Consider the following 144,179-nt stretch of genomic DNA (forward strand, 5'->3'; position numbering starts at 1 on the left):
CCTTAAGATGGGTGCAAAGTTATATTTGAAGGAAATCTGTGCTCTGTTGCTTTGGAGGCCCAGTCATGAGATAAGCCTGCTTGACGAAGCGATTGCTAAGTGCAGACTGGTGACTCAACCTGTGACTTTAAGCTGAATCGCAAAGGCAGGATTGTCTCGTTTTTGTTGGTGAAAAAGAGCCATCTTCAGGTTCAAATGTGTACTGCAACAGAAGAGCAGACTTATTTATATAGTGAATGGAAAGGACTACAGGCTCTATATTTCCTTTGAAATAATTGCAAAAAACTACATATAACATAACAAACATGTCTGTTCAAAATCCTGGATGAGGAGAGCTCCGTTGGAGGGGGGTGGGGGGGCGAGGTGCTTTAGGGCTGCAGACTGCAATTCACTATTCCAGCCACATGGAGACGCCATAACGCAGAGTGAAAGTTTGTGTGGATAACAAAACTCAAGAACATCAGAACAGTGAAATGCTAAACCATAAAAAATAATAATAATAAAAAAAACGTCAGAGAAGGAGACAGAGGCTTTATTGCAGTTGATAAAATTCACCATATATGTTTGTTTGTCTATTAGATGGCTCCCCGCTCAGGGCGCCCTTCCGTCCTGGGGTGATGCTCTAACAACTAAACTGGAAAGTTCTGCCTGTTTTCTATTTGTTACCTGCGTATTGAGTCAATGGGAATTCGGCCCCATTTTAGGTTAAAAAGCCCCTCTAGGTTCTGAGTGACGGGGTAAATCAAGACTATTTTTAATATAAAAAGTAGGACCTTTTTCTGATTCCATGTATGAAAAGTGACTAGTTATTGATTGATGAAAGCTACAGAAATGGCTGTATGACAAACAAAAGAAACATCAATAATTTAACCAACACAGTTCAAAAATCTTCAGTATTTAGTATTACAATATATCATTTGCACGAACCCGTTTTCATGAAAAACTGTAGGTGAAAAACTTTTTACATTAAAAAAAGACACAAAGACCAGCAAGTTGTTTATTTTTAATTCATCAGGGTTAATAACAATAATTAATCAGGAAATAATATAAAAAGGCATTCTAGACATATTTCACAGTTCTCACACCCACGCACATTAAAAACCAAATACTTCTTTTTTTTTTAAACATTTGTTCCTCAGAGATTGATAAATCATTCATTAGCGATATACAGTACAGATTTCTCAAGAATCCTGCTCCTTTTTTCTTTTTCTTTTTTTTTATAAAAATAATGCTTAGATCATTCAGCAGCAGCTTGAAACTGGAGTTTGGTGGAGCTGCTTTTAGACATGCACATTCAAAGACAGAGAGAGAGAGAGAGAAATAAATAAAAACAACACCAGACACCCAGCTTACTGTTAACATATTATTCATGCACTTACTCAGAGACAAGCATCTCTGCGTGACTCAAAGTTCCTTCACACACATATTGCAGAGAATACATTTCGGTTAGCAAGTTAAGATATTTACTGCATATGAATTATGCAGAGACGTTTCCTTAGAAAAGGGTAATAATCGCATCTACAGTATTGCTCTTAAGCCTAATGAAAAATGCATACGACGCTGAAGAGTGCAAAACTAACATTCCCGTTTCCTGGATGTTTAGCAGGCCGCTCACCACTGGGTGGCAGCACTTCATCTGAGATGCAGAGCAGCTCTCTCACGAGAGCCGCGCGCAGGGAAAGCTCCACATTTAACGCATCAACAACACAGGAGAAGGTCATAGTGTCCACTTAGTCAAGCAGAACTGTGGAAATATTAAAAAGGGTATTGTTTATTATTATTATTATTTATTGAGTTTATCTAGAGTCTGCTATGACATTTTGAGTCTATATTCGGTATAGTTATGTTCCTTTCGTTCCCAGGAACATGTTTAGTAAAGAGTCATTTGACGGAGGCTGTCAGCTTGAGATCCCATACAGGATTTATATAATTCAAGCCAATAAAAACACAAAGCCCTCTCTACTTAATCTTATTGATATGTCTTTTATAACTACTGATGTTACTCCTGAATGTTTCTCAGGGCTGTTTTTGTTTTTAAATTCTCTAGAAATATGCTTACGGTATCCACAGAGCCTTCCAAAAGCACTTTTTTTCCCCTTTTTTTTTATGTCGACTACACACCAAACATGTTTTACCTGGATTTTATGTGACGGACAAACACAAAGGAGCACATGGCATGAGTTTGCAAGTCAAAATATGAAAATTGTTACTTGTAATCTGTCTTTACCGTCATTGTGAAGTGGCATGTGGTTTGTAGAAACAAACATCTAAGGCCTTCACAGAAACCGCTGTATTTATATTGAGATTCGATTACACACACGTAACTTCTGAAGGCAACAAGTTGCACTTTTTCTGGTGTCAGTGTTGAATACATATTCCTCCTAGCACACATTTATGTAACTATTTTAATTGTAAAACAGGTTGAACGCAATGTGTTAATTCCACTGCACAGTTATGACTACTTTGTGTTAGTTTACCGCATGAGCCCCCATCAAAATACACTGAATTTTGTAATCGCAAAAAGGCCAACGCTTTTGCAAGGCTCTGTGAATTGTTTTTGTTTTTTTTTACAGTAATTAGTATTACATAAGACTTTTAAGTCTTTGCCATACTGAAGATGGCATCAAACCACACAAACTGGTAATTGCAGACAGAGACACACAACGTAACTCTTTAAAAAAAAATTGCAAAAGGCTTTTATGTCGATGGCCATGACTCACAGTCGTCAGACTTTAGCAACTAGGTAATACACATATATGTCCAATTACACACACACACACACAAAACACAGTAGGAAAGCAGCCATGCAAAGCCATGACCTGCTTACTTACAGTTTAGTGGTTCAACATGTGGCTCAAGGACACTTTGACATGCTAGGAGAAGACAACCGCAGACCCTCGCTGACAACCAGCATCTTCTGTCATTCTGTTCGCACATGCAGCAGAGTGATTCATCAGACATACATTATGGTTGATGATTGAATAAACAGGCTGAAAGAAGATCTTTCCATGCATTTTTTTGCTTAGTTTTTTTTTTTTCAGTGTGATCCTTGAGACCAAAGCGAAAATAAATAAATAATGGCGAAACCCTGCTTCTGGGGGAGGATACATTCTTAAAGGTCCATTGCTGCAGAATGTGATGAAAATGCTGCCAAATGAACATCAGCCAAAGTGTTTCTGGGTGTAACCTTCAAAAGCCTCTATCAAAGAAATAAAAATTGGCCTGGTGCGACTTTTAATTCACACAAATGGGTGCGATGCGGCGGCCACAGTGTTTCACGGGGGACAGTTTTTGCTATCGCACCACGGCAACGTTCACATTAAGAGTGACGGTGGCAGAAAGACGACAAGTTTGGAGATATATCCAACAAAAGAAAAGCAAACATTATTAACAGTGTTAATTTAATTGCTCCTTTGCCAACTCGCACCCTCGGTTCACACACACATACACACACACATACACACGCGCACACACATGTTACCTACATTAGTAATTTTCTACAGTCATTTCATACCCATAACCATATCATTTCATACATCCATATGAATAATACCAAGACTAAATCATGTTACCTTTTTAGTAGTCAAGTGTTTTTGTGTATTACTGTAGACAAATGGTCAGAAAAATGTACCAAGACACTACAAACAAACGGTCCTGTACTAAGTGGCTCTGGGTCAAATGATGCTGCTTGTGTGAGAAAGAAGGGTACGAATTGGCGAAATTGCAAACAGCTCTGAAGACAGGTGTAACACAAACACAGAGTTTTAGGTCATTATACACTAAACTTGAAACCAGATATTTACGTCAACTGTATAAGCAAGACAGTTTTTTTTTCTTATTCTCTGATATTACGTCATATTTGCCTTTTCCTGTTTTCAGTTGGTGCCAATAAGATTATTTTTATCAGCACCAGAATAATGAAAGAGAGATTTTTTATTTACTTCTATAACTTTCTTTAAATTTAGAGTTCCAAGATTACATTTAGTGAGTCCAGATAATGAGAATGATCTCATGGCTTTGGGATCTTCAAACTCAAATTGAGGAACATCTGTGAACCTGTGGATATTTCTTTTTCAAATAACTGATCAATTATTATTGTGGTCTGATTAGTCTGATTTAATATCTCACAGTGAGAGGAAAGCGGTATTTGTCTTCTTATACAGTGCAGGTTAATATCTAGTTTTATTTGTACCTATTATGAACTTTAGCACCTTATAAGAATAAACAACAGCCTTCACCTGACAACTTACCTCCATATTTAAGACCCAGGTGACTGGTAGGTTTTCTTTAAAGATGCATGTTTTGTAAAGAGTTTTTCATGTATAATCAATGACTTGGCTGTTGGAGTGGGATATGCATGTGTGTGTGTGTGTGTGTGCACCGTTTTGACGGAGGGAAGTAGAGGCCGGCTCTTTTGTATGCTTCAAGAAAAAAGGTTTGGGAACACCCACAGCAGCACTTCTATTGCTGTTTAATTGCACATGCGACCCTAATATAAATTACTTATTACAACGGAACTGCGACAAAATTCCTCATATCTTTATAGTTTTTTCTACATTGAGGAAAACCGCTTTGCATTTTAACTCGAAAGATCATCCTAAATGTTACACATTCCTTTGAATGTAAAGAAAGGCCGGCATTTGGGTCTCTAGATGATATTTCGTGGCTGTGCTGCTTTCATTTAACATTCCTATGAGGCAAGAGAACTGTTCTTACATAGATTGGTGCATACTTAAATAACACAAATACTGTATTTGTTCTTTTTTTCCAAGAAGTCTTTTAACAGAACAATAACACTAATCTCTGCAAAAGTGCTTTTTTTATCCTATATTCTGAGCTCCAAGAAGGAGTTTTAAAGTTTAATCCAGATCATTGAAGATCCTAGTATTAGAGTCAGCCCCATGTAAATGTAATGTGAAATGCAGTAATAACAGTAGCATTATGAGTCCCTGTTTAGCTAACGACAGTGAGTATTTGGGATTTGAAGCCTCAGTTAGACATTTGTTTTCTGGCTTCCTCAGCACTAACTAACCGATTCTTGATGGCTGTCTCTCAATCCCATGCGCTAAAGGGTGAGGATTGCATATGGAAAAGTGCCAGTGGCGGGTCAAGGAAGTATGACAGAGTCCCCTGCAAATTGACTCAATCAACTTTAAGGTAGCCGTTTGAATTAAAGCCACTCCCCCTCCTTTGTTCTCGCTGCCTGCTGCCTTCCAAAGTTTCTCCAGCGCCTCCTCCAGCATCATGCCGATGGTTTGACCAGCCGTCCTCGGGCCCTTCATGAAAGCGTAGCCGCAGCGTTTTGCGGATAACAAAGCGCTCCACGATGAAGGAGGCGCAGAACCACGGCACGGCGTACTCGGCTGTGATCAAGCCCATGAAGTTGTAGCGGAACTCGGCGTAGTCCCAGGGACAGGCGTTGAACTGCCGCAGCAGCAGCCCCGTCCCAAACTCCCACAGGTAGGTCCAGAGGGTGTAGATAATGCAGCGCAGCAGCACAGGGCAGCGGCCGCGCAACGTCAAGTACATCTGCTCCACAATGAGGATGCAGGTGCCGTAGATGAAGAGGGCCCACACACTGGTCACACCGGGGAACTTCCAGTTGCAGTTGACCACAAACTCCCAGGCGGCGGTGAACATCACTTCACAGAAGTAGCCGTGGATGGCGTAGAGGTACCAGCGGGAGAGGGCCGTGAGAGGAACAGGGTCCCCTGAGGTTTCTAAGGTTACCATGGTTCCTCTTGTGGGTTTCACACAGATTTCCTATTTGTATGTACAGAATTCAGATCTGAAAAGAGAACAAAGAAAGACTTCAGAAATTATCATTTGGAAAACCTGCTACACCTTATTCAACTCCAGGTATGAAAGGAAACAAAATTTGTACGTGGTTGATTTATTTTTCATTGCCGTAACAATGTTTTGTGGTACTGAATCTCATACTGCTGAGCAGTCTGTTTATTGTCCCTTAAATTGTGCCACATTTGTAAAGAAAATTCTTTTGTGGGTTGAGCAGCAGAGTTGAGTATGTGGATTGCTCTCGTAAATGACCAAAAACCAAACAGAGCGATAGTGTGGGGCGGCATTTCGTCACTGTCAACATCGGAAGCAATCTTCACAGAAAGAGGAATCAAGATAAGATCCTACAACCAGTGGGGATCCCATATTTACCCTCTTTGGGACCAAAATCTAACCTCCATAAAGTTAATTCCCAACAGAGAGAGCTTTTACAGACACTACCTATTTCCTCCCTGCAGTCCTGACCTCAACCTCATTGAACAGTGGCGTGAACAGTTGCAAAGTGACCAATGCAACTACATGCGACAAGTGCTGGTTGCAGTCTAGTATGCCATCTCACACCAATATGATCTGGTGATCAGAATGAGGAGAAGGTGGCAGGATGTTGTGGCTGTGTACGACACACTCCTGAGGCCACTGTTTATTCAATTAATGTTTTTTTTGTTTTAATTGCTTCGTCAAGCTTCAATCCCATAGGCCAACTGATGACACTCAACAAGAATAAGTAGCAGATTAAACTACTTGGTATTAGCAGAGATGTTCTGAAAGGTTTTCCTTTGCCACAGCCCACATACTCAACTCTGGTGCTCAACCCACAAATGCATTTTCCTTACAAATGTGGCACCATTTAAAGAGAAATTGAAAAAAGCTTCACAATGGCAGGAGATTTACTGAAAGAGGTATTGCTACAAAAGAAAAAAAATCGATAAAACACAAGTTGCCAAGTTGTTTTCTCAGTCTCAGAGATGGATTATTAATACAAGACATCTAGCAAACAATGTGTGAACAGCAATGTGCCAACACAGAAATAGCAGTGGGGAGTCAATACAAAACTTTCCATCACGTACGGAGACGAGGAGAGCGGCAGAAGATGTAACAAAATCTCCAAAGCTCGCTGTTAGAGAACCACAGTCAAGAGTGGCGTCTCAGGTCACCGAGTTTCCATAGCAACCACAACATGCTGTTGCGATATAACCAAATAGTTCGGGGTGATGCCAGAAAAAAAAGGGGAAAAAAAGCCTTAACAGATAGAAACACAAAAGGAAATTCTACAAGGAGTTGAACTGGAAGGGTGTGACGAGGATTCAGCAACAATATATGTAAGACACAGGATGAGTCAAGGAAAAGCATCTCATGCTCAGTGCAAAGGATAGTGGGAGATTGGTAATGCAAGGGTGTATGGCTTCATGACCTCTTTGAAATAAAATGTAAAAACATCTACATTTCATCTGAATATAAGTGTAAATTATGAATCTCATTGGGTATTTCTGCAGCTTAATAATCAAAACACAGACCAAATTCAAGCCAACACAGACATGGCCGCCACAAAACAAATCAACATTCTCCCATGACTATCACAGTAACAGGATCTGCCTCCTACAGAAAGCCTGTCTGGGTGAGATGTGGAAAATAAAACATTACATTAAATGTGTCAGACGCTGCATTCTGGTTTGTTCGCTTTGCTCCCTGCAAGACTGTTCTGTTATGCCTCCTGTTTAGTTTGTATCAAAGTTGTTGGTCCGGATAGTCTAGCTTGTTGTCTTTGGATTTCACCCAAAGCTTCTCCATCTGAATGCCATTTATTTAGTAATAAAACCTTTCAGTTTCATCGAACCAGCCTCAGAGGGAATCCAGAATTAAGTCTTCGACTCTGTTTTGTGACTAAAATGTACAATTCACCAGGCAGCAATTTCTGAGAATACTTGTGACAGGCACTGCAACTGCTTGTAGAGATTTTACCCCAAAAATTACAATAATTATTCCTCATTATAAAACACTGACATGCAGTACATCCCATCTTAAGCAATGATTACAGCCTAACTGTCCAAACAGAGTCTGCTGCCTGCAGAATTAAACGGGATTTGCTGCCATCTCCAGCAACAGCCATCTGGCCAAATCAAAAGTGAAATCTTCAGGATTAGAAATTTAATTGCGTGGGGTGCTAAGCCACTTTTAAATTAAGCCAAGGCAGTGAAACACTGCAGGCATCAGGAGATTTAATTAAAGACTGGAGGCTGATGAAGCACTTAAAGTGTACCGACCTTCCCTCAGCTGATGCTATTTACACAGTGAGGGGGTTTCTTATGTAACGTATAGCTTTGTCATCTGACTGCCTACATCAACACTCTGCGTCTCCAACTCGTGCTGCTTGACAAACATTTCATGCTGACATATCAGGTATCAGAAATCCCACGAAGGGACGGGCCCGTTCACGGTTCTGCTCCACACACACCGCGGCTTAAATTAGAGGAACACAGAATGCAAACAGCACAATGACGAATTCAAAGGCCATTTACTCAACAAGGCCACACAGTTTATATCCTTTACCATACAATGTCTCCAGAGAAAGCTGTCATAGCAACAACGATTATACAATAGATCACAAACGCTTGGTGAAATAGAGTCTTAGTATGAGGTTACAAGTACAAACGCATGTTTGAAGAACAAAAGGTCTTTTTTTGTCTCTTTTTGTCTTCAAAGCCTGGCTGTGACCCAGAGAGAGTCCGTGGGGATTAGCACATTTACTCCAAACAAGGAACAAGGGTTTCATGTGATTAACTGGGCCACAGCGATGGACCAACTGACCTCCATAAACCTCCTTATTCCATCTTTTCTCTGGCTTCCTGGGAAAAACACCTCGTCTATGAAAGTCAGATTGGGTCAACTTTTCAAGTGCTGAGAAGAAAGGTTCAGCCTGTAACAAAAAGAGAAACACGCTGAATTGAATCCTCCTTCGCTTCTATAAGTCAAGTCAGATTGTTAAATTGTGTCAAAGCCACAAGGAATTCATGTCATTATGATTCTGTGACATTCAATTTTTTATGTTTTAGTCACCAAACTACTTCTGCTGACTGTCTGGTATTTCAGTCATTCAAATGCCACAATATTCGGCATATTCAGAATCTGTCAGCTATCACCGACATTATTTACACCTCTTACACTTTTCAAATATCTTACTTTTTTATTAAAATAAATTCCAGCCTATTGTGACAGGGACGGTGCCCCATAGTCTCATGGAAGAGTCAAAAAGGCACATGAGCTTACCAGGTCACTCTTTGTTTTTAGGCTTCTGAATATCTGCATGCTATCAAACCAGAAGCAGCTGTTTTAGTTAGTATTAAAAGGCAAATTCACGCTCTTCATACTTTTTCAGAACACCACAGTTAAGGAATTAAAACTACTTTTACAAAATATTATTGTTTACAGTGTATATCAATGTAAGTATTTTAGCTAATGTTAAAATAGCAAGTGCTGCTAGCCTGCTAACATTTGCTAACCTGCTGGAATTAACATTAACTACTACACATTAGCTAATGTTAGCATATCACCCAAAAACAAGTAGCAGGTCATATAACTATCATTAATAGCATCTTACAGGTTAATGTTAGGATGTTAGCTCTTAGAATAACAGTTGTATTCTTTACTGTTAGCTAACATACTACCATATTTGCTAGTGTTTTCAATATATGTATCTTAAGTTAGAACCATGATGAATAGCCAGGAAGAATAGGTTTTATGCTAATTTTACTATGCTAGCATTTTAGCTAACGGTGGCACAGAAGATGCTATTAGCAAAGCAACTTATACTTGCTAAAGTCAAGTAGGAAAGATTAAAAAAAGAAATAAGCACTGAATTTAAAACTGGAAAAGTTTTTTCTTAAAAAAAAGAAAAAGCCTTTCCACTCATTTTAACTGTAGCCTACATCACAATTATTGACTTTTCACTTCACACCTAAGCTCTCCCACTTAAGATGTAAATGCCCTACTGTTTAACATTGTCAGCTGATTTATGCTCTCAGATTTTATTTTATGGTCTCTCATGCCAGGCTGCTGATTCTTCAATCTAACACACCTTTCAAGAGCTCAGCTCTGCTATGACTTCAGTTCTTCAACAGTTTTCAGTTTCAGTTTCTGCGTCTGCTATGCAATACGGCTCTGTTGAACGGGATTGTTCTCAATTTCAGCCTCTTTGTTCTCCATGACATTCATTTGTGGTTCAGTTCAACTTTTTCAGCAGAAGTTGAAATGAAAAATCAGATTACCAATTTAGCTTACAGTATCCAGGCAGCATTTATGATGGAAAGGCTTTTTTTTCTATCTAGTTCAGGTTTTCATCATAAAACTGTCAAATCTGCCATTATAAGCAGACAATAGTTTAAATACACCAGCATATTCTAACTTCCACAAATTCCCAAAAACTCATTAATATATGCAGGAATTTCTATGCAGATCAAAGCAGTGTGTTAGCCACATTGTTCTCTTGTCATCACTGACAACCACTTTCTCACAGAAACGATGTTCGCTATTTCTCCCAACACCTCCCCCTTTCTCTCTGCACCTAAAATGCACATTACATTCGTCACCCACACACATGAAAATCTGCTAATGAGAAGGATTATCTAAAACTGTAATGAGGCTGTCCAACGCTACACCTCCTGCCAAACACACCATACATGCGAACGTCCAGGCGAAGGCGAGGCAGCGATGTAGCACTGAGAAAAAAGGAAATAATTTCTGTGTTCTTCCTGCGATCTTCATTTTTGAAAACTTAGTGGTACTTCTGATAATTTTATGGCATTGAGAAACCAGAGAGAGTCATAAACTAAAATGGTCCAAACAATTTCTTTTCTATACTCACAGAGATTCTTGTGGTGATGATTCTTTACTATCCGGTTAGGCTTATGAAAGGTTTTCCACCTGTGTGTGCCAGTGTGTGTGTTTGTGTCCAAAGGTAAGGTGAGGCAGGGTGAGTTGTTTTGTCTAGCACCACTCAAACAAAAGATCATTCAAACAGCCAAACCCAACGGTGAACTGGGACTCCTCTAGCCTCTTCTCAAATCATCGTATCATCATACGTAACCACTAATCCCTCTTGGTGGCTCATTTAATCCTGTAAGTCACACCAGTCGGTCTGGTGAGATCATGGTCAATGTGAGCTTCTTGAGCATGAAGTGGGTCCGTGCAGCCGAAGGGGCCGGGTCTACAATGCAGCGCATTCACCTGAGTAATATGCATTAGATGTGTCACATTAAATTTAGCTGAGATTTGTTATAATTATTGCGCATATTAGCACAGTTGCATCCAATGCAACTGAGTCTCCACTGTGAAGTGAATTTGTTGGCAAAAGCTACAAACATGCAAACATCTTAGCAAAGCTAATATTATAGGTTGTTCCTTCACATTAAACACAAAAGAGAACTTTTAAGGACAGCAGTCTCAAAGATTTAACTCCTTCAAATATGTTTCACATGTGGTGCAGCAGCCATTTTGCTGTTGACCTGCTATTGGTCACCCAATAGGTTCTGGTAGAGTTCTCGCGGAGACTTGTCGTAAGCAAACCCTCCAGTTCACTAATAATCTTGTTTCTGGATTCTGTGATCATGTTTTTCGAATCAGACCAGAGTTTAAGTCAGGCGATTAGGTTTACCAGTCTAGTCTCTTCCAAGGACTCCTTCTGACACCATGCCTTGGTGAACCACGTTTGAGATCATTGTCCAGTTTAAACGGCCAATCGTTTCGTTACACTTTGAGAAAAGCCAGCATAGTTTGTCTGTCTGATAAAATATTTGTGGGCTAAAAAAGGGCACTGTACACTGCTCCATAAAAACTGAATAAGCCTGTAGGATGATGTCAAACCATAATACTGCTGGCATCAGGCTGGCTGGATGTTTGATTAGCTTAATTTACCTCTGCATGTCGTGGCAGAATCATGCTAAAGATTTGGATCGGTGCTATTGTTACTGGTGGAAATAATGACGATGGAAGAGTTCACCTAAGGGAGAAGAGGGATTCACATGCGACCCCAATTGCAAAAAGGTCAAATGTAAACACAGCTAAGCGTTTAAATGAATAAATATCAGATATCTGAATGAAAGTGCCGAAGGATCCGCAAGCTACATAGCGAACCCTTCCCATGAGGTGAGGGATCATGAATTGATCAAACAGCAGCATGAACTAATGAGAGCAGCACAGATCAGTGACACACATTAGCTTATAAAGCTGCTGGCTTTCTGGCTATGAGACATTTTGAATGTAATCTGTGCGGCTGGATGAACCACAGAAAGACAGCAAATCTACAAAACTCTTCAATTTCCACTCTGTACAGGTAGAAGCTGCCAAAACAAAGTACAAACCAGTCTTGACGTTTATTTTCTCATTAAGCCATCAACTACTTTCTGTCTCTTCAGACATGCACGTCGAAACATGTTGGGTATCTCTGAAGAGGCAAAGTAACTGAGTGTGTAGTAATAAAATAGATGTAAAGACTTTGTCATATAGAGACACGATGAGTTTTACTGAATAAAATACAAACCATATGTCTACTAAATCTACCATATTTGATTTGTGTAACGTTACGAGTTTAGTCAAAACATTGCTTTTTGATAAAAATAGAATAAATTGTGATTAACTGCAAAGCCCCTAATTAATTAGATACACTTTTATTGTGTCAAACCGCTAATTCAGATGCATCATTAAAAGATCAAATCTAATTCAAGATGCCATTCATATTTTTTCCACTGGAGTTCATACAAAGCCACGTCAGAAAACACGCTACATGAAATCCCTTGATACTTGCCAGTTTGTTGCACTTTGTTTTTTTTAGCAGCTGCATATAGTTGTGTCACAAATTTCAAACCCCAGAAAGTTGTTTTTATTTAGAGAAAAAGCAAGTGACATACCGGTTCCCAACATTTTTGATTACTCCCACTTGCAGCAGTCAGAAAGCGACTGAAATATTGATAGTAACATATTTAAAGGCATCTAGTTAGACTCAAATTGGGACTTCTTTGATAATTACACAAAGATAACATAACAAGATCACCTTATTTATGCTTCTTTGTTGACCTGTTGCCTCATAATCACACAACTAACTTCCCAGATGGTATTTTGCTGTTTTTGATGTAGCTGCTGTATCATACCCTCCCTCCCCATCACAGAGGCGCTTAGCTATCGACCAACATGGCTCCTGCCCACTCCAACTGCAGTGGCCCCATTCTGGCATCACCCTTTACTGAAACCTGCCACAAAATATCTCAGTTTGAGGTCGGGATCACCAGCGGAGTCAGAAAAGCAGCACGAAACAAACTGAACTGAAAAAGTGTAAATCAACCGCGCAGGTCTTGTTTAAGGAACTGATTGTGTGCTTTTAAGAGAAACAACATGATTATTTGCGAAGGGAACAGATGACAGGTTTCTGAGACATTCAGGGAGGAAGAAAACACACGGACTGATATACGGAGTAAGCGAAAGGTGGAGAATAAAGACGTCTTTATAGTGCTGACAGCTATGAGGTCCGACAGCGAACACACCGAGGAATCCACAACGCAGTGCGCAGTCGGGTTATCTTCCGCGCCGGTGTGTTTCCGAGTGTGTGTGGCACGGCTCCCAGGTCTACTCCGACTTTTGCAAGGTCACTTTGGGAGGCATCGGAGAGGAACCAGCAGCATCCGATATGCGGGTGAACAACGGCGAACCGGGGTGACCTCAGAGACAACTCATCTCCAGTGACAGAAACTGCATCAGCAAGAACTGCGCTCCTGCATTTAAAGGGCTAGTTTGGGATTTTTCAAGTGGGGCTCTGTTAAAAAGCTTATAATAATTTAGTATTGTATCACTCTGCGTCTTCAATTAGCAAAATTAGCATAAATTCTGTTTGGTCCAGGAGAAGTCAAATTATCTGCCTTCCACAGTCTTTCAGAAAACCCAAAAACGACACAGGACTTTTTAAATTTGCGATTTTAAAACTATTAGTACGTTTAGAATCGAAATTGAGACAGCAGACAGCGATCTGATATTGAGTCTTCTGTGTGAAACACTAATAGATCATGCAACACTCAAAGCGTTTTCTGGTCAGAGTCAATGCCCGATATAAAACTAAAGCGGTGCTAAAAGCAAAACTACTGTAGAGGTTTATGTCTACTGATTTTTTTCAGGGCAGTCCCTTTATCTGTGATAAGTCAAAAACACTTCAATGTTCTGTAGTCAGAACGTGTTTCACACAGGATGATCTCTGGTGGCACACCGCTTCCTTTCATTTCCTGCGTTTGTCGCAGGTTAAGATATGATCTAAATAAAACATCTAGGCAGGACCTAATTTCAAAAATCCCGAATTATCTGTATAACATCATAAAGTTACAGTCTTTCACAGTTTAAATGCTATTTTAGTTGCTGAATGTTCTCACCAGAAACAAGTAATAAAAAATAAATAAATAAATAAAAAAAAGTGGTTATTTAAATTTTAAATTTCATTATTTCATATTCAAACAAATTAAGTAAAGGAAGCATGAACTAGAGTAAAATTTAGAATAAATACAAAAAAAGCAAAACATTTTCAAATTAAAGCTTTACAAAAACGAATTTGATCTATTTTAAGAGGGCCTTCACGTCTGAAATATACATGCTCTCTTTATCCACGATGAGCAACAGGCCGAGTCGGGGAGGGAGAGTAATGAATCCAGAGACGGGTTTGAGAGGAAAAAAGATGGACAGGAGCAGAGGGTGGAGGAAAGGTGGAATGGGAGAACCCCATGAGGCGGCACAAAATAAAGCAACCCTGATCGATTGCAAAGACAGGTCGATTAGCTCCGAAACAGCAAGCTGGCCTTCACCCCCCCAGGGCAGAACTACACCTCTCCTCTCATTCAGACTCGTGCAAAAGCACCTAAAACTCCTGCTGCTATGATATGCCGCTTCTGGTGTCACGTTTAAGAGGCAGCGAGTTCAACGCTCCATCATCCGAGCTTTAACTTTACAATCTTGGCTGCAAAGAAGCATGAGAAAAGAAGAGAAAGTGAATATTAACGTCGTTCGGTTATACAATGTGAGTTTTCTATGAAAATCACAAGACACTAACCAAGAACGGCCACTGTAATTATTACTTACATGCAGATAATAGGAAAATTATCATCATTACATTTTTCTTGATAACAAAACCTTTTTCCTGTTATTTTAAGGAAACTACGTAAAAATATCTAGATTTATCAGAGAAATATTGTATAGCATCCAGATGATGACATCTAAATTTTCTTATGTTTTATATACAAATTTCCCTTGATAAATAAAGGTTAGAACTGTGTACACACTCCAATTAAAGCAGTTTAATGTATTATTGTATTTATGATCTAAGGATGGGGAGAAGAAGTAACATTATAGAGATGGAGCGAGGATATGAGAAAATGAAGTAGCAAACTAGGAAAGAGAAGTTAAGGTGTGACACTAGGAAATAAGAAAAAAAAACGGACAGAACATTTAAACAATGCAATAGGGAATAAAGTCTTGAAATACGAATATTTTCCACTGGTTCATCTTCTCTCTCCTTTTAAAAGACAGGAATCCCACACCCTGCAAACAACACGCGAAACGTCCCTTTAAAAGCAGTCTTCCAGTTAAGTGTGTGGAACATCTCGTTCCCCGCGTCCCTCCCTCTGGTTTACAGTTTCAGAAAGCAGCTCAGTTTAACCACAACATTAGACCTCAGGTTATATATGCAGCACTTGTTTTTTTCCGTCGGTCCGCTCCGGCATGCCGCGGCGTGTCGGGTGAGGCCGTGCGATCATGTGAGTCCGAGCCGCCCCGTAAAAGTATTCAGTCTGCAGAAAAGTCAACTTTATCCTAAACTCAAGTCTTCTGCAGCCTTAGTTTTTTGTTTTTTTTTAAGGATCGTCACATCTATTCTTCTATTAATTCTAACCAGCTTCATTGTTGCTGCTGAAGAAAGAGATCCCCACAGCATTATGCTGCTATCACCATGCCTCACCTCAGGGGTGGTGCGAGGTCTTAAGATTTCCAGACCAAAAAAAGTTTAACTTTTGCCCCGTTCTGAAACAGAGCACCTCTTTCTCGTGGTTCCTTGTGGCATTCTCCGCCTGAGCTGAGGATTTTTGCAGCCCCCCCAAGAGTTGGCAGTTTCTCTGACTCCTCGCCAAGGCCGCCATTTCTTTGTAAGGCTTGCAAACACGTAGTCTCTGAACTGCGTCTAATCCTTCCAAACATCAACGACGCGACGCTTTTTCAGACAGATGCACAGCTTCATTCGTAACACAAAGCCTCGATTTGCATGTTTGAGCTCTATAATTAGCGAGGTCTCTCAATAATGCTCTCAGGTGAGGCTGGAAAGGCGCCAGGAAGCGCTGACACTAAAAGCTGCGGCGCAGCACGGTCGACGCAGGCCCGTGCAACTTTATCAAAGGCATCCTCTCCATAACCGCAAGGTGAAAGCTTTAGCGAGTGACGCAGAGCGGCGGAGGAGGAAGGATTTATGTAAACAGGGAGGTGGGTTTCGGATCCAAAAAGCTTTTATTGATTGGCAAGAAATAGAACCTGAAGTCATGCGTGGAGACAAGGAAGCTTCTTGCGCTAAACGTGACGAGTTAAAAAAATAAGCTTTCCCAAACAAGTCAATTATATAACAGAAGGTTAAGCTTTCTAACTCTTTAATTAAAGTGATAAATAAAGCCGTCTAGGCAACATGTCAGTATCCAAGGGTGATCGGACAGGCTGAACCCTCAACTGGAAGCAATGTCTCTGCTTTGGGCTCCAACAACAACGCAATAAAACAAAACAGATTGGTGTGTAACTCAGAAAGTATTAGCAAAATATTTGATTCATCAAGGTTTATATAGCAATTTATGTCACCTAGGGACATATGATTATAAAGATTTGGGATAAGTATGACATAAGATCAAAAAAATGTTTTAAAAACTTTCCCACATGGCCATCTTTTATTGCATCTGCATAATCTCGCACTGCAAATTTCAGAAAAAAATTCCATCTGTAATTAAAGTACATTTATTCAGTGGGTGGACAGGATCTCATATAAAACAATCATTTTTCTAATTACATTAGAAAGTAATTATTGGACCCATAATTACGTTCAATAAACTCATAAAATAAGTTAAATGAGGCTCTTTTTTTTTCATTTTTATGCTGATCAGAGTTTCTAAGAACTTTTAAAATGTAACTCACAACTTTTCTTTTTTCCTACAGTATAAATATGAAGCAACACAGCGGCTACATTTCTGAGGCACTCTACAAAATGGGAAAGAGAAGCCATTAAATTAAGGCAGGAAGTAACTTACCAAAACTTGCCCGTTTTTCCCCAGAATGCACATGTAATAATTAAAAAGTTCAAAATAGCTAGAATGACAAACAAGGAACATGGGCTTATCTTCTAGAGGTTATTTAAGAATGACATCAGATTTCCTACAGAAAATGTTTGTCAAAAATCTGTATCTTCATTCAAAAGGTCTGGTAACATTTGCGGCTCCAAAGACAAAATGGCTCTTTAGAGTGTAAAGGTTGCAAACCTTTGCCTCCGAACAAGAACAGCCCTGAGGGGGAGAGTCTGTTGACAGGCAACTAATAGTTGCACACTCTGCAAATTATGCTACTGCTACAAACAAAACACCTGAGACTTGGTGGGGATTTCACCTTTCAGCAGGACAGAAACCTTTAACATGGAACCAGAGTGACAGTGGAGCTGTCTAGATAAAAGCAGATTCAATGGTCCAGTCAAAGTCCAAACCTAAATCCAGTAGAGAATCTTTGGGAAGATTCATGTAATCTGACTGATCTTCAGCCATTTTCCAAATTAAAATAAGCAAACATTTAAAGTTCTGGATGGCCAAAGTATGTAAAAATACCCCCCGCCCCTAAAAAAAAAGGGCTTGTGTAAAAATGTTGTTGCTGAAGTACTGATTAAAGACGTGTCTGCATTTATGCATTACTTTGTTGGTCTTTCGTAACGCCACACTAAATACATGAAGTTTCTAACTGTAATGTGACGAAATGTGAAAAAGTCTGAGAGGTACAAACACTTTGAAGGTCCATTACCGTCCTGAAGTTCCAGATCCTGAGAAGCTGAAGCTCTGACATTTGTGGGCCGAGCTACGCATTAAAACTTAGAGCTCCTAAGGAAGAATCTGGAGTTTTATAGACATTGTCACCATGGAAGTGGTGAAATGGAAATGGATGCGCCTAATGGACGGGGATTCAACTGGCTATCAGACGTAGAAGCTTTGTAATCAATCGTTGGTCGTGCATAATTGATGTTGGTTTTATGGCAGAAGATCTGTGGAGAACAACAGAGGTACAGAAATGTCCTGTCCGAGTCAACCCAATGAACTACTGAGGCTACTGAGGCTTTTGTTCAAATCAATAAACTGGAATAACGTGTTGAGTATTTTATTTATAGAGAAAGGGACAACTAACGTTTAGAAGGTGAGACGAAGGCCAAACTCTCCGAGTGACGTCAGAAGTATCCGTTTGCCTTCATGCCGCAAACTCCCAGACTTTTTGAAAAAGCATATTTGCGAAACCCAACCAGCAGACATAGTTTATTCGTAGCATTCCATCAATTCCAAACACATAAGCTCAGTGTGTAAAAACAGGGTCAGTTCTGGCATGAGGTGACCTCCTTTAAAGCTAGGGGTGAGGGAGGATAAAATAGATTTTCTTTTTTTTTTTATGGATTTGCAAACATTGGGAGTCATTGAGAACCAGGGATTCTTTGGATATATTCCCATCCGAAAGGATTTCCATTGCAGCAGTGATTCCCACACACTGTAAAGTGGTGGGATCGCCAGCAGGTGAGATAACCCTGACACGATGTTGCACAGGGAAAGCTGTTGACCCAGAATCGGATGTTACTGTACTGAGCAATTCGCTGATGTGTGGCGGTTAGCGTGAGGTGTGCTCCGAGGGAGAGCAGTAAAAGAAAGTCACACAGCTGTAAATGTTAAATGGCCTGTACTTCTATAGCGCTTTATCAAGTCCAGAGGACTCCAAAGTGTGTCACACCACATTCACCCATTCACCCACACATTCTCAATGCAGCACAGAAAAGGCAGATCATAAATAAAGATGTAATTTTAAAAACAGGTCATTATTTACTTTTGAATGAGGTCACTAGCTTTTTTAGTTTATAATCTGTTTGGTGGTATTGCTAAGCGATATATATATAGCAAATTTGTTGTTATGGCAGTATAACTGTATACAATACAAAGAGCTGCTGCCTGTATTGCAATAAGTTTGACCTAAATATTTAGGTACTTGCACCCAAATTCTTGTAATATCATTGTTATACTTGATATTTAATCCATTAACTAAAAAAATTTTTGAAACTTTGCAGAAAAGAAGGCGGAGTATGTGTGAAATGGCTGCACTCAGGATATAAGATGCACATCCCTGAGGAATCTAATACATGCAGGTCACCTCAAATGGAATCACTGGTGTTAACTTTTGTCATAAGTGCTTCGCTTTTGGGGTGATCCTGCTTGTAAGTTTGTCATCAACAAGAAGAAACTGCAAACAAACACTGGAGATCTTAAAATTGCTTATTTATCACCAGTGATGTCATTCTCTACTCACAACATTCACAAACATTATTAGCATATCAGGTTTTACGCGCTAATGCTAAGAGCAAAGCTATTTTTTTTTCGTTCATCACTGTAGCATTTTTGCTAGCTTGGAAAACTCACGCAGCTTTGCCTAAATGAAATTTTCCGCATATATTCTACTGCGCCACTGTACTTGGCTGCTTTGTGAACTTTCAATTTGAATAATGTTCAACGTCTGCTGTGAAGTTTTGGTTATTTACTGTTTGTTTTAAGAAAGCCGAAACTGCCAAATAATTCAGGTCGGATGTTTCAGAATTTCATCTAGAGATGTAGCTACAAATGCAGTCCAGGGTTTATGTAAAGAGTGGAAAAAGTTCTTTACTGTAATGCCAAATTGAAGTCTGTAGACAGTCAAAAAAAAAAAAATATATATATATATATTTTACAGTACTTACAATAATGCCGCCCTCGATGCCCTTCCTGGGCCCGCGCCACATTGCCAATTTCATTAACCACCACTATGTCGATATTATATACCTTTTGGCCACCGTAAGGTGACTTACCGTAACACCTATGAGTTGTGAAACATCAACACGTGAATACAGAGTGGTAACAGACCCGCTGCATCACTACGGGAATATTAATCTTGCGTCCACACACACAGCTCACTGTTACTCCCTTGTAGCAGTGTTATAATACGGGGTCATTTTGGGATTCCTCGCTGTGGAGGCTGTAGCGTGGGTTATAAATAGGCTATGGACTACAGAAGCGACAGCGGGGATTATCTCACCCCCAAATGATAATGAACTGCAGGGTTTATGTGGCATGAATCGATTAGGGCTTTTTTTTTTTGTTTTTTTTTAAGCTTCTGCAAAAGGACTTCCACAGATGGAGCTACACTGCGGACGTGGAGTCCAGACGTCCATCCGCTCTGCAAATGTACGGCTTTTCTTAACGCTGGACGCCCGCCGATCCTGACCTGTCCCGGGAAACTGGAAGGTGCAGGGCCCGTCGGAGGTGCCGGGGGCCGTGGAGGAGGAGGGGGGGGGACGGGTGCACTCCGCTGCAGCATCAAGCACACTGATGATGAGCAGTGCGGCACCCTCTCCGCACACAATTAAACATACATGTAGCTGTGCAGCTCATGCACCGTTAACATATCTGGGATACACTTTGCAACTCTTTGGTGTCGCATTTAAAAAAAAAAGGTGACTTGCGATCCACAAAGACGGTTTTAGTCAGAGCGGTTTCCAAATAAACTTACGATAATCCGGATTTTAACAGGTGCAGCGGCGCGACTGCGCAGAAAACACGCGCAATATTGTTGTTGAATATGAAAGGAAAGAGAGAGCGGGGGGGGGGGGGCGCTTTAAACATTCAATTGAATAAACGGTTAAAAAAAACAATAGCGCAGCACTATTAAGTTGGGAGTAATCTGGTGACATTTCATTGTGAAAGGGAAATAAAAACCCAAAAGATTCCCCCCAACAGGAACACATGTTGTTGCCCTGAATGTCACTCCGCTTGAGTACAAACATGTTGACTGCATTTCCCCCCTCTCTTTCTCTCTCTCTCTCTCTCTCTCTCTCTCTCTCTTTCTACGATCAGCACAGCGAAATATATATATATATTTTTTTTTTTTTTACCTTCAGAAGGACCTCTGCGGTGTCTGCCCAGGCGCACACCCCGGCAGATCCGACACATTCCTCGGTGAGGTCGGTCGGGAAGAGTCGGTGTCGGTCCGCGCCTCTGCTAGCCTGTCGCCCGGCTTCTCCTGCGCGGTGTCTCCGCTCTGTCCTGTGGAAATCCACACATTTTTTTTTTTTTTTTTACTTCACTGCAGCGGCGGCGGCGGCGCCAGCGGCACATGCTCAGATGGACTCACGCAGCTCCTGCATCTTTGCGCTTAACCGTTTCTTGTCCGCAGCTCTGCGCCCGCTTGACAGCCAGGCTGCATGTTGGTGCACGAAGGGCACGGACAGCAGTTAGCGTATTTCCCCGTAGCGCCACTTTGTTTTTGTTTTGTTTTGTTTGTTGTAGCACTGATTACAAGTGCATTTTAATAGATTTTTTTTTTAAAGTTTGTTATGAATTTCTGTAGTTGTTTTAATATTTATTTATTTATTTGCTTTGTGCTTACAGTTCCCCTAAGTCTTTAATAATAGATGTCCAATTTAAAAAAGAAAAATAAGAAAAGTTTAGAAACGCTACGGTCATCATGAAGGTTATAGCTTCCATAACAAAAGGTGACTTATGTAAATTTGTTCAGAAGCTGGTTCTTAATAGGACACTATTAATGGAAAATTGAGTGGTAGGAAAAAGTGTGAAGAAAAAAAACAACAACCCAAAAGCAATGGATGACTGTAGCCTTCAACAGATTGTCAAGCAAAGCACAATAAAGAGACTGGAGGAGATTCACGAGGCTGGACCACAGCTGGAATCAGAACGACATTAGAAGTGTCCAGGATACGGACTGAAGCGTCCACATTCCTTAGTGTTTTTAGCCAATCCTGAAGAAGAGTCTCAGCTTGACCACCGTCGCTCGGTGGTCTAAAGTCATTTTTAAATGGTGAAAGTAACTCCCAGAGTCTGGAGGTAGAGCGGAGAGGCACACAGTCCAAGTCGCTTGAGTTCTAGTGGGAAGTTTCCACAGTTAATGATAATCTGGTGAGTCAGGTCATCTGAGGGTGCTGGCTCTCTGTGTTTCATCAAGTTCAAGGTCAGAGCAGTCAGGTCTGGATTAAAAGTCCTTTTTTATATATTAATGTTTGATAAGAGAAACTGAATTTGTGTCTATCTACCTGTATGCAGTCTCTTCGGTTGTGCTCTCTCTCTCTTCCTGCAGGCAGCTGCAGCTCATTCGACCTCCTTAGGGAAGCTGATGTATGGAAACCAGCTCTCTCAGACGGATGCCGGATCGTTCTCTAGGTACTCAGGCCTCAGTCGCTTCATGTTCAGCTTTTATGGTTTCCAGTATTGACTTTCTGATGAGTGAGCTCTGGTTTGTCGCGTCTTGATCTGATATGGTGCTCATTTATCTGGAACCATCTCATGTTGCATGGGTGACCTGGTCCTAACTTACCTGTTTGTCTGCTGCCGGTATGACCGTCCCACCCTCCAATGAATCCTCTGACATATAACCTGCTGAGAGAGTGAGAGAGAAAGAGCGACAGAAAGAGAGAGAGAGAGAGGCAGAGAGAGAGAGAAAGAGAGAGAGAGAGAGAGAGACATTATGAACCACACAGCTAGTTTTGAACCCAGTTCCTGTCAGTCTCAACCTGTGGTGTGTTCATCCAGACGACTCTTAAGATTAACTTATTGAACTGGATTCTTCATCTCAGTTAACTCTCTATATGTCTCTTACAGTCACCTTTCCTGGAGACCAGATCCAAGGCTATGCATATCCTTTGTACCTGTTAAATTCCTCCCTGTTTGCTTGTCGAATTTTTTCTACCTGTAAGTCACGATCATCAAAATGAACATATGAATCACATCTCGGTGTAGTGACCTTATTATATAAATTTCACTCTTTGAATTGCTAAGTTACACTTTGAAATCCTGGATGTGGTGCCGGTCAGCTAGGTCTCCAATCAGCGTTGTTCCGAAACCTCTTTGCTGAACGCATCACCTTAAGTCTTAGCCTTTTGAGAAAACAATCTGTAGACCTTCACTACCTCTACTTTAACATTGTTAAAAAGTAACTACACAAATATGTAAAAAGTACCTTAAGATTCTTTCAGTGATCATTTATAATGCTTGTACTTGGACAATACTAACATTACTTTCTTCTAATATGCTTTTCTTTTGTGACTTGATTAAATCTACAATTTTAGACAGAATTTTAGGATTCTGTCTAAAATTGTTCCACTAAAAACGTACTTTGACATACTTCCTCTGCATGTATTGTTATTAATTAAAAAAATATATTCAAATATTTAGTCTTCAGCTGTTTCTTGTAAAAGTTGACCGAGCACTGCAAGAAGGAACCGTCTCATTAGCCACTCTTGTTTGCTCTTTTTATACAGGATCATGATACTTGATTTGTCTTTTTTCTTTCACCTGGCAACTATAACCGCTTAAAATAAATCACCAAACTTACTTTCCTGTGATGCGATGTGCTTTTCTTAAGGCGGACTTCTTTATCCGATTCACTGGATCTGTACCAACCTGAAGCTCCATCATCTTCTTGTTAAATTGCAGGCCGGTGATTCATCGCTTCGATCCGCCCATCTGCTCCATCACTGCTCCTCTTTAGTAGCTTTGCTTTCTTCTGTTTGGATCAAAATGATGGGTTACGTTTGGACTGTCTGGATGTAAAAAAACAAAAAAAAAAATTTAAATATTCTCTCACAGTTTAAGCACAAATATTAAGTTTTGCTCCTTTGCCACTGAACTGTTTTACTTTAATTATTTATTCATTTTTTCCCCTGCCCCATTAAGATCAGAGTGATTGCGGAAGGGCAGCCGTCCAGTCTGAAGACGATCATCCAGATACACGTCTTACAGTTTAGCTTGTTACTCTGGTCTTTCTATCATCACATTAATAAATTAGTAGGCCTCCATTCTCATTAAAAGCCATACGGGTCAAAGCCGTAAGACGTTTCTAATATATTTAGAGATGAGTAGGAGCTGTTTAAGCTTTGTGTTTGTCTCTTAGTTCATTCACTTTTTCTTTCTCTACCCCAGGAATACTTTTTTTTTTTTTTTTTTTAGATGCTACCCACTGCTGGCTCTTAAGCGCAGTTTGCTACCACTAACGACAGATGTGGTGAAATCTAGAAAAAGGGGCCAAATTTAATTGGCTGAAAAGAAAAAAAAAACAAAAAACACAGGTCCAACGTACCCTTTTCATTTCCTTTAAAGGGACACAACTACGTAAAAAAATAAAAGTTTTCTGAGCTTTACGTTATGTTATAATGGTATTTCCACATCATATCTACATAACTGGAGTGTTGCCTTGTTCTTTTCATGCATAAGACGTACTTTAATCTTCCGTGGGAACCATTCAGCTGTGCAAAACGCTTGAGTGGACCTAGCCCCACCTTCAAGGATGAAGCTCCTCCTTGGAGCTGCAGTTTTCAAGCTTCTCACAGAGCATCCCTCCTCTGCTGGGACTCCCTGCGCTCTGCTCCTTCAGACTAGCCAGCAGCAGTTAGCAAACACCTGGTGGAACTGGGCATCCGCTGAGCTCTATATGAGAATCGCTGCTCAGAACAATGCTGGTAAAAAACGCTGTTAAAGGTTGTAATGACTTCCTGAAGGCGGAGTTCCAGAAAGAGCAAGTCTTTAAAGAGACAGAGGCCCAATTTCAAGGCGTTAAGTTCCATCCATCCATCCATTTTCTATACACGCTTGTCCCTTAATGGGGTGCTGGTAGGCGTTAAGTTACAAAGCCACATTTCTTTTAAGTATTTGATATATGCAGGATTTTTACAACTAACGTCAACATAGTTACTTGATTGTGCTATGAAATGACAAAAACACATAACACTGTCCCTTTAAATTAAAAAAAATCTATATATTTTACCTCTACATAAACCATCAATTCAAACTCAACAGTAATCCCAATCTCAATAGATGCATTTAAAAAATGTAGATCTACGATTTGTGGTCAAATTCAAGCATTTATGGTGGGACAACTAAAGACCCTGACGTAGTGATTTCTGCAGAACACAGCCACCTGCCCCACATTACCCAACCTGATCAAATAAACATCCTGTCCACTTATGACAACATAATATAATGCAGGATGTGACTGGAATATTGACAGTCCTGCACTTATGGAAAAAATATACTCGGCAGTGATATAGTCTACAGTTAGTCAAACTAAGAGCTTTCTGGAAATCGTTACGCTGGCCATCGGAATCGATCCGGTCATGCATACGAGTGGACTGGAACGGATCGTGTCTCCACGGTGAGCACCAGTCATCTCCTGCAGCTGCCGTAAATATTGAGCTCCTCCGGCACACAAACGTCATCGGACCAGGGGTCAGATCGGATTCAAAAACTCAGCCAAGAAGCGAGTCGATAAGAGATGCGCGTCTCTCATCGCAAAGTTCACTTTCTTGGAAATCTCCAAAGGGCCGCAAGCGCACGGGAGCCATCGCAGACAGAGCCGCCTGAGATGACTCAACGGAGAAAAATTCAGGAGGTGTTACAGAGGAGAAGTTATCTGTTGGAGGAGGAAAAAGCAACCAGCACAGGAGAAGTTAGAGCCAACTATGACCCAACGAGTGAGAAAGCGTCCAAACTGAAGATGAATCCAAATGTTACAGACAAGGGCTGCAGCTATTCCTAATAAGAAAAAGATCCAATTATTTAAGTAGTCAAAAGAAAACACATATAAAAAAAAAATTACACAGCTTCTCTGACAATAAGTATTTGTTAGAAATTCACACTTGCGAATTAATTCTGTATTCTTATGGGTTTACTGTGATCATTTGGTTAGAGACTACCTACTGTTGAGACATTAAATTTGAAGCCATCATACTTGCACTGCCTTTCCAAAGTTCTTGCACACCTTACTCTTTTGTCACAGCCACAACCTTTAATGTATTTTATTTGACTAACACAAAGCATTTCATAATTGTAAAGTGGGTGGAATATAAGATACTTTAAGTACTTCTGACCAATAGTGTCTTGAAATTGCGACATACATTTGTTTATTCATTTAGTTTGAATAAGGTCATTTGTGGGTTGGAAAGACTCCAAATTTTAGTTTTTATTTTTAAAAAAGTGCATTTTTAACATGTTTGGGCTGTTTCATGCAATTAAGTATCAAAAGAATCTGCTTTATTATTTATGAGAAATATTTCATTTAAATGTAGTCCCGTTACCTTTATGTTCAACATGCAAATGCTTGTAATGTCCATTGCTGATATGCATTTGTGCACAATATTTAGTACAAATATTTATTTTTGTATGTGGTTTCACAGCCGATGCATCTTTTTCATTTGGCTCAGCGATCAGGTCAAACTACCCGGCAACGGTTGTGTTTACTTACTCTCTCTCTGCATAATAGCAAAGTTCTCTAGAACTTTATCTCCAGCCCTCGTGATGTTAATTTACCTCTCAGCCATTCACAGAACAGCTGAATTCACACTACACACAGGTTGGACTCTAGTCATTCAACACGGCGGCTGGTTACACTGCATTCCTGACAGAGTAAATGAGATAAACACAAATAAATGCCACAATTTAAGGATTTTTATTTATAAAAAAATATTTGAAAACCATGTGTCCTATTCATATTCACATGCCCTACTTGGATGTTTGTGATTGAAAAATGTGGAAAAACAAGTCCAAGGATGTGCCAGGCACTGCATAAGCACTAAGCTGTGGGGTCGGAGGGCGGAGTCTAAAGATGCAGCCCTGGTGTCGTCTGCAGCTTTAAAAAAAATTCAAAAAATCTTTTATGTTAAAAACTTTAGTGACGCCGGGCCTCTCGAAAAAAGATTGAGACACAAATTAATTATTCTTCTTTAAGCAAAAAATGTTAGGTGCAACAAAGTATGTATCTTGACTTTTTTTTTTGCTGTCATTTTAATTTCAAAGTAAGCAGAACTACACAAATACAGAGATTTATGTAGAAGCAAGCATTTAATAAATGTGGCACAAAAAGCCTCTTTTTTGTTAACTCTTTTGTTTGAGTATATCCCCCAAAAAATAAAATTAAATAAAAAATGTAGAAAGTAGAAAACTTTTAGGACTCCGAAATTTCAGGTCAGAATCGAACCCCCGGCTTTCTGATTGCAAAAGAACCACACTTCCACAGGCCTCCATGTTTAGAGTTTTCCCTCCGAGATGTACTGTACATACTTGGTTTCTTTGCGTGTTTAGTTTATTGTTAAACAGGTGAAAATGTCAAGCTCTTCACAATGTTGCCGCTGCCCGTCGATACTTTGGACAGCGCTCTCAACAGTTCTTAGGTTCAACAAACTACAAGGATTCAAATAAACTACAGTCAGAGCGTCGCTTGAAGATACTTATTCACAATCTGGTCGTTTCAGATGATTGGTTGGTTGATTTGTAAACGTGCGTTATGGCCGGATGGTGAAATTACATCTTTCCTTCTATTTTTGTTGTTGTTTCTTTTATGGAAAAAGCCAACTTTGCTCGCGACGTTTTCAACAAATGTACAAAAATAAACACACCGACAAGTGGTTGGACAATGAAAGCAGACTGCATTCCTGCTTTTTAGTTCATTTCAGATGTTTGCTTACAAAACAAAGAACGGCTCAAGCCTTAAATCCGCTCCAATACTGACAACATATAAAGCCATTAGGAATGAAGAGTTGCTGTAAATTTGCATATACCCTGCTTGCATACCCGGTGTGGAGTAGAGGAAAAAAGAACAAAAATTAACACACACACACACACACCGACAGCAGCCCGGAGCGGCAACGGTCGGTGTGTGTTTCAACGCCTCAGCTTTGTGGACGGACACCGAAACAAGGAGAGGGGAAAGGAAAAAAAATAATAATAAAAAAATCGATTGTTTTTAATTGGATTACGAAGCAAAGAGATGCTGCCAATTGCTGAAAAAGGTAGAAAAAACATCAAGTCCTTCTCAGTAAGTAAACCCTCCTCTGGCTGCAGAGCGGCTCTGGCTTGAGCGACACAGAAGACGAGTTGAACTCACGTCGCTGAAACAAAGAGAAAAGTGTGTCTCTTTTCCGACTTGATCTTGTTAAAAAAAAAAAAAAACATTAAAGAAAAGAAAAAAAAACAAACAAAAGATGCGAGTGGCTTATGTTAACGTTCCTTCTCCACAGGGGCTCCTCAAGCACTTCTCATGAAACTTTACAAGTCTCCATCGTTTGATCGACAAACAAACCGAGTTATAGTTGGTAAAAAAATAAAATAAAATACAAACAAACGAACAAAAAAAAATAAAATAAAAACCCCAATAACAATAATTACAAAGACAGTAATAACAAGTAATGTAAGTAATAAACACAGTCCTGTACAGTCAGGCTCATCTTCAGATGGAGACCTCTGCCGAAGCGGTCGCCTGGTCTCCAGCAGCAAAGAGACACAAACTGACTGAAAGAAAAGTGACCGATGCCGTCGTCTCCTCTCAGCTGCCCACACTTATGGTCTGCTAGGAAAGCCTTCTCCGTTTCCTTTCTCCCCCTGCTGGAGAAACGAGAAAAGACAAGAAGAAGAAAAAAAAAGATGCTTTTAAATATCTTTTTAAATATATTAAGTTTAAAACGTTTTTAAACTTTCAAAGCTTTTTTTTTTTTTTTTAATTTGTTGAATTGTAGACGCAAATATTTCCACTACCCAGGATTCACAGGTGAACGCCATGATTGTGTCACGTGTGAATTACTGTGTGATGAGATAAACTACAAAATGATTAGAAACGAGCTTTATTTGGGAGAAATAAATACCGTTTCTCACAGGAAAAACAGGATTAAATCCTTGGATATTTCACTCATTTTTGATGGCCTTGTCCCACTGAATCATTTTATTCAGAATACTAAAAATGGGTCATTTGTAGATTAGTGACATTAGTTTTAATGCTTTTTGGGTTGTTTATTTAATTCTTCAATACTGTCAATTAAAAATAATGTGGTTTAATGTTCAAATTTTATTACGTCAGCACATGAATTTTGGCCTTAGTGAGCAAATGTTTAGCAAATAAACTGAACCAGAAGTATTATAGATATATATTTGAGCTAATTCAGACGATTATGGCTCACAGCTGCTTGGTGGAGCTCATTTATCACAAATGACTGCGCTAATGTGCGCCGCAATTTTTCCTTCCACTTAACTTAACATAAATAAGTTTGCATACAGCACTCTGGACAGCCTGTTGTCAAGTCTGTTGTATTCCCAGTGATTATGTAGAACATAATGTGGCAATTCTTATGAAATATCGTTTTGTTGGCTTTATGCACAAACCATGAACAAAAACTTGGTGTAAAGAACATAGGTAGTTTCTGTTCTAACCTTTTAAAGACTAAAAAGCGTCGGGTTTTTTTTGCCTGCAAATGTGTTCAATCTTCAGCTTGGTTTTCGCCTCTCAAGTCAACATTTGCAACACCACCAACAAGCAGACAACCTACTGAATAAATCACCCCTGGTGATCAAAGCGGTGCAGCAGCAGCAGATGTCAAAGTCTCACCTCACTGCTGTTTGCAGTAGAGATTGTTCCCACGGAGAGTTCAGTCCAGTTCGTGGATCTCGTCCTGCAGGGACACCGAGGGCCGTCCCGCGTCGCTAACACGTTTGGCCATAATGTCCCACTGTGGAGTAAGGGCTTTGGACTTGGTGCCTGCAAATGGAGCGGAGCGGGAGAGTTGATGCAGCAGATATCAAACACACACACATACACACACACATTGATTCAATCTGCCAGTTCTGCAGGGGGAGAAAATAGAGCCAACCTTCATCTTCCCCCTGCTGGCATCAAAAGCAACTAATTTCATGTGATCACAGTAGTAATGAAAAAGAAAAGAAAATTACCGAACATTATCAATAATTAGTGTTTCTGATTTGACTATATTATGGATCTCTCTCTCACTTTAATTTGTAAAATGGATGCAGAGGACGTTTATCAGCGAAGCCATGTTTAAGGATCACAAATCTTTAAAGGAAAAAAGGCTTCCTAGATCTTCTTTATGAGAAATTTCAGTTTTCTCTCAGATTTTCATATTTTTCAGCCAAAATTCACAGAGTGGAACGAAGGGATGAATGACAGACGTTAGGACTGATATTTAATTTAACTTTCCCATCAACTGTCTGGTAAAAATAAAAAAATCCTCTTAAAAAGAAACTATTTTTTAACATTGCAATAAACAATGTTTTTTAAAAATAAAGAAATAAAGAAAACTCAATCTGAGCTAATTTCACAGACTAGTTGATAATGCACGGTTGAGTATTTATGTTAAAAATAAATCACCAGTTTAATTTTGTGTTCACTAAATGTGTTCATTTATCTGGACGCTACAAATAAGAATCTATTGTTTGTTTAGCTCCATCAGGTTTATTGAGCCCGATCTCAGCACATCTAATGTTTTTTTTCTTTCCGTTTCCTCGCCGATGCAACATTTACCACTGCCTCTTTTAACTGCAACACATTTAGAGGAAGTTTAAACAATTATAGACATGACCCAGAAGCAGCAGAAAACGTGCTTCATGAACAACCTGCCGTTAGCCCCCTGCTAATCTCACCACGACGACCTCGACATGTTGGCTTCGACCAGACTGCAGCTCCATTAACTACTGATTTAAATAAATGGACCCGGCGTGGTTCTGAAGAGGGCTCGGAGACCAGTTGAATCGTCTCCCTCTGGAAACACTCGACGAGCATTTCCTCGCCTCGTTACCATGACAACACACGCTACGGAATTCTACAGCTGAAGCAGCGCGGCTGATCGGATCTCCGGCTCTGCCTCCTCTCTCTCTCTCTGGCGTTCCCCCGATCTGTCGGTGTCACGTTAACCCGACTCCCCGCGTCACACGGGATTCAGCAGCTCCTCGCAGAATCTTCATGTTTAAGTCAGGTGGTGTTGGAAAAGTATTTGTTTTGCGGGTGCACTTAATTCGGCTTTTTATGTGCTGCATAAACACGACAGATCGGGATTTTGAAGTGGATGAAAGATTTTATTTTATTTTTTAAAACCTTGTGCAAGGGCTGTACAGTAGCGCAGTTGGTAGAGCTGTTGCCGTGCAGCAAGAAGGTTCTGGGTTCGATTCCCGGCCCCGGTCTTTCTGCATGGAGTTTGCATGTTCTCCCTGTGCATGTGTGGGTTTTCTCCAGGTACTCCGGTTTCCTCCCACAGTCCAAAAACATGACTGTCAGGTTAATTGGCCTCTCCAAATTGTCCCTAGGTGTGAGTGTGTGTGCATGGTTGTGTGTCTCTGTGTTGCCCTGCGACAGACTGGTGACCTGTCCAGGGTGACCTCGCCTCTCGCCCGGAACGTTAGCTGGAGATGGGCACCAGCAACCCTCCCGACCCCACTGAGGGACAAGGGTGTAAAGAAAATGGATGGATGGATGGAACCTTGTGCAAAAAAACAAAACAAAACAAAAAAACAACCTCAGAAGTGTGGTGCAGGTTTGAAACAATTGATCAATCGCTAACTGGAGAACGCAGTCTCAAAAAAAAAAAAAAAAGGAACAAAATATCTAATGTGTGTTGATCTCCGAGCTAAACTCAAACTTTAAGCAGAGAGAGCGATTTAAATGAGAGAACGGAGGTCGTTACAGTTAGGCAAGGGTGTCGTTCTGCTTGTAGTTTAGGCTAAAAGGAAGAATGTCCTGAATCGGAGAAACCCACCATCCAGGCCGTTGTGCTGCTCGTAGCTGCGCTTGCCCAGGATGGTGGGCGAGCCGTTGTTGAGGATGGGAGAGGACTTTATGGGCGTCAAGCTGCCTGTTGAGATGGATCCGCCACGGGGCGGCGGGTTGGGCTTGGACGGACGGGGATGTGCTTCTGCACACAGTGAGCAGGAAAAACGGGTCAGGCAGGCAGAGAAGACATGAGAGGCTTTACTTTCAAACGGATAAACATCTTAAAAGAAAAAATAACAAAAACATTAAATACTGAATTTGTCTCTGGATTTGAGAAAGTTTGAACAAAAACAACTCATGCACAATAGATGCATTCAAAAGAGAAACAGGAATAAACAGCGGGAGGAACAAAGGTAGCAGGACGCAAAGAGCAAAGAAAGAAAGACAATAGGGCACAAGTAACGGAGTGACGAAGGAAGAGTGCGATCAAGGAAGGATGCAAGGAAGAATGGAAGGAAACAAGAAGTAAAGATGGGAAAAAGGAAGGATATGGGAAAGAAAAGAAGAAAGGAAGGGCAGAAGAAAGGAAGGACAATCCAAATGGTTAAAGGGCACAAGTAAGGGAGTGAAGAAGGAAGGAAAGAGGTGACAAAGGAAAGACAATAAAAAAAGGCACAAGAACAACAGGGTAAAGGAAGTTAGCAGAGAGGGAAGGATAAGAGGAAGCAAGGGCTCAATAAAGAAAGAGGAAGAAGGAAAAGGACAAAAATGGAAAGATGAGGTAGGGAGGAAGAAAAGATTGAAATAACATCCCAGACATTCTTCTTTTAAGAACAAAACCTTCTCATGCACAACAGATAAGCTGAAACATGACAAACTTGACAGCAGGCCTCTTACCCAAGTACCGAACCACAGACTCCAGAGGTTTCCGCTCCACCGGTTTGAGCTGCGAAGGCTTTTTTGGCCGATCTGTTAACCTCAGAGCACCTGAAGTCAGTCAGCAAAACGACACTCATCAATAACCAAACAAACAAAAACGTTTGGATGTGACCAAAGTTTGGCTGCTGGGAACACAAAGCCTCCTACACTCGGCTTTGATGGCTGCTGTGTTGACAGGGAGGTAGGGGTGCCGGGCCAGGTATCGCGGTCGGATGATGTCCTCGCAGAGGCGGCGCGCCAGCCGCGTGGCGCCGGTGGTCTGCAGGAAAAACGCCTGCCGGGTCTTGACAGCAAACTTGGGGCTGCTGCTGTGGCGCAGAGGAAGGCCGTGAGGACTCTGGAACGGCAAACATCGGGTCGGTCAGAGGATAAGGCAGGACTCGCGTCTCGCGTGATTTCACCCTGAAAACGAATGACTATAAAGTGCCAACGTGGCTTTGAGGTAAATTTGTTTCACCTGGACTCGGATGGGTTACTTAACTGCTGCGAGTAGAGGGCCCCCGTTGCGTCGCTATTATTTTTGAAAACACACAGACGGGATCGGAGAATTCAACAAACCCTGATAGTTTCTGTTGTATTTTTGGCCGCTGCAGCTACGGGCAAAACTCACTAAAACACCAACTCCCTCGAAATAAAAGCCAAAAAGGTTGAATCAGGGCTGGCAACTTCTTTCTAGCAGCAGTGCATGCTCTACTGAAGGCGCAGGCGTACATGTGACGGCCACCTGTAGCGAAGAGCAACATCGGGAACACGAATAAGGACGGAGTCGGTCCACTTTCCCCCCCCACACACTGTAAAATTCAAGAAGTTCAAGTAAAATTAAAACAGTTTCCGCTACGTTTTCTGGCATTTAGCAAATAGAAATTATAACTAACCTAAAATCAAGAAAAGTTTAGTCTGATTTAACTTCAGACAGCGAGGAAAAACAAAAAAACATCAGAGATGAAAATGTCTGCTTTCAACTGGTAAATAACACGAGTTTTTTTTATTTTGAATATAAAGTTTGAGTTCTTTAAAAAAAAATATGACAGCAAAATGCTTTAAACCACCTTGTAAAGTCACTCAATGCTCTGTTGAACCGCAGCGTTAATTTGTTACTGGTGAAGCCTGAATAGCTGTAAATGTGGATCTCTTTATGGACTTCATTCACTCCGTAACGACACTTTTTGACTTCGTAAATTCGGTCGAATGGACAAAGCGGAATTGGGAGAACGAAAACAGATAAAGGAGAGTTTGGGGAAAGGAGGGGGGAAAAAAAACTAAACGGAATTTGGAAAATAACCAGCCATTGTTTGAGATGGACAAGTCAGGAGGATTTCCTCTGATTAACGGTCCAGGAACGCAGCAGTTACCATGGTGTTGCGGTTGGGCCCCGGCCTCTCTCCGTCCAGCCTTGTGGGCATCTTCAGGCCGCCGTACTTCTTCCAGTAGGTCCAGCATGAAGCACACAGGCGACACTGCATGTTGGGAGGTCCCCACGAGTACCACTGGTAGGAGCTGCTGGCTACACACACACACACACACACACAGACAGAGACAACATCAGCATGACAGAGCACAGACTTTCACTTTCTTTGTCAGCTGATAGGAGAAGTCATGATCCCCTCCATCATAATCATCTAATGTGATTCACAGAGAAGAGAGGGAGTCTGTGTTAATCACCTACATTATAATAGCAGACTTACTATAGCAGCTTTCACAGGCTCTGCCCAGGCCCGGGGTCTGCCCTGAGCCCGGCGGTCCCGGGACATTAGAGCCCGCTGCTCCGTTTAGAAGCGCCGGCTTTACGCTGTTGCTCAGCTGGTTGGGGTTTGGCTTGTTGCTGGAAGTTCAGGCGAACAGAGACGGAGTCAGACACGAGAACAACAGACCGTCTTAAAACATGAACGCAGCCACAGTCTAGTGGGGGGGGGATGAAATGACCAAAATCTGACAAATATTAAAGTTTAATTACCGGAAGGGAAGATACGACTTCCTTTAAGGCTTTCCCTTACAAAACCACAAGGTTTTCACACACACACAGTTTGCTGGAAGGCTTGTCGTTTTGTTTTTTTCTGGTTCACATCAGTTGCAGCACTTCTTTCCTAGACTTTGTTTTATTTGTCTTAATTCACATCATTTAACAGTTACCTTAATAAGATAAAATAAAATAAAAAAAAAAACATGATGGATCACTCCACACTTTGTTTTACTCCCTTTTAGTTCTTCAAACTCCCTACAGACTCAAACTGACTCTTAGCGATGAGACCAAACGAGTCCATCTTTGAAAGCACGGAGATCAAACTGCAACATTACGCGTAGAGCGACTCTGAAAGCGGATACTTCCTCTCTGTGCGTTAACCTCTGATGACAGTAACTTCTCTTTCTGGAAGCTTCTCAGGCAGACTCTATCCTCTAAAATGTAGGAAGCAGATGAGGTTCAGACACAAACTAAAATGTATGTGATGGACCAACACAATATATTTGGCCTGTTGTAAGGATGTTTTCTACAGGGCGGTTACAGAGTTCAGTGGTCCAGAGCTTAAGGTTTTCATACAATATTGTGCATCCGTAGTTTTCAGTTCTGCCATATTCTTACATTTAAAATTGTGAATCGGTCAGAGTTATGATAGATGTTTGAAACTCGGCATATTTTATAACCTAATCTTCCCTTAAACTTCTTTATAACTTTATCTCTGACTTATGTTCAGTGTTTATTGGTCTTCCATCACAGTGTTTTCTCTGAGCTGGATTTATACTGAGGTTACACATACACACACACGCACACACACAAGAGCGCTTCATTTACCAATCAGGTGACTTCTTATTTTATTTAGGGGCGACACAGGAAAGGGAGTCAAATACAAGAGCATGCTACAACGTTTGTTTATCACCAAAAAAGAAAAAAAATGTTGTGGCTGCAACTCCAGTTTTTTTTTTTTTTTTTTTTTTTTTTTTTTAGCTTAGCAACCCGTGTTGCTTTCTTGCTTTGAACCGAAACGTGCAAAAGTCTTAGCATCTAAAGAGAAAGCACTCACTAGTTGGGGATGTAGACCTGCTTGAGTTTGCTCTCTGCCTCGGCTGCTTTTAATCGCTTCTGGAGCAGGAACAGGCGAGGAGGAGAGAAGAAGAGAGAGGAGGAACGACAGGATTAGATCTATTCAGCTCCTCGGCTTCCTGCAACCAAACATCAACGGTACCAAGCTTAAAAGTGAGGACAACGTACCTGCTGGACGTATCTGTCTGTAGTCTTCCACATGTAGTAATACTCAATTATACTCGTCAGCGACTTCCATGGCAGCTGAGAGAGAAGAGGAGGATGAAGGACATGTTCATGTGAACTAGCTGATTTTTAAATAAAACCCAATTTGGCACAGAGGAGTTGTTGAAAAACATTTTCCCTCCGGCAGGAAAACCTGAAGATTTATTCTCTGGTTCAGCTGGAGCCGATTCCAGATCTCAAAAGTTTAAAACAAAGATGTAGTAAGTTGCAGCCCCACCCATGCTGCTGTTTAAAAAAAAGAAAAAAGAAAAAAAGAAAAAGGCTCAAGTGGAAACAAGAATGAGTAGCACTGAGAGACGCTGGCCACCAGGTGGCGGAGTAGCGCTCACGGTGACGATTAGAAACGGCTTGTTCTTCTCGGGCTGAAGGCGAATCAGAAAATGAGGAGCTGCACAGCGTCTTCCTCCAGGCTTCTCAAGCTCGTTTTCAGGCGGATCTGTGTGATCACCACACACAGGATGAACAGGCTGCTTTCCAGAAAAAATATTTATACAGTCCAGTTCATAAATAATCAATTAAACATTAAATAAATCTGCAAAGATCCCCTGTAAGGGCAGCAGTTAGAAACACACTACATATCTGACAGACAGGTTGTGTCCTGCAGTTTAGCTTTGTTTCGATCATACAACAGATTTATTCAATGAACGTTGGGGATGAATCAGCTATTTAAATAATTGATTTAGAAATCAATTAATTAACTCAAAAAAACAAAAAAAAAAGGCCACTTGCTGAAAGAACAACATACCGGGGGAAGTAATCGAGTCAAAACGATACAAAGAATTTTTTGCTAGCACAAATTACACTCATTTAACCTAAAAAATGCTTTTATTAAGTCAAGCAGGAACAGCCAAGAAAGGTAGGAAGTATTTTTTTAGCTACAGATGCAACTTTTGCAACAAATAATCAATGTGCCACAATTGCATTTTAGGCAACAAACATCTTTTTTTTCTAATTTATAAGCGGAATTTCTTTGTTTTTTATTTGCAACTTTCGATGCATTTCTAATATATATATATATATATATATATATATATATATATATATATATATATATAAGGTGCAAGTAGTAGTTAAATGAAAAATCTGTAGAATATGCTATTTTTATTTGATTGTTAGAAAAACTGATAGATTACTTTACTTGAGTGCTAAAATAATCATTAGTTGCTGCTCTAATGAATGTTGAAAACAAAACCTGTGGGAACAAGTTTGAATTTATGCAGGTTGCCTGAAGAATATTTGCTGTAAATTATAGTTAAACTAATGCTTATTTTTAATAAATCATTTTTTGAAAAATACATTATTAAAACTAAAAAAAAAACCATGATGATGATAAATATGAGACTGGCACCACATGACTGTGCAATGATCAACTCCAGTCTCTTTACTTTAGGAGAATAAACGAAGGTAGGGGGGGGGGGAAGAAAAAAAAGAAGTGAGCGATTCTGTGAAGGCGCTACTTTCTGGTTTCGTCACTTACAAAATCCTGCTGGATATCTGTGAAGTCTTTGCCGTATTTCTCCAGCGCTTCCTCGAACAGGTTGGCCTCGGAGGCGCTCCACTCCTCCATCTCGTCCCTGCAGAGGACGGGTCCGCCCTGAGGCACCAGCGCCGCGATGGCCCGGGTCATGTCGTAGCCGTTGGTGTGGAGCGTGTCCATGGCGTGGAACTGGAAAAAAAACCGCCGCGCAGAGTTAAAGCGCCAAGCTATCGCTGACAGAACAGCTGCACAGACAAGGTTGCGCGCTTTTAAGCGGCGGCATGACGTCGAGCCAACTCCGAACCCGCGGCCGCGTTCTCTCACCAGCGTGATGTCCCTGGAGGCGGCGGCGGCGCTCATGTGGAGGCTCGGCTGCCGGACGGAACTGCTGCAGTCCAACGCTCTGGCGAACGTACCGACCGACCTGCGGGACGAAGACGGCTTTCAACAAGACACACAACCGCGCTGCCACTGGCGATTGTTGTAGCTACTGGGCTACAACAATTTTATTCGATAAAAAAAAAAAAATGGGCACATTCAGATTTTTCATTTAACTACTTAAGCCTTTATTGTGCAATATTAGAAATACATTAAAATGTGTAAATAAACAATTCTTTTTTTAAATGATAATAAAAAAAACTAAATTTTATTACCTGAAATGCAATGATATAGTTTTTTTTTAATGAAATTGACCCAGGTGAAGCTAAAACTATGCCTCTTGAGGAGTTTTAGGTAAATTATTTACAGACAAATGGGTTTTCTTCTTAACTCCAAAATTTTGGCTTAATTACTTATAATATGTTGGGGTTTTTTCCAGTAAATTACATGTTTCATAATCTCAGATTAACAATTAATCAATTATTAAGTTAGTTGATTATTTCAACAAACAATTATTTACAAATAATGTGATTAATAGTTCCAGCCCCAATACTAAACATGGAAACATTCTGACTATTAAAGGGCTCCTAAACATCTACTTTTGTGAAAAAATTAAAAAAATTTGATTCCCTTTAGGTCAGTTTTGGCTCCAGAATGTCCAATGTTTGTAATAAGTCATATGGATAGTTAGAAGGAATGTTTCTTTATTGCGTTAATGCAGGATTTTATTCTAGAAAGACAGTGGCACCGCCTCCAGAAGTATGACGGGTCTTTTCTGCCAGCGACCGTCAGACTGCACAACAAGCACGGCTCCCCACAGATTGTGCAACAATGCAATATCACAAGTACAACACCTCCCAATGCGGAACCACATTTAAGGGACAATATCTGATGAGACTGCTGGCTTCATGCTATGTACAGACGGTCTTTTCTAAGAGAAATTTTTCATTTTGGAGTTTTTCTCTGAGGTTATTCTTATTGCCATTTCTCTTTATGTGTTTTTTTTTGTTCTTTTTGGTGTATTTCTTTTATCCAATTTGTTTCTTGATGATGCTAATTTCCGCACACAAACAGATAAAAGAGGAGAGGTGTTACACATTTCCACAAAGATGAAAGCAGTCTCGAAACAATGCGTACATTATTAATAACATTTGGATAAGTGAAAATATTTATTTCACTTAAGTAAAGATGTTACTCATTCAGTTTTAACACTATTGCACTTTGAAATTTATTTTAAAATATTTTTGTTCTACTGTTCTAGGTTTATTATCTATTATTTTTTTTATGTCAAAACATCAAATTTTGTCCTATTTATTTAATTTTATTCACTCTAGTGGTTGTTTTGCACGTCTGTTTTGAAAGTATGAGAAGCACTTTGTGTTATTTTTGTTTCTATCAAAATAAAAGCTTAGTAATGGCGCTATTCATGCAGCATATCAACATTACTCGTAGCACTAAAACTCAGTTTAACACTTTACGATGCTCATTTTGTAAACTTTGTTCCCATTCAGTATAAAATTAGGATATGTTTACAAAATCTTAATTCTGTAGTAGCTCTTCTAACCTCAACTTTTCATATTGTAATACACATAATTTCTGATGGAATCAAAACATTTAATCCATTTTTGGTTTTCACATTAATTCAAACCTGAGAAATTTTGAAAACAAACTGCTTTCATATTTCAACACAGAACTGGAACCTGGAGACATTGCATGATTGTTCACAATAAAACTGAAATCCAAAACCTGGAATGCTTTTGTAACTTTACAGAAGATGGACACCATTTTTAAAACATCTGCCCAGCGTTAGCATAATTATGTTCCTTACTAATCAGTTGTCTTGTACTGTTTTGTTTTTTAGCATCATTGTTCACTTACCGAGCCACGACTAAAAACTGGTCGATCTGTTTCTCTGTTAGTGAGCTGTTGGGATCCCAGATCTTCTCTTCTAGCTTTGCCAGGTCTCTGCCGTCCTTTTCGTCTGTATTTACCAACACACACAGTAAACTTAATTTGATTTAAAGAAAAGAAAACAAAACAAAAAAAAAAAACTGATCTAGCCGTTAAAGTTTTTATTGAATCCAACTGGTTTGCAGCTTCTGTTTTTCCTACTTGCTAAGAATAAAAGGTTTTTTGGCAAAACATGTAATGTGTCCACAAAGATTTACATTTTCTTAAAGTATTGAAACAAAAATATTTTACTATGGAACGTTGTAATTTTGGAATAAACTTAAGGCTGTGTTTATGATTCATTTTCTGTGAAAGTACAAGTTATGGAAGCTTTTCTTGGCGGATGCAGTTTTTGACCAAACTTTTTTTTTTTTGGTCTAAACAAGGAGAGTAAATCTGCTGCAGGTTTTTAAATTGAAGTAGGTTAGAAATCTGAAAGATTGTAATTAAACAATTACATAAGCAAATCACACATCTGCACACGTGTTAGAGGCGAGTTTATAGAGTGAAAATAGTAAAAATATTTAATTTTGATGCAATTAATGAATTAGGATGAAAAATAAGCTAAATTTCCAGTAATTGATCAGCCAATCACTGATTGGAGCTGATCATTGGATGATTTATTATGTCCTTTTTCTTTCCTAGCTGTTCTTCATAGTTTAACAGCCTTACTGGTTGGATCTGCTGTCTAATGTTTGGTCTTTAAATGTTTGCAGCTTTAGCTGTTGGAAACGTCCTACAAAAATACATTTGATCTCGATCTTGTTTGCTGCATCTCTGATTTTTAACCGTTCGACAAAAACAAAGTAATTGTGAATTTGATGTATAGTTTTCTATGGATTTTTTTTTTTTTTTACACATTAAAATCTGAAGAGTGTGGCATGCATTTGTATGTAGTCTCCTTTATGTGTATTCTTTGTGATGGGCTATGTCATAACAGATCGAATGCATTCTGTTGTGACGAAGTGTGAAAAAGTTAAAGAGGTGAACAAACTTTTGCTGGCTGAAAAACTATCGGACAGCGCTGGGACGTCAGTGTTCAGGATCAGGTATGAAAGCAGTTATTTATTGGACTACCGTGCCGTTCGGACGCACCACATCAATATTCAGTGGTTAAAAAAATAAAAAAAATATTCCCTGAAGAAAAGAAAAACCTTCTTCTCTTAGAATCCAATGTTTAAATAAACAGGCCGGATTAAACTACCTTCATTCAGGAGGTCGGTGATGTCGGCCTGGAATTTATTCCCGATGCGGATCTCCCCTTTATCCGCCAGCAGGGTCTTCTGCTGAGGGTCGTACACCAGCGAGTAGAAGAAGGCATCCTGGGAATTACAGGCGGGAGGAAAGTTCAGAGCAGAAGACGGGCAACCGGGCCTGAGAGTGTGTTATCTGACTGTGTGCGCGCGTGTGTGTGTGTGTGTGCGCGCGGTTTCCTCGCTGCTAGTCTCTCGTCTCCTCATTACTGTGTGTGAACAGAACATTCTGGGTCAACATGCTGAATAATTCATCTAGAAACAGGAATCTTTAAACTCGTAAGACTCAGACCCACACAACCTCACACAAGCCCGCAAAATCTAACACACCTAATCACATATTTAAATCCCATGATGCCGCTGGGCATCTGCACCTGGGGCTGGATGCGTACCGCAGCTTCACGGCCAGATGCACAACAGCCCGTTCCTCAGAGGTACGAGGCTGTGTGTATAGATCTCATAGAAATTTCAGTCCTTCTATCATTTTTTTTCCCCTCACGTGTGCAAGGATGCAATAAACATGAGCTAGTTATGGCAACATATTTCTGCTCTGTGCGGTAGAAACGTTTTTTTTTTTTTTTTTTTTTGTAATGTTAGGTGTTTAAAGCAACAGGAAACCTTCACTGCCAACGCAGCAGCCGCAGGAAGATGCAAGTTTTTAATAAAAAAATAAAAATAAAATAAAAACTTGCTGGGAAGAAAGCAATGCATTTATCTGAATGGAATGACATTGATTGGGTTTATTGTTGGAAAGTTGTTCGAAAATTATGAAATGTTACAGCGGCGGTTAGAGCTGAGGTGATGAAGAGATTCTAAAACTGTAAAAAGTTTTCTTCTTCAAATAAACAAAAATAAAGAAAGCTGAAACGGAAAGCTACTTCCAGGAACCATTACGTATGGCTGTATGGCTGCATGGCTGCAGGCGATTAAAAACTGAAATCAACCACAATCAAAGAGTGAAAAATAAGACAAAAAACAAGCTCTGGTGCAAAGCAGGTTTTAAAAATCTTCATGCGCGGTGCATTCTGCTCACGCGTTCCTCATTCGCACGTTTCTCTGCAAGAATGCCTGCACGCTCTCTGCGCATGGACGCACACATACGTACCTCTCTGTCCAGGTAGGACTTCAGGGCTTCGGTTTCATTCAGCAGCGTCACGCAGCACTTCCCTCTGGAGCCGGGCGAGAGCGGGGAAAAAAATAAATAAATCAAAGCAGCGAGACGCATGAGATGAAAGAGAAATTGGAGGAAAGGCCAGAAGAAACATTTTCAGTGTCTTGCAAAAAGCGTCTGTGTCCCTAAAAAGTAGCATTGAGTCACATTAAAACCCCAGAGTTCAACGCGTCTCATTTCTAGTAACACAAAGTAATGCATAATTGTGAAGAGGAAAGGAGAAAATGCGACGTTTCGAATTGTGTTTATCTGCGTTCAGCTATTTTTATTCCGTTACATCTAAACAAAAACCAGGATAATTGAAACTTGTTTAAAGTGAGGCTAAAAATAAAAAATAAAAGTGCACATTTATAACTTTGTTCCAAATCAGATGAATCACGGCGCAGAGGTCGGTCAGCGATAGTGTCCGCTTGGCTTCGCTAATTGCTACTTTCTATGTTTAGATGATTTCACAGGAAATTATTAACACCTTTATATCTCATTTGGGAGAGTGACAAACTCAGACAACCTGTGAAAAAGTCTGCACACCCGTGTTAATCAGGAAGTCTTAATCAGGCTTGGATTTAACCTTTCAGGACTTTTCTTTAACCCTTAACCGTCCAGCTTCGACGCAGGAATGTCGAGTTATAACGTGGTGATGAATGGAGCTTACTGATGAGTAACGGTCAGGATTAGTCTAGAAACTGGCTTCTGTCAGCATTTAGTGCTCGGTTTGCCCATCAGAGCTTCACTTGGTGCCAGATTTTTTTTAATAAAGCACGGCACCCTTGAGCCCTCAGGCGTCTTTATTAACATTTTTGTCTTTTTCAACACTTTTTTCCCCTCATCAACAAGTCATTTTTTGTGTGTTTTGGAAGTTTGGAATAAAATTTTTATTTCTACAGCGGTCCATTAGACGATAAATTCTTCAGTCATAAAGGACAAACACGTCCACTTCCAGGAAATGCAATAAAAAAAAAACATTTCAGGTTTTTTTTTATTATTATCTTTCTTTTGATAAATTTCTCAAAACTCAGAAAATGTTAATCCTTCATGCCACTGTTATCTATTTTTTTAAATGTTATGCAAAAAAAAATAAAAACAGGATTCAAAAATTTGACTTAAAATATTACTTCAAGTCGCATCTTTTTCAACTTCGTTTTAGGTCAAGTCTTTTGATCAACTTCAGTCCTGATCATAATTATATATTAAACAACAATCAGAGTTTTATGCCTTCAAATGTCAGATTGAGAACGTGATGTTAATATTTTTTTCTGAAAAAAAAAAAAAAAAAAAAGGTATTTTCCACATGCCAAATAATAATGATCTGCTTTGGATATGAGCCAAAATGTAGCAACAATTTAGTCATTTGCGGATAAAATTTATGCTGCACAGACTCCCATTAAAAGCCCCGATTTATAATCTTTCAGTGTTTGCAAAATATAATTATTGGTATAATCTTAGCGTTTCATTTTCTGAGAAAAAAAAAAGTCACAACTTCATTTCAACCTGTAAGGTTTTCACAGGACTATTTCAGGAAATGGGAATTTTTTTTTGTCCTGTTTGATGTCAGATGGTTGAAAATTGACTGAAACCTTTGGGTTAATCAGTTCCTACACTGGTGTGCTCGAAAATAAAATATTGCAATGTTTTTCTTGGTTTGATACATTCTAAGTTTATATTTTGTCTCAAAAAAAGTTGAAACAAAACAAAAGCAAAGGCGCAAGTGCAGCTAGCGAGGCCAGCCGGTTTACTACCTGATGTGTGTTGCTGGTAGGGACTCCAGCTGGCGGGACAGGAAAAGCTCTCTGTGTCTGAGCTGGTGCTTCTGCTTCTCGGGGAGATCGGCCATCTCTGAATTCTCCATCTCCTCCTCCAACTCCCCTAAGAGTAAAAAAAAAAACACAAAAAAAAACAACAGGGAACAAAGGTCAAACATACGCACATCAGATGAGGCGGAACAATGGGCTCCTTTGGGAAAAACAGCAGGAATGGAAAAATCTTTCGGCAGCTGTCGGTACGCCGTCTCAGGTGCACGGCGAGAGGACCTGAAACACGGGGACGCGCACTTGATGAGCCAGAACAATGAACCCCCCCCCCCAGAGACATGAGCCATGTTCGCACACACCTCAGACGTGTTTTATGGGAATCCGACTGACTTTGCGTACAAGAAAAAGCCAAAAGAAACAAGTTCATGTGTAATAATTCTGCCTCCTTCAGATTGGCTGAGGTACACAGCTGCTGTTTTATGTCTTACATGTTGATCACAAAAAGTAATAAGCTCAAAAAGATTGCACTGGTGTTTAAAAAAAAAAAAAAAAAAAAAAGCACAAACAATCTTTGATGTGAGCAGATGAAATTGTAAAAGCTTCCTGTGCAGCTGTGACTCACGTTGACAGGAGGTTCAAACAGCAAAAAGGTGCTCTGTTATGAAATAGGGATGATTGTCATGAAGGGGTTAAAAAAAAAAAAAAAGGTGTGTTCACACACCAGCCCAGTTCAGTTCAAATTAAGAGTTTGACTAGAATGTCCGGTTCGTTTGGGGAGGTGCGAATCGAACGCTGGTGTGCATCGAAAAGGCAAACTCTGCTCCGCCTACAAACCTAGTAATGAACTTCGGGGCGGTTCGAATGAATATGTGATCCAAAATCCAAAAGCAGAAAGTGAACTGAAGCAGTGCATTCTGGGTAAATGCACTGGGTAAACAAATGCTCTCGTGTAACGGAAGAAATGGCTTATTGGTCTTTGACCAATGAGAAAAAAAAAGAGAAATCCTACAACCGCTAAAATCTGACCATTTTTGTTCACATTTTGCGAAGGAGGAAGTTGCGCTCACGTCTTCTTTTCAGGTTTTCGTGCCGCTTTCTCCAGTGGTTCTTGCTACAGCGCCACCACAGGCGAATGGGGGAAAACAGGTTTTTCAAAGCGTTTGCTTCATCTGACACAGTGCAATGTAAAAGCGGCCAGCACCAGCTGAAAATGTAGCAAATTTTGCAATTTTGGTCCCCAAACCAACCAAGCTTGAAACTGCAGTCGTCATTAAAAGTTGGATTTTTTGTGTTTAACGTTGAGAAACCACATCCTCATCTCTCACAGACAGACGCCAAAATCCTCCACCCCTCTTCCTACTTTCCTGTAGAAACTCAAGTAGTACAATCTTTCAAGCCTTCTGGTCATTTTCTATGCGACAATTATTCGGTCTGTCCTGCACTCGTCCATCACTGCGCGGTTTAGCTCATCCACAAAACAAGACGTGTACAGGTCTACGGTCAGGAGAAGGATAAGCTAACACCTCTGCAGATCCCACACATCCTGGATACAAAGCATTTGAACTTAAATCTTCAGCGTCACTCGCAAAAACCAGCCGCCTTAGGGACAGTTTCTTCGCTCAGACCGTCTCTCTGGTGAACACGTAACAGTCGGAGTGCCCGGATTGATACAGCCTCGTCTTCCCATTTCACAAAATCGCTTTATTTATAAACATTTACAAGGAAGAATGTACTTTGTCTTATTGGCATTAGCAGCAACTTTGAATATTTCCAGGGTTTGAATCCTGGTGTGGGGGCATTTTTCCATGTAGTTTGCATATTTTCCCAGTGCAAATGTGGGTTTACTCCAGGTATTCTGGCTTCCTATTGAATTAATTGGTGTTAGTTTGTGTGTTTCTGTGATGGACTGGCAACCTCTCGCCCAATGACCGCTGGAGAGAGGCACCCCCAGGAAAGAAATGAACTGAATAATGGATTTAAAAAAATAAATTAAAAAATCACTTTAAGGAGTGGCAATAATAACAAAAGTATCAAAGACAAAAGGAGCATAAAAACAGTGAGAAATGAAGACGAGAGACTGCCATTATATGGCAGAGGGGGAAGGCCTAAGAGAGGAGAGAAGTGAAACGAAGAGCGCCGGAGCAGTCGGTACGTGCTCCAATTCATTTGGAGTTTCATTAGAGGAAGCGAGGCTAAGAGAGAGAGAGACGGAGAGAGGGAGGCTGGAAGCAGAACAAAAGCAATCAAGGGATTTTCAGGAGAAGAGATGTGTGGCCAAAATCAATAAGTACTTCTTCACTCCCTCACTCTCTCTGCCCAGCACTCGGCGCCCAGCAGACACACCATCAATGCCCAGGAAGAGCAGCTCAGTTCGCTCAGATGGATACACTCTGCATGGGCCCTGCGCCTTCTTCTTCTTCTTCTGCTGCTGCTGCCGCTTCCTTATGGTGCTGAATCATGAATCACACAGGAAACAACCAAGCCTAATTACAGGAAGTGTTCAGTCAAAGCTCCAACAAATGTACAATTTCAATATTCCTGCTTTCCAGACTTAAAGTTTTATATTCCCTCCTCCCCGCCACATAAAAACTAAACCTAGGGACAAACCATGAGACAACCCAAATCTGATGTTTGCTTCTGACCGAGTAGTGTAGTAAATATATGGGCATTAACGACTGTATCGGCCAACATTGATCACTTTCTAACATATTGGTGTTGATGTGTTACAGGAAAAATGCTCCCCCTTTAGGACTAACTACCCGTACAGCTTGGTACCACAAAGAAACCTCATAGCCATGTCTGGACTGTCTTACAAAGTTGCCTCTTTTTTCAAATGTACTGAAAACAATCTGACCTCTTCAGAACAGAAAAGAGTAAGAGCTACAATTCCCAGAATGCATTGGAGCAACAATTAAAGCTATAGTTTCCCTCCTTCCATCTATCAGGCTGATGTTCTTTTTTTTTTAAAAGATACAGATTAAAAAAGGCCAAAATAACTCAATTATTTTCCTGCTGCTTTGCTCTAAAACTAAGCATTTCTACAGAACTATATCATCTAAAACATATTACAATTTATCACAAATGAAACAAAGGGCTTATCCATATCTTTATCAGCAATTATCAAATGTAATCAAATTAATCAGAGGGCTGTTAAAGAACAATAAAAGTGAAATCTAATCCAGCTACGCACACTGTTTAAAGTACATAATACAATGCAGTGTATACTGGTATGAATAATAGGCAGATAATACACACTGAGACAGAGACAATTGCTCTTTTAATTCTCCATTTATCTCCAAACAGCTGAAGCAAAGGGGAATATAAACTGAGCTACATTAATCCCAGACAGCCAAGATGAATCAAACAACCTGAGGAAAATCCTGTAAATAAGTTAAGATTCTACTCTGCGAGATATCTTCTCTTCTGAGCACAGCAGACCCGTTTCAAACAGAAACAAGAGAAGACGCACAACATGCAACAATCATTCCCCCACGAATGCAAACCTTGGATCTAGCAGCGCACAGAATGAGACAGCCACTTAACCAGCTGCAACCCCTCGGGAAAATAAAGCAGCGTAAATGTGTTGTGGAAACATTTTTAAAATCAACGAAAAATACCGCAAGATGCACCGATTACTTTTTGTAGCTAGTTTCCAATTTTTTTTGTACTTGTAAAGCTCCGACACAGATTTTGTTTCTAGGAAATCATCTTTGAGAGCGAATTGGAAAAGTGTCTTCACAGAATAAAATTATGGTTTCTAAGAAAACAACCTCAAGTTATAAAGTGGAAACAGTGCAATTCTCTTAAGAGTCATCAGTGAAAATAAAACCATTATTTTTGATTTAATATTGTGTTAAGTCGGTAAGTTGTTCATTTGCTTCTTATAGGACCCTTATGAAGCCTTTAATACTGCCGTATGTAAGAGAGCAGTTGGAGTGACGCAGCTCCGCAGAACAGGATTTCACAATTACTTCAAATAAAAGAAATAAAATCAAATTAAATCAAATAAAAGAAATAGAGATCACTGGTGTGATCACTTGTGTGCTGAATGTAAGAAGTATTAAGCATGAATTCCCTGCAAGAGTTATAGATCCTAATGCTACCTGAGGGTTTTCCAAAAACGGTGCCAGCATTTCCAAATCCATATTGCACAAACATAAAGTATAAAACGGAGCAACTTTGTTGCAACACAATCAGCTTCCTGTTATCTGTTGATGTCTAACTCTCTTGGTTGCAGCAGCCTGGTTGAACAGATAGAAAATACAGCCTCCTGTCTAAACAAGTCTTGCATCTTCTGGGCTTCGTCCAACTTCCTCTGTAAACTCAGATAGTGAAACGAGCTGCCAGAGTCGTCTTCACCAAGGAAGAACGTCCACGCTTTCCTCATGTGCGCGTCACTGACTTTATACACACACACACACACCTACACACAAGCAAGGATTATCAAGTAGTCCATCGGTTGTTTGGACCTTCCAGCTGGCGCCTCAGTGCGAGTCCTTGAGTGGCAACCCAACTTCGCAATGTACCCACACCACACTCTCTACAAATTGCCTCTCCATCTCACCTGACCCAGCCAATTATCAATTATTGATGAATGGGTCCCCTTACTGGCCTGAGAGATGGAAGAGGAAGGTGAGGAAGAGAAGAGAGCGGGCCTGAGGGTGAGATGTTGGTGTGAGGAGAGCACAATGGACCTTTATTACCTTAATAAACCTCCTATACTCGATATGCAGAGAGTTAATGTGTCAACAGCAGATGTGCAGTTAAGACTTGCAATTCTTCATTATTATTGGTACTAAATACTAATAATAATTTTAAAAAAATATTGGAGAAAAAAGTTTAGCAATAGTAATCTGTTGATTTTAGGCATGAGCAGACAGTCTGAAAATGTTTTAATTTCATATTTTCCATTTACCTGTCTAAGTTTTCAGGTCATGCTAACTGAAAACACCCTTCAGAGTGGAAGTCATCACTGCAGTAAGACAGTTAGCCAGTCGTCCGTATTGTTGACACATTTTAAAACATCCATCCAAGGAAGCATAAAAGGTTGCAAGCTGCAAATAATTTCCTATAGAGGCGCGATTCATTCAGGCTGCACCAGAGGAGAACTATGATTTTAAGAGTGTTGTCCTTTTCGCTCATTTGTCTTATGATGCTTTTACAACTTTTAGTGTTTCATACCAAACTTTTGCAGGCAGGAAAAAGTGCCGTCTGGAGAGTCTTGGAGAATAGACTCAGAGCAGACTTCAGTAGATAACAGGAAGGAGAAACTAGACCCATTAAAATAACTCTGTCTTCTTTGAAGCTTTCATTCTCTGTCATTGAACATGATGAACTGGAAATGTTAGTCTTTAGGAAAATGTAGGGGTGTACATTATTTAATACAGAATACACACACAGAGATGGATGTCTACGGTTAGCAAAGCGGACCATTCTAGATGCCCTAGCTGTTAATATCAGGTCCTAAGACCTGTTTGAAGTGACTGCTCCATATCAGAGTTTGTCAGTTTCAAATTTAAGACTTTTTAAGACCATTGTGAATTAAATGGTCTTTGGCTGGACAAAGTTAATTAATGTATGAATTTTGTTCAGCCAACTGGCAACAAATTTGCTCTTATTCATGATAGATGCAAACAAAAAAAATAAATAAAATAAAACTAGCTAGCGAGCTAGCCAGGGTATGTCACCAGTGACTTACTGGTAGCCTCCAACCATCTAGTCACTTCTGTCTGGCATAAAAGTTCTGTGAGAACTATAATTAAATAGTCATTTCAGATCAAAACAAATGCAAACAAATAACTTGTGTTTAACATATTTAAGTCCAAGTTACTTGAATTTAAGACATTTTAAGTCTTCATTTTAGATTAATTGAAGACTTCTTAAGGATGCACAGACAAACCGCATATAATGATGCATTTGTTTTGAAACGGTAAAACCTCACAATGGTAGCTCTCTCACATGCACACAGCATGACATGGATAGTTTTTAAACAGGATCGGCTAAAATCAGAATTGGCAGCTTGAAGCTTTTACAAAAGCAGAGACAAAAAAAAAAAATCAGCCACAAAATCCTGATCAGTGCATCTCTCCTAGTAGCCAATAGTTGAATGGATACAAATGTGCTGCTACAAGCTATGGAGTGGCTCAGGAAATTGAGAAATACAAACATACTCTATCTCAGACTAAACATGTTACAAAGTAAAAAAAAAACAACAAAAAAACACGCTTGTAAAATACAGTCATCAAAAATGCAACTGTAGGTCAAAAAGAAGTGAAAGGCTTACCAGCTATCTGCACAGTTCTCTGTTTGCTACGTAAAAGACGACTTCCAGAAAACTTTTTCAGTGTTCAACCTTTTCCTCACTCTAGTCCATTATCATTTTTTCCCCCTCCAATTCACAGCAGATTCCAAACAAGAACAAAACCAGCACAGCTGGAAAGTAAGATGACTCTTTATATCGTTTGCATTAGCTTTACCATTGCACCTATTAAGAGTTTATGGACTTGGTTTTAAAAATTCTGGAAAAAAAACAAAAACAAAACTAAGGTTGAATCAAGGCAAATTCATGCGTTTGAAAGGAGGAGTTTCAGAGCCAAAAAAAAAAAAAAAAACAGAATTAGAAACAGTCATCTTCCATTATGTTCAGTTGTGGGAGCAAAAAATGCCTAATTACCGGAGCTACGAGTGAGGCGGCCGTAAAACGTCTTCAGTCTTCAAGTAATGAAGCACATTTTAAATGAAAACATAAGCAAAACTGGGTTGGATAAACCTTGCTAGCTTCCCTAACTGCCATTGCTTTTGTGAATCGCTTTACAAATAGCAATGAGACCACAGTTTATAGGAAGAAGGCACCACCTTTAAAAAAAATAATAAAAGAAAGAAAGAAAGAAAAAAAGAAACTAAAGATTGAGTCACGGCAAATTCATGTGTTTGAAAGGAGGAGCTTTGGAGCCAAAATGCCAAGTTTTCCAGAGAGACCGTCCACTTTGGAGCCCTGCTTTACTCGTAGGGAGGGACTAAAGCTCGAGTTGAAGGCCTCGCGCAGAAGGAGCACTGCGAACCTCTGCAAGCAAAATATTTGATCAATGACTCACAGCAGACACCCAGATTTATATATACACAGGCCACGAAGAGCTGCTCTCCTCAGAGCCATTAGAAATGTTAAATTAAAAGTAGATTCAAGCCCTCCAGTGGCACCTAAAGGCAGCAGCTCTGGTCTATTATGCATGCACATGCATGTATCTGCAGTCATGCACTCAAGAGGATGTGAGGTCACAGCTGCAGAAATGCAGATGGGATGTTAACCACACCCATGTGGTAGAGTCTAATTCTCACCGTGTTTTCTTTTTTTTTTTATTAGAAATGTTGAAATTGTCAAGGCAACCCATCAACAATCCAAATCTGGTCCAATCTACTAAGATCCTGCAGAGTATTTCAATGTGCTTTCATATAAGTACATTTGAATTTCTAATCTACACTTCTTCTAGACATTAATTGCATACAAAAAAAAAACTCAATAAAGTACCACTGACTGGATTGCATCACAAGAGGACGCTGGGTATTCCCACAAAAAAATAAAAAAATAAAAATCTAATTCCACAATAGATGTGCCCCCATGTCTCCTCTGTGGACGCCGTGGTTAAGACTTGTATTTATATAAACGCGCTTCCAAAAAGGCCGGTCGGTCTCTTTATAGAGACTCACTCAAGCGCTTTCACACCCTTCGAGCCAACACAGCCTGCCACACCCAGCCGGAGTCTACAAGTTGGGTTGCAACCCTCCAGAGCGTGTGGATGACAGCACGACTTACTGAGGACGGTAGACTGAGTTAAATGAAATTGTGGAAAATACTTTTACTATCCAATTTTTGGGAATATAAAAAAATTTTTGGGTGCAGTTTTAATGCTAATCTAGGAGGTTTCACATCTGATGAAGACACAAATATATATATATATATATATATATATATATATATATATTTTTTTTTTTTTTTAAGCATCTGATCCTAATTATTATATATTAAACATGTGACAACATGTATTTAATAAAAAACAAAGTGGTAATGTAAGGAAAACTGACTAATGCTTTGATTGGACTGTGTGTGTGTGTGATAAATCAAATTAGAAACAATTCATTAGTGCTGTTTTTAATGTTCAAAACCAAAACTTGCTTTGACTAGCTTTACGGCTAAAACTACACAGATTAATTGTGATGAATCCATTATTTAATTAATTGTCAACTAATTTAGTAATCTGTTGATCGTTAAAATATATGTATTTGCTGAAAAAACACAAAGCTCTAATTAAGCCAATGCTGTACAAAGAAAATGTATACATTTAAGATTAAAAAAAACCCTTGTAATTATGTTCTAACCAAACTCCTAAAGTGGCATAGCTGTAGCTTTACCTGATTCAAATTCTTTGAGCAACTTTTGCCATGCAATTATTTATCGGTTAGTCAAACAAATAAACAAACAGCATATCAGCCATACACAGTATTCATATTCAGAAGGTGCTGAGCATTTCACATGTTAGAAGATTTTTTGTTTTAGCTGATGCATCATTTCTGACAAATGATCACTAAAAGAATTACTTTATTATTCCCAAAGCAAAATTAAATACTTTTGAATTTGAATATAATTCAGCACCTATTGGCTGCCTAACCAAACTAATCAAAATATTTAATGCACATCAAGAGATTACGACAGTCTGTAGAGTTAAAACAGTGTTTCACCTACTCAAACTTATGGCTTTTTAAGACCACTATGGATCAAATTTAAAACCTATATCACAGCAGAGATGCAGAAAAAAATGCAGAGGACCAAAATTGTAACATTTCTGTGGTCTTTTTGTGTCTCCTGGCAGCCGCCTTGTGCTCTCTAGCTAGCTAGCAAGCATTAGCAGCTTGTTATTGGTAGCCTAAACCGCCTTGAGATGAGTGAAGAGGTCTCCTCCGCACAAGAGAAGAGAAGTCCCTACATAGAACATATGAGATTAAATGGTCCTGCCACAACAAAACTTAAGACTTGTGATGAACGTATTGAAGGCCGACTTACATTTTCTTTACGGAATTTCAGTCATTTTAAGGCCTCAATTTAAGACACATGAATTCAAAGCCTTTTTTTAGAATACTTTTTAAGAATATGAAGCCACCAGGCCCTAAACATGGAAGAAATCCTGTTTTTTTTTTTTTCTCTCTGCCTCTTTACCCTTTCAATTTAGCTGACCTCTTTGGCGATGACGCAACAGTCTGGAATGGCTGCCGCTTTTTAGCAACAGCCTTCTGCCACCTGCAGCCACAAATCTTTCTTTTGAACGCGCTCCTATTGGATTTGCCACACAACTGAACAGCGTTCCCTTTGAGCTCATTTGCGTCCCTGTTCGCCGACCCTTCTCTTGGGAAAAATATCCAATCACAGATATCAACACTGAGAGGCGACCTGGGGTAGCGATACTCTGAGTACGACTGGACTTGCTTTGGAGAACAGCACTCTGCAAGTGAAGAGCTGCACATTGAACAATTTCACACACGCACGCACATACACACACGAGCGTGCGCGTATACAGGCAGAGGAGTTGTCACACTGCAAAACAAAAGAAGAAACAATTTTCTCCTCAAACAAGTCTGCAGTCTGGATCAGTGCAGTAAAACCTCTTTTGATTTCAAGCTTGCACTATTTAATGTTGGGGCTTTTCACTTCGGCAGTGAGAAAATAACAGAAAAGGTTTGTAGCAGAGGAGGGCATTTTTATGCTGGGGGCTGGAAGTCTTTGATGCCCGATGCTTACTGGTTGGGTTTTTGGTCAGTCACTTACTTGCATGTTTGTCTGCCAGAGCGATGAGTGTGCTGGAGATGTCCCTGCGCCGGTAAAAACACACCACTTTGGCCTCCACATTCCCATTGGCTGTCTGCAAAGCAGAGACAATTGACGTTACCAAGGCAACAAGTGGTGCCGCACAAAGAAAAACCGAGACGTGAGAATGCACTACACAGACTAAATTAAAAAAATATATATATTTCTTTTAAATCAGTGCCAGACTTGTTGTTAATGTAGCCATTTTCCCTACAAACTTAATGAGACATTGAATCATTTCTCAAAAACAAAAAGACTAAAAAATGGTTTTGTGCTTAGAGGAGTTGAGGCTGAATTATGTTGAATTGAGAACTGAAAAAAAAAAGTTGGAAAAAAAAAAATAATTTTAAGCTTTTATTCTGCCAGCAAAGAGGACTGCACCTTCTCTTTTTGTTACTTAAATAATTTCAATCCCACTTACAGGATCCTCTGTGTGAAACTCAATGTAGTAAAAGATGATGAAACTTGATAATCGGTTCATGTGCAGCAGTGAAAAAAAAATTAGCAAAAAACTAAACCTCAGTCTGCATCACAGACATCAGCAAGTAGAAATGTACCAAGAAATCGGCTGGCGATCAGAATTTACAGAATCAAAAACAGAGATTAAATGTGTGTCAACCAAGCAGAAAGTCCTCATTAATCACATTTAGAATAAGATAATGAAGGACATTTTATAAAGGAATGTGTCTTACAGCTAAATTGGGAGATTAAAATCGTAAATAAAGATGTGTATTCAAGGTAGATGCAAATTAAATGTTTTTTTTTTGTTTTGTTTTTTTTAAAGCAAATGGCAGGAAACTGACAATATCAAAAGGTTCAGCCGTAACTATAATGTGACGAGGTGATTTCAAGATCTGTGAATGTTAATCTGACGTGATTTTAAATCACTGGAAACTAAACCTGTTCAGTGACGACTATTTCAATTCTTTCACACACGCTTTGTCATCAAAACGGGTTCACTTTCAACAAATACTCTGAAAGCATCTGTTGCCACTTTTAAGAATTTTACCCCAAAACTTACTTAAGCCGTCTTTACGTTTTATGCAAGGAGAGAATGGATTCCTCCAGTTTAGTCCAGTGTTTTTGTTGAGCGGTTTTCCTTGTACACATCTACGCTTTTTAAACCTCAATCTGAGTCCGTAGCGCGAGGAGACCGACAGCGACAGTCGGAAAAGAAGAAGGCCGACGCCGGGATCTGTGTCAATCACGTTAAAACAACTTCCACATTTTGGAGCAGAGGCACAGATCAGGAGATTGGCACCAGGTTTTTGACAAAAAAAAAAAAAACAACAAAAAGACAAAAATAAAAAACAGCTCGCAGGCTTGACTTGATGAGTGACAGCTCGTCTGCCCCCTTTTAGTGCTGCTTTTATTATAATAAAACAATTTGACTGCTTTCGATGCAAAACAGATGGAAGAATTTAAAACAGACTGTGACTAATGGTAGGATTTCAACTCCCAGGTTGCAATTTTTGAAATTATTAATGAATAAAATGTCAGTTCTAGCTGGTGATTATTGACAGCTGCTGTTTATTATTGATAGTGTCCTGTATTATTTAATAGGAGACAAGCCACAAAACTGTAGAGCTGTTTTAAGTGCCTTAAAACAGTGATTTGTTCATATCTCTAATGTCTTTTTGTAATAACTTTGTAACAAGAAATGGATTTTACCTCTGAAATATAGATTTAGCACTTTTCCTAACAACTGAAAACGATTATAAAATCTTGGAAGAATGAAATAAAGCGGTAAGACCTCTAACCCTATCACAATAATAAAAAAGGGTTTCAGCAAGTCTAATCCAAGACTTTTTAATACCAGATTGAATAAAATTTAATATTGGAAAAAAAAAAAACTACAAACACAGGGGATGATTCCTGCTGGATCGTATCGGCTGGCAGTGGTAAAAACAAAAGTCGCCCAAGCAACTGGTGCACTTACTCAAAACGGACACACAAAAAAAAAAGCTAGCTAGAAAGCTAGATAGCAAGGATGTATTAGCAACCAGCTGCTGGTGCCTCGAGTTACAAAAAAAATAATAAGTTGTGCCCAGGATGTGTGTCAAAAGCAAAGTGGAGGAACTCTCAATCGACGTCATGCTGTGCTTGCAGCTCTGGGAGAGAGAACAACTTTCTCTCTCCCAGAAAGTGGAGAACGTGTTGGTCTGCACAGCTCTGTAAAGACAGGGAGTGTCCTAGACAAATCAAGGCCAATTACTTTATGTACTTGTATTACAGTTTGCACACATTGCTTTAAATGTAATTAATCTCAAATCCTCTATTTGTTTCCAGTGACGCTCAAAGCGAATGAGCGACTGTATTGGCTGCTGTGTTTTCCTGTCTAAGTTTAGTTAAGTGGGAATGTACCAAGATGTACTGTTCCTATACTTCAAGCTGAACAGGTTTACAATAATAAAAAAAAATAAATAAATAAAAAACATTTTTCTACAGATTTTACTTAAGGAGACGAAGGAAAGATACAACGTTAGAGGATTTGGTGAGGCAGAAGCCTTAACAACCGATACACAGTGGTGGGATTAGTGCCACATTCAAGGGTGGAAATTCAACCTCCGACACCCACTCACCTTGTTCAGCTCCTCTATCCTCCTGATCAGAAGTGGGTTGCTGGATGAGTTCTCAAAATAAACATAATCTGCGGAACAAGAGGAAGAGGAGAAAGGAAAAAGAAGAAACATGACAATCGGCATTTTAGAGTCACTCAGCAACATGGGGTGCCTCCATTCGGACACCGCGACTGCTTAATTAACAAGTGTGCACCAGACACGTCTACAAAAATGCGAGTTTAACTTGATTAGACTAATTTCATACGCAGAGAGTCCCCATTGTAGCCGGGGAGGCCGACTGAATGAGACGTTGATGCGCTAATGCGCGTCTAAACAAAACAAATCTGGCGCTGCAAACCTTCAATTCAGCCTGCAAACCTTGAATTTCCTCAACCCTCATGCTCTCTTTGTCTTTTGCTCCATTCATTCTCCTTCTGTTTAGTGTTGTTTGCATGCGCAGTGGGTCTGAGCTTGTGTGGGTGTGATGAGAGCCTGTATAAGCTTTAACGTGTGTGTGTGTGTGTGTGCGCGCGTGTGCGTGTGTGGCTCCTGGAGCAGCTCCAGGCCCACTGGAGGCTTAGCTCTCACCAGGATGTCCCCACAGGCCCCGGTCTTGGTAGGGTGCCTGGTCTTAGCCCTGCATGTGTCTTGGCTGAGTGTTTTCAGATTATACACAGCACTTGGTAAGTTGCCTGGTGCCGGAGCTCTGCTAAAGTCACCCCCGTATGTATCGCATGCAGTCTCTCAACACCCCCTGGTGCTCTGCTCTTGACCGTCAGGGGCAGGGATTGTATGACTTTCCACCAGAAAAAACCACAACAATTCTTGCTTTTTCTGTTTCCCCACTCTGAAAATGCACTGACACAAACCGGTTGAGGCACTCGGGATGTGAATGACAGCCAAAACTATGCTTAATGTCAAAAAAGTCCCCACTTGTAAATAAATTACAAAAAATAAGTTATTGTATTTTGTTTGGACAATAATTTCATTAATGTAAAAGTAGCTTGATGGTAAAACAAAATTTCACACAACTGAAATTACTGCTTTTTTTCTACAAAACAATCAACTTCAATGGGTACAAAATTAGAGATTTAAACAACAATTTTAAACTTTACATTTTGGTACATTAAATTAAATTGAGTAGTTTTGATTTTGGTTCAAATCCTTTTGATTAACGAGAACCATGGCGTCGAGCTGTAACCAGATCTAGTCGGTGGCAGCATGGGACTTTTATGCGACTTGGCACCCAGCTGTAAGCACTGCAAGTCAACTTTATTTACACGGCAGATTTAATAGACTTCACATCGCCCACAGTGATGTTTACATTTCCAGAAACAATGTAAAAACCAACAACGAATCGTTAAGTGATGGAGAATACTTTTTTTTTCTTTAAATTGAGTCCAGCATTCACAAATTTAAAAAAAGCAACAAAAGATTTAAATTTGAAGAAATAATATTAAGATTAGTAGCCAAAATATAATTTTGAGAAGATTAGCAGGTTGTAAATCCAATTTTAAATATTTAATATTTCTGACTTAAAGTCAGCAATGAGAGGAAAATATTAACAGACCTGGAGCAGCAACTAAAATGTCTCCATCTACTTTCAGCTAACATTATTTAGAGTAGGAATAAGCTATATAGACTTAAAGCTTTATCACAATATTCTGTGGTACTATTGTGATAACAATAAAAGTGACAACAAAGCTACATCACCAAGTTGCACACAGTTACCGGATTTTATCATATTTACAAATGTATTGACATTTCTCGAAACGCTGATTGAACAGTGGAGAAAATAGTAAAACAATCCAAACAATATGGGCAGTTTTAAACTTTATTAATTGGAATTTATTGTAACAACAATAAATCAAAATTCTAATGACAAATTTATCACGCTAAATCATAAACAGTGCAATAAATACCCACCAAATTAGGGTAGGCATTAATTAATTAGCAGGTTTAAGTAATTGCTTTAATTTTACAACATGTTTCTTCTGATTGGATCGTTTTCTAATTTTATGACAGACATCCGTCTCATTTTCTGTCAGAAACGTCTTGGTTGAATAAAAATAGTCTTAAATCTCAGTCTGGCCGGGGGTATGAATAATTTCTGCAGGACATGCCAAAACCTGACAGGAGGCCATAAGTCCAAGAAAGTGCTGGAAGCAAAACTATCCCATTAACTTTTACAGTGGCTCAGGTTGGGATGGACAGATCGCAGCTTCAGCGACCGCCATCAGACTAAACACGGTGGAAAAACATCGACTTGTACATTCTATATTTGCTGATGATTGTTTTTGCTGTATTTCTCACCACAATAATCTCAAATTTTAATTGTTTGATTTTGAATTTATTACAAAATTGGTTTTTGGAACAACCAAGCTAATCCTACCACATGAACAACCACGGTCACTCATTGCACATAGCCCACCAATAATGTAGTCGTACCTTCATGCCTGCAGTTTTCACTTTATGTGCATGTAAACTCCTGGCACTTTGTGGCAAGTGATGCAAACATGCAACCAGGAAGAAGATGGGTCATATTATTTAGGTGTGGGAGTCATCTAAAGTGATAGGAATGCAAAAAAAATATATACAATTCATATTTTAATGTTGTCATTTTTAAGATTATGACTGAATTATTTAAGTTTCTTGATTAAAGAAATTATTTTGGATTCCTTGGTTTAGGATTTACATTAAAAAGAAATTATATTTTTGGTTGGCCCAAAATGATGATCTCCGTAAAGAAAAAAATAAAAATCTACAAAATACAGATCTTTTCATCCTTGCTGATTCAAGCCAAGTAGGCTATACCATGCCATGGACTCTGATAGAAATATGTGCTTTAACTAGCCAATTTTAACAACAAAAAAAATTCTAGAAATATAAAAAGAAAAAAAAAGAAAATCAAAACCAGTCACAAGTTTTCCAAAAGAAACTAAGAAAAGAAAATATCTACAGTCAATGTAACCAAAATTAATAAAAAAAAGGTGGCAACAGAAACCTGACTATACAATGCTCTATGAAATGACCAATAACTTCCCTCTGTGAACTCACCAATACAGCAGCAGTAATTCAGAAGAAATGTAGAGTGCAGTTTTCTCTCAGGCACTCTTTTTTTTTTACTGCTGAACAATACTGTAAGACATTGGGGGGATCCACACGAGGCCCATCAGCCCTCACACTGTAACAGCTTGTTATCAGACTCCACTGTCACTATGACATCTTCATCACACTGCTGTATACCAAATAGGGCGGCATGAAATCGAGCGCTGGAGAGTTAGAAGATGATCATAAGATATTCGGGTAACTCCGTTTCAGACACCCAGATAAGACAGCAGACTGAAAAGAAAAAAAGAAATTATAACAATACTTGGAATAAGAATGTAAATTGAAATCTTGGAATGTAGAAGCAAAATTTTTTACAGTTAATTTACACAACATGATAATTGAGCTGTAGAAATGGTCATTTCATCTGTTGATGGGCAAGTGTCAGACCGCCGTTTTCCCTACAATAAGGTAGGACTACAGTAAAGCACATTCCTCCAATTTAACTTGTTACTGAAAGTTCACACAAAGAAAAAGCAAATCCAAAGCTCCCTAATTCTGACCGAAAGGTTAGAGTGCAACACCGATGATTCGGCCTGTCCTATTGCCGACGTCAAGGCGGAACCCGTATCTGACTCCACATTGGAGTCTGCAATTACCATCCCAACTTCAGCGCCATCTGTGGTTTCTGATCTCTTAAATAAAACTAGCTTCACCAGAAGGAAATCCTACAGGAGCGTTTCCTCAGCAGCAGGGGTGATACAGCACTCTCCCTATGTCCTCCATTCACAGACACGCTCTTCTGGTTCCGTGATTGGCAGTCCTTCATGGAGTAATGAAGTCCGAGGAGAGCAGGATGTAAAGCATATAGTGGTGAGGCCAGTAATGACCCAACAAGAACCAGAACAGCAGTTGAAAGGAAACACTAGCTTAAAAATAGACAAGGTGTCTAGTATAGGTGGACAGCAACCTTCGCATTTGCATGCCAAAGTATTGACAGTGTCACAAAACAGTAATGATATCTAACCCAACAGACACAAATGTAGACTGAACAAGGTTGGTGGCATCAACTAACTCACTCACTCTTTGTTGAGTAAGCACCCCAACATATTTGGGAATGCGTCACTCAGTCAGGTCCACTCGTACACGATGCGGACATTTTGTCAATTTTACAACCGTGCGAGCACACCGACTCGTACAGTAAGCTGCTGGGTAGGAAACAACAATCACAAAGTTTTGTATGCGGCACCAAACTGATAATCTAGGCAACCCGTCACTACAGTGCACAGTGTGACTGCCACTTTCTGTGCAGGACCAGCAGCTGTCCGATGGGTGCCCTGGTGGAGGAGAAACAAGGCTTGGTGCCCAACTGGCTCATCAAACTTGCTAGTATGATATCCATTCAGATTGTGGGAAAAAGACAGAATTTGTCAAGAAAAATTTAGGTAATCGGTACGCTTGACTGAAATTTCAATTGTCCGCCGACGGTGTGCGCAGAGTGCCCAGTACAGATTCCACACAGTGCACCTGAGTAAGTGGGAGCAGTTTTGTGTTTTGCTGCTTAAAAATAAAAAGCATAAAAGTAGAAAATAAGTACAAAAGCTTAAGAGAAAGTTGTGGATAAAAGACGAACGGCCACGTCACTAGTTTGGCATTATTTTTGACATTTAAAACAAAAAGCTAATCAATTACTGATATTTATTGATATAAAATTCTTATGTGTTAAAAAACCAAGTTTTTTAGCTACATCGCCCAGCCAACAAATCAAGGATAATTCTATACTAAAATAAATGTTTCAGAACAAACATGAATCTTGAACATGTAAGGCATATTTCTAAATCAGTCATTATTACAACGTTCAGATTTTCTGATACTGCAAAATAAATCTAATTAAAAACCAGCCACAGAAAATGATAATGACGAGTCTGCTTCTACAAATGAACTCATTTGAATATATTTTTTTTTTTTATAGGACCCAGCAATAATTTTGCACCTTTATTAAAGCTCTAAATCAAAGCGACATTCTGAATGGGTGTTGTGACAAACTGCAGGGACCAGTTCTGCTGTTCATTAATTGGGAGCCAGAAAGTGCTGTGAACGTTTCAAACATGAAGCAAGACCACATTTTAAAGTTGTAACGTGATGAAGGGTGTGATTCGCTTCCAAGCATCTTAAGACGATGACAGCATGTCTGCACCTACATCTAAAGAAGAGGAGACTTTGACCGTCTTCGTTTTTCCTGGTTAAGGAAGAGTAAGTTACCAAGAATGACACGACGACAGTGAGGAAATGGTTAACCGTCAAACAGTAGGCTGTTTGAGAGTTTCCACCATGAGAGGAGTTGTAGCCTAGTAGAGAACAGCCTGGAGAGGAACTCAAAATGAGAGCAACAGAGAGAGAGAGAGAAAAAGAGAGAGAGGGCCTGTAGGCACTGAGCAGCGTCGCTCAGTCTCTCCGTTTCCCATGAGCCCTCCCGCCGCCTCACCCAGCGTGCAACCGCCCGACCATCCATCCCCCACTCCGAGCGTCAGCCAAACAGCAGGCTGCGGCGGCTGTGATGTCACGGTGCAGGCAAATTTCGCGTGAGCCAATCAAGGCATTTTCCTGAGCCCCAAAAGAGAGAGCCTGTGGGGCTGATCCAAACCAGGCCAGAGAGAGACTCTCAGACTCCAAAATGCATTTCAGGAGAACCGTGACGTACTGAGCCGCACGGATTTTTAAAAAGTAGGCAAATTAGCAAAGACAGTTGAAAAATAAAGGAAATATACACAATTACATCAAATTAATTGTACATAGAACAAGAAAGCGTAGAGGGAAGCATGTCAGCCATAGCAAATGAGTTACTCAGACTGAACTCTTTACCAAGAAACTACTAAATGTCTTTATTTTGTCTTGACCAGAATCTGGGTTGCTGAAATATGAACAGGAAGTGCTTCACAAAACCGTCAGAAGCCCTCTCCAGATCTACACAACTCATGAGAAAGCTGTCACAATACCAGCACAATATGGTATCGCAACTGCAAAGGACTGATCAGACTGGGTTGGCTTTTAAATTTCATCAACCAGGCCCATGAACTCTCCCTGCACACAATGCCCTCACCTGGTGTAGAGTGGCCGAGATGCTAAAGCTCTCAGAGGCCAAACAGGACATCAAGTAAGCCTGCATCGACCTCCAGGATGCAGGTTTAACATCCTGGAGGTCGAATTTAGATGAACTGTGATTTTACCATTTGACAGTCTGCTGAGACATTTACATTACTTACAAAATCCAAGCAGAGCTACTCCCACAACGGCGGCTGCAACACTTTGTGCATGTTCAAATATCTCATCCAATGATTACGTAAGCAGGTAGTTAATAGCCTGCAATGGACCGGCGACCTGTTTACTGTGCACCTCTCCTCTTGCCTATTGGCTGCTAAAGATAGGTTCACCGCCCCCGTAACCCCAAATAGGATTAAACAGCTACAGAAAATGAATGGATGGAACTTAACACAGTGGTCCTCAGTGTGAATTAATTGTGTTGCAATAGTATTTGCACCCTGTAAGCTCTCCCTCCCCCAACCCCATTTTTCCAAGTTATAATCATAAACTTTAATGTGTTTTGTTGGGATTTTTAGTAGTAGAGCGTTATCAAGGTTGTGAAAATTTTAACAGATTTCTTTGCAGAAATAAGTATAGCTCAGTCAGATCTGATGAAGGGCATCCAAACAATTTTTTTTGTTAAACTTTCCAACATATTCTCAGTTATATTTGAATCTTGACTTTGAATGTTTCAATTAATGAAATTAAACAATTCCCCCGTAACTGTGATTGTACGGTTAGGGTTGTTTTGTTGCATGAGAGTAAACCTCCACCTCTATCTGAAGTCTTTTCATTTCTCCAACCTGGTATTCTTCCACATATGACCTATGTTTAGCATCATCCATCAAGTCTCACCAGCTTCCCTGAAGAAAAGCATCCCCACGCCATGACACTGCAATCACCATTAGTCTTACCTGAGCAGAGCACCTTCTCTTTTTTTCTTTCTACTGTTCCATAAAGTCCAGAGTCCTGGCATGGAGTATAATTTGTCTTCCACATCAAAATGATGCTCTACTTTCTGTTGGCCCCTCGCTTAAAATACGCTGAAGTTTCTAGCTGTAACATAATATGTGAAAAAAGTGAAAAGGGGCTTAAAAGCTGGGGTGGTATCCATGCCTACTGCAACATCTGCCGACACGTGTTGATCACCTGACTGAGATCCAGCAGTTCCTGCCAATGGCACTCCAATTAAAAGCTAGAACACAGCATGTGACTGGTAGGAGAGAACTCTGAAGAGACGATACCAGTTCAAGGACATGAAAACCTAATCAAGTCACCAGTCGGCAAAAACAAAGAAGGTTTAAATAAAGATGGCGTGTTCAAAGTTATGCATCCCAAGACAATGATGAGGACGGCCATGCCCACGTACGAGAGGAGGAAGATCCGCCCACACTGGCATAGATGAGGGATGGAGGTTTCTATGGTAATAGCTGGAAATGTAATATTGTGAAGTCAAACTTATCTTTCTTCTATACTTAGATAGTAAAGCACTCCCCGATTCACATAACGTCTTCATGGATATTCTTAGAGGTCAGTGTTTAACAGAGATTTATGTGAAACAGTAGAGCTAAACTCATGCATCAGCCATGCGTTCTGAACAACTGCAACATTTCTGCTTAGTCTGAAGCCGACCACATCTGAAATTTGAAATATTTCTGCTCCTGCCAGCAGGAAGGGGAAAAAAAAAAAACAACAACATTTAGCTGTTGGCCAACACTATTTATTGTTACAGACATCGGTGATGTTTGGTCTCTGAAATGCAGCGATGGTGATACGTTGTTGAGGGAATGTAATTGCTGTCATGCATCTGTCCAACTGGCTGTCCTGAACTTGGCAGGAAGGCTGCGAAGAAGCCTCCGACTTTCACAGTGTGAAGCGCACCCACCGGAGCTGCGGGCCGAGACAACTGCCAGCGTGGGAAATTAACACCAGCGCCCAGCCAAGCAAACTATGAGCTCTCTCAAAGTTTTTTTCCACTTAATCGGTTTGTGTATCGGTAAATAACTTCAAGCATCTAACGAATCGCACCAAGCAAACATGGAGAGTTCCTCTGCAAATACTAGATGAGCTTCACTTACAGCAGTGTTTGTTACAATACAACTTGCTTGAACACAGGAGTATTTATTCACAGCAGACGTGAAATTGTCCCAAAATGATATTCCGGTGTCCGTACGATGGCTGAACATCTTGTGCGAGCTCTAATCACTCCTTATGTCTATTCTGGCTGAGGCCTCGATTCCCACTAGAAGGAGCTGCGCTGCGTTCCAGCTGTGAAACATTTTGTTCTGTTCTGAAAAAAGGTTCTCTCGCACCAGAACCGTTTCACCAAGTGCGAATATCACCGTGCTAAATGTATAAATCAAGCTAAATCATGTTTTGTTTTACAACTCGTTCACCATTTTCTACCAAACCTCCGTTGTTCGTGTCCCTGTTAGGGAAGAACAGATGAATTGGTCAATTTCTCCTTGACTGGCAGGACAAATGCTGGAAATTTTAAATCTCCTCCTGTTTAATAAATGCATCAAAAAGAAAATCTTAATTTTTTCTTCTTGTGAAACACATTCCAAGAAAAACATATTACTAATGCACGTTCTTTGCAATTAGTAAAACTCTGGATTGGGACAAGGGATCCACAATGTCGATGTTGGTCTTTTTTCTTTTTTTTTTTACATATCGGTATCAGTCCGAAAAATAAAGCCAGGCTTTATTATTTCGGTGCATCTCTTTTTGGGACGTGAGCTTTAATAATCTCTTCATCCCTTCTAAGATCAATTCATTGACTACTCAAGAAACTTGCAAACAAATGAATGTGAAACATTTTTTTCCTTCTTCTGTGGTTAATTATTTTTACAAAGGTTCCAACAAGATTTTCAAATCATTTCCACTGTTTTCCAGACTCAGGATTTCCAAACCCTTTTAAACATTTTGTGAGTGAGCGATTGAATGTAACAGATAAATAGAGAAACGGATAAACAGATGAATGAGAATATCTTGGGATTAAACAATATTTGAATATCTTGGAGTGGCAAGATATTGGTAAACATTGCAATGATAATATCACTTGTGATATATGCCTATATATATATATATATATATATATATATATATATATATATAGGCATATATATAGGCATATATATATATGCCTATATATATGCCTATTTTTCCCTTTTGCTCTCATTTGGGCTTCATTACTTCTGGCATTTTGAGCGTCTACTGCCATGAGACTCTGTCCAAATGGCTGAATAGTACATTAGCACAAAAACTGCAAGTTCATAACATTAGCCAATAATTATTGCACTCCAAACAGTCCTTTTCAATTTGTGTATACTTCTGTCGTCTTGCACAAAACTACACCGACGGTTAATCAAGTAAAAAAAGACAAGTTTTAATTAAACTCCAATGAGAAAACAAAAGCAGTATAAAACTCTCTAGATTAATAACAGTAAGTGTGAAACCCTAGAAGGAATAACTTTAGTAGTGTAATCTAACCATCGACTCAAGAATCAAATGATCTTCTGTTCCACGCAAGTCTTTCAGAACACCATATCAGCTGTTTGTCACATGAGACGCTGCCTTCTCGTCAAAACGTTGGCGGCCCTTCTAACATTACTGCTCTCTCGTCAGATCATGTCACAAAGCTAGTAAATACGGTGCATCCTGTTGAAACAACAGTGGAATGGGACAGCTGCATGTGCTGATATGCAGCAAGAGGACAAGCTCAACTTTAGGCGCCGTTTGTTGGAGTTGTCGATTAAAGATTTATTTTTGCTAATTGAGCCGAAGTAACAGCCACACCTCAGGTAGGAAAATCTGAGCAGTTTAAGGCAGGAGTGGGCAATCCTGGTCCTTGAGGGCCGGTGTCCTGCAACTCTTGATGTCTCCCTGGTCCAACACACTTCAATCCAACAGCTGAATCACCTCCTAAGTGCAGTCAGGTTCTCCAAAGTCCTGCTAATGACCTCATTATTTGACTCAGGTGTGTTGAAGTAGAGATACATCTAAAAGTTGCAGGAGACCGGCCCTCGAGGCCTGGAGTTGCCCACCCCTGGTTTAAGGCCTACACTTACTTTTGGTCTCTAAACATGACTGATCCGAAGAGAAATCGCACCAACTTGGATCCGAGTCATTTTTCTTTTTTAAGAGAAAGCCCCAGCAGTTCCTATTGTTGACATGCTAAAATGGAAACATTCATGTCTGTAAGCATGACTTAATAAAGAGAGAAGGGCTCTCTGAACTTGGTTTCTGTGGAAACCATTATTAGCGAGCCTTGTGCTTCCTTGGCCAATCGCACTCATACCGGCATCATTTTCTGTTGAATCATTCAACATATTATAAATGCACAAAGTATAAGGTTGAGAAAGAAAATTCATAGATCATCTAATGCAAAAATCCCATCCATGCCTTCTGTCTCTAGCTGGATTTTGTCTGTTGCAGGAATCATTTCCATCCAGTTGAAAACTAACATGGCCACCTTCAATACCCCTGAGATGACGAGTCATTGGCTGTGTGAGCTCATTGTTAGTCATCAACACTTTGCGCACCAACACTGGCGTTGCATGTGCCGGATGAGGAGAGTGCGGCCAGCACGGTTAACAAACAAAGACATCAAGGCCTAAGAAGCCATCTTTTGTCCACTGCTCTTTGAAAAGGGAAGCTGCTGCCTTCCCAAGACGGGCCCTATTGTCCTGAAAAGTTATGGTTGTCTCTTTGAGGACCAGGCTTTGTCAGGACGCTAGGTTGAAATTATCTCTGAGAGAAAGTTTGTGATTTTTGTTGCTAGTCTTTTTTTTTTTTAAACCTTTTTAAAAAGGTTAAAAAGTGACAATTTTTGGGGGCCAAATAGGAAAAGAAATTCACAAAAGATTTCATAAATACACGGACATCGAATGTTTCCTGTATTTTGCAGTAAAATGCATTTAAATTAGAAGTTGAATAAATAATGTCCAGCACTAGGAGATCACTCTTCGTTATTTTGTTTGATCAGCTGTCAGAATCGACGATATCAGCTGGCCCAAGCAGGGATCAGGAGACTGGGTGAAATACAAATACTTCTGAAAATAATATGCAATGAAAATTGAAGATGCATGAGATTTGAGCCTTCTATTGATTATTTATCCCCACAATTGCTGAAAATACTGCAAAAAAAAAAACAACAAAAAACAATAGCTTACATGCATTGGTAGAAAAATGGAAGAAGGAGGATGTGAAATGTCAAAGTGCGAGTAAAAAACGGTTTATTTTTGGCCTAAACTGAAATCCATCTAAATACTTCAGCCCTCTATAGTTATTTCAATATTTCTTATACAGACCAAACACGCCGTTAAGAGACGCACCAATCAGATTTTACTTGGCTGATGCCAATTGCTCCTTTTTTTTAAAGGACTAGAACGCAGGAAAAAAAAGAGAAAATACTCACCCGGCTCCTTGATAGAGGCAATAGCTGTGTATTCTTAACCTCTGACATTTTACAAGTTATTTTAGAAAAACTGAGTCAGAGTTCATGTTATTGGTTGATGTGTTTATAGACCAAAAACAGAGGGTATTTTTAGTTTTAAAAGAGAAGAATTTTGCAGTATTTGACTTGTCTGACTGATGAGGCTCGAAGTGAAAACTGTGTAAAGACTGGCGCATCTCTACTACTATCTAAAATAAATAATTAATAGCCTTACATAAAATAGTTCGGTCTTTTTTCCTTAATTACATTGAACTTGCAGACATGCAGCGCAACAGCATGTGGGCCAAATCCCACAAGCTGAAAGGCATACAGCAGAGGAAACCTGTAACGAAGCTGCTGTAGCTACTCGGAGACAGGAGATGTGAATCCAGGCTCCTTGGACCTGTGTACGAGGCTGGCAGCATCGAGACATGCACCGAATTAAGCAATATGTAGCCAGAGAAGTGTTATTTTTCAACCTGGCCTTGCTTAATTTCACACCGTTCGCTGCGCGTGCCCGAGCCAAGCACAGAGTCCCCGCAGCCCCGTTTTACAAGACAACCGTCGGCCATCGAATGGAAACGGGCCCTGAACATTTAAGTTATCGTTTTCACTTCCACGCTCCCTTCCCTTCATTTACACACAGCTGGAAACAGAACTGTACAATCAGTACCGTTTTATCCGTCAGGCTCGGTGACGGATAAAACAATAAAAATAAGAAAGAATAAAGAACCTACTGTGCTCACAGACTAGCCCAGCAGCACGTCTCCCTGTAATGACTCTGGTTGAGAGTTAGCTTTAAAGCTAACGTCCTTGTTGGCTTTGATAACTTTAAAGCTAATTAGTAAAACTCAATCGGCCTCACTTGAGTAGTTCCTCCTCTATAAATTTATTCGCTTTTGTCAGTTTCCCTAACTATGTAACTGGCTGTAAATGATTTAGTCAAGATAAAGTTAATCCTTTCAAAAACAAGCTTGAGCCTCTGGTGACGTCACAAAAGGCACAAGAACCCAATCAGACCTCTAGAGGGCACCCATTTGTATGCTTTTCCAATTTTTTGCAGTTTATCTAATCAAATTTCTCATTTAAGAGTTGATCGCTTCTGTTATGAGCGACTGCAACAAAAAGTTTGAGTTTGTATCTCAAAACACAACATGGATTTCTGGAAACTATACCAACTATAAATAAACAAGGTTTCTGCTACTTTTTTCTGTAGTTCTGGTCATTCTTTCATAAGAACATCACTTTCTCAGCATGAACTACAAGAAAATAACTTTGTTTTATAACTACCATGAATAATAAGCAAGTTAGAGAAAAATTAACTAGGTGTTTTCATTCATCTTAAACATTTAAATACGTCTAACTTCAAGACCTTCTAACAGTAAATGGAGATTAAAACAGTTACTAAGAAACGTCTTTATTCAACCATTTGAGTCCCTGTTTTTCCAAATCTTGCTACTTAGACACAATCCAATGAGCCTAAGATGGAATAAAATAGTTTCGGGCGTGTAAGTGAGCTTATTAAAAAAAAAAGAGAGAGAGAGAAAGAAAATAATAAATGTAAGGCCAAGTATGAATAATTTTAACATTTTTAAAAAATCATCCACGGATTAAAAAAAAAAAATGCTGATTGCAGCTGGTTTATCCAAGATGATCAGGTCAGATAGGAATGGATTTTTTCCCCCCACGTTTCTCCAAACATCTTCAGTTCCTATGATGTTTTCTCCAGCGATGCAGTCACCCCTTTATTCCCACCAAATATGTTTACCAGACAGGGGCTGAAAACGAGCAAGTCTGCCAGTTGGCCAAAACACGCGTCCACCTGCAGTGCAGACCACACCGTCATCACCACGATTCAAGTCGATGCCAGAGGTGAACGCATTCAAAAACTAATAGAAAATTTTAACCACAAACTTAACAGAATTGAACGAAATAAAAGTTCAGAACTCAGCAAATGTCACAGTCACCATTTCACCGCGTTATCCATCATGAACTGATGATCCTCAGTCAAATCCGAACTCACGTGTTCAGTCAAAGCCCTTGCAGTCACATTTCAGAATCTATCAGAATCTGTCAAAAGTTGCCTCTCCTCCGTAGTGTTAATCAAGGACAGCTTTCTTCCTGTGCCTCTCCTGATGTCATCGACCCAAAAACACACAAGCTTTTGTGTGAAACATTAGAAACATTTATTTTCTGAAATTGTATTTTCTGAAATCTCACAGTGAAAATCCATGCTTCCTTACCCAGCTATAGTGTACATTTGATTGAAAGGGGGAAAAGTACACCACTGGAGAGCATCTTTAAGTCACTCTGTGATCGTTTTTCTTTGCTTTAAACCTAACAAATATAACAAAACACTGTTATAATTAAACAGTGGAACAGCAGCCAGAACTTCCTTTTGGAGTGTTTTCACTGAGCACCATCAGGATGTAGCAGAAAATGAGTGGGAGGGGGGAATCAGGAATCTTAATTAGGTATTAGAAGCAATTGCCTGTATAAAAAAAAAAAAAAAAAAAAAAAAAAGACGGAGAGGTGACCCTAGTTGTACATATGCAAAGGATCCAGAAGGATGCTAGAAGATTTCCACCCCCCGTCATTTCCATCTGTTAAAACTAAGTGTACCCTTCAACTTTTTTTGTGTCCCTGTTGCCTTCACTTGCCTGAACTCCTGGATGCTTTGTCAGTTAAAAGCGGTCCCTGGAGGTCAGTGAAGTGCTCATAATGCTACTTCTAGGAGCGAGGACATGAAATAGTTGAACAAAGGCAAAAACTTTTGGGATTTCTCAGACAAAAGCAACACTGACGATACTTTAGGTGTATCATTACATTCAAGTTGTCCGTGTGTATGCCGAGTTTCATTAAAGGAAGAGAAAATAAAACAAAGGAAGTGTGGACATTTTGAAGCAATTTTTAGTCCTCATCACCATCCCTTCTCTTCACAGACTCACCATCATCTCTCAGTGAGCTATATAGCTTTAGGGAAATAAAAAAAATAAAAAAACGAAGGGAAGCAACGACGGACCACGCTCTGTATAATACACAAAACCGAGTCTGCGTCAACCATGGCGAGAGCGACTTTAAGCGATTACTGCTAGAAAATGTAATCCGCCAGCCTTACCTCCAACCCGGTACATATTCGCTGCCATGACTGCCCCCGGTCCCTGGCTTCCTCTCCAGGTAGAGGGGTGGCTCTCTTCTCTCTCCCGCTGCCGCCGCTGTGTGTTGGAAAATGGAGGATTGATCAATACGAAACAGACTGGCAGTGAGCTCTTAAAGAGACAGTACACCTCTACGTAACTCAAGACTGGCAAGGGGAGGAATGTAACAAAAGGCGCGTTTTTGACTGCAGGAACCTTTTGTAGGAACCAGGGTAGTTTTCTGGGGTCTTTGTTCATACTCACCCCATCCCGAATTTCCACTGCTTCTTCTAGGCTAAACACAGATTACCAGGTTGATATTTACCTCTTTAAAATGCACTGCAGGGGGTCAGGGGTGGGGAGTACCTGATGTACTCATAACTACTGAATGGAGTTTTGTGGAGGGAGTGATAAGACTGTTTGCATTTTCTCAGCACTGTGTTTCTGTCACCTCAATTAAAACCCGTCAAGAATTTATACACGGACCATCTGGAGTCAAATGTGTATATATGTCTCTTTTATCCTACATACTTTAAAAAAAAAAGAAGGTCTGCTTAGCTGTGCTTCTCTCAAAAATGAACTCTGTGAAGGAGCTACTACTACTAACTTTTTACTTTTCTTGAAGTTAGTGAAGTCTGCTGGAAATCGATTCCTGTTTAAAGATGGATTTTGATATGGGTTTGTGTTTGTTTTATTATTATTTCGTTTTTTGTGTGTACTTTATTTTTCAAGAAACTTCTGTTATACCCCAGGCATTTAGTGTACCTCTCAGTTTACAGGGATTTTAATACTGTTTTTTTAGTGTTTCCACTGTGTTTACAACCCAGGTTGTACTCCTGACAGTAACGCTCCCTTTTCTCACTTCAAAAGTTATAACTCATTGCTATGAGTTATAACTTATGAAAGGTGTTACAGAATCATTAGTTATAGTTTAATTACTTAAAATCTTAACTTTTTTATTTTGCCAGTTAGAACCTCTTTACACTCTCTGTCCCACAAACGGACAATAATTGTGATTGACATATTTGATTTAAAATCTGTTCTAGATACACATTAACACGAGTTTTGGAGTAACTTTAAATGGTTTTAAATGAAGACTGTTATTGAACTACCCTTAAATTAAGCTGTTGCACTAGGAGATGGTCCATATGTGTAAATTTGCATGAATGTTCAAAATTGAAACCTCTACTTGTGATCAATAACAAGTGTTCCTTTGAACCAATGGAGTTTAACAGATAACAAGCTCTTTTTCATTTCACCCTTGAGTTTTATTATGCTTCCAGTAGCTATGCCAACGTAGCTTACATGAACAGTGTAATTTTTTTGTCACACCATCGAATGGCACAGAACAAAAATCTCAGAGAAATAAAGGTTCTGGGTTACATGGTCAAAACACACCAAAGTATCTCTTGATCTGCACAATTTAATACAATTTAAGTGCTTTTATTTTGAAAATATAAGCACAACATTATGCTTGTGAACCTTTAATATGTGTATACCGCACCACTGGGAATGCCAAAACCAACCATTTTGTCTTTATTTTGTTGTTTATTTTGTGCATTTCAGGTAATTTGACTTAAGATCAAATTACCTGAAAAGGCAACATACAACAGCAGTGTGTAAAAAAAAACAACAACAAAAAAAAGCCCCTATAATCCAGATTGGCAGTATCTAGTCGGCTATTTAAGAAATTTCCTGTAATTCTATTTCAACATGTTTTACTCAGAACAACAGCACTCGTGATACAACTGGTTGCAGCTACATTTTTTTAAACACTCGCTTTCTTTCAGAATAATATCTTCATACGTCACAGATTGCACAAAAAAATTCAAATATCACAAACTATGTTTTGACCAATTTGCAATTACGTGTCACTCAAAAAAAAAATTTAAACCTGACTTGCGTGATAATCCAAATGAATTTGGATCATCTGAATTATCCTGCGTTGTTGACCACTGCTGGCCTATCCCATGGGGTGTGTATGTACAGGATTGACACAAATATATCCATCTTTTAGGATTTAAAATTCAGGAGTTTATTTGTTACATTCTCATTTGTTACAGAGCTACATGGATAGGTGAAACAACATTAGCACAGGACTGAAAAATACTATTTCTAAAAGGAAATTGAATTCTAAAAACCAATGAGTAACAATAATAATAATGAATAAATAAACAATGAGAATGAAAAACAACATGATATTGCTAGAAATGGCAGGTGAAGTACATGCGGATGACCAGTGCAGTCAAGACAATCACTTGCAGCTGTGCATCAAAAGTAAAAGCTGGAATGTACAACACAATGTGCTTCATGGTAGTGGTAAACCGTTTGGGGCTTTTTCAGATAGTAGGGCACGGCCTCGTTGAGGAGCCTCAAGCTATGAGAATATCAGGCCCTTCTGAGTCTCTAGGTTTTCGCTGTCTGAGTTCTACCACCTAAACAGACAGATACTAGGTTGAAAGGTACCTGTGATCATTTTGATGGCTGTACTTGGCAGCTCCTGTTGTTGATATCCTGCAGTGAAGGGAGATTTGAGCTAATGTAGCACTCGCCTGCTTTGATCACGCTCCACAGGTCTTAACAGTCCTCTGCAGCACTGTAACCTTCCCAGTGATGGACAAAGTATTGCGAGCATCAACCCCTGTAGAAGGTTTTGAGGACCTTAAGATACCCTCTGCAGCCGCCTGGAGGTGGGAAAGGTACAGGCCTCCTGCCTTTGTGACCTGAGCATGTATTTGGGTGGATCAAGGGAGATCATCTGTAAACTAAACCTCAAGGAACTTGGTGTTGCTCAGCGTTTCCACCAGATGTGTCTCTGATAGAGAAGAAAGAAGAAGGAGGAGGAGGAGGAGGAGGAGGAGGAGGAGGAGGAGGAGGAGGAGGAGGAGGAGGAGGAGGAGGAGGAGGAGGAGGAGGAGGAGGAGGAGGAGGAGGAGGAGGAGGAGGAGGAGGCTACCATTTCCTGCCGTAGTCCACAATCGTCTCCTTGGTGTTGTCGACGTTCATCCGCAGGTGGTTACCCTGGCGCCATCTTGTCAGGACTATATCTCTTCTCTTCATTGTTGAAGCTAGTTGTGGGTAATCTTACTTTATGGACTCGGAATTTTCCAAATCTGCTGATTTGCTGATTTATATTGTCTTCTATCCAATCATGCTGTCACTCTGTACTTTCCTTTGTTCATATCGATCATAAGAGAGTTTATATTTTCAAGACTGCAGATGATGATGATGATGATGATGTCATCATGGCCACATCAACATACCAAAACATGCGTAGAACTGGAAATATAAATACATTCTGCATAGAATAGAATAGAATAGAATAGAATAGAATAGAATAGAATAGAATAGAATTATTCTTTATTTTGCCTCAGCAGGAAAATTTAGGTGTGACCGCAGCAAGTTAAACTTCAATGGAAACATCCATATTCAAAATATGGTAAGAAAAATATAAAAAATAACTGAAACTGTACAGTAAGAACAACGTAAGAAAAATAATACTGGATTGCTATTTACAATAGCAAACAAGAAGACTATTTACAAGAAAAATTTAATAACATCCCACTGATGCGCAAATAAGACCTCATGAGTTTGATTTTGTTAGGAGAAATGGCAGCTATGAAGTCTGGGAGGAAGAATCTACAATAACGTTCCTTTGTGCACCTTAGGATGCAGCAGTCTGTCACTGAAGGAAGCTCTCCAGTTCGTGAAAGCGGCGGGAGACAGTGTCTATCGGAGATGTTATTATTTTAGCTGGAGTACCTCCGTCTCCCACCACCTGCTCTGGGTTGAGGGGGCATTCGAGGACAGAGCCGGCCTTCCTGATGAGCTTATTTAACTGCTTCCTCTCAGCTGTAGATAAGCTGCTGCTCCAACATATTGCACCACAGAAGATTGCTGGTGCCACCACGCAGACTCACAAAAAAAATTGAGAGAGAGAGAGAGAGAGAGAGAGAGAGAGAGAGAGAGAGTTGAATCTTTTAAGACTATAGTCAGGAAGTTTTGCAACAAGACAAGCTTTGCTCCTTTCTGCTTGCATGACGGAGTATCGCCGTATGTTTGCGATTTCATTAACACAAGTGAAGACACCCTTACTGCAAACCATAAGTTAGCAGACTTGCTACCGCATAAACTGTCAGTGAGAGGTGTTTAGCATATTTGCCAGTACATGATGAGAGAATGTCATTTAGTAATCCCCCACACAGTTGTATTAGCTCAGTTTTCTTTGTGGGTACGAGCATGGAGCCTCTGTGCTGCAGGAATGCTGTGGTTAAAAGCTCCATCTGATCTATACCATATGGAAGCTTCAATTACTGTGGCCTAACACAGGGGACTACAGCCTGCAGTCACATGACCGCTGAAGGCCAATCGTGTGCACTTGTGCCGCACGCACTCCTGCTGCCGTGCAGTCTCAGCGTTGGAAGTGTGCTGCGAGGGAACGCCATCTATCCTGTGCTGTGTTCCTGGAGCTCTTTCATGGCAGAGAACGAGGGAAGTCAGGCAGTGTGTATTTCATACATGACCGTGTGAAAGTGTTGGACAAACAACGAGTTCAAAAGCTTGTCAGAGTCAGATCCAGCTGCACAGTTGCTGAGGAGGATCAGAAGAGGCGCTCACGTTACTCCGCTTTTACGGTTTCCACATTGGCTGCTTGTGCGTTGTGCACTGGGGTTTCAGCTGCTTAAAGACGTTCACACTGAGATCTTAGTCTCACATATTTGTAGGATGAGTTATTCATCTAACCACACCTCTGCGGCCTTCTTTTGGTAATATTCAATATCTGAGCACAACCTCACACTGTCTTTATTACGGAGCCGGGAATCAAACCTAGAGACAGTGGAGTCTCTATGTGGTGAACTTGCTCTATACTGACCTGGTCCATAGATGTGTTGAAAAGCAAACTTAAAAACATTACATTTCTCTGTGTTTCTTTTAGTGACCTTTAGGGATTGTATCCTTAATTCTACCGGAATTAAGGATAATTAAGGTCAAATAAAGTAAGACAATCTTCTGACTTTATTTTGAGCTGATTTAGCTTTTTGGTGGTGATCAAAGAACTATAATAACATGCTTTGAAGTACTGTTATGTGAATTAAATAGATTTCAGTTTATTTTTCTTTACATTTTTATTTGCTATTATAGATTATTTTATTTTTATATTCCCTTCTTTTTTTATCTTAGATTTAGCACTCCTATTTTGTCTTTTAATTTTATCATGGCTTATTTATTTACCTATTTATTTATTATTTTAAGTACTTTATCAATACTCCTCCTATTATTTAGTTTAAATCTTTATCATCTTCTTACTTATTTATTTTTCGTTTTATCATTTATTTGTCTGTTTATATGTTATTTTAACTTAGTTTGTAATATCTATTCCTCCTTTTAGTTTTAACACGAGATTTCAGACCTTCAGAAATGTCATGTCTTCTTCTTGTCCTCTTCATCATTTTCATCTTCCTAAGTCTCAAATCAACATCACTTCTGGTAGCTACACATTTCTTAACATTTAAGCTTAGTCTTGATTAGCTCTTCATTTATGTTTTCCTGTTTGTATCTTTTTTATTTATTTATTTTTCCATTATCTCCCACTTTGATCTAAGCTTTTGTTGGCTCACCATCACTGTGTGCCAACAAAAAAGCAGCACCTTAGGAGAACGCTCCCTCATTCCGTGTAGCATTGAGAAATCTTATGCCTTTGCACCGTCCTCTAATTAGATAGAAAACAACTGCCAATCCGTAAATATGGTCCCAATTAAAGGAAAATGGATAGTATAGCTGTAGTGGTGTGTTTGGGAGCCGTTCCTGCTTTCATTAGGACTGCTTTCTTGGCTGCGTGCTGCCATGCAGATGTTCGATTTGAATCTCCACTGCTCCTCTGCCAGATGTTCTGCAGTCAGGAAGACGAGCGGAGCAGCACTGAGGCAGAGCTCTGCTTGGAGCTGTGCTCTGCAGGTGTCCTCCCTGGTGCATCCGAGAGTTTGGCTCTGTATACTGCAGCACGTCTTCAGAAAGTCCCGTCTCCCCAGCTCTCTCTTTCTGTGCGTCTCCTTTCCTCACCTTCCTCCTCTCCCACGGGAAGGACGTGGACACAAAGGAAATCAATTAGGCCTGTTTTCCCCCCTCAGAAGCCACGCCGTAGCTTTGATTGTGCTTTTTTTACATTTCCCTCACGGGGACGGGGGGGCCGCTGCGTGGAAACAGACAGACTCTACGGGGAGGCAATAACAAAGAGACTATTGTTGGAGCACTTTCTCCAGCACACCTTGGTGCAATTAGGTGTATTCTTAATTAACTGAAGAAGAAATGTAATTACTTTTATTAAAGTGCAACGTGTGACACAGCTCTTGAGAGGCAGAGGGCTGATTCCTGCTTGCACAGTCACTCTCCAGGGTTAGTGAGGGCTTTTTGGTGGTATCAAATAGTTCTGTGGATATGAAGAAACTTACAATTATGATATCACTTGTGCTAATAACACAAGTTACTGCAGAGTTCTTGAATCTGACTTTATCTTACCTGCTCCAAGAAAGTCCTCAAATAAATTAAGGATATATCATTTTTTTTCATTTAGTACAAGACGTCCCTATTGTCCCAGTCCGATATTTGACCTCAACAATGAGTCGTCAAGCTGAAGCGGATAACTGAGGAATAAAAATTAAAGCGTGTAATTCTATTACTCTGCCAGCAGAGGGAGATGTTGTCTCTGTTTTAGCGAAAATAACCTGCAGTTAAGGCAAAGAAATCTGGATCCATGTATTTACGGTCAATTTGGTGCTACTTGTAATATGCAGATGGTGTATCTTTTTTTCTTTTCTTTATTTTTACAGTACAAGAAATAGTAATGTTTGTCTTTTTTTGTTGATCAAAACCCCAGATAAACTAATAGCATTGGGTTGCACTGACTTCAGACTTCCAGCAGGGGTCATCATTCAACGAGATTTTTGCCGTTATCCTCGCTTTTTAATGTGCGCGTCTCTAGCGTGAGAAATTACACTTTTATTTCGTATTATGAAATAAAGCTGTCTAGAACTTTTAAACATAGTATAATCAAATAATTTCACAAAAAAAATAAATAAATTCTCATTTACGCTAGTATATAGTAGTACAGTTTGCTACTATAACTTCTCCATCTCCCATCTGCCTCATGGCTGTGAAAAAGGCACAGACCCACAGAACTCTTGGCTCTAATTCAAAGGGATTAGCCATACTTTACTTCTGGGTTATTAATACTGTGACCTTCGCAAAATGAAAGCGAGGTCACAATGAGAGAAAGATGAAAGAAATATCAGAAACGGATAGTGGACACTGGAATATGTGGCACTCAGAAAGACGCCCTCTGTTCCTCCAAAAGGCCCCACCTCGCCGGGGAATCCTGTCGGCAAGTTTCAGCTCTCAACCAAAATACCAAACGAGAGCCTCGCATTTTCTTTTCTCTTTTTTTCTTTTGAAGAGCAGCTGGGGAATGACCAAGTGGGTCTTCCTTTTTTTAGAGGGACACTTGCAGTTGGTGAGAGCTCTGGAAAGCAGTCTCACAGACGTTGGTAGGAATGAGAAAGGGAACGCGCCAGGAAGTGGATTTTAGTCTGGAGTAGACCAGACGGATATAGAAATTTAAACGATGTGGAAGAAAGACATGCATGCTAAAATAAAATATCAAAGTCAGTGCTAAAATTTCTATGAGCAGTTGACTGATGTAGTCGGTGGGCTGAGGTCTCATCATGGGAGTTTCTGTCAGAACCTGACATGCGTTAAAGAAAAGATGGATCAGGGAATTACCAACAAACCTCCTTTCAAACAAGTACAACTTTGCATTCATGCTCTTTGAAGCACATCTTCAGAAAGACTAGGAATACCCAGAATCTGAATTTGTCAAAAGAGCAAAGTGTGTCAAAAAACTCTGCTAGAATTTTTAATTTGCTAAATGTTTTTTTGTGTAGAAGCACTTAGGCAGTAAACCCTAGAAAAAAACTTGCCAACAAAAGCTAGTAGTTTAATGTCTTTTCCCTGCTGACTGATGACTGATGAGGGAAGCTTAAACAACACATCCAGCACCGGTACATCTGCTGAGTACTGAGGGGTTTCTGCACAAACGCAGCATTTATTGATCAGTCAACATGCTGCCACGCATTCAGAAAAACCTTGATTAAGCAGACATTTAGCAAAGTACATCCTGTAAAACCATTTGAACTTAGAAGAGCCTAAGAGTTGTACAAAAATGAACTTTATCTACTACCCATCTATCTTAATATGCTACTGAATTTTCTGCATTTAGGCTTTAACTCCCATGCGACTCTCTTGAAAATGAAAGGGAGCGCCATAAGAGGGAGGATCAAAACCTCCAAAACCTTCTGCCAGCTGCTTCCACCACACCCCGCTCCCCACAGGGGCCCTGGCTGGGCTTGTCAGGATCTGTGTCCCGCCTCACCGTGCCACATGTCCCTCCATAACCATACACTCATAACAGACATTGATATTAAAGTGACATTTTCAAACGTAAACAAATGTGCTAAACATATGCCTGGGGAATGCAGAGAAAGTGTTTTAAAAGAAGCCTGAACCAACTTAGAAAGATGTTTGCCAAGTAAAACAACACGCCTGCGTCACTTAAAAAAGGCCTTCGGTGGAACCAAATCCACCCCACACCCACACTGCCGGGTGGGCGTGTGGAAATATAGCTCTTCCAATCTAACTGTCCAAGGCTAAAAACACAGAGATGCGCTGCTTTTCTGCAGTTAAAAAAGGCAGTGAGACTTTACTAACAGAATGTATTTTGTCTGCAGAAAGCCACCCCAGGGCCAGAATCGGTTCAGATTCAGAGTGTGTTCGCATGGTGAAGGGTCAAGGTTGGAGAGCTCACTGAGGATATTACATAAACTGAGAGCTGGAGGTGATGTCAACCAATTTTATCAGTTCCAGCTCATCAGAATTTAAGTGCGAATGCTTAACCACCTAACGATAGCTAATAGCCCAAATTTAGATGGGAGCTAAATATGCAGCGCAAAGTTAAGAACATGCTTTTGTCCAATTCCCTACGAAATTGTGCCTTCAACTTAGCAACACATTAAGTTAGTTCATTTCTATTACCTAATGCTTGAAAGTTCCCTTATTTTCTTCTCTTTTTTCTAATTAGTGAACAATTAAGTTGTATTTCCTCATGGAGTTAAAGTATACATATTTATACAAGACAAAGTGAAAAATTCCTAATGTTATCATGCAACATGTTGCACCTGTAACAAGTGGTGAATTCACAAATATTGAATTAGGGGAGCGGAAACGAAAAAGTCCACAAATCCATTGGAAACTGTGACAAAATGTGAAAAGAAAAAAAAAAGATTTTAGAGGTATTAATATTACACAAGATCTAATTTTAATCTTAATGTCCATATTTCAGATTAATCATCTCTGGTGGGATTTACACCTGTAACACATGAAAAAAAATGCGAATAAATCCTAGAATCTTATATAATGACAATTTGCCAAGAAAAAAACTCTGTGACCAAGTAAAGAGACTGCCGTGTGGGATTACAGGATTAGATTAGATCACTTCTTAGAGCATTCTGACTGGAACTGGTTCATTATTTACACTCCGTTGCAGTTCCAGAATAAGACGGCTAAAAATCACATCCTATTTTAATGCGTGGAGAAATAGTAAATATAAAACGGCCCCATCCTGCAAATAAAGAGCCTCCTTGTTAAGGTCAATTTGACCCCTCTGCATCCACAATAATATCTTATCATCTGCGCAGTAGTTTCTCCATACCATTTCTTTAGTAGTGATAAACACCAACTTCTGTTTCTAAAAAAAAAAAAAAAAGAGAAATGTCTCTTAGATTGCTTTTAGTGAGAACATTTCAATAATTAATTCAAGCTCCCTTTTTATTCTGTGTTACCGAGACACATGCACGTGTTCGCCCGGCTGATCACATGTTACCCGTTCTGTGCTTACGGTTAAAGAAAACCCACAGCGGCGTGGTGTCCTTTAAATGCTCGTGTTTGTGCATTTCAAATGAAGGCCTCAGAAGAACTCAGTTGTGCGACCCGTGCTTTTCTCGATCTGGTGTCTGTTTACTGCAGCCGGCTCTGGGTCCAGCTGCATTGCAGGCTCCTCTGCGTTTGGTGGATTACTGCTGCATTTGCATCTCTTGAGTCTGGCCTTTTTGTGAGAGTTGGTGGGGGCGAGGTGCTGAAAGGAAAAAGGATGGACATGTAGTAGGAGAGGCAGGATTTTCACCAGTCGTGGGCCAACGTTGGCACCTGTTTGACCTTGGGCGGACGTGGCTTGTGTAGCACGTTTGGAATCGAGTCGTGTTGAAGACAGGTGTCCTGCTGGAATTTGAAAACACGCCGCCACCCCCCTGTTCCTTCCTGTGTTACATCTCTACAGCTGGTCGTCCTGATGAGGATAAAACGGCTGAACAGCAGGAGAATTTGTCTCCTACCGAAAGTATGCTGCAGTATAAGATTTCAGACACTTTCTGTTCTGCAAAGTAATGTTTGGATCAATGATCCGTCAGATATTTTGGAATTAATTTTGAAGTCAATACCTGGGGATGCTGGTATTCAAAGAAGAAATCCCAATAACCTTCCTGATAAATCAGAGTTGGTCAGTGGTGGGGAGGAGTCGCAGTCACACAACCCAGGGAGAACCCATACATGCATGGGGAGAACAAACAAACTAGATGCACAAAGAATTTTTACTGGACCTTTGACCTTTGTCAGATATAGATAATTGAAGTACAAGCTGAGAGTCCCTGGACTAAGCGGAAGCCGCTTTTTCTTCTCTGACATCCTGAAGTTGAGAATTTCACTCAGGGTGTTGCAGTACTTTTTCTGTGCTCTCAATTGTTCATCCAAAAACAAAATAATAATAAGTCTGCATTTAAATTCAATTCAATTCAATTAAAGATTAGCACTCAATTTCTGTGTGTGTCAAATAAGTTTTTCCTCATACATTTGACATAATAATTGTCTATTAGAGTTTTCACATATTGCAACTTTTTTCTGAACCTTACTATACCTACTGATGCCCCTGTTCCACCCTTCCTGTTTATCTGTGTTTGTCCCCGTTGGATAGCTGATCTGCAGACAACCAGCGCGCACCAAGCACCACAAACACTTTCAAAGAGAGACTACTCTACTGGCCTCAATATGTCCGATCGATCTTCCTGGCATCATCCACTCCTCAAGAGCCTAAAATCAGGCTGCCAACCCATTCAGGGTTGTCTTGATGTATTAACATCATGTTCCTAGATGTATTTTCCAGGGAAGGTTTTTTTCTTCACTCGAGTATTAGGGTAATTCAGGGCCACACAAAAAAACGTGCTCTGTGATTTTCTGTCTTACAGGAGACCAGCCAGCCAAAGGTTTTAGATTCACGCAGTAGTACACTGGATATCCTTTCAGCAGGTCTGATTGAGGTCTGAAGCTGAACTGGCAACAAACCTGCAGCCATAGCAAACACAGCTGAAGGCAAACAGTAATGAACTCTGCAAAACCTCAATGTTATCCCCTCAAGCTGTCCGGCGTACAGTTTGGCTGCCCTTAATAACCCCTTCAGTCTCTGATTGACCGTTAACTCTGAGGTCTTGTGAAAAAATTTTTACAAAGCGCACTCAGAGATAAAGAGGAAGTGGTTGCAGATATTTATGCTGACGGGTCTTAATCGGCTGCTCTACAGATGTGGGAATTATCAGCTCGGCTGTTCCCGGGCCTGCTCTGTGTCACGAGGCGGACAGACCAGACAGCACTAATGTGTGAAACTGATTATTTCAGTTGCTCTCAAGAGGCCCACTGGAGAGGTAGACTGTCTGCTGGGAGAACTGGTTGTCTCCTGTCAGGTCTTTAATGAGGCGTAAGTGAGCGTAGCAGTCACATGCATGCGCCGCTGAATTGTGAGAAATTCAGAACCCGATTTCCAACTCCACCCGCCTCTCTCAGAAAGCCCAATATGTGTAGAAGACAGTGAAGCCTTGAAAGAAGGAAAGCTGATCCACCAGAGCCACGTTACAGCGTCTTGTCTTACCTACAAATTCCTACAAGTCACTCTCTCTGAAAGAGAGCATTGTGATTCAACCGAAGGCTGCCTACTCCTCTTGTGGAAGAGAGGGAAAAGGAAGTGGGGGTGAATATGCTGGCCTAAAGATTTCCCGCCTGGCTTTGCCAGGCTGTGACAAAGACGTGATGCATTCAAGTACTGCCAGACGGGGTAGATGATTATTGAAAGGATTCTAAAACCATTGAAAAATTAAACCGATTATCCATGTGACTCTGTTATTATCGTTTTACTTTTATTTTATACCGATTTTTCAAATCTCGTAGCACCACACAAAACATCACCGGATGACTTCTGTATAAATAAAAATAAAATATCACTATCACAACACCTAATGGAGATGCTATGAACAGCGGACATTCACTTTGCTCAGGCAGGTTAGGCTAATCACATCCGTACAAAGTTCTGTAACTTATTGCATTGTTTTGATGCTATAAAATGTGAATCAACATAGCTTTATGTAACCTTTCATTGTGTAGAATACAAATCCACCTAATGAACATATTCAGCTTATCATTTAAATATATGTTTTTACTGGTCATAAACAGCACCACAACTTTGCAGGTGTATCCAGCAGCAGAAGCCATTATATCAACAACTATAGATTTTCATTTCATTTTAATTTTATGGTCTGAATTGATTGATAACAAAAATTTGCATTCAAGCAATAGCACTTCAACATATTTTTACTCAAGTTTTTTACTCTTCACCAAGAAATGATTACAATATCCTAATATAGAAATTAAGTAATCAGACAGACAAAAACGTAGAGTTATGTGCTAATTCTGTTGTTTATAGACTAAAATGAAGAAAAAAATGCAAATAGATAACATGATTACAAAATAAGACATTTTAAGCAGAAGAAACACTTTTCTTTTATATATATATATATAAATAAAATTAATAAAATTCATACTTACAGAAGTTGTTATATGCCAGGACTGGGTAAAGTGCTTTCAAATGACAATATGTTTACTGTTTATTCACTTGACCTACAGTTCTTTCCTCCTCTATAGGATCTGGAAGCCATGTCCAGCTACAAAGTTTGCTTATAACCTGAGTTGGAACTGCTGTGCGAATAATTAGCACAGTTTCCAAAAATACAATTAGCATGATGCAGAGTAAACCTTATCAATATTTAAAGGTGGCAAAAATGACTGGTTGAAGAAAAGTTTCTGTCACATAGTTTTGTTAAAAATAAAGGAAACAATAGAAATAGGTGTAATACATTTGGAAAATTAAAAATATAATCAACTGGTAGGTTTGAAAATTCTGATCCGCACATCTCTATTGTTGCTCTAATTGGAAATGCTTTAGGCTACATCTCAATACCTGCTTCATGCAGAAATATTATTCAGCCTGGATTATAGTAAGTGAAGGGCGAGAAGAGAGTTGTCAGATGCAGCTATGATATTCACAAAAAATATTTGAAATTATTTTTTTTACGAAGGAGGGGGTGGGGGGTTTGTTGCCAAGTAGGAATATTTCCGACAGTCCCTGAAGTAGTCAGGGCGGGATTTTTGTTGGAAGTAGGCGGGGATATGCAAATGAGGCATAGATGCTCTGGCTGCTGTGGACGGCGGGACACTTGCTGTTTTGGGAGAACCGGAGCACGAGGAGAGGAGAAATCCCGGGTGGACAGACAAAACTAGTAGACCAACATTTCCTACAGCTCCAACATGGCCTCAAAGTGCCCCAAGTGCGACAAGACGGTGTATTTCGGTGAGTAATGCAAGCAGAGTGGACTTTAGTGTGCTTAAATTACATTTGACCAATAATAACGGTGGCGCTAATTTAAATGTAAACATTTTTAAACAGTAAACATTTGGGTCCATTCGTTTTATGCAGTGTTGTTTTTTAGATGTTATCGATTGTTTAATGTAATAATTATGTTTGTGCTATGAAGACACATAATAAGTAACACTGCTTTTTAAAATATATATATATAGTTTAGAATGTGAGCAAATCTTCCACACATTGCACCTACATATTTGGTCAAATTTGTCTGCTGTTGGGGCTATGACAAATTATCACTGTACTGGCGGGAAATATTTAAACTGTTCATAGTTTTCCCATAAGGATTCCTCACAGAAGTCCTCAACATTCCTTTCACTGGGCCAATTTTAGGGGTCATAGTCACTGGAAAAGTAAATGATTCACTTGAACAAACTCTGTGAAACCCAAAAGCTGTAGATTTGAAGGGGTTAATGAACAAAAAGAAAGTAAACAAACACAATTTTCATTGAGTGATCCCTCTTTATGTCATCAAGTGGTGGTCAGTGTGGAAATTTGTGATGTTTGTGCCGTCTGCTGCAGATCAGATGAAGGATTTATCCCGCTCTGAGTCCGATCTGTGCCATTTTTAATTTGTTGTGTTTGGTAAAGCTCCAAGCTCGGCGGTTGGCTCAGGAGAATAGCTGTCAGAGACCTATTGCCAAGAGAGCCATATGCTAAGAGTGTCCACTCACAGAAGATGGTAGCAACATCACGCTGCGTCAGTGGGATGGAAACCTGGAAATGTACATCTTTTTCATCCTTGTAAACAAAACTGAGAAATCAAAACACCCACATGACGAGAGCTCTGACTCATACTTCCATACAGCGAGGATGATTACTACTTATATGCTCTGTTTTATGAAAAGATGCTTACAGTTTGAGATGTGCCTAGATTATAGGAGCTCAGATTCTCAACATAAACAGTAATTTACATCCTCTGCTCTTCACGTGCATCCTCCTCTGTTGAATTTTTTTCCCCTTAATTTAAGCTTGTGCTGTTGATTTTTTCATAATCCACTGTTTGTGTTGGAAAAAACACAGAAAGCACAGCTCTACGCAATTCACAGTGCTCATCAGTGGGGGTCAAAAGCAATTATGTGAGTGGATGGAAGGACTGTTACGTAACAGAAGCGGCCCGCAGCACGCATCACAGCTGCTCCTCATCCTCCGGGTCCCGGGAGTCACTGGCATGGAATAACATCCCTACAAATAAGATTTATTTACAGATTTCAAACATATGAGTATTCACTTCTCTGAGTAGCCTTAATTCTCTGCAGCGTGTGAATCACCGCTCCCCGTTGGTGTGTGTTATTTGTCTTTATGTAACGCACTTTGGTCCGGGTCAGTTATTTTTGCGTGAGGTGTGTCCTTCTGGGTGGAGCAAGTGATGAAGATGATGAAGGGCTCATGGAGGAGTGCAGGGAGGCGTTAATGACAATATTAACGTTTCAGTCATTTTAGAGCGAAGCTGTGAAATGTGCAAGGAGGAATGGAGCGGTCAGGGTGGGAGTAACATTTGGCCTGCAGCAATAACAGCATGCTTAATGACAGTCAGATACTGTAAAAAAAAAAGTTCAGCAGCACTACCTACACACGCACGCGCGCACACACACACACACACACACATCTTACAATAATGTTGCTCCTGAAAGAGGTGAGGAATTCTGAGCAGGGGTGAATTAACAAGTCTGCAGGAATGTAGAAGTTACAAAGCAGACATGAGTGGGTGTGATGATCAATCCTTCTGTCCATTGTGTTCCCCTTATGAGAATGTGGTGCTTCAAAGGTAAAAAGTCCAGGAAGATATAGAAGACTTCTCCCCACGGATGCTCTCCAGCTGAGTTTTAAGTGGCCGGAAAACCTCCAGAGGGAGATGTTTTGATCAGAGGCCCGAGCTATCTCAGAGGACTCCTTTTGCCCTGGAGGACTGCTGACTTTACTTGGAGGTCATTGGCTTATCTCTGACCTCCTTCTTTCCAGTTCTTTTGGACTTGATCCATCTCTTATTAACATCGGAGAAGGTTGGACGGTTCTAAGAAATGTAGAACTTCGCTATTTGGCTCAGCTCTTTCATCAACTGACTCCTTTCTACGTGGAGGGGCAGTGGCTCGTCTTTGAGATCTCCCCATAGATAATTGAGATATTCTCTAAAGGTGAGCCCAGCCAACCAATGAAGGAAGCTAATCTCAGTCATTTATATGCAAGGTGTGTTCGTTTTGGTCATGAACTATATGTCATGTTGAGGTTTAACGAGAGCAGTGACTTGAGATCTTTGCTTTTTAGTGCTTTTTCAATTGACTTGTTGACGCATCGGAAAATCGAGAGTTGTGGTCTTTTGACCAGATTTTTCTACGTTTGAGTCCTTTCAATGTGGGAGAGCAGCAGCTTTTGGCAGAACTCCCCTGACTAATGGAGCAAGCTGTCAGTCTTGAGGTCATTATCTGAATCTCACATTCATCGTGATTCATAACTCCTTTCTGTGTGAAGGATCGAGGGCTTTACCTAGACCTCCTCCTGAATGGTTCAGTTCCTGACCATGTCCAATCTCCGCATGAAGGAATTTTAGCCCAGCTGTCTTCATCCATTCCACCATCATTTGTGGTTGATGTCAAGGAACTTGAACTCTACCACAGAGGCTGACCTCCTAGTCCATCTTTTTCTTTTTCTTCAGAACTTTAGGTTTACTCTCACAGCTCCTTAATATCTAGTTTTGAACCGCTTTCATGCTGAAGGTCACTGGCTAAGGATGCCTGTAGAACCACATCGTCTGCAAAAAGCAAATATGATACACTGAAGTTCCCAAACAAAGACTCTCTTCTCTCCACGACTACGCCTTTAATTTTTTCATATGTTCTCAAAAGTGTGTCATTGATGGAGAAAATTGTCTATTTCCTGTCTTGTTTAGCTCTCCTTTTTCTTCATGCGTTGGCGGTTTGCGATGTATTCTAAAAAGCAGCTACTTGCCCACCCTGTAAAAACCCACCTGGCCCTCCATCTGGTTCCCTCGGCATGGGAGTTAAGCAACAGTAGATTCATTATTTAACACCAAATATTTTTTTTCTTCATCTTTTCTGAATAGAAATGCTTTTTCAAAGGGCAGTGGTGAGCCGCGACTGGGATGGAAATTCCTCTGGTTTTCCGTTGAAGCTTTATTGGGCACTGACGTTTTAGCTTAATTGCAACTTAAGGGGAAAATGTTACCTCTACTTCTGGAGTTTCTGCCACTTAAAATGCTGATTTGATTTCAGGGACCCCAAAAGAAAAACGTCAGGAATAAAAAAAAAAATTAAAAAAAGGAAATCCCTCGTCAGAGTTGGTATTGAAAGAATGTGAACGTCTCGGGGGATTGTATGGGTATGGTTGGTTGAATACCACATGTCCACATTGTGGCCTCGCATCTGGAAGGGGACAGAAATGCTTGCAATAATACACCGGGGGGACTCTAGGCAGACATGTAGCCAGGCTCAGTGGGAATTCAGGCCATGTGATGGAGTCCAAGCCTGCATTCAGCTGATCTGTATCGTTTGCACGACAAACGGGGGCAATGCATCTTTGTGCCGCTAACTGAATAAACGAGGACTTAATGGGAACTAATGGAGCTCCTGGGTGAGCTTCTTCTTTCTCTCTTTTATCCACCGACTCCTCTCAGTCTCTTGGTGGCGGCCCAGGACTTGTAATTCCTCCTTCACTTTCCTTTCCGCTCTAACTGCACGGAATGGGGGAAGCAGGGTGAGATGGTTTTGCCTTTCTTTAAGCGGAGACTCCCTGAGTGCTTCATGCATTCTAATGAGAGGCGACATCTCTATTCAGACAGGGCTCTTTCTGTCTCTGCGCACGGTTCTCCTTCCAGAGAGCCCGAGTACCTTCGTCCCCTCGGTCTAACCAGACCGAGGGGACGGACGAAAGGCCAGCGGTCCGTTTCCCACACACCTCTCCCCTATTATTCCCACTTTTATCCCACACAATATGTGTTATTTATCCCACCCTGCTTTTCTGTCAATGCTAGAGCACCCTGTTTTCCACTTGGCTGCCCAGCGGGCTGGGTGAATGTGCCTTGTCGGTTTATGTAACGTCTTTTCTTGAGGTTTTTTCCTCCTGCTTTTTTTGGGAATTGCATAACCCACCAGCTCCTGTGCGGCAGTTAGCGAGGGTCTTCTTTCTCTGCCTTTATGAGGCACAAATATGATCCTCTAATGGAGATGGCATTAAGCTTGGTGCTGACGGCTCATCTTTTACCACTGCTTCGCACACAGGTACAACCGTTGCTGCGGTTTGACTTGTTATGCAACAGCATAGAGGAGCACAGTCGGTTGCTCATCCTAACGCACACGGTATTCTCCCTGTTCCCTGAATGAAAGGTGAGGTTGGCACAAATATTAGTATGCCTACTATCACAGAATGGCACTTAAACTGTAACATTTGTCAAGGTTAGAGCATACACAGAGTGGCATTTCTTTCGTTGGAGTGTTGGCTACTGAACAGCCCAGTCTTGTTTTTAATGCACACAGAGGCCTGTCACAATATCAAATTTAGCTGGACGATAAATTGTCCTAGAAATTATTGTGATAACCGATTATATTGTTTTGAGACCATTTTCAACTAATGTCATGGTAATGGCAAAATAATGCAAGAACACATTTTCAAAAAGCAATAAACTTTAAATTGTAATGAACATTTAACACTAGAAGTGGGAGACATTAAATATCAAAGATGAGTGAACAAAGCAGCACAGTTGTCCTTCAAAATAAGGGCTAGTTGAAACCAAAACACCATACAGAAGACTTTGTCATTCAGTTTTTGGTAGAAAGAGAAGAAAACAGGAAAACGATAAACCATGCCAATGGAAATTATTGAGCTTGTTTTAATTTATCCTGCGATTAATTAATTTATTGATCATTGTGAGAGGCCTATTCACACAGTTCCAGTTAAACCAGGAGTTTACCTGGTTAAATAAAGGAAATAATAATAACAAAAAACTTCCAGTAGAGTTTTAGAAATGTAATGTTTAAATTTGTGATGATGGAAAAGAAAAAGCTTTTTTTGGCATAATTTCCACACAGCCAACTGGCACGAGTCATCCATCCACCGTCTTATCCCGGCAAGGTTTGGTAGGGGAGTCGGTACCCATCTCTAGCAGGACACATCCTGGATACAACACCAGTCCATCACAGAGCAATACGGAGGGCAAAAAGACTTTCTAGTAAGGTCAAGTTAGAGAGACCAGTTAAACCTAACATGAGCAGTGAGAGCACCTGAGGGCGGGGGGCTGAGGTATCACCATGAGAAACAGCTTACCAAAGTAAAATCTGTTGCACAAATGACTTGGGGAAATAATATCTGCAAACATTTGTGTTTGTAATCAGATAGAAGGACTTGGGAAAGAAGTGAAATCGGATATCAGACTAGCATTATTATTCAGGTCTCCTACATGCATTGTATGCTTTGAGGTGCTTGATAAGACTGGGGGTCATGTTTGTGTTTTTTGGGGTTATTGACGACTGTAAAGAGAAATAGCTGGAGTCCGTTTTACAGATATGACAACAAAGCATCCAATCGATCCGATGGAAAGTTCAATTTGGGAACACACCACATTCCCAAATTGATGCCTTTTGAGGTCTTCCAGGTTTTAATTTGTGTAAATGATGTATGCACTTGGTTTGGACATGAGTCAGATGATGAAAATTGTATGCACCTCAAACAATATTTGTACTGTTCTAAGTATAGAACCTGATTTAATTGTACTTAAAGTGGAAACAGAAATTTCCATTGAGTTAGAACTTCATCTGTTAGACTCTGGAGCTTCTTCTCTGCACCATCCTGCCACACAGACATGCAGTCCATGCAGTTGGGCCTCAAGACTCACTTAAAACTGTCTACACTTTATGGCACTCTCGTGCGATCTCTTCCCTTTAGGGACTCATTATCAAATTAAAGCAATCTGGTGCACAATGCAAAGTCATAGAAATGACTCCGCTTCCTGTTTGAGAAGCACTCGATCTTTCTGAACGGCACGCAGCTTGGACACCGTGTCCCTTTTTTCTTGGAGAACAGATTCGGTGCAGGGAAAGCAGCTTTGGGGGGCGGAGGAACAAGTCAAAGAAAGATGGACGGTCGAGTGGCTGCTTCGCCCGCGGGTCTGCTAGTCGGCGCAGGCAGGATGCACGTTAACTGCAGTCCATTTACATCAGCCAGCGGGATTCCCAAGGTCGGCCTCGCTTGTACACAAAGGGAGGGGTGATGGGTAGTGAGCCCGGAGAGGAAGCCTCGCCTCATCTGAGGCAATGGACGACCTCCAGAGCTGGTTTTGCTATGAGGTTGCATCAGCCACAGGGAGTGAGCTGGATCCAAAACAATGTTTTTTAGTAGCTGTGAAGCAAACGAACAACCACCCTGAACAGTCACTGTGAGCCGCTCAGGGAGCTACGAGCGCGTACCGACCATAAATAAATCAATTCTGTTGGTTAACGCTGCCATCAGGGTCAGCCCCATGTTACTTTCACCAGATTTAGCAACATCCCAAAGCTGCTGCCACACTACAAAATAAAACTAAGGGGGATTTACAGGATAGATTTCCCAGAATTCCTTTTTAAAGTTAGTCTAATATAGTAGCATCTTCCTAAATTATATTAAGCTACACTGCTTATATGTTATATGTTATAATATGTTATAATAACAATATGTTATATCGAGTTTGCATCTCGAATGTTTTGTAATGAGCAGACAATAAAAACAACATGTGCTAAATTCACAGCATATTTATCTATTGAGAACTTTCCTTTGGTGCATGAATGCCCATTGTCTGTATGTGAAGGAAAAGGTCAGAAGTGCTGGAGGGTGTTTTTCCTCCAGAGAGTAGAACAAGGACGCAGACAGGAAAACACAGGGTGCTCATTTTTTCCCTTTGGTTAGTTGTTGTTGTTTCTCCCGGGACACAAACCGAGTGGCCTCCAGTCTGTTCCTCAGGTGCGTGGAGCCACGGTTATCACGCTGAAATCACAAACACCCGTGTGGACACAGCTGTTTCTAGTTGGACGAAGAGGGTGAAGAAGAAGATGAAGGGATGGCTGTGTGGTTGGGTTTATTGCAGAAAAGGGTCCAAGTCAGCTCAGGCTGCAACAGAACAGCACAAAACGCAGCATTAGGCGAATCAGTTTGTCACACCAGAGCCATCATGGCTGACTGTAGCTTGTTATTACTACCTGATGAATCCAAACGATGACCAGATTTTTCTCTTACAGAAACCAGCTCCTGATCAGAAAGCTCTGTTGTCCTCTTCCTTGTCAAGCAAATTACATTTCCGCCTGTTACACACTGATCGAATTATTGAGTGATAAGTAAACACACATATTAGATTTCCAAACCCAGACCTACCGACGGTGCTTCCTGTTGTTTTTGTGTGTTTTTTTATTTTTTTTTTAAATGCTGTGAATTCGGCTGTGTAAATCTTGCTCGGCGCTCTGTTCTCGTCGATCACTCGTGAGAAAAACGGGGACAATCTCTCCCCCCCAGTTAAAAAAAAAACAAAAACGAGTCCACCGGCAGCTTCGGCGTAGCTGCTCTGTCACTGCTGACAATCGGGGAGAGGTAATTAAGTCATTGGGAGAAATGCGGCTTAATGTTTCCCCTCAGAAGGCTGCTCGTTAGTGCTCCGTTTCCTAATGCTCCGTCCAATTATTCTGTGTTTGTGGACCATTTGTTGCAGGTCTGTTCCCAAGCTGCTGCCTTTGTGGAAAACCCGGCTCTGAGGGCAGTCTAGACTAAAAGTGCATCTCACAACCGAAGCCAACGGGGAGAATTAAATTAGAGCTTCCAAGAGGCTTTTTGTGACGTCAACGGCATGGATGCTCGGACGATCTCAAACCCAATCACGAGTAATTCATGCTCGCTAATGCTAAATCTATTTGATGTTGAATGGACCTTTTTATTCCCCTTAGTTAAAATCATTTGACTACAATTTACCAGAAATAACCTTTTGTGAAATTATATTATGCAGGGTGTAAAGTGACATGCAGATGCTTTCCTTTGTTTTGTTGTGGAGAACGTTGCCTTGTTTATTTGCAGTTCATTACAGATCAAGCTGGTCGTGTTATATTTTTTTCCTATACAGTTGAGGTTTTTTCTACTTTTGGGGTTAGGTTTAATGTTTTTAATGTATTTTTTTTGCTCTGTTTTTGGGTATACATGTTTAATGGTTCCATCAACCTCCACGTGTTTTATTAGGATTTTATATGATAGATCCCCACAAAGTCGTGGCTAATCATAGTTTTCAAAAATGTTAAAAAGAAAAAGAAAAAACGTGGCTTGCATTTCCTTTCTAAAGGTCTAAGGACTTAGATCTGGACTTTGACTAATGGGTTTTCTCCCACTATCCCTGTTTCCCCATTAACTCTGAGCAGCTTCCCTGACTCTCCTGGAAAAGAAACATCCCACAGCATCATCCCGCTGTCATTGTGTATCATCATGTGAAAGTTCTGCTTTGAATGTCACTATAACTTTGTCCCTCGTCCGTCTGTTGTGTTTGCTGGTCTGGATTAATTTATTTAGACGTATCAGAGTAAAAAAAAAAGGCTAAACGCTGCCACAAAATGACCAAATCTTAACAAGTATTTTTGTCCAGTTTCTAGTGCAAATATCTTACGAATAAAATTTCAGCAAGATATAGGAAGGTTTCTTTAGTCGATATTGCTTTATAATGACAAAAGCGTACTAATTCCACAGGCAGATTATTTTGCATATAGCAAGACATTTTTCCCATAAATGAAATAAAATGCCAGTGGAACTTGTACTTTTTGGTTTGATCGATATCTTTTTTATCAATTTTAGGTGTGTCTTATTTCTAGTGCACTAAGAGATTTGCACTAGAAACAAGACCAGAAATACTTGGTGAGATCTTGAGTTTTTGCAGTGAATACCACGTTTCCGTTGTCTAAATAAACTAATATCAACATCCTTACTATTTCAAGTTGTACACTATTTCGTTTTGGTCGCACATAAAATCCTTCTAAAAAGAGTTTGTGCTTGTAACACAACGTGATGAGGACAAGTTGACGGGGGGGTGAATACATTTGCACGATGCTGTAATAGTTGCGTTGGTAAGTGAGAGTCGGATGCAGATTGTCTCTGTGATTAAAACCACACTGACAATGCAATCAGAGACTCCTGGACATGAAGAAATTAAGTTAAAGAGCTTTCAGAGGTGCAGGTATCAATCGACCTCTGGCGTCGACCCCTGTCCAGCTCGGCGTCACTGTAGGGACCGCGCTCTGTTCGTCAGGGTTTAAAGTCAGCGCTGACATTCTCGTTTTTGAAGGCACCGGCTCTCAATTACATAAACACGAACAGTCTGTCAAATCCAAAGAGCCTCTAAATGCCTCGGCAGCAATCATATCTCACATGAAACCGTTTCCACAAATGAAGGCCTTTACATGCTTGCACCCCAAATTATGGACTATTTAAATATCTTTAGTTAGTCTTCCATGTTTAATCTGTGCAGCTGCTAAATCCGTGCAGAACATCCAATAGGAGAGATGCTTGTCATTTGCAAGGATGACAACAAAGAGATGCCCAGTTCACTGAAAATGATCCACTTCCCCATGGCTCTGTCAGCGTAGGTCAGGTAAGATGTACGAGAACCTTTCAGTTGGAGTTTTTTTCCACCTGTGTTTACGTCAACATTCCCAGGAATCCCCCCTTTTTTGTGGGCTTTGGATAGAGAGCAGGCAGGATCTGGCACGTCCTCTTCACTGTTGACATTGCCAACGTGAGTTTCTGTCAAGTTGCTCCCCCTTGTTTGTTTGTTTTAAACCGGTGGGGGTTTTTACCCTCATGTAGGCGGGAGGATGCGCTGCAGCTTTTTCATTTGCATCATTTGTTCCCACGTGTTCACTATTTTAGGATACCGTGATTGTTTATTGTTACGCAACGCATTTTGTTTCTTGGTGCATTAGTCTGGACTGAATAAAGGATGACGAGGGCAGATAGTGACTCAGTTTATCTAGGCCAGCCAAACCCCCACCCTCCCTTTTCTTGCACTTAATACGCCAGATGAGTTCACCCTTCTTGTTAGATTAACGTCTTTTTCAAAGTGGGAACTATTAAACGGTGGACATCTGCAGAGAACAAGCAGCAGTCCCCCTGAAGTGTGTATCCATTCATCCTCTGACTTTTAAAACTCTGAGTCCGTTTTTGTGAATGAGTCATTGACAAATAGATTTCCCCAAGGACACCCAGGCAGTTTTCCAGTACTCGGTTTCTGCGCCATTCTGTCAACATTTGAAAGGTCATACGGTGACCTCAGACATGAGAGGAATTGATGCAAATCTACTTTCAAGAGAATCTGAACACATCCTGTTTTTACTTTTTGGAGCTGAAGTTGTAGCGAAAAGGGAACTACTTACTGGGTTGCACAGACATGGAATGTCAATTTTCTTATGAATGACAATTTGACACAAATGTTAAAAAAAGAAAAGATAAACAGGAATTTCCTTTAAGATTCTGGTCAGCATTGTTGCTGAGGATGTGTTAAAATTCGGTGCGAATGAATGGAAGCAGCTAAAATTCTCTTTTTCTCACATAATCAGTCTGTTTCTTTACTCGTGCACCTCACCGATGTAGTTGTCAAAATGTTATTCTTACACCTACGTAGTTGCGTTTTTGTGTAGCAAGATGTAAAAGCTACAGAGAATTCTTACCCACGAAACTTTATGCTCACAAACAACACCTGCAGTCACCTCATGTTATTGCATGAAGTGTTTTGGTTTTTCTCTGAGTCGTGTGTGTGTATTTGTTTCTTCCCTTGGACCCCCAATTGCAGCTGTTTCATGATTCTGGGGTGAACAGCGATTCAAAAGCACACCTGGTGCTCACCTCTGCTTTCTGTTCTCGCTCTGTGTTTTTTTTTTAGGTTGTGAATAATATTTCACAGATTCCTGATGGAAAGGTATTTTTTTATTGTCAAGAATTCGATCTGTTTTCTGTTAAAGGTGACCTTAAAAACCTAACTATGGCGGTGCGTTTCCATTTACTAGAGTTGTGACGCCGAGGACTATATTTGTCAAAAGGCAGATTCTTTTCTTTAGCTTGAAATATTTCTCTCTGGTTTAAGAAATAAAAATTATTCAAGCTGCAATTTATTGTGTAAATTGCAGCGTGAATTGCTGGACTTAAGAAGTTGTCCAGCGCTTGGTCTTTTTCCAAGACCCCGCTTCCATGCACAGTGTGAGTTTTTTCCCTGGTCTTGTGATCCATTTGTCGTAATTGACAGAGTTAGCAGAGTGCGACTGGAGAAAGAACAGAGTAATCTCATCTCTCGAATCAATCCTGAGGGAATTATTTTCCACTGGATAATATAATGTGATTCCTTTGTAATTTTTATCAAATCAAATTTAACTTCATTACCCAAAGTTGATTTAATCAGGTTTACAAAGAAGTAATTGAGAGTCAGTCCAAGGAGACAGTCTAGCTGTAAACCTGCAGATTTTCTATAATCAAAAAGTGTTACGTGTGGCTATTTGGGGGTTTTATGCATTTTTTTAATAGAAGAACTTTGATTTTTTTTTTCTTTTTTAAATAAATGTTTTAGTGAAGTCATGTGGCAATTGATCTAATGTATTCATAAGTTTTCATAAGTTTATTCTTTAAAGGAATAACTTTTTTTTTTTTTTTTAGAAAATGACATCTTTCAACGCTAACATTTTTTTTTGTTAGAAATGTACCAGGCAATATTCAGAGTTTCATATTTTTTAGCTCACTTTGATTGAGAACTCAAAATTACTATCGTTTTCCAAGCAACGAACACACCCTTCTTAAATAATATCAGATTGCAGTGACCACAAAACTCTGCAGTGTGGAAGCTATTACTGAGGGAGGAAGACTCAAAGCTAACTATTTTGAAATATCAGTGAAATGTTTCAGACTTAGTGCAGAGCGAGATCTATAATCAAACACAAATCTGATTTGTGCATCTATGCTGTTTATGTCTTTTCATCATCCAAAAAAAAGTACATTCCCACTAAGGCTACTCTCTCTTTTCATCTTTCGCTTGCAGACAGTAATTATTATTTTCTTTTTAAACCTTTCCATAAATATATACTATAACATGAAGCTATGTTGCAGCGTGGAGGAACAAGAGCCTTAATGTCTGCATATGAGCTGGCTGCGTGCGCACATGTTTGTGTGCTTTATGAGCTGGGGCATGTAGGAAACGGGCCGAAGTATCCGGCTATTTTTGCTGTTCCTTGATAAGAGAAGGTGTTTCCTCTGCTGCCAGGATGACTCCTTGGGGCCCATTGTTTGGAGGCAATGGTGATTTGTTGTTTTGAAGTGTACGTTTTGCGTCCCTCGCCTGTCTGGATGGACGACTGCAGGAGAAGTGCACCGAAATGGGGCTTAGGGGAGGGGGGGGAGGTGGTCGTGTGCATCAGGGTGGGGGAAGGGAGTGTGTGTATGTTTTCTTTTTTTTTGTTGTTGTTTTTTTTAATAGATTATTCAAAGAATCTGGGTTAGATATGGATCCCCCCCGCTGTTTCTAACGCCGCTGTCAGTTAGCCCGACTATGACATCATCGCCGTATCCCGGTGTTGTACACAGGCATCCCCACTGTTCCCGCCTCCAAGAAAACAATCCCTCTGTTGGCGTGATGACAGCATCCCCATCAAGGCCAGAGACAACACAGCACAAACCAATCATTATTGTAGATGGTGAAGCAATGGGGGACGTCATTCCTCCCCGCAGTGGCTGATTGAAGGGCGCTCTGTGATACAAACATGCACAATTGATAGAGGGGCCAAAGGGGGATTATTCACAGTAATCTGCACAAATGTTGCTTGATGTGAATGTTTGCATTGATCCTACTTCCCTTCTGTCTTTTGTCTTTGATTTGCAGCTGAGAAGGTGTCATCACTGGGGAAGGACTGGCACAAACTGTGCCTCAAATGTGACCGCTGCAACAAGCTTCTGAATGCAGGAGGCCACGCAGAGGTCAGTGGGTTCAAACTGTGAAAGAGCTCAGAGGAAAAAAGTGTGGAATCACTTGGCTGCGTTTGAAGCTTCACCAATGTATATATAATGTGTGTATATATATATTTGTCTCCATGAAAAGATAAAATTTTTGTTTTTTCCCCAAATTAGTTTCAATTGCCGTGTAGACATTGTGTCGGAGGAAGATGTTTTTGCTTTATGAGCTCATTTGTTTCAACCATTATTCATTAATGATTTTTACATTTTTTTATTTTTTATTTTTTTAACCTTGTCATTGAGATTACAAATCATTTTTGCAAGAGAATCCTAGTCTGACTTCTTGAAGTCAAGTCAGCCTTTTGTTGTTTTTTGTTTTTATATTCTTATACTTTTAAAATGAAAGTTGACCAAAGTGCTGCACAAAGTATAACAACAACACACAGTTAACTTTACCAAGATATAAACTACGATAACACATGGCAATATGATCAGATAAAAGAATGAGACGAGACGACGCAGCACAGTAGTCACAGGTCTGCAACCTTTAGGACTTTAGTATTCCTGCAGTGCTACTGCAACGTCTAAGAGCCAGAATCGATTGTTGCCTGGTGATTATCAGACTTACAGACAGAATCTCTGAATTTTGGCCTTTTGGCCCTGAGGTGTCGTGTGACACGAGTCCGTAGTCTCTTTTAAAAGGTCCTGTGACGTATCGAAGTGTTATTTGTCCTTCTCTGGGTCATGATATGTCACAGTCCTTGTGCATCTGTCACCAGATATATTTGTGTCTGCTTTCCGTTTTCCGGGCCTGTTGTGTGTGTCTCGATATGTCGGTTCTTCATGGGACGTTTTACTCCCTCCAGCCCTGCAGGATGAGCCGTTTTCAGATCCTCCCTCTCTGTCCTGCAGAGTCAGACTGCAGTATCACATCTCAGTCAGGTTCCCCTGACGCTGCACTGCTCACTGTCCGCTTCTGCCTTTTCAGGATTTTCTCATCTCATCGTTTTTGATTTACCCGTTCATGACCCGGGCAACTATGTTTTCTTTTTTTTTTCTTTCTTTTTTTAAACACTCTTCTTGATCTCCCGCTCTTTTTTTTTTTCCTTTTGGTCAAAGAGGATGTGATCTCAACTTCTTTGGACACAAAAGCAATTTCCCCCACAGACCCCAAAGGATGCTTGTCTGCCGTTTAATCTCTGCCTGATTGCAGTACTGTAGTCGCACACAGTCTCTCTCTGAGGCCCTCGCTCGCTCTTCCCGCCATCCTCTGCTCCATGGAGGGCATCCAAGTCCCTCCCCACACCACAATTCTTACTTTAACAGGAAGACGAATCTCTGCTCGATCGTCGTCATGGAAACTCGAGGCCCGGTGACGTTCCTTCTGGAAAGAAATGTTTAAAAGGGATTGTCCGGGAGTGCTGTTTGTTATCCTCTCAGGCCCGGTATGTGGAAGGTTGCGAACCCCAGAAGGACGAAGACTGCTGCTTTAAAAGGAGACGGAGGGACAGGATGCGGCCCAGAGCGGCCTGACGTCTGTGGGCTAAACGAGGGCAGCGGTATTCCCCCGGGGCGACCTCCAACATGCGACGTGACAAGTCTCCGTTGTTGACCCTGAAAGAGCATGGCTTTATTTGTTCCAGCACATTCGGAGGTGTTTTTTTTTTTTTTAACCCAACACTGCTGGAACGTCAGAACCATCTGGACTCAGTTAACATCTATAAATCCTAATGGTCACGAATTAGCGCATATGCTGGGTTAAAATGTTTGACTTAATCTTTAACAGCTTCAAATCCGGTCAAAGTGAGACACTCGTACGTTCAGATATGTTCACTTTCTCGCAAATGGAATAAAAGCTACCGGTTGTTTTCAACTACAGCGACTTAAAGGTCCGCTTCTCATCTGCATTTGCAAGCTTTCGGCACTTTGCTGATGAGCACTGGCTCTTCTGGCTGCTTTAGGGTCAGCTGCATCACTCGGGGGGGGGGGGTCAGCAGTCATCACATGAGCCTAATGGGCCTGGATAAAAATGTCAGAATGATCAGGGACAGTCGCGCTAAATCAGTGCTTGATTTCTGTGTAAAACCCTCGAAAGCCCCTGATATTCAAACTGCACAGTTTGATATTAAAGTGTAATCTGACATTTGATTTAAAAGCCTAAATTTAGAAAGCGTCACTTACAGTTGAAACCGCATTTTTAAAGATAATAAATATCTCACTGTCTTAACAAATTCATTTCTCTTGTTTTAGGTCAGTTAAGATTGGCTGCACTGAACTAATTCACTAATAAGGCAGCTAAATAACCGACTATATGCCACAGAAGGCATCTAGTTAGTGAAACAAAACGTGCACCCTAATGTGGAAAACAATGGTTTTTGGTAGCATCACGCTATGGACGTTCTTTCATTTCTCCGGGACATTATTGTTCCGTTAGATAAAATCCTGATGAAATACGTTGTAATGTGAGAAACTGTGGAAAAGTTCAATGTGTCAAAAATGTTTTTAGAAGGCTCAGCTAATGTAAACTCTTTCTATAACACTGCTCTTATTTTCAGCCATCTAAAATGATTAAACTCAGACAATACAGGAAGGAAATACGGCTCTGTTCGCTTACATGACCTGCAGCGACGGGTCGTTCCTGAACTGCTGCTGATTCCAGGGTTCATCAGGAAATCCTAGAAGAAACATGAACTTTAACTTCATAAATAGGGGTCTTATTAAGTAATAACTCACCCTGAAATGGATGACAGGGAGTTTGTCTGGAGAAAATGAAAAAGTAAAGCAGCTAAACCTTCGGAGATGATTTAGCAGCTGAAAGGTGAGCAGTGGTTGAGAAATCAGAGCGCAGAGTTGGAGCAAACCTTAAGTGTGCGTGACAGTGTGGGAGGTTTAACTGCTGGGAAGAGAGTGGGCTTTTCTTTGAGTGGCGAATCCATTTTTGAGTTCACTTTGCATCCCGTCCGTCCGTCAGTACGGTCGGATCCCGAGGAAGATGTCAGAGTCGGAGTCCGACTCCGTACCGTTGGGAGTCTCGTAAAAGCCGAACACGAGGGCCAGAGGGAGAGAGTGTGGCGGCTTTAACAACAGCCGATACTGTCACGGCTGATGCATTATTAAAGTCAGAGAGCGAGCTTTTCTTTCTTCTTCGCTGTCCTACAAGGAAGAAAAAAATAAATAAAGAGCTCAGGTGGCCATGGCAAAGTGAGCAGTGGCTGGTTTTCCACTCATCACCCTGCAGGTCTCGCCACCTGCTCGCTCATTTTTCTCATCTATGGGCATCGGAGCCTGCACACACACCGGTGGCCCCTCGCCCCCGACTCCCTTCACCCATCACATGTTTCTGCGGTGGCTGACACATTCCCAGTGTGCATCGGATTCAAGACCTTTTATGTCACCATTTTGATTTTTTTTTTTTTTTTTTCCTTTTTCCTCCCCCTTTTTTCTTGGGAATGGAAACACGATGTCTGTCACACATGTGCAGACACAAAGCTCCCATTGAAGTGTGTGTGTGTGTGTGTGTGCGTGCGTGTGTGAATTCATCAACAGAGACCAGTTCCCTGGATACAGTAGCGCTCGTTATTTTAGGTTAAAACACCCTGTGACAACGACTTCATCATTACGTGGCAGAAGGATAAATAAAAAAAGCTCAATTTTTGGACATGTTCCTTCCTCTGCAACATTTTTAAAGTGTGTGAACGTTATGACTTCACACACACACATCATGTCCAGCTTCCCTTCTGTTTTATGTACTCAAGTGAATCAGTTTGGGGTTTTTCTCCCGCTAACAATGATATGTTCTCTCTCCCTGCAGCACGATGGAAGGCCCTACTGCCACAAACCATGCTATGCTGCCCTCTTTGGGCCAAAAGGTGAACTGCACTCCCACCGTTACATTATTAAAAACCCATTTGATTTATTTATGCAGAGTTTCTCTGCTGGTTAGATGCGTGTAACTCTCTATATTTAGCTCCTTACCTGTTATACGAAAATATAATCTGGAACATTTTAATGCAGATAATTCATGAAATGAATATTGTATCCACTAAATCTGTGTAATTCTAAATCTTTTTTTCATCTTCCTACTCTACCCGAGGTGTTAACATTGGAGGAGCAGGTTCTTATGTGTACGATGCTCCAGCCAACAACACCGGTGGGGATTCGGCCTCTAAAGTCGAAGAGAAGCGTGTGTACGCGCCAAAGGTGCCATCAAAAGGTATTTCAGACGAATTCTGCTATCGGTTTAAAATCTACATGAGAAAATGATCTGACGTTCTCTCTTTGTTTGGGAGTTCGACATGAAGGCTGCAACTAACGAGTATTTGAGTCATTCTCTTGTTTTTTTTTTGTTTTTGTTTTTTTTAACGACGATTAATCTGATTAGTTGGAAAAGGTGCTTAATAGATTTTTTTTAATACGGAAATATAATTTGAACCAGGTGGAGCTAAAACTGCCATTTGAGGAGTTCTGGGTAGAACATGTTTACAAAAGTTTTTTTTTCTTTGCATAGCTGTGAAGTGAAAGTCAAAGACAGTTTTCAAAAATTTTTTTTAAATGTCAAAATCTAAAAAGTGCGCCGTGCATTGGTATTCGGCCCCATCGGCTGCTTCCCTCGTTAACGCCGCAGCCCGCCAGATTCACGCAGTTTTAGGAAGGCGTTTCTGTCTCACACTTTGGACTGAACAAAGTTCTGACAGACGTTCAAAGTTGAGATGTGGCTTTGAGACCTAACCCCGCTTCAAACGTCTCCAGGATTTCCTCCTGTCTGCTGTGTTGCTAGTCTGCCTGTCGCTGTTTGTTCTCTAATCCTCTCTAACAAAGAACAGCTGGATTTACACAGAGATTAAATAACACACAGGGGGATTTTATGTAATTAGATGCCCTAAAAGGCACCTAATTGGAAATGTAGATGTTTAACTGGACCCCTAATTAGTAAATTAGATGCAGCGCATAACTGGCTGCACAGAACTTAGAGAATATCAGGATAAAAGGGGGTAAATACAAATGTTACACGTTTTTTTTTTGTTTTTTTTTTTGATGTGAACATTTTTGAAATCATTTCTAATTGTCCTTCCATTTTTTTGCAATTAAGGTCTAATTTGTGTTTAGCTGTCGAATAAAATGTAGCATGAGAAAATGTGGGAAGGTTCTGAGTGTGAATGCTTCATGTTTTGGATCCGTCGGTCTGCTGAGCCGCGTGTTTGTGTGGGAAAACGTGGAAGCTGCTGTTCAATCAGAGCACGTCTCCTGTCATCTCGCGCTGTTACAGAGCATGCCTTATGATTGAGTCTGATGGGAAACAATGAGTTAAATGTCTGAACTTGGCAATATTTGGGTGTTTTATATAAACTTCCCTTGAGATCCATAAAACGTAACATTTCTTTTCTGTCCTTTCATTATTGCCCCAGTGGAGTTCACACCTAGCAGGACCAGACTAATACTCATTCATCAGTTCTCATTCATTTTTATATTTTTTATTTTTTCCACATTTGCTCTTTAGAGACTTGCCTCTAGGTGTAATTTATTTTTATTTTTTCATTTTCTGCAGCTGGCAGCATCACCACTTTCTCCGGCGAGGCCAACCTTTGTCCCCGATGCAACAAGAAGGTGTACTTTGGTGAGTCGTTAAAACACCTCCTTACAGGAAAAGGCTCGGACGCGCAAAGCGCCTGACGTATGAAATGTGTGTCTGGTTTCCGTCCCTTTAGCTGAGAAGGTGACGTCCCTGGGGAAGGACTGGCACCGGCCCTGTCTGCGCTGCGAGAGGTGCAGCAAGACTCTGGCTCCTGGCAGCCACGCAGAGGTGACAGCACGCATTAGGTTTTGGTTTTTACTGTGCCGCCTAACACAGACCTGTTAAAAGCATTGAATTAAAACCGTCATTCATGAAACATTCGTAGACTTTGAGCAGATTTGGATGTAAAAGTGCACACTTTCGTTCAACTGAGAAGTTTGTTTCTGATTGAAAGTCAGAATGAAGATAATAAACAATTTTCTACATAAGAAAAAAATGTAATCCTGTATTGACACTTATTTACACCCTCCTCAGTAATAAACTGAAAAATCTTTATTCATTTCATCATGACAGCTGATGCTTTTTGCACGTCTCCTCTAGTCCGTCCTGCCATCACCCTTCCTATACAGATTCTCCATCACACTGGTGTTATTTATTTTAGTCAGAGGAAAAATGTTGGTGGAAAAAAATTACACTGGACAGTGGTTTTTAAAAGGTTACGCAATACTTACCAAAAACTAACAACTTAAGTGACCACAATCAAGTTGGGTAGTAGCACATAGGAAATATTGACAGTATAGATCCCCACCGTTTCCACCTCCAAGCCAACAATATCAGCTGTTCTGAGGAGGAGGAGTTAATTGAAAAGGTCACTTCATATTTCCAACAGCAAACTTCTTTGAGTCTTTTATTACGTCTACGTAAGATTAATTCAGAAGCTCTCTAATAAATTAAATATAATGCAAAAAGGTCAAGATTTGATTCCCCAGAAGATTTTCACCGCCGTTTTGTAGAGGTTAACATCAGCTGTAGTCTGATTTTTATTCGTGCATATGTAACGTTAATCTGTAGCTGTGAGAGATTTATTATTTTTTTATTATTATTATTATTTCGTTCCATTTCAGAGTAACTTTGTCAAACTAATTGTCGTCGTCTCCTCCCCTCCCCCTCCAGCATGACGGCCAGCCCTACTGCCACAAACCCTGCTACGCCGTCCTCTTTGGACCCAAAGGTAACCGCTAGGGGGCGCTGTCGACCCACAAATCTCCGACTGACACTTGAAAAGAGAATGTCACACAAGTGTTTCTAAGCAGCCTTTTCCACTGTGACTGTGCAGCGACCCGTCCTGCTGATGTTTCGCCTTGTTTTCCCCCCTCCTGACTCTTCTCCCACTGTTCTCCCTTTTTGGTCTCTCCAGGCGTCAACACTGGCGGCGTGGGCAGCTACATCTATGACAAGGAGCCCAGTGCAGTGACCCAGCCTTGAACCTTTTGTCCCCCCCACACCCCCTCGGCCTCACCCTCCTCTTCTCTACGATACACTGACCAACACCCACAGTATTATGTGTTGATTTTTATTTTATTTTTTGCCCCTCCTCCCAACTCGTTTGTTCATACCGGAGGCGGCTGTCGGTCGGCTGCGACTCTCTTTCCCGGCTCTTCTCCCAGGATCAGATAAAGCAGGACGGAGGAAAATTAACCGAACTCGAATGCTGAAAAGAGCACAGACACTTCAAAGTATCCCATAAAATTCACATTAAAAAAAAATCTGACGAAGGATATTTTGTCTAGTTTCTAGTGGAAGTGTCTTAGTACATTTGAAATAAGACAAAGCTAATTTACAAGTAGCTTTCCAGCAGGATATATAAGCTTGTTTTAAGTAAATAATTTCATGATATTGATTTTTAAAAAGTACTAGTTCCACTTGCAAATTATTTCATTTATAACATATAAAAAAAATTCTTGTTATGGATTTATTTTTTATCAATATTAGAGAATTATTTACTTAAAACAAGCTCCTGTATCTTGCTGAAAAGTTACTAATAGGTTAGTTGTGTCTTATTTAAGGTGTACTAAGATATTTGCACTAGAAACGAAAAGTTTATGTTGGTGTGCTTTTTTAAAAATGTTTTCCTTCACAAGAGCTAAAGCTGTTGCCACGTTTACACTGTAAATGCGGTTTCACAGCAGGAGACTATTCAGATCTCCCCCCGTCTCACATTTCTCACCCCGCAAAACTTAATCTAATCTGTCCTCCGAGTTATTTAAGGATATATGTGAGAAAATAAAAATCCGGCCGCCAGGGATTCTCAGGTGCTGCTTTACTGCCGCCTGACGACAGACGGAGAAATTCAACCTCGGAGGCCGTTTTGCACGCACAGATGGTCTCGAGGAACGAAGCGCCGTGCCAATAATTCTCTATTTTACAAATGCCATATTCATAGTTTGGCTGCGTGACAAACGTTCCTGCTATGAGAGGGAAGAAATCTGAGCATGTTGTGAAAAGGTGGGAAAAAGCATTAGGGAGGTGACCCTTACATATGCTCTAAAACATCAGTTTGATTTGAATTTCACATGTGAGAATAATGCAAAAAAAATGAAGTTCAGAAAACAGTGCCCACAAGGTTTATTGTTGTGAATAATAGAAGAAGAGCTGTGGTTTTGAACATGTTTTACAACTTGAAAAATATGTGGCATATATTGGTGATTCACCTCCCTCAAAACAATGTTGTTCTTTTTAGTTATGTTTCATAAGTAACCTATAAAAGTGGTTAGTTGACTCTGAATTTTTTGTAGTTGTATTAAAGTTAAAGGGCCTCACTTACAAATGCACCAAATTCTTCTGGTTATTTGTAAGATAAAAGTTTCAAAACCGTGGAACATTTTCTTTTTACCGTACCTTGGGGTTATATAGCATAAGCTAGCAGTTTGATTCTTTCACAAGGCGCTCCAAGCATTTAAGCTAAATATGGTGAATATTTTTTACCCTCCCCTCCCCCCCAATTTTTACATGTAAACGTTTGGGGGCTTTTATTTTCCTAAAAGTTATGTGGGTGAAGTTTGGAGAAGGTCGGGTATTTATTGCTTTAACTGAAGTCCTTTAAATTTCAGCCATCGTACTACTAGCTTCCGTACGGAAGAACACATCATGAAGATGATTAAACAAAGCAATGCCTGCTGTACAAAATCTTTTATGATCAAGATTTTTTTTTTTATTCTTTTGAGAAAAAAGTTACCCTGCTGTAGTTTTCCAGGATATGATGCGCTATTTTAAGTTTTTTTTTGTTTGTTTGTTTTTCGCCTTTAGCCAACATGTTAGCTTAGCTTGTAGACGTACGGACAAGTCATTCTGTAAGAATGTGCATTTTAGCATTAATGTATGATCGTTAGCGTTGTGCATCGTAGGGCCTCGTAGACACTCACTGGGCAATGACCTTTGTGTTTTTATTTTTATTTTATTGTATTTTATTTCAGAAGCTCCGTTTCTGTGTTATGAAAGACTTTTGACTAATTCTGATTTTTTTTTTTCTTTTCATAAACTGCAATAAACGAACACTAAACTTGCTGCAGGTTTCTTTTCTTTCTTTTTGTTGGTCGACATTAAAAGTGAAACAGCAGGTCTAGACTGTGGCCTGTTTTCACGTGACATCCTAAAAACAAAGCACGACTGCATTCTTCTCATTTAGCCCAGAATGCAGACTTCTGCATGGACCCATGTGAGATGGTCCTATTGTCTGTCTCGTTAAAGCAGAACCATCCTGCAGTGAAGAATCGGTAATGCGTGCCTTCCTTCACGACAAAACCTCATCTGTCAGCGCCTCGTTTCCTAAAGGAAGCGCAATGTAATGACTAGTCGTCATCGTTGTCGCTTCATTTCCATACATGGTGGCTGACCAAAACAAGAAGGACTTTGCTCCACAGTTTCACTTGGAGGGGGTAGATGCATTTAGCGGAATGGTTGCAGTTTGCATCATGACGTGATTTATGAGCAGGAATATCAAAAATAAAGTTTGTTTTTTTTTCTCCCTCCCCTCCGTGTTCAGTCGTTTCCAATCGTACGTCTTCATTGCTTTGAGCTGGGCCGCTCCCTGAAAACTCCGAGGAGCCGTTGCCTGGATACAAAACAGACAGAAACATTAAACGGAGCCACTGAGCCGCCCACAGCGCGCGCACTTTCACTGTAAACTCGCGCACATCCCGAGCTGGGTCTGGCTCTGCGGTGGAGCGCGCGCAGTGCAGACGGCTGTCGCAGGGGAAAGTAGACATAAAGAGAATAGTCCATAATGATCACTTCATTTCAATTATGTTGTCCAGAGCTGGTCACTGGCCACATTATTAGATACATCTAGCTAACAATGAGTCAGGTCCTCCTTTAAGCTTCAAAACTTCCCATATTTTGGTTTTGGTTCATCAGCGTGTCCGAGTTAGTACAGCATCACAGTTGACCTGCGTGAAGCTGACACCCCACCCACGTCAAAAAATCCAGCAAATAGTCTGAATGGTTAGTGCTCCGTTTGTGCAGGTTTGTGCCGTTAAAATTTTCGTTTGTGCAGTTTTGGTTTCTGAGATATTAAACATTATTTTTTAGGTCATCTAGAGTTCACCATCCCCCCATATCGCTCCAAAACAAACCAAAGTGGGCTAGTTCGTTAGTGCTACGTTTGTGCAGGTTTGTGCAGTTAAAATTTTCGTTTGTGCAGTTTTGGTTTCTGAGATATTAAAAGTTATAATTTTGGCCGATGACGTCATCATCCCCCCATATGCTCCAAAACAAACCAAAGTGGGCTAGTTCGTTAGTGCTCTGTTTGTGCAGGTTTGTGCCGTTAAAATTTTCGTTTGTGCAGTTTTGGTTTCTGAGATATTAAACATTATTTTTTAGGTCATCTAGAGTTCACCATCCCCCCATATGCTCCAAAACAAACCAAAGTGGGCTAGTTCGTTAGTGCTCCGTTTGTGCAGGTTTGTGCCGTTAAAATTTTCGTTTGTGCAGCTTTCATCTTTGAGATATTAAAAGTTATAATTTTGGCCGATGACGTCACCATCCCCCCATATGCTCCAAAACAAACCAAAGTGGGCTAGTTCGTTAGTGCTCTGTTTGTGCAGGTTTGTGCAGTTAAAATTTTCGTTTGTGCAGTTTTTGTCTTTAAGATATTAAAAGTTATAATTTTGGCAGATGACGTCACCATCCCCCCATATGCTCCAAAACAAACCAAAGTGGGCTAGTTCGTTAGTGCTCCGTTTGTGCAGGTTTGTGCAGTTAAAATTTTCGTTTGTGCAGTTTTTGTCTTTAAGATATTAAAAGTTATAATTTTGGCAGATGACGTCACCATCCCCCCATATCGCTCCAAAACAAACCAAAGTGTGGGCTACTTCTTGTAATTCTTCAGATTCTCAGCTGTTGTACAATGTGTACATTTTGTTTTGAACTTCAATAAAGACTTAGAACAAGAAAAATGTGTCTCATTTCAAGAAATGTTTTAAGATAGCAATGTTTTTTCACGAACGTAGCGCACAATAATTGAATCCTGCTAATAAAGGACATGCAGCCTGACCCTAACGTAATGTGTATAACCTGTTCAACTGTGCTTTGATTTCGGAGGTGGTCTGAAGAATTATATTCACATTGTTGATGTACTGTCTGCTGATTATGCAGCAAACGTGTAAAAAATTACATGAGCCTATAAAGGCCAATTTGCTAGTTGCTTGAGCAAAGATTTTGCCGAGTAAAACGGAAATGTGTCATTATTTCAAAGTTCATCCAAGTAATGTACTTAATATTTAGTAAATATAGTTTCAATGCAACGACTTTCATTTCATCCAATTTCTTAAATTAAATGTGTATGGGCTTCAAGGAGACATGTTTTGCGAACTTTGACATAGTTCTCACACAACTGGGATTGGCTCCACCCACACTGTAGTGAGCCTCCTGCCCCCCCGCCCCCCCCCGATCTTGTTTTGCAGAGCAAGTGTAATTTCAACCTCTCGTTAATATTCTAGCGGTCTCAAATCGTTTTGAATAAGTCATTTTTGGAATTTTTTCAACCCCGATTTTGATTTTTGAACAAGGTAAAATCAAATTAATGCTCAACTAGCAAATTGGCCTTTATAGGCTCATGTAATTTTTTTACACGTTTGCTGCATAATCAGCAGACAGTACATCAACAATGTGAATATAATTCTTCAGACCACCTCCGAAATCAAAGCACAGTTGAACAGGTTATACACATTACGTTAGGGTCAGGCTGCATGTCCTTTATTAGCAGGATTCAATTATTGTGCGCTACGTTCGTGAAAAACATTGCTATCTTAAACATTTCTTGAAATGAGACACATTTTTTCTTGTTCTAAGTCTTTATTGAAGTTCAAAACAAAATGTACACATTGTACAACAGCTGAGAATCTGAAGAATTACAAGAAGTAGCCCACACTTTGGTTTGTTTTGGAGCGATATGGGGGGATGGTGACGTCATCGGCCAAAATTATAACTTTTAATATCTCAAAGACGAAAGCTGCACAAACGAAAATTTTAACGGCACAAACCTGCACAAACAGAGCACTAACGAATTAGCCCACTTTGGTTTGTTTTGGAGCATATGGGGGGATGGTGAACTCTAGATGACCTAAAAAATAATGTTTAATATCTCAGAAACCAAAACTGCACAAACGAAAATTTTAACGGCACAAACCTGCACAAACAGAGCACTAACGAACTAGCCCACTTTGGTTTGTTTTGGAGCATATGGGGGGATGGTGACGTCATCGGCCAAAATTATAACTTTTAATATCTTAAAGACAAAAACTGCACAAACGAAAATTTTAACTGCACAAACCTGCACAAACGGAGCACTAACGAACTAGCCCACTTTGGTTTGTTTTGGAGCATATGGGGGGATGATGACGTCATCGGCCAAAATTATAACTTTTAATATCTCAGAAACCAAAACTGCACAAACGAAAATTTTAACTGCACAAACCTGCACAAACGTAGCACTAACGAACTAGCCCACTTTGGTTTGTTTTGGAGCGATATGGGGGGATGGTGACGTCATCGGCCAAAATTATAACTTTTAATATCTCAGAAACCAAAACTGCACAAACGAAAATTTTAACTGCACAAACCTGCACAAACGGAGCACTAACGAACTAGCCCACTTTGGTTTGTTTTGGAGCGATATGGGGGGATGGTGAACTCTAGATGACCTAAAAAATAATGTTTAATATCTCAGAAACCAAAACTGCACAAACGAAAATTTTAACGGCACAAACCTGCACAAACGGAGCACTAACCATTCAGACTATTTGCTGGATTTTTTGACGTGGGTGGGGTGTCAGCTTCACGCAGGTTCACAGTTGCAGCAGATTTGTCAGCTGCAGATCCAGGATGTGAATCTCCCGTTCCACCGAGGGCTGAAAAGGTATAATCGCGATGAATCGATTATTGAAATAATCGCCAGCAAATTTGACAAAATCGTTAACTGGACACTCAAAAAAAGACCAATTACTGACAGAACAACACGCTCTGAATAGTAATAAATCCAAAACTGCACAACAAATATTTACTATTTCCATTTAAGATAGTGGATAGTGGTAGTTGTAGCTTCACCTAATTCAAATTCTGTAAAAAATAAATAAATAAATAAAATAAAGACTAAAAAAAATTAAGCATCGTTTATCTATCCAGTTATTAGTTGGTTAATGCAAAAATAGGATCAGATCAGCATTCTGTATGTTATTACAGTTTAGGCAATACAATCTACGTTTTATTTATAAAAGGAATTTAATTAATTGGGCATTTGCATCTATTCGTGTATTTCTAATGTCAAAAAGGCTCAAGTGGTTAAATGAAAAATCTGCATAATGTGCCAACTTTTTAAATTCGATTAATCCGGATAATCAATAGCTTATTCGATTACTAAAGTAAGTGTTAGTCGTAGCCCTATTTCCACCACAATTCAAAGGTGATGATGTTAGATTTATGCTAACTGTGGACTACAGTAAACACATGGTCCTGTTCAAGAATCCAGATTGGGTTGATTTTGTGACGCTCGTCATTCAGTCTCATGTGGCGTTGAAGCAAAGCTCGCTGCGTCAGACTACAGCGGCAGCCTGAACACGCAGTGCAGGGTGGGACCGTGTTTTCAGATACTCGCCTGACCGTCCGACTCTCGCTGCTGAAATCAAGACGGCACCGGACCAAGTACCGTTTTTCCAGTCTGTCATTTTTCAATTTTGGAGAGTCTGTAAACTGCAGCCCCAGTTTCCTGTTCTCAGGTGACAGGAATGGCGGCACCAAGGCGCGCGGCCTTCTGCTGCTGCTGCTGCTGCCCATCTGTTATGGTGCATTTGGAGATCTGTACACATTGCCTGCAACAAGTGGATTTTCAAAGCTACTGCTGCATTTCTATCAACTCAAACCAGTCTGCTGGTTCTCCTCAGACACCCACAAGACATTTTCATCCCAAAAACCGCCGCTGACACGATATTTACTTTTTTTTTTTTTTTTAGGAGCATTCTCTGTAAACCCACGAGATTATTATGCAAGAAACTCTCATCAGATCTGAACAAACATTCCTAGACCACGGGGATTTAAGTTTCTTCCCCCATTCTGATGCTCAGCTTAAACTTCAGGAGGTCAGAGGTCGTCTTCTGCATGCACTCAGCTGTTGCCATGAGATTTGGCTAATTCGCCATTTGTCTGAACTGCTGTAATGTCCACTTCTGACCACATTTGTGGCTACTGAGGACAAGGGCAATAATTGGAATCACTCTAGTCTAGCCTGAAGTATAAACAAATCTCAGCAAACCATGTGATTATTTAATAGTTTTTTTTTTTTTAATATAGTTTGCAGAACTGGTTTCCTTATAAAAAAAATGATATAATTTCCTCTCTGTTGCTGTGCCTTGCTTCTCTGAGGGGATTATAACTTTGTTTCACATCATAAAATCATATTTCCACCGTCTTATTCCCTAAATAGGTCCTGCATACTTCCAGAGACTCCAACATTTCCAGCAGATGTCTGAACGCTTCAGCTACGCAACCAAAGCAGGCATACAGAGGGGGACAGGTCACCAAAATGAAATCGGGACATGTCTCTGGAGACCTGTTAGTCACTTTCTTTGGCAGGTCCCTCCTTTCAGCCGAAGTCCCATCACAGTGACCATGATTGTGTCCTGCCGTCAAAGTTGGCCTTTTGCAAAATCTACAAAATAAAAAAATAAAAAAAACCCTCTGCGGTTCAACTGAAACGGCGCTAAACACATTTTTAGCTAAAGTGTTTGAACAGACCGTAACGTCAGCAGCAGCTTTAGAAGTTTTAGGAGTCACCGAACATAGAGCGACGCTGGGCAGCCCAGTTTCCCCCTGGGTGAGTCGATAAAAAGACTGAACTGTACTTTATCTAGAGATGCAGGAGTTTGGTCGAGCTGAGAAAGTTGAACCAGCTACACTCATCATGAGGCCAGGCTGAACGGCACTTGTAGTGGTTTTCTTTACAAGTTTTTGTATTATAAGCACACACAAAAAAAAAATGTACTATGTGGCAAAAATACAAAAGTCTTATCCAGAAATTTGGGGTAAGACAGAACTAACTTACAAGCAGCTTTTCAGCAAGATGTAAGAGCTTGTTTGAAATCAATAATTGTTTAATATTGATGAAAAATGCTTGTTCTATTGGCAGATTCTTTCACTTATAACAAGATATGTTCCCATGTTATAAGCTAAATAATCTGCCAGGGGGACTAGTACTCCTTTTTTTGTCAATATTAAGGAATTATTTACTTAAAATAAGCTCATATCTTGCTGAAAAGTTAGTTGTAGGGTAGTTTTTCTTTTAATATTTCAAGTGAACTGAGATATTTGAGCTAGAAACTGGACCAAAAGTACTTGGTACGACTTTGTGTTTGTGCAGCGTACAGTACAATAACACTTCCTTTTGCTTTTCTTTTCCCACTTGTTTTCCCCTTTTCTCGTCAATCTTCTCTTTTTATTTGGACTGCATGTAATCAACCAAAACAAAACCGCACACCACTATTAAGATGAAGAAAAGTGCATCATTTTCAGTTGTTTTTCATTTAACAAACACAAATCTGAAGCATTTGGGGTGCCTATTAACTCTAATATAAACATTTTTGGAAAATTATTTTATTCTCAGAAGTCCAACAGGTGTTCTTGCTTTCTTTTGGCTGCAAAGTCAAATATGCACTGCAGCTCTTTAGCAAGGAGGAACCACCAAGTTCACGATGTTACTCTATTCAAATCTCAAAACCACATGTAAAGCAGAGCCTCCATACAGCTGTTAATAGTTGAAAACAGTCGATGTAGGTAGGGAAATCAGAAGAAAAACACACACGCCGCTCAGAGAGCCATGTAAGGTCAGCAGGACTGCAGAGAAAGAAGCGTAACATAACCCCTCTCCACCATCCTTCAGGAATACTCAAAAATGGAGACGACACCTTATTGTTGACATGTTCTGCTTTTCGACTTCTGCGCCCTAAAACGGAGAAGAAGGAATGACTAAGATGCAACAAATGTTCCCTTTTCTATTGTTTTGAAAATTAAGGTTTAACTTTGTAAAGTGTTAAATCAGCTAAACATACTGACGGCCTCATGCACCCAGGCTGCTTTCTGTATCTCCGTTCTTTCAACAAACTTGTCCCGCGTTCACGTCTGGAGCCGGTCGTTTTATCGCGCCTCTCTTTGTTCTGAATGTCCGACCAGATGATGAGCCCGATTTCCAAACGTGGACCTGGATGCAGCGGCATCGTTTTTAACAAAAGAGCAGGGCACCCGAACCCCACAACCTCCGTGCTGCCCTGGCGGCCTACCTAACCCGGGAGGCGGCTTTTCCGGCTCTAGCCCAGAGCAGCCCCACGTCAACCACCAGCCGACACAGGTGGGCCCGTCTGCTGTTTTAAATCGAGGAGAACGGCAGCGGAGAGACATGAAGCCGTGGCAAGCTGCCACTGCCGGGGCGGGAAGCCAACCAACCCTTCCCTCCCTCCACCTCCGCCTCTGAATCCCTGGCTCCCACCTCTCTCCCTCAGGGCCCGACCAGCCCACGATGAAGGGATTTTTTAAATATATATCATGCTTTCATTGAAGGGAGCTCCACTTTTAACCGACAGTCTACAAAATGCCTGGAAGTCCTTATCCGGCATGAGGCTACCTCGCTTTTTTCTTGGCTGGTGGGTCAAAGTCGACGGGGTCAGGTTTTATTTTTTATTATTTTTACTTGTCGCTAAAACAGAGCACGCATCAACGAGATTCAAGCGACAGGGCCGATTCGGCTGCAAGTCGGTTCAGTTATTTTGTTGGGAAGTGATGAAGAAAAGGAGCAGAGTGAAAGTATAGTCTGCAGGAAGATGCGTTGCTGTCGTCGGAGTCTCCTTTCTTCAGACGTCTCTGAAGGAAATGCAGAGACAAAGCGCCTTCAGGAGTTCACTGATGTTAGATCAGTTATATAACATCCATCCACGCCCATCAGACAGACAGGAAGCAGCTGTGAACCCAATCACACGGAACAGCGGACCGCCGATCTACGCCGACTCTTTCCCCTCCTTTGTCAGCTTTTCCTGTTTTTTCCCTTTTTGTGCTGCAGCTTTCCACTACCTACCTATAGCTGATTCCGTACATATGCCAGGTTGCTGTTACTTCAGTGTTATTCAGCCAAACCGATTGAGCAGAAAGAAAGATTTCCAACCTACGCTACTTTTTGAGCAAGACACACTCGAAATTGCAAAAGGGAAAAACATCTCATCATTTATTTTTTCCAAACAAGTCTTACGTCAATGATGGGATAATTTTACACAGTAGGGTTGGGCTGTGGGTCTCAACCAATAATATGGGGCAATGACGAAAAGAGACGATCAGGAGGACAAAAAACACCTGGTAGATATTGTATTAACTAATATTGATTTTGTTCTTTTACTCCTTAACTGCAACAAAATGTAACCCTACTTTATTGCTGATAAGGCAGGGCAGAGAAGAGTTTTTCCTCTGCAAGGCTTCACAGCAGAAAATGTTTGAGAACTGACAGAAGAGATAATCTACGTACGCAGAGAGAGAACTCAACAAACCATACAGAACGGCCCCAACTGGTTTTTCTTGGAGCGAAGCAACGATGTAAACTGTGCCAAAAACAGCCGTACATTTTGACAGCCTCTTCATGTCTAATAGGGTTTTTACTGACTGATAATTTAATGAAAATAACAAAACTAAATAAAAACAACTAAACAATAAAAACGTAGTATAAAATACTCCCAGTCAACGCTGAGCTTTGTCAATGTTTCTGCTGAGTTGTGACTGCTAGCGTAGCTAGCGTTAGCTTTCAATAATTAGCACAGATTGATCAGTATCAACATACACAACAAACAAATTTCCCTCTTTGTTTTATTTCTTACATTCTGTGGAAGACACACACTGACAATTCAACATGGCGGTCTCTTTTCCAACCCGACAAACGGGGTTTTTACCTGATCTTATGTCCCAGTAGAGTTCAGAGTGGAAAGCTGAGCGGCTGATGAAGCAGGACGTGGAGACAGAAAGGTCTGGAGGGGTTTTAAGCAATTTTAGCGAAGAACAAATCTTCTAATTGTGTCGTAGTTTGTTGGGTTAGATAAGACTGCCATTATAAATAAAGAAAGCCTCGTCCTCAAAATGAAAGAAAGTAAAAAAATAAAAAATAAAAAAGAAATGGGCTGAGAATTATTGAAATATTGTCAGTAAAAAAAAAAAAAAATTTTATGCTAGGTTATTCTTTTTTACTCATCTGAAATTAGAATCAGCTACCTTTTTTTAAAGTCATGACTCTTTAATTATGTTAAATGAATCAAAGGTTTGATCCATATTTAAACCAGACCTGGATTAATCCCAAACAGGGCTGGAGGTTTTTTTATGTTCTGAAATTTAAAGAGGAGTCGTCCTATCCACTTTTTATTATTGTTATTATTGTTTTTACCTATTTCAAAACAATAATGTGTTTGTGTTTTTTTAAACAACAAGGTATTCTAAAGTCGTATTTCTGCCAGATGTGACATCTTCTGTTTTGCAACATGTTGCATGATGAATAAATGTAAAAATGACCAAATTTGCATTTTGATTTTATCTCAGAATTATTCCTGAAAAATTTTATATTGCAAAAAAAAATAATTAAAAAAAAGAATGCAAGAAATTGTAAACAGATGGAAACCGCCACAAGATTTGAGCAGCGATGCTATCCCTTCTTCATTTCACCGGTGTCGCTTTCAGCTAAAATCCGGTATGAATGTCGAGCATCTGAAAATGGTTGACTGGAAACACAGAAACATTTTTCCCGCCGCAAACAACTTCACTGGGTCGCTGTTTCTTCATCTTCCAGTTGGACAAAGAGTCCCGTAGTGAACTTCAAAGCATGTTCGTGTGTTAGAATGGCCTAGTCAAAGTCTGTCTTTTCTGAAAAGCTGAATGCCAAACTTTTCAACATTTTACCTTACATGTAAAATGTAAGGTAAAATGTTGAAAACCATTTATTCTTTCTCCTATGTCTAACAATTAGAAGCTGCCCCGTCTATAATAAAATTCCGACATTGAGTAATTTCTTGGTTGCAACATCGCAAAACGTGAAAGAAGTAAAAGCGGCATGAACACCTTTGGACTGTTGTCTGTTAAACTGAGAATTTGCAATCCAAATGGACATTAAAAATGCCTTTAATAACCAAAACACTCTCTGCTTTACACAGGTTCAGCGAGGTTGAAGTTTATTTATAGTTCCTGAAATCTTAAGTGATTAACAGTCTGTGAATGTGGGAACTGTCAGCTCCTACGCCACCGAACTCTTATCTGTCAGTAAGACCAGAAACAAAAACAATGACCTAACGTGAGACAAACTGTGTGAGCGCCACAGGGATGCTTCTGAAAAGACTCGACGTTTTTGTTCTATGGATGCGGTTCCAGAAGTTCTGTCATTTTGGGATTTTGTAACTCCGATGGCACATTGTGAACGCTGCACAGTTTGTGTTTCCAGCGTGAGGGTGTCCATCAGCATTCAGACTCAGAGGGCACACCCGCTTTACGTCACACAGCAGCTTCCCTCATTGTTGGATGTCCGGTGAATGTGTAAAAAAAAAAAAAAAAACGAAAGTCTATGTGTGTGTACAATGGGCCCAGTGTGAGGCTGTCAGGCCCGGGATGGAAAACAAGCGAGGAGGAGCGGTGAAATACCACGAGTCGCTTGTGGATGTTTTGTGGGAGGAGGATGAGAGATGGTTGGAATGTCAATGAGCTGAGACGGCAGATAGAAAGTCAACATTAGCACAGCGGAGATAAGTGGACATTTTGCAACTTTAAACTACGGCTACGGCCTCAACGGCCAAGATCAGCTTGTGAGAAAGTTTCACTTTAATGTTCACTCCGTCTCTAAACCAGCCAGAGCTGGACACAATCTGAACTTCTTGTTCCAACCCATAAACTTTGTCTCATTTCCACATACTCCTTTGGACATTCTCGGCCGCTACAACAAGCTATGAAAAAGTAATTTCCCAGTTTGGTAGAGCTAAAGATAGAAAGATAAAAAGAAGCTAAATGATAACTTGCTTCTAACTCCTCATGGGCGCAGTATGACTGATAATAATACTTTTAAGTCTAAAGCAGTTGTTACCTTGTCAAAGCGTGACGGTGTCAACTTGCACGAGCATGAATGCAACACACTTGTTCAGGGGGCAAATGATAAATAAATAAGTCTTTTTTTTTCATTTGGTGTTTATGCAAACCCCATACATAGCCTGAAGTTGTCGCCCTGGGCAACCACCCATTTTGCCCCGCGTCAAAGCTACTGCACATGCTTTATGATGCAATATTTAATAATGTTTACTGAGTTGATATTTGTTCATTATGTAACCCAAAATTAAAATAATATACCAGTCTTACACTGCAAAAACACAAACTCTTACCAAATATTTTTGTCTATAATTTCTAGTGCAAATATCATAGAAAACTTGAAATAAATCAAAACTAACTTAAAAGTAACTTTTTAGCAAATATGTAGAGACTTGTTTTAAGTAAATAGCTCCTCATTATTGGTTAAAAAGTACTTGCTCCAATGGCAGATTATTTAACTTATAACAAGACATTTTTCCCGTGTTGTAAGTTAATTTATCTGCCAACAGAACAAGTACGTTTTCAGCAATATTAAGGAATTATTTACTTAAAATAAGCCAATATATCTTGCTGAAATGTTACTTTAAGCTAGTTTGACTTATTTAAAATGTAATAAGATATTTGCACTAGAAACTAGACCAAAAATACTTGGTGAGATTTAATGTTTTTGCAGTGGCTCTTATTCTGGGCTTCATATAAAACAAAATGGGAATACATCCTGACTGAACCAACGTCTGCAGTTAACATCTAGTCAGAATGTCTAAGTAAGGCTTTTCGACAAAAAAATAAACAAATTTAAATATTATAAGTAAATATGACTAGGTAATTAATAAATTAAAATGTACCGTCAATCTGTTTCGTCATCTGTACTTGAATCTCTTTCCTCTGGGGCCCCTTAAGTTCAGTTTAAGGTGTTTTTTTATTCCAATGAACCTCCGATGTTACTTGCTGTTGTACCTTTTTGTAAAACAATAATCTTGGAGCTAAAGAAGTTGAAAAATAGAATAAGAAGTGAATAATTTGTGTACAGAATTATCATTATTTGTTTGGGGGGTTTTTTTTACAGGAAAAGAAAATCTGGAATTAGCAAACATTTTCATTTCTTGAAAAATTTCCTGTCCCTTTTCTGGTGTAAATCTACAGCATAACAGATGAAAAAAAACAAAAAAACAAAGCAGCACAGATCAGATTGTTATCCAGCAACACTCAGCCTGCAAATACCCCAGCTGTTGCTCTGATATTATTTCACAGACTTCTTCAGTGGTCATAAAGCTTTCCCACATAATGGAAACCCACCCCAGGGACTCTCCAGAATCCCTCAGCAGGGAAAACATTTTCTCCGCTCTTGCCCGGACGGCTAATCGGGGCCTGTTTGTGTTATCTGGAGGTAGTTCCCATGGAAACGCGGGCTTCTCAGACGAAAAGCATTCCAAGTTATTTTGAATGTCTTTGATTTTTTTTTTTTTTTGTTATGATTTGGGGGCATGCTCCTTCCCGTTACAGTGAAACGAATTAGCATGAAGAGACGACTCCGTTTCCTGAAAGGTGCTGGAGGACAATAAGGGATCTCAGTCGCTCTGGAAGCTCTCATGTCAAAAGTATTCACGGAAACAAAGCAGAAATAATTAATTCATTTAATAGCGCTGGTCTGTGGCTCACCATGTTTGTTGAGGTTGCCAAAAAGCGGTGCAAAAAGTAAAAAAATAAAAATCCCCCGACCACTAGAACCTATATTTTATTTGGACTGAGTAGAAAATGATCAGGGGAAGCCGCAAGATTTTTTAGAGCTCCCGCCAACTGGAAAGAAAGTTGCCTACTGTGAAAATCCATCAAAGTAACATGCAGGGAACTTGCTTCCACAGCATGTGATGAGTAAGACTCACCAGAATCACCATAATGGTCAGATTATATACGTATATATGAATGCTTAATGTTCTGTTTTTGTTGTGTTTCTATCTAAAACTAAAACTTCTTTGGTGTAATTTGGGTGTTTTTCCACTTCTTTCTGCATTCAGATTCAGATGTTATTCATTATAAGTCAAAGTAACTAAAGGATTTTTATCCCCCCCCCCCCTCCCCATATGCCACTATTACAACAGACTTTGTCTATACATCTTTTTTTCTTTTTTGCAAAATGTACCAGATTTGTTTATATAATTTTATAGTATCTATCCCCAATTTGCTGGAATCCTGTCATTCCTTCTAACCCCACACTGCTGAAGATGAGTGTTATTTTGTCCCGATGTTGCAAAGGTTTTTGCAGGTGTGGAAAATTGATGAATGTTCCCCTCACATTTCACTAAAATAAATAGTAAAAGTAAAAGATGAATTCAAAATTCCAGATACGACAACATTCTTCCTTGACAAGCTTCATTTAATGTGCATTGAAGTCAGGATGGGATAAAGTCACATGCAGATTTCCAAGGAAACCAGCAGAAAAGTTAAAGGTACAGTTCACAGTTTTTGTTATTTGAGGTTCTGTTAAAGGTCATCAATGGGGGATAAAACACTCTTGGCATCTTTGCTTAGTGTAAATCCAGATCAGTTTTTCCTGTAGGTTAAAGAAAATCACTTGTTTGAGAGGTGGTTTATTCAAATTGTATTTTATTAACCTTTAAACCACCACTACATTTGCAATGGACAGCTATAAAAAAAAAAAGAGGCCAATGATCACCTACACAGGAAATGAACGAAGTGGTGCGCCTCCAATGATCTTCCTCTTGGGAACACAAACTGAGACTACGCAAACGTTTCTAATCTGTATCTCTCCGATTTTGACTGAATCTATTTGGTGAGTATTTTCTCATTTCTCAAACAAGATGCGTCCAGTCGTCCAGGAAAAGATGTCAATCTGTTTCTGAAGAGTCAAATTATCAGCTTTTAGCAGCTAGGAAAACATCAAAGGAAATTGCTAAAATGACTAAAATTGGGTTAAAATCTCTTCAAGAACCATCACAGACATGGAAGAAATTTGGTTTGGAAAATTCTTGAATCGCCTAAACGCGACCATTAATTATTAAATATGAGTAGTGAAAGTAAGAGTGCTCCGGCAACTTGAAGGTATTGGAATTAATGACCTGTGTAGGTAGAACTAATCCAGATTTGTACTGCTGCAGAGTGATGGGATTATCCAATGTTGTATAATCAGCCAGTGTAGACAAGAATCCGTTAAGGTTGATCCCTCCGTTTTGTGATTGGACTTGTTTTAAGACGAACCAAATAATTCCACACTCAATGAACAGAGCTGACGTTCAGTTCTCAGTTAGCGGAACATTCTTGGATTTAGTTACAATCAAACCCGACAAATCAAACCCGACACGCTCCCGTACGCACGATATGAAACTGAGTGTACCTTTTCCAAAACGACCCACCAAGTTCAAAGTAACACTGGACACATGCTTGTCAAGCAGAATGGACTTTGGTATATTGTAGCAAGTGTAAAAGTACAATTCACTATGTTTACCTAAACAAATAAGGAAAAACAGCCTTTTAAAAGCTTTTAAGACAATATTTTGCACCTCCTGCTTTTTGTTTTTTTTTTTTCTCCCCAGCAACTGTTAGCAGAGACTAACCTCGGTAGTTTCCATTCCCAGCTCTGCGTGTGTTAGCTATGAGAATGAGCACACATTTATATTAAAACTTTCCTGGAAAACTATGAGGTTGAGCACATCCTCCCATATGGTCTTCTTTTGCAATGCAACATCCAGATCCCTCTCTGATATACAGCCCACACAGGGGTGTCTCTGAGCAGCTTAAACCGAACCACACAAAGCCGCAGGACGGTTATTAAAATCAGGAGCAGAGATTCGAAATCACGTCTGTTTTCATCTAAACGGCTTCAGGGCGGCAGAGCGTTCCAGGTCTGGTCAACGTCAGGCTAAAAGCTCTGAATCTGGGCTCAGATGGCAAGAATAAACACGCCAGAGGACATTTTTCTTGTTTGTTTTTTTTTTTAATGCAGCGGGACTGTCCATATGTACATGATATGCGTAAAGCCACACACAGCTCACACACTGTCCCCGTTTACTGGCTTGAAATGGATCAATGAGAGAAACAGTAGATCTAAACATAAGACCACAAAATCACTTGACAAGAAAGGGAAAAAAAACAAGAAAGGTTAGTTTTTAGGCTTCCATAGATTGTTGTGGAATTTCCCTCTAAGGATCACTATAATAGACCTGATCTCCTCTCGCAATATAAAAGCATTATCATATTTTCATCACTTTTTGTTTTTACAATAAAACATCTTCACTTCGGTTGCCATTTCACCGGGTGCTCTACAGTATATTCTGCAGTTTGGCAGAAACTCATAAGACCTTATGGAAATACAGTCAAACAGACAGGAACACGGCATGATTAACATGAACCTCAAGTGGAACGTGATGTTCCCTGGCATTGGGCTCTGCAAAAAGGAGATGCTGATTGGTTTTCCAGCAGGGCTGAGGCATAAATATCATGCATCGGTGCAGCTGAGAAACTTTCAAAGTTCTGGTAGTCGAGAAATTCTGGGATAAATCATTACGACCGGTTCATAAAATACACCAGGAATTTTGTGTGTGTGAAAAATGAGGAACTTTACAAGAAGAAGAAGAAAAGAAAAACTGAGTGGATGAATGAAAGGCTTGTTTTTCTAAACCATCACAGACGGGTGTTAATGTGTATAAGCACATCAGGTGTGCAGACGTTTCCAATCCTTCTTTGCCATGTACTTATGGCGCTCAAAAAAATGATTCAAACCCTTTAAACTTTGACACCTTTTTCCAACACTCTTAAACGAAATGTTTTCTCACCAGAAGACCATCGGTTGGCTGTCCATAAACATCAGTCACTCCATGATAGTGACACCAAAATCAAACTTTCTGGCCCATGTGTAATGAAGGTAAACTTAGTATTGGCAGGATTGTGTTACCATACACATATCTTTTTAAAGCTTTGCAGTCAAAGTCCGACTCTAAATCCAATTAGCTAGATTTTAAATTTAAAGTTTATAATATATATATATATATATATAAGTGACGTGCGGTGAGGTTCATAGCTGGTGAGGCACCGACTTAATTATAATCGGATTTACAAATCTAGACCCCTGCATGTTATTGTTTACATAAGGATTTTCGCGCATGCGTACAATGCTGGAGGGCAAAAAGACTATTCTTTAACATGTGATGCCTAAGCATCGCGCCGCCGCCTCAGAATAATTCCGTGATCTCAATCAAACTTAGACATGTAGATATTATTAATTTCGTGCGGTGCTTAACAGCAAAGGGAGAAACCGTTAAAGTACAACCCAAAACCACGTCTTTCTCGCTCTCTGCATCAGCGCAGCTACTGTATGGCTAACTCGCTGTTACTGTCTCTTACTCTGCAGTTGTGGGGTCACAATGTCTGGGATCATGAGCGCCCCCCAGCGATGAGGCACTTATTTTTGGAAAATGTTGAAAACTGTCAATGCCTATTTTCCCATTTCAAATAGGTGCTTCTTACATAAAATCCTGTTAAAATAATAATATTATTATTATTATTATTATTATTAATAATAATAATAATAATCCAATGGTGTGCGAATACTTTTGCAAAGCGCCAGTAATTGATACGACACAGCCATGATGACGAAACTTTGACGTTTCAGTTTGTTGTCCTTTTCATGAGTGCTTAACAGTAAAATTTTACGGTCTCTCCTCCGCTGCTGCGCCCTGAAAGGCCACACGAGGAGAGGCAGAGGGCCGACATGTGATCTCAGGCACTTTGCGAATCATTAGACCGGTGATTGATCTGAAGTGGGATTCATGTGACATTTACGGGATAAAAAAAAAAAAAAAAGAAAAAAGAAAAGCAACCTTTGAAAGCAGTTTGGGGGCCGTGATCTTTAACGGTGCTCGGGCTTAAAGTGCAGCCTCCGATGAGATCGCAGCCGACCGTGAAACCTTTAAAGGACTCAAATGGAAACCACTGCGCGGTTCTGTTAAGAGTCTGTGGAAGAGGAGAGTCGACTTCGGAACCGGCAGGCCTTTTTATGGTGTTTCCTCCTTCCAGTTGAATCATTATTTGAGAGAACCTTAATACTAGGATCATTACTCCCTGTCGCGTTTTCTTGTTCAGTACTCATATTCACAACGAACCACACTTCTTTTCGTTAAATAGCTGTGTCCTCGTTTATTGCTAAGGTTCAGGTGATAACTTCTTCTCTTGGTTTAGAACAGTGCTGCCTACACACAAGAACTCGCTCTCATTGCCCCCAGTGGACAACAGCAGTACAGCATGCACATAAACAAAGTGATAGGATACAGAACTTTCAAAGTAAATTGGAAAACATGAACACATAACACAAAATAAGTCAAAGACAAGATAAGATGAGAACATATTCCAACACTCCCTCTAGAAGCTGCTTCCCCTGAAATATCTCAGCTGGTTTACAGACATTAAGTGGGATTTTTTATAGTTGGGTTCTTGCCTAAACAGAACGTTGGGACAAACCTAAAGACCAACAGGAGCAACCTGGTAAAAACACAGTGCAGAATTTACGTGATTATCCTAATTACCCAGATTATGTTTTGGCTTAAGAGGCGAGGATAAAACTCTCGGCAAAGTAAACGCATTTACACAGGAAAATGAACATCAAACATAATTCAAGTTTGTTTACTGAGCATTAATTTACAACAAATGTCATCTCAAAGCACTTCGCGAGACTAATTCTCTGAAGAATTGTGCTGATTATCGTTGCAGCATGTTGCAGTGGCTCTGATTAGGTTTTGTTTTGTTGACTTTTGTTCGTCATCTTTTTGGGTTGGCTCTATAGTGCTGTGCAGATGGAAGGATTTTTCCTTTTATTTATGTTTTTTTTTTTTTAACCTTTCAGACAGTTGTTTTGATGCAATGCCGTAGCAGCAAGGTGGACCAAATGTTTTCACAACTGGGAGTAGCTAATTAGCATGGTGAAAACTGAAATAGTATTAGTATCTTTATTGATGCTGATTCGCATCAATAAAGATATCCAGTCCAAATAAAACAAAGCGTAGGTGTTCAACCCGCGCTGCTGCACGTGTTCGAGCTGACTGCATTTTCACTTGAAAACTCCTGTTTTCTTGTCGCTCTTGGGACGGAGATGCAGGTTGCGCCCCTCCAGTCGTTTTACGTATTTGCTACAAGCAGCTAGTTGCAACTTTTTTCATCCAAAGATAGAATGAAGTGATGAATTTCAGGCCTTTCCCAGCATCTGGATAGAATGACCATTATCTAGGTTTGACAGTGAACTGTTTGGTTATTTATCAAACGTAACATCGTTGTTCCGACGCCAACATGTCGTTCACTTTTAGCCCTGCTGCAGATCAAAGAGTGTTTTCGTAGAAAGTCCTAGCCAAAGTCCAGACCTAAATCCAACTGAGAATCTATGGTGAGGTTATATCAGGTCCTCTATGGGATTAGGTGTGATAACTCTGCTTCTCGTCTCGTTTCGCTGTCCAGTAGCTAAATGTTCAGCTAAAGGTTTCGGTGATTGCTGTTATTATAGCAACATTTTTCCTTTGATACATGGGGTGCTTTTAAAACAACGAACAATGCCCCGTGAGCTGCAAATAAAACTACTTGATTAAACCCTATTAAACATGCAGCCTTGTTCCACATTCCTGATCTGCTGAAGGGATCTGCGCTGCGGTTTGGTTCAAGGCAAAGTCCTGCCTCAGCTGTTTCTGGGGAAATTAAATTCAGGCCTTTTTTTTTATTATCATTATTATTATTAAAACACTCCCTAATTTGACCCAGCGTGCAGGTACTATATAGCTAACAAGATGCCACAAAGGCAACCCCACACCATGAATCAGAGGTAAGAGGAGCTGCAGCTTTAATGTGAGAAAAGAAACGGGCTTAGAGCTGTACGGTAGGAAGCTGCGGTGAGTTCAGGGGGCATCGCGGGAAGCGGCTGACGGAGGATGTCGATAGGGAGGAAGAATGCAGTTCATCACCCTCAGAATCGCTGTCAACACACAAACTGCATGATTGAGACTGAAACGCGATCCTCAGCAGCACATGTTCAGGAGGAACAATGAAAGACGCAAACGCAGGAAACCTTAAAGCTCTGAGATAAAACTGAGTCGGCAGCTTGCAAAACCAGATGTTTGTGACGAGATTCTGTGTTTTATATCCCACGGCAGCCTGCTTTTTTTTTTGTTTTTTTTGTCTTGATCATTTTAGAAGATTGTCTCTCTATAATCAGGTTGTTTTTATGTTGATGCTACACTTTAGCAGGTGTTTTCGGGCTTTGTTTCCAACCAAGAACGCAGTTTTGTTAGTTGCGTAAAGCTAGCCTACTTTAGCTTGAACATGCTGAATAAATTAAAAGGCCACAAGACAATTGTGAGGTTTACCCCTGACTATGAACATTTTAAACAAAGTAGATCGTTTTGTACTCGTGTTTCGTCTTGTCATACCACAACTACGAGGCACCAGAGATAATGAGGAATGTTTTCTCATCCCACAGACATTATAGACTCAACGAATTAACAAGCGAATTAACAATCAGGTCTTGTTTCCCAGGTTCCTGATCAGACCTTGGGGTGCCCAGAGTGCCAACCATCATGAACTCTCACACCAGACTTGGTTACCAAAGGTTTCACATCCTCCTTCTCTCCTGTGACGTTTCTGTTATAAGGAACTGAAAACACACAGTATGACCTGTGAAGTTATCAGTCGGTTTTCTAACAACTATCTGCGTGAAAATGACCAGTTCAGTCGTTCTCGACTGCATGTTTCCCAGTCCTTTTCTATACTGTCCTTCCTCTCTTACTTAACTTCTGCCTGGCAATGAAAGAACTGATTCAGCTGAGGCCTTTGCGTTTTTTTTATTTCACTTTTCTTTTTCTGCCCTTTCTTCCAGCTGACGACACAGCTGTCTTTCTTCCACGTCGGTTTTTTTCACACCATTATCTGTGACTTTGCAGCTTTGAAATGTATTTCATTTGGGTTTTATGAGACAGACTAACACAGTGTCTGTCTCATACCGCTAGATGAAATTATGACAGTATTAATTAAAGTCCGTCTGTGTGTAACTTGATCTCATTGTAAAACCAGCTGTTCGGTGAACATATTTGACCTTAGTGAAAGAGAAGCGAGAAGTGGAAGAAAGGAATAAGAAGTCCTGTTTGCGGTTTGTGTGCCCTACTTGGATTGGCCAGATGAGGTAATTAAACTTTTTGGTTTTGTTCAACGGGCAGAACGGTCCATTTAGTGGAAAACTAAAATTGAGGGAAATGGGCAACAATTTCAGCCGTAATTGCTGTGAACTGGGGTTCTGTTTTGTTTCTGGGGTGCTGAAGACAAATGGATGCAGTGCTTCCTACATTTTTATGCAGACAATAATGAAAGCTACGGGTCATTTTTGTGTTACTTCACGATTACAAGCGCGTCCTGCTTTCTGTTGGTATATCACATCAAATCCTAACAAAACACATGGAAGTTCACGGTTCTGAGACGATAAGGTACGATTTCAGCCAACATGATCTGAAAATATGTGTGACTTAAAGGTGCATTTTTTGCTTTGTCTCTCTGAGGAAATGATCTCAGAATCATTCAGCCTCTTCGTTTCCTGTTATTGGGGAACTTTTGGTTGCCATAGCAGTGGACACAACCACCCTCATAAACAATTACCAGTCGCTAAGGAAATTGCAGCTTACCACAGTGTTTATTCACTTGAATTTTTTTTTTCTGGTTAAATAGTTGAACCCCCGCCAGGTCCCAGCACTAAATGGGCCTTAATGACAATGGTTTACCGTAGCTCAGTGGGTTAAATGCATGTTTTGAATTCGCAAAAAAATGCCTGTTTTTGTTTTTTCTTACTCGACCTGGGTTATCAACTCTGTCTGCAGCCGTGTTTGGAGTCCTGACGATCCCCAGCTGCGTCCGAGCCTATGAGTCGAACCTCAGCCGTTTGCACACACGTATCTCTAAGTGCAAGTGTGCGGATGTGAAAGAGGGGGGTTTGTTTTGAACGAGCTCCGAGAGCTATGCTACTAGAGACCCAAGGCGAACATGTGTGCCAGCTCAGATTCTGGACGGCTTTGCAACCATGGGAAGCAATATTGCAACTTTGTACTGACAAAAATGTGTCAAGTTACAAGGAACGAAAAAGATTAAAAAAAAAAAAAACATTTTTCAGCCACAGGATTCCCTCCATGCTGCAGCAACATTCCCACCGTTTGTGAGGGTGTAGACGTGGAGGGATTATTGTTGGGCGTTCATGTTGAGACCAGCTAAGAATAACTCAGGGAGATGAAAGGAGAACAACGTCCCTCAAAACGATGCAATGCCAGACAAATGGCTACACATGTGACCAGGTTGATGAATGTTTGCCATCTTTTGACTATTTGTTGGAAGAAAAAAAGCACATACATATTTTGCAACCAGCATGTGAAACCTTTCATAAGAAGTGAATGAATTATGTCCCGTTGTGAGTATTCCAGTATCTCACTATTCTCTTCCGTTGAATAAGAAATTTCAATCACATATTTACCCGAAGTGTATAAAACAACAAAATTTTTTCCTTACATTTTTAGTGTTTAAATCAGTAAGAGATTTCAAAAATAATTACTATTTTCTATAATAATAATAATAATAATCAATTTTGAGTAGTTTTTTTTTGGCTTAGCTAACTCCACATTTTTTCTGTGACTGAGATCAAGATTTTTGATGTAGACACTCCAAAACATGAACTCTGTCCAAATGTGGCATAAAAAATGCACAGGGGTCTCCCTTGTTGGGGAAGGAAGGGGCGTCGATCCTGTGATGGTTGTGTTTGTTGTAATGAAAATGAGGATTTCGTTCATCTTCCAGGAGAGCAACAGAAATCTTATCCACCCTCTTTCTCTCGCCGTTTTGTTCTGTTTTGAGCGAGGGAAGCGTACTCACGGTTTAACCTGCTGATCCTCACCTGTTTACTCACCTGTGTAGCATTCAGTAATCCAAATGAACCGAGTAGTACGTCGCTCACGCAGCCCATTGTCTGCTCCTGTTGTCTGAGGTTTGAGAAACTCCACAACACTCCGTTCACGTGACGCAGAGTATCAGTGTGGGTGTATGTATACATTTGAGCCTTTTGTTGATTTATTATCTTTATTTATACAGGTTGTCTCATTGAGAGACGCCTGTTTTAATAAAACAAACAAGGCAACAAAACAGGCAACTAAGAGATTTGACTCAATAAAAAAAGCTATTGAAATAAGAGCTAAAAGCAAGAGCGAGTTTTATAAGAACATTTTTCTTTTTGTCTGAAAAGAAATTTGAAGAGTCCCAAAGGAATCAAAGCCATTAAGCAGAGTAAGAAAAGAGTTATTAAATTTTTTTTTTTCCTGTATGCAGAATTTTGATCCGTCTGGATTAGAGAAAATCTGTGATCAAATTTGAACTCTTGAACACAATGCTGCGACTTAATGCCCTTGAAGTGCCATCTTATACACTCAGTGAATGTCAAAGAGCAGTTTAGATAAACGATTAAAAAGCGCAGAGTTATTCTGAAATTTGCGCCGACAATGACCACATGTCAATTTCTTACCAAAGTTTTGTCCTCTGCAGACCTGCATCAGATTGATTATTGAGTGCTCATCAGTTTTGCCTTAAACAATTTTCCTATTGCTTTTCTGCGCCCTCATGCATTCAGAAAACTCCTCTGCTTGTTTTGGAAAATCTGGACATCAGGGTGTGGTTGTTCTCCATCGCCTGGTCCCCGTGCTATTTTGCGACTCCTTCTCGTTCTTTACTCAGATTGGCGGGGCGCTACATTAAGAAACGCTCAACCGGCTTTTTTGTACATTTCAAGAAATGATGTCGTCCCTAAACTTTAGCGGTTTAAGGGGGGGAAGCAGTTGGAAGGTTGGACTCACCCAGAGAGCCCATTCATGCATGAACTGCCACCGTTTGTTTCCATCACGGACTGTGATCTATATCCGTGTATCCGATTACACTGCAGCTCTCATCAACTTAAAAAAAAAACACACACACACACATGAAAATCAAACAGGCCACTCAAATGCCCACAGCACGAACTCGCCTCAACTTCTGATAATTTCCACACACCACAAATATCAGAGCAAATTCAAAGACCTAGCACATTTTCTATTATGTAATTATAAGTCCGACACTACATTAAACAATAATAATCAGTGAAACATGTTTCGTTTCCTCTGCAGCCGCTTAGAGGTCCCGATGGGACCTGTGTAAATTCACAGATTTTACTTCACAGTTTGCGTGTGTTTGAAAGATGTGACTGGAACGTAAAAACACAGCGAGGACAAACTAAACAGCCATGAAAGAGAAGAAGTGTAAAGCCTGAAAGATGGTGGAAACTCTTGTACAAGTCATTCATCTGTCCGCCAGCCTTCACCCAAAAATCTGCTGATTATTTTTCCTCCCTCCTTTTGGTGTGGTCAGTAATGAAACCTTGATACGATTGTCTCACGGCAAGTCAAAACGGAGGCATTTCAGGTCACGTCTTGGCACAATGAAGCTGTGACAGAAGGATGTAAAAGTTTTAAGTATAGATTTAGATGGTTTTGTTGGGAAAAGTAACTTTTTGGGTGGCGCACTAAAGATTTTTCACACCCTGTTGGATGCTTTAGAGCAGGGGTCACCAACTCCAGTCCTCCAGGGCTACCATCCTGCAACTTTTAGATGCGTCTTTGCTCAAACACACCTGGATCAAATAAACTGCTTGTTTCCAGCTTATTGCAGAGAGGAATGAATGCTGGTGAGGGAATTCAGACATTTTGGAGCAGAGGTGAATCTAAAAGTTGCAGGATGGTAGCCCTTGAGGACTGGAGTTGGTGACCCCTGCTTGAGAGACTCGTAGCTAACAAAACATGGAGATAATTTTCTGAACATCCAAATACAGCGGAGCCCTATCAGGGTTAGGGACCACAGTTAGCTAATATCTGCAAAAACTTTGGAATCCTTCTAAAAACGCTCTAAAACTGCCTATTTTAATAGCTCAAATACCAAATACATGTTGACACACACACTGGAAGACATACAGGCTTTTTCAATGTTCTTGGGGCTTCAGCCAATCAGAACCAAGGAACATAAATGGCACTCTCTGATAGCATGTCAAGTAGCATTACAACTGTATATTTTAATTTTCCATGTTCTATTTCCGGTGGTATGCATTAGATATACTGCACCGAGACCTTCTGCTACAACAGAAGGTTTTTTTGTTTTTTTTTGACAGAGATAAGAGTAAGATTCGACTCAGAATAGATGGCAGCAGAGAGATTATTCTGACGGAGCGGTCGCATGGTACATTCCCCAGCTGAGCATGCTGACTGATGAGGATTCATGGCATGCGCTGTGCCATCAGACAGAGCCAGGCCAAGCATCCGAACCCGGCTTAAAGATGGCCTATGGGAAACGGCTAAATCCCTGCTTTCACCAGCTATTGTCCATTGGTTGGGTAACGGGATGGATTATTCACAGCTGGAGGCATGTGCACCACTCTTTTAGCAACTTCTCCGAATCCAAACGCATACGACCCGCGGTGTCGTCAACGTCTTCCCTTCCAGACGAGATGGAAGTGAATATCCTGATGCATGTGGTGAATCTCTACAGCGCTGTGAGAAAGTATCCCCTCCTTTGACATTCCTTAGGAAGGTTTAACATGTTGGACACACTGGTGTGCTTTGGATCGTTGTCCTTCTGCATCACCCAACTGGCTTGAGCTGAAGCTCAAAAACAAGGTAGCGTCTGATAAAGTATTCCTCCCACCTTCCAAACAGCGTGCAAGAAATGAATCAGCAGTTTGTTTTTATTGGGGCTACATTTCAATACTCAGAATACTCATTGTCCAGATAAATGTACACAACAGGCCATAAATAAAACATTTGTGTAAACCCAATCTAGCATTCTCAGTCCATGCAAATAATATAAAAGTTTGAAAACAAAGTTAGTATCCCAGCATTCTTAAATCCACATAACTGCCTTTTCTGTAACGGAAGGCTGTTTCTAACCCATTAGCACGTTCAACAGGAAGTACACAGGGATGATTGACAGCATTAATACCCTTCACCTGTCTATGATCTGTTGTTTTTGATTAGGAGCGTTGCATTTCTTCAGACAGCACTGGAAGCTCAGGAAGGAGGCGGAGGACATCGATCTTTTCACATGTTATCTGTCTCATACCATACCGTCACAAGATGGTGACATGTTTAACAAAAAGATGTGTTTTTTTAAATAAAATTGCATAATGCACCTTTAAGGCAGCTTTTTTTAACCGCTGAGATGCGTTAAGCGGCTTCCCCTTGCAGGAAAACTCTAAAAGGTCTGATGCTTTCATGTGGTCGAGGTTTAGGAAGATGCTGTAGTCGACTGGTGATGCAGAACATGAAACGTCCCCGTTAAGCTTGCTTAATTTGAGGGGAGAGCAGAGATGATTTCTGTAAGATGTCATTATAAAACAGCAGTTTTATGAAGCCTGGCCGGATTAAGGGCACGGGTAGAACCTTCCTCCTAATCCTAAACCAGACAACAAACCACGCTCCACCCAGCTACCTGGGTGGCTGAGGCAGACCTCCACAATGATTAATCTCCAGAGTCCAGAGGTTCTCTGCGTCGTCATCCCGTAAAAAGAATTACGAGGTTATCCTCTTAATCCAAGGACTTTAGATAATCATCCTAATAAATCTCAATCATGTAAAATCTGTCAGCATGATGAACTCTAACTGAGGTGGATGACCGTGTATCCGAAGACTTGTGGTCATCGTGCCTTTTTACAGACAATCCAGATTCCGTCAATGATATCGGCATGAAAATAAATTTCTGTTGCGTGTTTTTCATTTTTGTTTTTTTTGCTTCGGTCTGTTGGTTTTCTGCTGTGTCCATTTATTAGTATTTTCCTCCCGTCAAAAGGTCATTTTTGGTTTATCCCTTAAAATACGGGACGTTTTGTTCAACGTGTTCTGCCCAATCTGCTGCGTCCCATTGATCCTTCAGAGAGGATCAACAAAGCAGAACACAAAGCGAGACTTTTCTATTTGCAAAACAAGTCGAGCAACCAAACATATTTCTGTTTGGTTCCCATGGGATTTCATTGCTTTGCTATCTTTTAAAAGTCCATCAAAGCAGGGATCAGCTGCATTTTGAAGGTGTGCCTGTATGTGTGTGTGTGTGTGCACGTATGGGTGGGCGTGTGCGTGTGTGTGTGTGTGTAGTAAAGGCTAATCATAAAAGTAACCATAACAAACCTATCCAACACACACACACCCCGACACACACACACACGCACGCACGCACGCGCGCACACACACACACACACACACATAAAATTTACAAGCTGTTGAGTAACAGCAGTTTTCTTGTCCAAACAGAGAAAGCCACAAGTCAACCTGGAGTTGGGTGTGAAGAACCAAACATCAGATTCTGATTTACGTAAAACCCACAGACCGCTGACATCATCGTGATTATGCAATCACGTGTCAACTTTCTGCACTGCTTTGAAGCAAAGCAACGGGGCGGCAGCCTGGGCCTGGTGGCTGGTTCTCTAGTGTGCATCTGAATTGAATTAGATTTTTTTTTTCTCTCTGTTGTACTTCTAAAACTTAAAATCACTAGCGTTTGTTGTTGCAGTGACAGATATATTACCCCTCTTCAATCAGCTGCTAAAGTTTCTGCCGTCACATGACAGCCAGTAATTATCCACTCAGTTTAGTTTCACCTTCCTTGATTGGCTTTTAACTGTGGCGTGCAAAAGTATTCACACCCCGTCAAACTTTTCCACATTTTGTCAGAATTCAAACACAAACCTGCATGTAAGTTGGGATTTTATGTGTCATAGATGCTCTTCAGAATGTGTTAATAGTAATTTATTAAAATCAGAAAACTGGCGTAAACTTGTATTCATTCCTCTTATCCTCTGAAGTAAAATTCAGTATGAGCAATTGCCTTGAGATGTCTCCTAACTAGCAATGAGAATAAATCTGAGTCTCTAAATAATTATAACCGCTCTGTGGAGACGTGGTAGGGCCTTTAAGGTGGTCAGGGTCGATGGAAAGACGGATAAAGCTAAAATCGGATCAGCTGAAGAAAAAAACAATCTTGAAAAACACCTAAAGTTTTGAAAATCCTACTGTAGCAACCTAGAAACCTATGGAAGGCTTCCTTGTATGGTGAAGATGAGCGATCACACTGCAGTCAGAAGGTTCAGGGTTTTATTTCTAGACCCTTAATGTATCAAATTAGCTCTGGGTAAAGCACATCCGCCCCACGCTGCCTTCAGTATATGCTCCTGTGTCGCTAAAGTGCCAAAGGGTATTACAGAACTGAAAACTAAAAAGTTATCAGTTGTTTTGTTTCACGTGGGTCATTTGTTCAACCGGTGCCACAATTTGGCAGCATCAAAAAGCCTTTCGCGCTTCAGGCTTTTTGTTTATTTTACTCTCAAAGTTTCGTTGCTATGGAGTTATCCTCTCAATAAGTCTCACGTTTAGACTTATTGCGAGGATAATAAGTCCTCTCAATAAGAGGACTTATTATCCTCCTTCACCAAAGGACATTCACCAAACACATGTACAATTGTGACTAAAGATAAAAACATGCCCAGCTCATAGTCATCAAAGGAGGAACAGTGTGCCGTTATGTTTTGGACAATGTCAGAGAGCGTGTCCATTAGTTGAACGTTTGCAGAAGTTTGACGCTAACGCATAAACATTCAGTTACATTCAGTTATTACGGACAAAGTTGTTGGTGACCCTCCGTTAATGACCGAAAACCCACAACGGTCACTGAAATAACTTACAAAAGTAATAATGAATAAAAATTTGCTAAATTGTAACCAACCAAAGACATTGCTTTTGAAATATAGCCAAGTAGAGAGGGCCAAATACCCATGGATAGGACCAGAAGGCTCAATAGCTCCAAAAATCATTTGATTCCCTCATAAAGTTGCACAACAAAATATTAAGTTTCAAGTACCATCTTTTTTTTTTTTTTACAGTCCTCTGTCATTAGTTTGAGTTTTAAAATGATTTTGTTGCACTAAATCTCAAAAGCAGTGTCTAATTTTCATTGGTTAATTTTCAGCAAATCTTTTATTGATTATTACTTTTGTCAGTTTCAAGTTATTTCAGGGACCATTGTGGGCTTTTCAAGTTATTAGCAAGAAAAGTACCAACAATTTATAACAATATTGATGTCAATATTGTTATAATTGTTGCACGGAAAGTCGTTTTTTTCATGCACTTTCTTTCCACACCAGTGTTGATGTGCGAACAGGCGTGTTTTATGCACTGTTTATGCGGCATTAAAACATTTTTTGTTTTAATGCCATAAACCAGTTCGGATCCATCCCATTCAGGTTAAAGGTAAAAGCAGGGCTTACCGTGTCAGTCACTCTACAAACCAATATATATATAAAAAAAAAGAAATAACCATGTTTAATCACCACAGTTTTATTTTATTATTCTGAAGTGGTGTATGCATAACGTCAGTTACCTTATCTATAAACAGAGGAAGGCGTAGTTGAGTCAAACTACGCTATGACACATCAGGGCGTGTCGTTAGGTTGGGCCCTTGGATAAGTCAATAACAATGTGAACTATTATAATTATATGTGAAGTAGTTTAAAAGTGAAATTTGTTTGCCACAAGGTATTAAAGCTGAACCAAAGATTAAAATCAAGAGTGAGCGTTCCTCTGCCTTGCATTGTGCAAACGTCTGTCAAGGAGAGGTCGAGTGAAAGTCATAAAGCGGTTTTTGAACAATCGAGTTTGATGCCCCGTTAACTTTCCTGCTCGGCTCCAGGATCAGTAACGTACGGAGCCCCTAAGGGGACATGGAGAAAAAAAAAAAGGAAAAAAATCCCGACTTCTTATCTCGAGATCCCGACTTTTTTTTCTCGAGATCCCGAGAAACTAAGTCGAGATCTCGAGATCCCGACTTATTATCTCGAGATCCCGACTTTCGAGATAATAAGTCGGGATCTCGAGATCTCAACTTAGTTTCTCGGGATCTCGAGAAAAAAAAGTCGGGATCTCGAGATAAGTTGGGATCTTGAGATAATAAGTTGGGATCTCGAGATCTCGACTTAGTTTCTCGGGATCTCGAGATAATAAGTCGGGATTTCTTTCCTTTTTTTTTTTCTTTCTCCATGTCCCCTTAAGGCAGGCATGTCAAACATACGGCCCGCGGGCCGGACCCGGCCCATTGGATGATTTAATCCGGCCCGGCATAAATTTCTGAGTATGTCAAAAAAATAAGGGAGTCTCTAGCTCATTTCTATCAAAAATTGTGATTTTTTAAAATAAATACAAACCAAATGCTCCCTCCGGTCGCTAGAGGGCAGTAAATGTGTAAAAGCGCTCACGTCCAGCATGCGGCACTGATACAAATTAGTCACAGGATGTAAACATTCGCAACGTGATGCGTCGAAGTAAAAATAAACCGGCAATCTTACTTCACCATTCACCACTACTAAACAAGTTATCGGTCAACACGCCCTTCCCAAAATGGCACTGTCAAAAAAAAGAAAAGTGGACACGGAATGCAGAGTTTTCCAGGAAAGATGGAATGAGAAGTATTTAGTCACGGAAGTGAACGCAAAACCAGTGTGCTTGGTATGTAATCAGCAAGTTGCAGTGTTCAAAGAGTTTAATATTCGTCGCCACTATGAGACTCATCATAAAGAAAAGTATGACCACTTGGAAGGACAAATAAGGAAAGACGAGATAAACAAATTGGTCGGTGGTCTGAAGAAACAGCAGTCTACTTTTACACGCAGCCGCGATATTTCTGATGAGGCTGCAAGAGCCAGCTACATTATTGCCAACGAGCTGGTGCAGGCATCTAAGCCATTTTCTGATGGGGAGTTTGTAAAACCATGCATGCTGAAGGCTGCAGAAGTCGTGTGCCCTGAAAAGCGACCTGCTTTTGCCAACATTAGTCTAACAAGGAACACTGTCGCAGATCGGGTGACAGAACTCTCAAGTGACTTGAGCAGCCAACTGAAAGAGAAAATCAAGTCATTTATCGCATTTTCAATTGCAATAGATGAGAGTACCGATGTCACAGATATTGTTCAACTGGCCATATTCATTAGAGGTGTTGATGAAACTTTGACCATCACCGAGGAGCTGCTTGAATTAGTGCCCATGAATGACACCACAACAGCAGATGACATTTTCAGTGCTCTCGTTGGAGCGCTGGACAAGGTGGGAGAGGACTGGTCCCGTGCCGTGAGCCTGGCTACCGACGGTGCGCCATCAATGGTCGGGAGAAAGGCCACAAAATTCCGTGACAAAGTACAGACTGCAAATGGAGGACAAGAGTTTTGGATATTTCATTGTATTTTACATCAGGAGGCGTTATGTTGTAAAACACTGCAAATGGACCATGTTATGAGTGTGGTTGTGAAAACTCAATTTCATCAGAGCGCGCGCTAAATCACCGTCAGTTTGACACATTTCTCAGTGATAATGACATTCATGCTGGCCTACCATACCACACTGACGTGCGGTGGTTAAGCGGAGGTGCAGTACTTAAGCGCTTCTTTGAGCTACGAGGGGAAATTGGACAGTTCATGGAGAAGAAGGGATGCCCAGTAAAGGAACTTAAATGCAAGGAATGGGTGCAGGATCTTGCGTTCATGGTCGATATTACACAACACTTGAATACACTTAACACTAAATTGCAGGGCCGTAACAGAGTTGTCACTCAATGTTACGACAGCATAAGTGCGTTCAAGATGAAACTGTCACTGGGAGACGCAGCTATCCAACGGTGACACCGCGCATTTCTCTTGTCTCACAGCTGTGCATCCGAAGGCACCGGACCGTCCCGATAATGATTTGGATAAATATAAAAATAACATAACAGATTTGCTGCGAGAGTTTGAGCAGAGGTTTCAGGTATTCGGTGAACTTCAGAACAAATTTGGCTTTTTTCGCTTGCCATTTACAGCGAAGCCTTCTGATATGCCAGCTGACATTCAGCTCGAGCTTATTGACTTGCAGTGCGATTCAGCTATGAAGGATAAATTTAGGTCAGTGGGATTGGATACGTTTTATCAATATAATATGCCAAGTTACCCCAAATTAACAGCCATGGCTGCAAATGTTCTATCCATGTTTGGGCCTATACTTATCTTTGTGAACAGGTGTTTTCGGTAATGAATAATAATAAAACAAAGCAGCGCTCAAGGTTAACAAACACTTGAATGACATTGTTAAATGTGCTGCTATTCAGGATTTGACACCTAATATCGATGCACTTGTGAAGGCAAAAAGATGCCAAGTTTCAGGAGCCAGCAGCAGCAAGTAGACTGCAGGAGTGCATTGAGAGAGAGAAAAAAAGTGGGATGACACGAAATTTGTTTGCACTCGTGAATACAGATAATTAAAAATAAGATTCATCTGGTTTCATATTAAAGACAATTGATATTGTGCAGTATGTTCTCAGCTTCAGTAGGCCCAGCCTAGTAGTTTGATCTGGCGTAGTCTAATCTTATTGCCTATGCACTGCACTTTTTTTTATTTATTTCAAAGCAGTATGACAATTAAGGCGAAAATATTTTTTTCATAGCTCCCACTTGAGTTTGTTAATGTGGTGAGTTGGTTCAGGTGTAAAACTGCATTCAATCAACTGTTAAAATAAACCAGTTGTTAACACATTCATACCCAAACATGAAAATCATTTTTTTCCATTGTTTGTTGAATAAATGTGTTGTGCTCAGAAAAGATCCCTTGTCATCTATAATTATAATATGTAGGGTAGGCCACAAATGTAGGCTAAATGATAAAGCATAGTACTGAAAAACAAAGCTAAATATTTGGAGTTGACATTCTTTTACTGATCCGGCCAGAAAGTCTGGATCCGGCCCCAGGGCCAAACTGAGTTTGACATGCCTGCCTTAGGGGCTCCGTAGTGCCGCGTCTTCAGATTCAGAGGTTACGAAATATTCGGTTTGACGCGCGGCATCAGACAAAATGCCAAGCAGCTCTCGAACCTTGAACCAAATTCTAACTTCGCTAATGAAACACAACTTAGGAAGATTTTATCACGGTATCGCTGACAACGTTAATGTCAGTGGGGTTGCCGCAGTTATTTTAGTTCATACTATCAAGTTTGTTCACTTAGGGCAACATTAGCCTCTTACCTGCTCGAAGGTAAGAACATAGCAAGCTAGTGCTATATGCATTGAGTGGTTTACACGTTACAATTCTCGTGCACGAATGTGTTGAATACGTTTATATTTCAGAAGCTCTTACACGTTGCGTGTGTCTCTCTTTTTGCGGTTGCCTTTGAGCCAGGTCATAACAATAGCAATGTAGGCCATGGGTTTTCCTTTTGTTTGGTCTTTATGTGAGACATTAGTCACTTCACCCTGTTTGTTACGGCTGGAACGTTATGAATCGTTCCATATTTCACCAACGACTGGGTTGGAAAAATAAAACTACGGTCTTCTTATTTACACTTGCATTTAGACAAAAAATAAATAATTTGGTTTTTTAGAAAAAAAAAGTCTGAATCTCACCTAATTTACACGAATGAAATACACAGGCATTTTACAAACACAACTATCTCATGAAAAGTAATACAGAACAGCAGTGTCTAATAGCTCAGATTAGTTTTTTTTTTCCTACTGTACATGAAGTGCTCAGCGTTTTATTCTCTGCATTGAGCAGAGGCCTCTCCCACTTACGAGGAGAGGGGGGGAGAAAACAGAGAAAAGTTTCAGTTGAAGCATTTCCTCAGGGCTATAAATACAGAAAGGGAGCGCACATCTGCACAGTGAGGCGTGGTCGCTCGGATCCGACAGGTGGCTCTGGAACTGCTTTTTTCTCCTGCACACCAGCGCGTAAACACACAACTGCAGCAAGATGGTAAAGTGCCCAAAGTGCCAGAAGGAGGTTTACTTCGGTGAGATTTGTGCGCTTTTCTTTCTTTTTTTTTTGTTTTTTTTTGTGCATTTTCTTCTACTTTTATTAATCTTGCTCACGTTTGTCAACATTTCCTGGTTGGTGAAAAGAAGTAGCGCCTTTTTCTGCTCATGTGAGGCAACAGGAAGCTGGGCGTAACACTGACAGGCACACGTTTTAACGCTAAAAGTATGTTTACAAAGATGTTACAGAGATTAAAGAAAAGTGATGCGTATTTTTTTTATGTACCAAATTTGGCATTGTAGTGACCTGATCGCGGTTGCGCTGCATTTGCGCTCAGCATATTAAATTTAGAGCACAAGTCGTTTAAATTGCATTAACAATAAGTTGAAGAATAGAAACATTGGATTATTACTACTGACTCTTTGGCCAGTAGTAACATAAATAACATGAACGTGTTATTTATGTTTTGAGTTACTGGTTTACGTGCCAAAAAGGAAACTCAAAAAACGCGTTTTGATTCTTTTAGCTTCTACAACTTCATTGTAAAAGTTTAAAAGCTTTAAGTGCTCCGCAGCTGCAGGCTAGATTAGGTCCTGGATAAAGTTAATTGCTCCCATAATCACCAGAAGTCAGACATGAACCGACATCCACAAGTGCGGATGACTGTTAAAGGGATAGTTCACTTATTTCTGTAAAAGCAGGTAATGGACATGTGCTGCATAATTCTTTTACTGTCTTCATTTTGCATAATTTCTGATTAGTTTGACCAAGATGGCTAAGACGAAATGGGACTTCCTTCCTTCAAAAATGTGCTAAAGTTGTCGTCACATTTGCATTTGGTGGTTATCTCTTTACAAAGAAACCAATATATGTGAACTCAGAAAACAGGCTGGAGGCTGTGCAGCACCATTAATCTTCCTGTGTGAACAGTGATTGGGAAATTTAAAGTGTAGCCATCTGCTCTAAGCATAGAGTGATAAAATAAGTTTATTCAGTGCTTATAAAAGCTTTGCTTTTTTACTCTTTACATGTATCCTTCTCTGTATGTTTCACTCAGGACAGCTGTTAGTGGCGTGTCGCCCTCCACCTCCCTTTCCAGTGGGAGTAATTATTATCTTCTGTGCAAATAACCTCCAAATGCAAATGTGATGAGTTGTTTTGCTGGTTTGCTCTTGGTTATTCACCGACTAGCCATTAGCTTCAGCCTTCTGAATCAACTAGTGATTTGTTTTTATCCTAAATCAAGCTACCAGCAGACTTATTAACACCTTATATAGCACTTTTAACAAAACCTCACTTCCAGGATTCAGAATTATTTCCTTAAGGATACTTTTGCATTGGAGCACTGTTCACATATGTTGTAGTTTTCTTAGACGTAAATGTGTTTGAAATACGGAATAAGAGCGAAAAGAAAAAAAGAGAGGGAGAGGTGATAAGAATGAAAAATTGCATCTTTTCATGTGTGCAGAGGAATGCCCTGCAGTCTCTAAGGGTGTCTGCACTCTGCGCTTTCTCATTACGAGGTTACTTTGAAATCAAAGATGTTTGCTCCATCAGGGACCCGAATCGTTTCTGCTCTTTGAGCCCCCGTGAGTAATGGCTGGAGCAGAGGAAGCAGGTTTCTGATTTTGTAAACTACACCCTCGTCCTGCGTTTCCCATGAGAAGGCCCAGTCAAAGCAAACATTAATCACCCACATACTCCGTTTTTTTTTTTTCTTTTTTGTTGTTGCTTTACCCGTGTCTCTGTGCTCCAGCAGCTCTGTGACTGTGCAACAGCTGAGCCCAAAGCAGAACGCAAAGCCCAAAGTCTTTGGACGCTCATGCAGATGAGCAGAGCGTGTGACTGTTGAGCCAGTCCTCCTGCTTCCTGGATAATCTTTTTCCCTCCCAGCCAATATAATCAAACCAGTCAGCCTCTGGCAGAACAGAACGAGTCAGTTAGGTCTTCTTCCAAGATGGATATTCATCTCAGAAGAGTGGGGAAAAGCAGCGCGAAACAAAGCCTTGCATTTCCTTCTAGAAAACGAGCATATTCATCAACATCCTTAAGCGTCTGAATTGGTTTCCTTTCCCTCAAATTAACCTCTGCGTGTTTCCCTTCGCGTCCGGTTCTCTCAGTCACACCTTCCATCTTTCTGTCTGCGTCGCCGTTTGTCCAACTTATTGTTGCTGTAGCTCAGATGGAAACAATCAGGCTACCGCCGTCTGCCTGCCTGAGTGATGGAGGTCCAACAACAGCGGAATGCTTTTCTTTTGCTGGAAACGCTACAGACTGCCTGTTGATGGCCAGACCTCAGCCCAGAGCGCAAATGGGAATGGTTTAGGTTTTGTAGAAGGAGTCGGATTTTTTTGTGTTTTTTTTTTTTAAAGCCACAATAAGAAAAAAAAAGCTATCTGGCTCTGCCTTGAGTTCGCACAAGAACAATTTATCTTGGTAAAAGTCACAAAAAGGAAAGTCTTGTTCACCGAACCCCTTGGCAGACGATGCTGGTGAATGTTCTAAACCGGATCGTTAAAGTAGTTCAGGTTGAGTTGCTGTCGATATTTATTAAAAAGGAAGAAACACTAAAAAGATCTTCTATTTCTCTAAAGAATATCAACATCATCACAATATCATATCAGTTCATTCAAACACCAGTTTTAGCACCTTCCAACACCTGTTATATTGGTATTGGATGGTGTTTTGAAAAGAAATTGATTCTTCTTTATAGGAAGATGGGAGGTTGGAGGATGTGCACCTCCAACAACCTGTCTGTGTGAAACACGTGCCGAGAAAGAAACGAGCGCTTTCGTTCAGACCTAACTGACTGGTAGAAGAGTAAAGCAAAAATACACTACAGAGATTTCAGTCAATGCTGTGTTATTGGTTATTACGGCGTCTTAATTGTCTGTTGGAACCCATGTAACGCTCTGTTCTCATTTTCCAAACAGGAACATCATTGGGAGCGCACCGCGTCCTTCTCCTGCTTCCTGTATAAACAATCATTTGCTTCTATGAAAATAAGCGCCCAACGAAAACACGAGAATAGTGTCTTTAATAACAATTCGATGAAGCGTATGGGTGACTTCAAGACAGCAGAAGTCGTCTTTGCACCTGGCAAGTAGCCGGCTAACTAATCTGGATTAACATCAAGGGAGTTATCCAGTGGAAGGACGATCCTAACTTCTTATAAGTATCCCTTTAAGTCCGTTCACAGTGTTTGCGCTACAAAATATCACAGTGTCGCTCCATTAATCTTTCTCAGCTCTCACTCACGGTGTTTTTACAGGGAGACTTGTGTGTTTGTGTGTCTTGGACGGCTGCCACAAAGCTCTGGGCAGCCGGGAGCGGAGGGGATAATTAGCCTCCAATCTGTCACGCCTCATTTAACCCTCATTATTATCAGGTATAAACACCAAGGTTAGTCCTATCAGGCCTATAACTTGGGCACAATAACAGCCGATTAGAACGGACCCGTTTGTATTTACAGCTTTGGGCCGGGCGTGCCGTTTACCAGACCTACTGGTTTGCTGTTTGAGGTCAAACAGTGATTTGAATGGGTACGAACCTTTGCTCCAAAACCACACCGCATCCAGGCGGGATGTTTTTTTTTGTTTTTATAGACCTGAGCGCCTGACCAACCCTGGAGACTCTTACACATGCTTCTTCATGACTTACTTGTAATCCGTTGCCACAGTGGGCTATTCTTAGGGCACAAATAATCCACTTCCTGACATGTTTGGAAGCCAGTGGCTTTTGCCTGTTATTGTAATTATTTCCCATTCTTTCATGCATTTGCCACTGGGAGTCAGAGGATTTGCTTTCTGGCACGGCAGACCGGAGAAAGGACAGGCCAGCATGAGATTCTCGACGTCCTTTTTCGCACATAACTGCAAATATTTCCAAGCAGGCTAATTTGTCTCTGTGGGTAGATGAAAAGCTGAGCAGCCCCAACTGAGCAGCAGTGCACAGCAATAGGTGGGGGAGGGGGAAGACTTTTGCTTTATGCTCCAAATAGCCGTAGACAGCTTTAATGGAAAATTTTGAACTTTGAAAGCAAAGAAATCTGCTATGACATTACAAGGCAACCAGACTCATAGCGCAGTGCTCCCATATATTTTATACTTAAATTCCTTGTAGATAATAAGGTGCCACAATTTGACTTTACATTAGATGTTTGCTACAAAGAAACTACACTATGAAAATATATGAAATTTTTTGGGAAGGACTCTGGACAAGCCTTTTGTGACTCTGAAATCTTAATTTCAAAGTCACAAAATTAACATTTTGTGACCATCCGAATGCTTTGATTCTACATCCGAATCAAACCATTAGCGCCTCACTTTCAGTAACCTGCCTCTCCGTTTTCCTCGTTTCCTGCCATATAATGGCTCTTTCTCTAATGCATGCTTTGGTTGTTACCATATGCAAATCGTTGGGCTCACTTCCCCTCACGTCATCGAGAGTTTCAAAATTGCCTTTCGGCTCCGTTTCTTCTAAAGACACGAGGCTGTTCTGTCATCTCCCTTTGCCTCTCTT

At 40.3% G+C, this 144,179-nt stretch overlaps 4 protein-coding genes across 6 annotated transcripts in view; 2 read left to right on the forward strand and 2 right to left on the reverse strand.

The window, feature by feature from the left end:
• Positions 1-983: 983 nt before the first annotated feature.
• tmem229b (transmembrane protein 229B) lies at positions 984-21,959 on the reverse strand. Of its 2 annotated transcripts, XM_008399151.3 has the most exons (3): positions 20,999-21,959; positions 8,602-8,710; positions 984-5,788 (listed from the first exon to the last, which is right to left on the reverse strand). In XM_008399151.3, exon 3 carries the CDS (start codon positions 5,731-5,733, stop codon positions 5,143-5,145), a length of 591 nt encoding a protein of 196 aa, XP_008397373.2. In that variant the 5' UTR covers positions 5,734-5,788; positions 8,602-8,710; positions 20,999-21,959; the 3' UTR covers positions 984-5,142. The 2 variants fall into 2 exon arrangements, with proteins under 2 accessions (XP_008397373.2, XP_081459020.1); XM_081602894.1 differs by lacking the exon at positions 8,602-8,710.
• Positions 21,960-26,543: 4,584 nt separating this feature from the next.
• mta1 (metastasis associated 1) lies at positions 26,544-71,020 on the reverse strand. Of its 2 annotated transcripts, none has more exons than XM_008399153.3 (18): positions 70,873-71,020; positions 56,210-56,277; positions 53,589-53,682; positions 43,763-43,889; positions 41,961-42,024; positions 40,807-40,924; positions 39,531-39,633; positions 37,599-37,698; positions 37,275-37,463; positions 35,741-35,815; positions 35,553-35,611; positions 34,221-34,357; positions 33,888-34,039; positions 32,683-32,872; positions 32,494-32,583; positions 31,643-31,798; positions 29,485-29,634; positions 26,544-28,487 (listed from the first exon to the last, which is right to left on the reverse strand). In XM_008399153.3, the coding sequence occupies exons 1-17, from the start codon at positions 70,898-70,900 to the stop codon at positions 29,525-29,527; spliced, it is 1,860 nt and encodes a 619-aa protein (XP_008397375.1). In that variant the 5' UTR covers positions 70,901-71,020; the 3' UTR covers positions 26,544-28,487; positions 29,485-29,524. The 2 variants fall into 2 exon arrangements, with proteins under 2 accessions (XP_008397375.1, XP_008397374.1); XM_008399152.3 differs by having other exon boundaries at positions 26,544-28,490.
• Positions 71,021-84,499: 13,479 nt separating this feature from the next.
• Positions 84,500-104,812, forward strand: crip2 (cysteine-rich protein 2). The gene is made up of 8 exons (XM_008399154.3): positions 84,500-84,665; positions 97,603-97,697; positions 101,485-101,542; positions 101,767-101,886; positions 103,219-103,287; positions 103,379-103,473; positions 104,359-104,416; positions 104,603-104,812. The coding sequence occupies exons 1-8, from the start codon at positions 84,623-84,625 to the stop codon at positions 104,668-104,670; spliced, it is 606 nt and encodes a 201-aa protein (XP_008397376.1). The 5' UTR covers positions 84,500-84,622; the 3' UTR covers positions 104,671-104,812.
• Positions 104,813-139,535: 34,723 nt separating this feature from the next.
• crip1 (cysteine-rich protein 1) overlaps positions 139,536-144,179 on the forward strand; it is a 6,141-nt gene continuing 1,497 nt past the window's right edge. Inside the window, exon 1 of the mRNA XM_008399156.3 lies at positions 139,536-139,695. Within this exon, the coding sequence (XP_008397378.1) occupies positions 139,656-139,695 (40 nt within the window). The 5' untranslated portion in view covers positions 139,536-139,655. The remainder of the gene's footprint in view (positions 139,696-144,179) is intronic.

Source organism: Poecilia reticulata, chromosome 22 (genome assembly GCF_904066995.2).
Source record: "Poecilia reticulata chromosome 22, P_reticulata-male-v2, whole genome shotgun sequence".
Taxonomy (NCBI): Eukaryota; Metazoa; Chordata; class Actinopteri; order Cyprinodontiformes; family Poeciliidae; genus Poecilia; species Poecilia reticulata.

Excerpts from the sequence above, each read along its gene's own strand:
- tmem229b (XM_081602894.1), bottom strand. The coding sequence starts at position 5,733 with ATGGTAACCTTAGAAACCTCAGGGGACCCTGTTCCTCTCACGGCCCTC.
- mta1 (XM_008399153.3), bottom strand. The coding sequence starts at position 70,900 with ATGGCAGCGAATATGTACCGGGTTGGAG. Across the intron at positions 42,025-43,762 it reads CTACCAGCAACACACATCAG|AGGGAAGTGCTGCGTGACGC; the intron begins GTAGTAAACCGG and ends GCCCGGCTCCAG. Across the intron at positions 32,584-32,682 it reads AGCAGCCATCAAAGCCGAGT|GTGCTCTGAGGTTAACAGAT; the intron begins GTAGGAGGCTTT and ends GACTGACTTCAG.
- crip2 (XM_008399154.3), top strand. The coding sequence starts at position 84,623 with ATGGCCTCAAAGTGCCCCAAGTGCGACAAGACGGTGTATTTCG. Across the intron at positions 97,698-101,484 it reads ATGCAGGAGGCCACGCAGAG|CACGATGGAAGGCCCTACTG; the intron begins GTCAGTGGGTTC and ends CTCTCCCTGCAG. Across the intron at positions 103,474-104,358 it reads CTCCTGGCAGCCACGCAGAG|CATGACGGCCAGCCCTACTG; the intron begins GTGACAGCACGC and ends CTCCCCCTCCAG.